The sequence below is a fragment of the Scyliorhinus torazame genome, chromosome 1, assembly GCF_047496885.1.
Source record: "Scyliorhinus torazame isolate Kashiwa2021f chromosome 1, sScyTor2.1, whole genome shotgun sequence".
NCBI lineage: Eukaryota > Metazoa > Chordata > Chondrichthyes > Carcharhiniformes > Scyliorhinidae > Scyliorhinus > Scyliorhinus torazame.
In genome coordinates this window covers 13,143,882-13,288,060 of record NC_092707.1, presented here as the reverse complement: position 1 = coordinate 13,288,060, position 144,179 = coordinate 13,143,882, and the positions used below count along the sequence as shown (strand labels likewise).

The 144,179-nt window shown below is 52.9% G+C and overlaps 1 protein-coding gene across 1 annotated transcript; it reads left to right on the top strand.

Annotated features, from left to right (window-relative positions):
* The first annotated feature begins 24,633 nt into the window (after nt 1-24,633).
* On the top strand, nt 24,634-137,139 carry LOC140429546 (uncharacterized). The gene is made up of 3 exons (XM_072516691.1): nt 24,634-24,690; nt 131,622-132,269; nt 137,128-137,139. Exons 1-3 carry the CDS (start codon nt 24,634-24,636, stop codon nt 137,137-137,139), a joined length of 717 nt encoding a protein of 238 aa, XP_072372792.1.
* The last annotated feature ends 7,040 nt before the right edge of the window (nt 137,140-144,179 follow it).

Below are 144,179 nucleotides of genomic sequence, written 5' to 3'. Positions count from 1 at the left end.
TACCCTTCAACTCTTCTACCAGCACTTCCCCCTCTTCTTTCAACTCCTGGTGTATTTCTGACACCTTGCCCTTCCCGACCCATACACCCGAGATCACCCTATCTTGAACTCCTTGTGCCGGGAGCAACGGGAATTCCCTCACCTGTCGCCTCACAAAAGCCCTCACCTGCATATATCTAATGGCATTTCCCGGGGGTAACTCGAACTTCTCCTCCAGTGCCCCTAGGCTCGCAAACGTCCCGTCGATGAACAGTTCCCCCATTCTTCCAATCCCCGCCCGATACCAGCTCTGGAACCCCCCGTCCATCTCCCCCGGGACAAACCGGTGGTTACCCCTGATCGGGGACCACACCGATGCTCCCATTGCACCCCGGTACCGTCTCCACTGGCCCCAGATCCTTAGCATTGCCGCCACCACCGGGCTAGTGGTATACTTTGTCGGCGAGAGCCATCTCCATCCTCTTCCATGCCGCCCCCTCTCCCTCCATAACCCACTTGCGGATCATCGCCACATTTGCTGCCCAGTAGTAGCTCCCCAGGTTTGGCAGCGCCAACCCTCCTCGGTCCCTACTGCGTTCCAGGAACCCTCGCCTTATTCTCGGGGTCTTATTCACCCACACAAACCCCATAATACTCCTGCCTACTCTCTTAAAAAAGGCCTTAGTGATCACGATGGGAAGGCACTGAAACACGAACAGAAACCTCGGAAGGACCACCATTTTGACCGACTGCACTCTACCCACCAGCGAGAGCGGTAACATGTCCCATCTTTTGAAATCCTCCTCCATTTGCTCCACTAACCTCGTCAGATTCAGTTTATGCAGGGTCCCCCAACTCCTGGCTATCTGGATCCCCAGATACCGAAAGCTCCCCTCCGCCCTCCTCAGCGGTAGGTCCCCTATCCCTCTTTCTTGGTCCCCCGCCTGTAATACAAAGAGCTCACTCTTCCCTACATTGAGCTTATAGACCGAAAACTCCCCAAACTCCCTTAGAGTCTGCATGACCTCCACCATCCCCTCCATTGGATCCGCCACGTACAGCAACAGGTCATCCGCATATAGCGACACCCAATGCTCTTCTCCCCCTCGGACCACCCCCCTCCATTTATTAGACTCCCTCAATGACATGGCCAATGGTTCGATCGCCAATGCGAACAACAGGGGGGACAGGGGGACCCCTGCCTCGTCCCTCGGTACAGTTGAAAGTACTCCGACCTCTGCCGGTTCGTCACTACACTCGCCATCGGGGCTCTGTAAAGGAGCTTAACCCAATTGATAAACCCTACCCCGAACCCAAACCTATGCAGCACCTCCCAGAGGTACTCCCACTCTACTCGGTCAAAGGCCTTCTCCGCGTCCATAGCTGCCACTATCTCCGCCTCTCCCTCCTCCGATGGCATCATTATCACATTTAAGAGCCGCCGCACATTGGTGTTTAGTTGCCTGCCCTTTACAAATCGCGTCTGGTCCTCATGGATTACCCCCGGGACACAGTCCTCAATCCTCGTGGCCAGCACTTTTGCCAGCAACTTTGCATCCACATTGAGGAGAGAGATCGGCCTGTACGATCCACATTGCAGTGGGTCCTTGTCCCGCTTTAGGACCAAAGAAATTGTCGCTTCCGACATTGTTGGGGGCAGGGTCCCCTCCTCTCTTGCCTCATTAAAGGTCTCTCACCTGAATCTCAAGGGTCCAGACTCACTCTGGGGCTTGACTGTGGCTCTCAGGACTGACATCCCAGTGCCTGAGGTAGTGCTGCGCTCTCCGATATACCGGGCACGACTTAACAGGGAAACAAAAGAGTCCCGTTTTGGGCACGTTTGGTGGGATGTCCCTCAACATCCCAACTTACCTGTTAGGGGACCCTCGAAGCCCCCCGTCACTCACCTCTTAAGGGCAGGGCACCCGTGGCCCAATCCCTGGCGTGGGCAACCTGGCACCTGGACACATTCGCGCAACCATCTGGGAACCCTGGCAGCACCCCTTGCCAGCTTGGCAAGTGCCAAGGTGCAAGGTTGGCAGTGTCAAGGTGCCCAGGTGACGGCAGGAGTGTCGGGATACCACCCTGCCCAGAGCCCGGCCACACGGAGGCTTCTAAGGGCCTGGGAAAGCCCCTCAGATGCTGTTATGCCTGGTCCATGTTTGTGCGGACCAGTACTAAATGGTGTTGTCTCCCAGGTGCGGGCATTTTTCCCGGGCCTCGGACGCATCGGGCCTAACTGCTCACTGAAGTATGTAAATCTGGGTCTCGCCCACTGAGGGCGAGGTCCAGATCGTGACATCTTGCAGGATCTCGTCAGATCTCACGCGGCGTTTCGGGTGTTACAAATCTCGTGAGATTTAACGGCTTCATCGCGGCACCGAGCCGGGTGCAACGAGGTGGTCCCATCGTGCCCACCGTCTTTAGGATGAGACATCAAACCGAGACTACGTCTGTCCTCTCGGGTGGATGTGAAAGATCCCATGGCATTATTTTGAAGAATATTCAACACAATATTGATTGAGGGATAAGGGCGGCACGGTGGCACAGTGGTTAGCACCGCTGCCTCACAGCTCCAGGGACCCGGGTTCAATTCCGGCCTCGGGTGACTGTCTTGTGCAGAGTCTGGACGTTCTCCCCGTGTGTGCGTGGGTTTCCTCCGGGTGCTCCGGTTTCCTCCCACAGTCCAACGATGCGCAGGCTAGGCAGATTGGCCGTGCTAAATTGCCCCTTAGATCCACAAGGTTAGGTTGGGTTACGGGGATAGGGTGAGGGCCTGACCCTCGGTGGGGGTCAGAGGCTCAGTGCAGACTCGATGGGCCGAATAGCCTCCTTCTTCACAGTAGGGATTCAATGACAAATGGATTGTCTGGCTATTATCGCAGTGCTGTTTGTGGGATCTTGCTGTGCGCGTATTGGCTGCTGCGTTTTCTTCATCACAACAGTGACGACACCTCAGAAAGTTCGTCATTGGCTATGAAGAGCCCTGGGACATTCAGCGGTCGTGTCATGTGTTCTATAAATGCAGGTCTTCCTTCATTTTCCAGTGACTTGGCATGCTCTGTAACATCTGTGGTTCTTACAATCTCAACCTTGGCCAGGCAGCAGCCCTGTACTTGCCCCTTCTGTCTCTAGTAATGAAAGAAAATCAGGCAGTGACCTTTTACTCTTCAGCCATTATTGATAACCAACCGAGACATACTGGGAACAGATCCAAGAATCAATTTAATGCTTCTCACAACCTTTTGAGGATCTGAGAAGCGGTAAGTGTTGCAGCCATGGAAAAGCAAATTAATTGATTTTGCTTTTAAACAGATAAAGACGTAATCCTTTCTTCCCAATTTCAAGAGTGAGATTCTAGATGAGGCTTGGCTGTACTGAAAGAGAACCTCTGATAATTATAATGAGATAATTCCATATAATTAATCATCCTTTAGAGTGACAATCACTTTGCAAAGCGGTTTTCTAATGTCGGCCTGGCACAAAATGGAGCAGGAATAAATCCTGATTACTAACTGTTAAATAGCGATTTTCTTCCTTCCTCCTCAGTAATGCAATCACTCCGAGCCTCCCGTCACATCTCAGTAAGTTGTATTATCAACAGGATCCCCCAGAAATATCGCCCACCGTTCCAGCAAGGCTTTTAGCCGTCCCAAGTGTGATGAACAGACTCAAAAACAGCTTCTTCCCCACTGTCACCAGACTCCTAAATGACCCTCTTATGGACTGACCTCATTAACACTACACCCTGTTTGCTTCATCCGATGCCAGTGCTTTTGTAGTTACATTGTGTACCTTGTGTTGCCCTATTATGTATTTTCTTTTCTTCCTTTTTCTTCCCATGTACTTAATGATCTGTTGAGCTGCTCGCAGAAAAATACTTTTCATTGTACCTCGGTACACGTGACAATAAACAAATCCAATCCAATCCAATCCTAATGGTTTTTTTGCATCAAAGCGCAATTAAATTGACTCAATCCCAGTGGAGGTGCAGAAAGGCTTGGCTTTGCTTCCCAATCGACATTGGCTCGTGTAGGTCGAATGGTCACGTGAGAACATGGGCGGCACCGGAGCACAGTGGTTAGCACTGCTGCCTCACAGCGCCAGCGGCCCTGGTTCGATTCCTAGCTCGGGTCACTGTCCGTGCAGAGTCTGCACGTTCTCCTATGTCTGCGTGGGTTTCACCCCCACAACCCAGGTTAGGCAGATTGGCCGTGCTAAATTGCCCTTAATTGGAAAAAAATAATAATTGGGTACACTAAATTTAAAAAAAAAGGATGGTGAGTGACTTGGAGACAACATGATCGATGTAGACAATTAAAATGCCATTGCCCACTCTGTCATGACCATTGTCAAATGTTTGTTCTTTTGATTGTTACAGGATACTGCGAGGCCTGGATAGAGTGGACGTGGAGAGGATGTTTCCACTTGTAGGAAAAACTAGAAGCAGAGGACACCATCTCAGACTAAAGGGACGATCCTTTAAAACAGAAATGAGGAGGAATTTCTTCAGCCAGAGGGTGGTGAATCTGTGGAACTCTTTGCCGCAGAAGGCTGTGGAGGCCAATTCACTGAGTGTCTTTAAGGCAGAGATAGATAGGTTCTTGATTAATAAAGGGATCAGGGGTTATGGGGAGAAGGCAGGAGAATGGGGATGAGAAAATATCAGCCATGATTGAATGGCGGAGCAGACTCGATGGGCTGAATGGCCTAATTCTGCTCCTATGTCTTATGGTCTAAGTGACTCAGAGTGCAAGATGACCTATGCAGAAAACATTATTGCACTTTCTGTGATGGCCATTTTGAAACGCTTTGCAATGTTCGTTCAGATATTTTCCGAATAAAGTATATTTTTGCAAAATTAAAAGAAAAGGGAGTTTGCAGGTGGTGGTGCTCCCATGGGTCTGACAGGACAGGAACTGCAGTGGTTCAAGAAGGCAGTTCAACACCACCTTCTCGAGGGCCATTCGGGATGGAGAATAAATGCTGGCCTTGACAGTGACACACATCCCAAGAATGAACATAAATATTAAACCAAAACTCTTTAAACCCTACCTGTTTGACCCACTATTTGTTCACCTGCCTTGAATATCTCCGAATGAAAACGTTGCTTCACAATGCTACCATGAAGCACATCAGAACAGTTAACTATGTTAAAGGCGCTATATAAATGTAAGTTGATGTTGTAAGTATCACAACAGCTGTTTCAAAAATGGAAAAGGTGTCTCACAAAATCGACAGATAAAAATGAATTGCTCCACTTGATGTTTTGTTGGGTTTGTGTGATCTCATTTTTCTGTGGTGTAAACCACAAACAGTTCGTGGCTATTGATTGAACCATGATTCACAGCGCTGTAACATTCTCGAATGCTTCGCTTAATTAATAAGCTTTTAGATTGGCGCACTTCCAGATTGATCACTGTGAGATCAAGCCACTTCCTAGCATTTCCAGTTTCTTCCTTGCCTGGATCACCATGAGGGAAACCAGGAGCAACGTCCGAAGATGGAGAGCGTGGGGGGCCCAGGTCGCGGAATGTTGTCGGCGTCCACGCCCCGTGGGGAAGACAAGATGGCGGTGCCTGAAGATCCTGCGGGGGACAAGATGGCGGCGCCCATGGGCCGCACGTTGCGGGGGCTGGACAAGATGGCGGCGCCCATGGGCCACACGTTGCGGGGGCTGGACAAGATGGAGGCGCCCATGGGCCGCACGTTGCGGGGGCTGGACAAGATGGAGGCGCCCATGGGCCGCACGTTGCGGGGGCTGGACAAGATGGCGGCGCCCATGGGCCACACGTTGCGGGGGCTGGACAAGATGGAGGCGCCCATGGGCCGCACGTTGCGGGGGCTGGACAAGATGGCGGCGCCCATGGGCCGCACGTTGCGGGGGCTGGACAAGATGGCGGCGCCCATGGGCCACACGTGGTCTACGGGGGGGGGAAGATGGCGGTGCCCACTGGCCGCTCGTGGCCCCGGGAGGTGAAGATGGCGGCCGCGCGTGGTCCGGGGAGGTGAAGATGGCGGCGCCCATTGTGTGTAGACTAGGGGGGCGGGGTCGATAGCGGCGACTGCGCGGGCCAGGCACACCGCAGCAAAGTGCTCCTTTTTGCCGCAAGCCTTGCAAAGGGCCGCGCGGGCCGGGCAGCGTTGGCGAGGGTGCTTCTGCTGACCGCAGAAGTAACATCGGGGACCCCCGACGTGCGCGGATTGGCGTGTGGCACAGGCGTATTGGCTGGGTAAGGCCCCCGCTGGGGTGGCCGTCTGTGGGGTCCACGAGGGATAGGAGGGGTGGGCCGAGCGGCCGGAAGGGTAGGCCTGAGCATTTGGGCAGCAAGGTAGCATTGTGGTTAGCACAATTGCTTCCCAGCTCCAGGGTCCCAGGTTCGATTCCCCGCTTGGGTCACTGTCTGTGCGGAGTCTGCCCGTTCTCCCCGTGTGTGCGTGGGTTTCCTCCGGGTGCTCCGGTTTCCTCCCACAGTCCAAAGATGTGCAGGTTCGGTGGATTGGCCATGCTAAATTGCCCTTAGTGTCCAAAATTGCCCTTATTGCTTGGTGGGGTTACTGGGTTATGGGGATAGGTTGGAGGTGTTGACCTTGGGTAGGGTGCTCTTTCCAAGAGCTGGTGCAGACTCGATGGGCCGAATGGCCTTCTTCTGCACTGTAAATTCTATGATAATTACGTGAGGCGACCATCATGGAGAGTGCGAGCTTCTTAGTCCCCGCTAGGTCAAGCGTGGCCCCTTCAGGCAGCCTTTGGCGAATGAGGTCCGACACAATCCCCGTTACAAAAGCATCGCGCATAAGAAGGTTAGAATGTTCGGTGGCTGTAGCGGCCTGACACTCACAGTGCCGGACAAGTGGGATTAGGGCCCGCCAGGAGTCTTCTATGGACTCACCAGGGAGTTGAGTGCGCGTGGCGAGTGCGTGCCTGGCGAAGAGCGTGTTCGTTTTCTGTGCGAAGTTTTCTTTGAGGAGCGTCATGGCGTCCGCGTAGTTCGGGGCGGCCTGGATCAGCGGAAACACGCTGGAGCTCAACATTGAGTACAGGATCTGTATCTTCTGAGCCTCCGTCAGAGGGGTGGTCGCTGAGTTGATATCGGCCTTGAAGCCGGCTGGCCAGTGAGTAAAGTCCTTTCTGGCGTCGCTTGATTGCGGATCCAGCTGCAGGCGATCTGGTTTGATTCGGAGGCCCATCTTCTAGAAAATCTTACTGCAATAAATTGATGCACGATCAATTGTACAAAGACTCAGGTTGGATACAACTGTGGCTTTATTGCAGTAAGATGTGTGGCCTCCCACAGCAGCTGGCGAAATGGCTGCTGAATAGAGGACATGCATATTTATACTCCTCCCACTGGGCGGAGCCAGCAGGCAGGGGCTACCGGCGAACCTGTAGTACAGGTCCTACCTTACATCCCCTAATACAGGTGTAAAGTGGTTTACCACAGGCCCATTGTATAAAAAACATTTACTCAGCGTAAACCAACTGTCGACAGGGTGACCTGCTGGACCAATGCTCGGGAAGGTAAAGCAGGGCCTGGTCAGGATCTTTACACCACATTGGAATCATGGCTCAAACCAGTGTTCATACGAAGAGCCTGAACCAACGTGAGGACACTTCATCCTCATACTGTTTGGGGTATTGGTGGTAAGAGGAGGAGGCATGCGCCATCAGATGGTGAGAGCACATTGGATCAGTTCTGTAGGATTAACCACAATGTATATTTTAGGGTTTGTCATAATTTATTCCTTTCCCCACCACAAAAAGTCCCAAACGATGGAAGGAGATATGAGGAAAGGCGACCAAAATGTTGGTCAAAGGGGTAGGTGTCAAGCAGCATCTCAAAGGAAGGGAGAACAGTTGTGGAAAGACAGAGGAGCTCAGGGAGAGGATTCCAGAGCTTAAGGTCCAGGCAGCTGAAGGTACAGCCCCCAGTGGTGGTGCGATTCAAATTGGGGGATGCTCAAGAGGTCGGAATTGGAAGAGAGCAGAGACCTCGGTGGGTTGTCGGGCTAGAGGAGGTTACAGGGGCCGGGAGGAGTGAGGCCAGGAAGTGATTTGAAAACAAAGGTGAGAATTTTACAAGCAAAGGTTTGCCAGATTGGAAGGCGGTGTAGGTTAGTGAGCACGGCGGGGCGACGACTGTTGAACGGGACTTGGTGATCGTTAGGACAGAGGGTTTTGTTTGAGGGGTTGTGCAAGGTGGTCCCGGCCAAGGTAATAACGGGGTAGAAATTGGGTCTGGCCTGCTTCAGGTACACAACCTATGGTTTGGACAAAACATACCCATCCATCCCAACTCCACCCCACCCAGCGAACTGGGGTCGCCCAAGGAACCGGCCTCTCAATTTAATAATTTAGTCTGAGCTGGCCTCGGAGGACAATGGGAGCAGGTGGGTGGGCAGGCGGTACAACCACAGGCCCTGTTGCTATATTTACTCGCTATAAATATGGCGGTCAATAAGGTTGACCTTTTATCTAGATAGTGATATGATTTGCTCTCAGAGTCGGCAGGTATCGAATGATACCACCACAAGGTTCAACCGGGTATTGATCAAAGAGCCAAACACCAGTTAGTTAGTTCAAGATCAAGGGTACTTTATTTACACACAATTATCATGCAACATAAACACTACTAGTTAAACTACACCTAACAACTATGACAACCTGCACTTAACTTCAGGCACCCGGCTTAGGTCAGAGGAACAGAGGCCGCTGTTTGAATCTGGATCTGCTGGGTCTGGAGAAGTAACTGCTGCCCAGCTGGGCTCATACATCTGGTAGCGGGCGTTGAACTTGAACTTGCTTCTGGTGGTGCTGCAGTTGGAGATGGACGTTGCCAGGTCCAATAGAGATCGAACGCATGGCAGTGCCTCTCTTTATCCTGGGGGGGTTTCGTGCTCTTTTGGGCGGTCCTTAGGTTTGGACCCAATTAATTGGGCAGTTCTCGATCACTGCCTTCGACCTGAGCCAATAAAGGGGCAGGTGCCTTGATAGCTGGGCGTGTCCTAAGCGGTCATTGACCCTGTTTTTGATGCTTCCTGGGTAAAGGGAGTGGCACCGAAATGTCTCGGATTGTATCGGTTAGCTGAGTATCAATCCTTTGTCTTACGGAGATGGGCCATTAAAATGCTAATCGGTTGGGGGTTTCGATGCTGTCTGGATTCTCTGCTCCCGAATATACATTCAGGCTCTGTGCCTGCCTGAAACTTACATTGGCCACATTTCCCTTTAGGCTTTGCGAACGTCCATGTTTCTTGTTGTAAGTGGCCATCCCAGATGGCTACAGTCCGTCCTCTTGATCCTAAACGCGAAGCGTGATGGATCACACTACTGAATCTTCTCCTGTTCTCTGGTGTGCCGGGTACCTGTAATCAAGGACAGGTTCTATACTACTCTGTCTATGGATTGGAACATTTACCCAAGTTTTAACACATATATATATATAAAAATCTAAGGCGGCACTATCACATTCAATCACACATTTCAACTTCTTTACACAAACAGGGGAACCTCTAACTGTCCTTACCTAAACTACACTTATGCTGCTTGCTAATAACCAAAGGAACTTATATTACAGAACAAAATAAACAATAGCAGCATCACATTTCTACTTAACACTTATGCCAATTTACAGAGAAAATAAAGTTATTAAAACCGCGGAATTTATTAGGGAGAAAAAGGGTTCAAAAAGAGTGTGGGGTATGTGGAAGTCCGAGAAAAAGGGCTCTGAGTGTGTATACTCGAGGGCGGGGGCTCTCCTTCGCCATTTCCGAAGTCTGAGTATCTGGACGACACTGCAAAGTATTGCTATAATCAATAGGGCTTCTACCGTGTACGAAAGGGAATACCACTTTATGATATTATCGCACCATGAAATGAAAAAATGAAAATCGCTTATTGTCACAAGTAGGCTTCAAATGAAGTTACTGTGAAAAGCCCCTAGTCGCCACATTCCAGCGCCTGTTCGGGGAGGCTGGCACGGGAATTGAACCGCGCTGCTGGCCTGCTTTGGTAGCCAGCGATTTAGCCCAGTGTGCTAAACCAGCCATGTCGGGGTATCAGTGGCTGTTTCTATGTGTGGTGTAGTGTCCGGGCTAGGGGTATCGTGTTGGGTGGTCATGTTTAGGGCCTATGTGGTGAGGGGTACAGGGGCTGATAACGCGTGCAACTGTAGTGATCCAACGACGATCATGATGCAGGTCATCAGGTCCATCTTCATTTTGTCTTGGTCTTCCTCTGTCTCCTGGTATATTCATGTATTCCTGGGGGTACAAGCATAATATCTGTTATTATCTTGTTTAATATCTCGTTTGTCTGTCTTTTTCTCCCTAACATCAATTTCCCATTTAGAATTGTCACCGTATGTGACTCCCTCATTTTTTTTTTTTAAACCAACCATTTGGGAGGCAAGACATCCGAAAAAGAAATTCTGTCACAGTGCGAGCACTCTCACAGCCTGTGTTCGATGCGCTGAGTGGGCGGACAATTTCTCCGTCCAGTTCAAATTTGTTTCAGCCAAGTGTTTTAACATGTAAGTAGCAGGTGGGGGTTAACAACCGAAGGGTTGCCGGAAAGCAAACATAAATTGTGGCAAAGTGCATTCTTTAAACCACACTTTAAAAAAACAGTAGAAGAGTTTTGAAAAGAACTTTCCGAATGTGGTGCGTATGAGCCGCGGCAGGGCGAGAATGGGTGGAATCCCTGGGTAGGGCGGTGATCAGTGCCGTTGCTCCACTACCCGAGCTTGGCTGACCAAATACATAGGGGGTCCTCAGGCAGGGCGGGGATCAGTGCTGTTACTCCACTGCCTGAATGACCTTACAAGAATGGTAAGAATTTGAATTTCCATGGACTTCTGACAAACTTGTCCCTTTAACTACCATGTGGTGTCAAAGGAGCAGCCATAACTGTATCAATAAATTTTGCATGAGATCGACACACAAAGTCGTACAAGAGAGAAACATTCAACAGTAAAAAACAAACTAAAGAAAGAAAGCGGGCAAGCTCCAAGAGGGAATAGGACACCGTAAATCTCAATCAGTTCCTTTCTCTCAACATCTGGACACCTCAGGGTTCCATTCCGAAAAGGGTCTCAAAGGGGTTAGCATGGTGGGAGTCAGACTCTGAGACATCACCAGTTGCATGCCCTTTATGAAGGGTGGTGCCCTGGCACTGCTGGTGCCAGCTGGGCACCCTGGCAGTGCCACCTGGGTGTCAGCCTGACACTGCCACTTTTTGTGCGCACGTGATTGGGCCGGGGGGGGGGGGCGGTGGTCAGGGACTCTCCCATAGTGCGTTCGGGGTAGGGGGAGGTCGGCGATGGCTTCGGGGGCTACACGGGGGAGTCCCAGTGATCGGAGCTCCCCAATGTTCAAAACAGGGCTATGTTGGGCCTTGGCTGCGCGTTCCCCATTGAAGCACCTTATATAATGCGAGTCGTGCTGAATGTCCACATGCTTCTCGGCTCCGTGAGTGCTGGGACTCTGTTCCCATTTGGCTGAATCGATCCCCGTGAATTAACAGCTGACCCACAGGTTCCACATCATGTTGCATTACATTCGTATAAAATAAAATGCAAATAGTAATTTGTTAAATTCTAATTGTTGTTTGAGGCAAGGGAGTTAGAGACAAGTTAAGTGGAAAACGTAATTAATAAGTAAAAAACCCCAACACAAAAAAAGAGAGTGACAGCAAAACCCCGAGAAAAATAATTTCCCAAAAGACTTGGTCGCAGGCCTGGATTTCGACAAAGTCGCTTTATGGTAAAGGCCCTTTATGCTGTTTCTCTCGGATTGGGGTGGATTCTTTGCCAACGTTACAGTGGAAAATCAGGAAGGCTGACCCCCCTCCCAGCCCGAGATATTTTAGTCCCACAGAGAGAAGAAGGTTAAGAGGTGACTTAATTGAGGCATACAGGATGATCAGAGGATTGGATAGGGTGGACAGTGAGAGCCTTCTTCCTCGGATGGTGATGTCTAGCACGAGGGGACATAGCTTTAAATTGAGGGGAGATAGATATAGGACAGATGTCAGAGGTAGGTTCTTTACTCAGAGAGTAGTAAGGGTGTGGAATGCCCTGCCTGCAACAGTAGTGGACTCGCCAACACTAAGGGTATTCAACTGGTCATTGGATAGACATATGGACGATAAGGGAATAGTGTAAATGGGCTTTAGAGTGGTTTCACAGGTCGGCGCAACATCGAGGGTCGAAGGGCCTGTACTGCGCTGTAATGTTCTATGTTCTATGTACAGCGTGAACGCCTTCTATTCGATTTCAAACAGGATTGTGCAGGGGGTGAACCTCGGATGGAGCAGAGATTTGTCAAAGGTTTCTTGACGTAATCGCTTAGTGACAAACGGGGATTTAATTCACAGACTCGGCAAGAAGAATAAAACAGGTGACAGTGAGCCAACTCCTCCTGCTCCTGCATCACTCCCAATTTTAAAAAAATATAAATTTAGAGTACCAAATTCATTTTTTCCAATTAAGGGGCAATTTAGCTTGGCCAATCCACCTACCCTGCACATCTTTGGGTTGTGGGGGCGAAACCCACGCAAACACGGGGAGAATGTGCAAACTCCACACGGACAGTGACCCAGAGCCGGGATCGAACCTGGGACCTCGGCGCCGTGAGGCAGCAGTGCTAACCCACTGCGCCACCGTGCCACCCTATAACTCCCAATTTTTGATTTGTTTTGATAAAGCCCAAGATTCTCAAGCCTCTGATACATCAGCACGTCATCAGAAATGAGTCCGCTTTAGGGTATTATAAAAATTGGGCTGCTTTTTAATGTTGATTTGAATCCAAAACTGAATTTTGAGAAGTGTATCGTATTTTGTGGTACTAAACGTTAAGAGTGGTTTCCCCCAACACTCAACCTCCTCTTACAACCTCACCCGAACCTCCCCCCCCCAACTCCCTCCTCAACCACCCACCACATAACCCATATCCATCACCAACCCACGTGCCGCACTCTCCTTCACCCTCACCGCAACCACCCCTCCAATTTCCCCCCCGCCCCGCCTCCAACCCTGCCAACCTCCCTACCTGTTGTGTTGTGCTTCTTGACGTAGCTTAAGCTGCTTCCTTGATGTCTCCTCTGACAAAGGAAGGTTCAGACTTGGAGATAGCTTTATCGCATTTATTAAACTGTTAACAATTCTCCTACTTGGGTTCGACTCTCCTGCTATCTAACTATAGTAACTCAATCTAACTAACCAGTCTGCTCTAATCCATGTGTTGGGTGTGATGCTTCCTGATCTGCCCCTGTCTCTCTGAGTGTCGCCTATGGAAAGAGAAAGAGCATGTGTGCCCTGTCCTTTTATATGGGTAGCCCCCTTGTGGTAGTTTCACCTCTGGGTGTGAATTTACTGCTCATTGGTCGTGTCCTATCTTACTGACCTGTTGGTTGAATGTCTGGGTGTCATGATGTCCCTGGTGCTCCCTCCAGTGTTTATTTAGTCCCAGTGTATCTACATTAACCCCTTGTGTATTTACAGTGCCCTCGTGCATCTACATTAACCCCTTGTGTATTTACAGTGATGCATATCACCACACTCCCCTCCTCCCACCCCTTCCAGCTCCCCTCTCCCCCATACAAACATCCTAACCAGGAGCAGGAGTAGGCCACTCGGCCCCTCGAGCCTGCTCCGCCATTCAATAGGATCGAGGCTCGTCTGACTGCAAATCCCAACCCCACATTCCTGCCGACCCCCCCCCCCCCCATTACCTTTCACCCCCGTGTTAATCAAGAATCGACCCAGCTCTGCTCTAAAAATATTCAGAGACTCTGCTACCACTGCCTTTTGAGGAAGTGAGATCCAGAGAATTACGGCCCTCGAGAGAAAGAATTTCTTTTAATCTCTGTCTTAAATGGACGACCCCGTTTTCTGCACTGATTCTCCGGCGGGATTCTCCGTCCTCGCTGCGGGGAATGAAGATTTGGCTGAGCGCCAAATCCCCTGTCCGCGCGTGCAGCGATAGCGAGGCGGACGCGCAGCGGAGAATCCCACCCCATGACGATGACCTAATTGAATGGTGGACCAGGCTCAATGGGTCGAATGGCCTCTTCCTTGCGCCTGTTTCTCATGTTTATTCGAACACAGGCTATTTTCCTGTTTTCCATTACGAGATAGTTCGCCTCTGTACATTGCTTCTCCCTCGCGCGCACCGTGACAATTTTACGATCTTTTAAAGTTTGCAGTGTGGATTTGTAATCATTCCTTAAGTACATTGGAAAAACATTATTGTAACTAGTAATTTATTTTAATAGTTCATTTATAATCCCCTATGAGCTACTGATGCTGTCTTTCACATCTGCTGCAGTACAGTTAACTCGAACGTTCAATGCTAGTGTGGGATGGCTGCCAAGGTGTGCTGGGAACAGCTTTGTGCGACGGATTTGATTAGTTCCAGCCCAGAATCTGAAGAATAAGTAACCGATTCCGTGAATTAGCCGGGACAAAGGGCTGGATAGCAGCAAGATCAGTAAGCAATGGATTTTGTTCTTGATCGACGATGAAGCGATTAGAATGGGAATGATCGCTGGTCCCAACACTGTGGAAGAGAGAGGATAGCTGTGTTTGTATCATGCTTCCCACCATCTCAGGGTGTCCCGACGTGCTTTACAGATATTGACGCACTTCTGAAGTGCGGTCGCTGCTGTTACAGGAAACACGTTGGGCAATCTGCACACAGCAAATTCCCTGGAACAGGAAGGTTATCACGGCCAGAGTCTGTTTGTAGTGATGCTGGGATAAATATTGGTGAGGAGGCAGGTAGGACTCCCCTGCCCCTCAGGCAGGACTCCCCTGCCCCTCAGGCAGTGCAGCACTCCCTCGGTGCCACACGGGGAGCATCAGCCTGGATTTTGGGCCTGAGACTCTGGAGTGGGCCTTGAACCCATGATTCTCTGATCCCAGGGGCAAGAGGGCCACCCAGTGATTCACGGCCAAAATGGAGGCTTTCTCCTCAATCGTCTCTGACACAAATATTTCCTTCTTCAAACAAACTTTTCAGGCCTTCGATTGGAATGTTTCCCCTTTGACTGAAAGGAGACGTTACCCCTCCTTCCCCTGAGTGTGACCACCAGGGGCAGAATTCCCGGCTCGCTGTGGGGGCAGGAACAGAGGTTGGCGGGTGAAGAATTGTGGGTCAGCAGTTAGTGTGCCACTTTGCTGGCACCATCAGGCACCTGATCCATTTCCCTGGATCAGAGTGGGAATGCCTCACTTCCTGCAAGCAACAGGTAACAGGTTAAAATAATTTAAATGTCAATTCAGGCACATGGGTCAGGTAACGACTGGAATTTTCCAGTCAGCTTCCTGGCTCTGTGTGGCGTTGAGAGACGAGTGAGGCACTGACCAGTGAGGCACTGACCAGTGAGACACTGACCAGTGAGACATTGCCAAGTGAGGCACTGCCCAGTGAGGCACTGCCCAGTGAGACACTGACCAGTGAGACACTGACCAGTGAGACATTGCCCAGTGAGGCACTGACCAGTGAGACACTGCCCAGTGAGGCACTGCCCAGTGAGGCACTGACCAGTGAGACACTGACCAGTGAGACATTGCCCAGTGAGGCACTGCCCAGTGAGACATTGCCCAGTGAGGCACTGACCAGTGAGACACTGCCCAGTGAGGCACCGACCTGTGAGACACTGACCAGTGAGGCACCGACCAGTGAGGCACTGACCAGTGAGACACTGACCAGTGAGGCACTGACCAGTGAGGTACTGACAAGTGAGGCACTGACCAGTGAGACACTGACCAGTGAGACACTGACCAGTGAGGCACTGACCAGTGAGGCACTGACCAGTGAGACACTGACCAGTGAGACACTGACCAGTGAGGCACTGACCAGTGAGGTACTGACAAGTGAGGCACTGACCAGTGAGACACTGACCAGTGAGGCACTGACCAGTGAGACACTGACCAGTGAGACACTGACCAGTAAGACACTGACCAGTGAGGCATTGACCAGTGAGACACTGACCAGTGAGGCATTGACCAGTGAGGTACTGACCAGTGAGGCACTGACCAGTGAGGCACTGACCAGTGAGACACTGACCAGTGAGGCACTGCCCAGTGAGACACTGACCAGTGAGGCACTGCCCAGTGAGGCACTGACCAGTGAGGCACTGACCAGTGAGGCACTGACCAGTGAGACACTGACCAGTGAGGCACTGCCCAGTGAGACACTGACCAGTGAGGCACTGCCCAGTGAGGCACTGACCTGTGAGACACTGACCAGTGAGGCACTGACCAGTGAGGTACTGACAAGTGAGGCACTGACCAGTGAGACACTGACCAGTGAGACACTGACCAGTGAGGCACTGACCAGTGAGGCACTGACCAGTGAGACACTGACCAGTGAGACACTGACCAGTGAGACACTGACCAGTGAGACACTGACCAGTGAGGCACTGACCAGTGAGGTACTGACAAGTGAGGCACTGACCAGTGAGACACTGACCAGTGAGGCACTGACCAGTGAGACACTGACCAGTGAGACACTGACCAGTAAGACACTGACCAGTGAGGCATTGACCAGTGAGACACTGACCAGTGAGGCATTGACCAGTGAGGTACTGACCAGTGAGGCACTGACCAGTGAGGCACTGACCAGTGAGACACTGACCAGTGAGGCACTGCCCAGTGAGACACTGACCAGTGAGGCACTGCCCAGTGAGGCACTGACCAGTGAGGCACTGACCAGTGAGGCACTGACCAGTGAGACACTGACCAGTGAGGCACTGCCCAGTGAGACACTGACCAGTGAGGCACTGCCCAGTGAGGCACTGACCAGTGAGGTACTGACCAGTGAGACACTGACCAGTGAGGCACTGACCCGTGAGACACTGACCAGTGAGGCACTGACCAGTGAGGCACCGACCAGTGAGACACTGACCAGTGAGATACTGACCAGTGAGGCACTGACCCGTGAGACACTGACCAGTGAGGCACTGACCAGTGAGACACTGACCAGTGAGACACTGACCAGTGAGATACTGACCAGTGAGGCACTGACCAGTGAGACACTGACCAGTGAGGCACTGACCCGTGAGACACTGACCAGTGAGGCACTGACCAGTGAGGCACCGACCAGTGAGGCACTGACCAGTGAGACACTGACCAGTGAGGCACTGACCAGTGAGGCACTGACCAGTGAGACACTGCCCAGTGAGGCACTGACCAGTGAGGTACTGACCAGTGAGGCACTGACCAGTGAGGCACTGACCACTGAGGTACTGACCAGTGAGGCACTGCCCAGTGAGGCACTGACCAGTGAGGCACTGACCAGTGAGGCACTGACCAGTGAGACACTGACCAGTGAGGTACTGACCAGTGAGGCACTGACCACTGAGGTACTGACCAGTGAGGCACTGCCCAGTGAGGCACTGACCAGTGAGGCACTGACCAGTGAGACACTGACCAGTGAGGTACTGACCAGTGAGGCACTGACCAGTGAGGCACTGACCAGTGAGGCACTGACCAGTAAGGCACTGACCAGTGAGATACTGACCAGTGAGGCACTGACCAGTGAGACACTGACCAGTGAGACACTGACCAGTGAGGCACTGACCAGTGAGGCACTGACCAGTGAGACACTGACCAGTGAGACACTGCCCAGTGAGGCACTGACCAGTGAGATACTGACCAGTGAGGCACTGACCAGTGAGACACTGACCAGTGAGACACTGACCAGTGAGGCACTGACCAGTGAGACACTGACCAGTAAGGCACTGACCAGTGAGGCACTGACCAGTGAGGCACTGATCAGTGAGACATTGCCCAGTGAGACACTGACCAGTGAGGCACTGACCAGTGAGATACTGACCAGTGAGACACTGACCAGTGAGGCACTGACCAGTGAGACATTGCCCAGTGAGACACTGACCAGTGAGACACTGACCAGTGAGACACTGACCAGTGAGGCACTGCCCAGTGAGGCACTGACCAGTGAAACACTGACCAGTGAGACATTGACCAGTGAGACACTGACCAGTGAGGTACTGACCAGTGAGACACTGACCAGTGAGACACTGACCAGTGAGACACTGACCAGTGAGACACTGACCAGTGAGGTACTGACCAGTGAGACACTGACCAGTGAGGTACTGACCAGTGAGACACTGACCAGTGAGGCACTGACCAGTGAGACACTGACCAGTGAGGTACTGACCAGTGAGACACTGACCAGTGAGGCACCGACCAGTGAGACACTGACCCGTGAGACACTGACCAGTGAGACACTGACCAGTGAGGTACTGACCAGTGAGGCACTGACCAGTGAGACACCGACCAGTGAGGTACTGACCAGTGAGACACTGACCAGTGAGGTACTGACCAGTGAGACACTGACCAGTGAGGTACTGACCAGTGAGGCACTGACCAGTGAGACACTGACCAGTGAGGTACTGACCAGTGAGACACTGACCAGTGAGGCACCGACCAGTGAGACACTGACCCGTGAGACACTGACCAGTGAGACACTGACCAGTGAGGTACTGACCAGTGAGGCACTGACCAGTGAGACACTGACCAGTGAGACACTGACCAGTGAGGTACTGACCAGTGAGACACTGACCAGTGAGACACTGACCAGTGAGGCACTGACCAGTGAGGCACCGACCAGTGAGGTACTGACCAGTGAGACACTGACCAGTGAGACACTGACCAGTGAGGTACTGACCAGTGAGGCACTGACCAGTGAGGTACTGACCAGTGAGACACTGACCAGTGAGGCACTGACCAGTGAGACACTGACCAGTGAGGCACTGACCAGTGAGGTACTGACCAGTGAGGCACTGACCAGTGAGGCACCGACCAGTGAGACACTGACCAGTGAGGCACCGACCAGTGAGACACTGACCAGTGAGACACTGACCAGTGAGGCACCGACCAGTGAGACATTGCCCAGTGAGGCACTGACTAGTGAGACATTGCCCAGTGAGACACTGACCAGTGAGGCACTGCCCAGTGAGACACTGACCAGTGAGGCACTGACCAGTGAGACATTGCCCAGTGAGACACTGACCAGTGAGGCACTGACCAGTGAGGCACTGACCAGTGAGACACTGACCAGTGAGACACTGACCAGTGAGATACTGACCAGTGAGGCACTGACCAGTGAGACACTGACCAGTGAGGTACTGACCAGTGAGACATTGCCCAGTGAGACACTGACCAGTGAGGCACTGACCAGTGAGACATTGCCCAGTGAGACACTGACCAGTGAGGCACTGACCAGTGAGATACTGACCAGTGAGGCACTGACCAGTGAGACACTGACCAGTGAGACATTGCCCAGTGAGACACTGACCAGTGAGGCACTGACCAGTGAGATACTGACCAGTGAGATACTGACCAGTGAGGCACTGACCAGTGAGACACTGACCAGTGAGATACTGACCAGTGAGGCACTGACCAGTGAGAAACTGACCAGTGAGGCACTGACCAGTGAGGCACTGACCAGTGAGACATTGCCCAGTGAGACACTGACCAGTGAGGCACTGACCAGTGAGACACTGACCAGTGAGGCACTGACCAGTGAGACACTGACCAGTGAGACATTGCCCAGTGAGACACTGACCAGTGAGGCACTGACCAGTGAGACACTGACCAGTGAGGCACTGACCAGTGAGACACTGACCAGTGAGACACTGACCAGTGAGGCACTGACCAGTGAGGTACTGACCAGTGAGGCACTGACCAGTGAGGCACTGACCAGTGAGACATTGCCCAGTGAGGCACTGACCAGTGAGGCACTGACCAGTGAGATACTGACCAGTGAGGCACTGACCAGTGAGACACTGACCAGTGAGGCACTGACCAGTGAGGCACTGACCAGTGAGACATTGCCCAGTGAGGCACTGACCAGTGAGGCACTGCCCAGTGAGACACTGACCAGTGAGGCACTGACCAGTGAGGCACCGACCAGTGAGGCACTGCCCAGTGAGGCACTGCCCAGTGAGACAGTGACCAGTGAGGCACTGACCAGTGAGACACTGACCAGTGAGACACTGACCAGTGAGACACTGACCAGTGAGACACTGACCAGTGAGGCACTGACCAGTGAGACACTGACCAGTGAGACATTGCCCAGTGAGACACTGACCAGTGAGACACTGACCAGTGAGGCACTGCCCAGTGAGGCACTGCCCAGTGAGACAGTGACCAGTGAGGCACTGCCCAGTGAGGCACTGACCAGTGAGACACTGACCAGTGAGACACTGACCAGTGAGGCACTGCCCAGTGAGGCACTGCCCAGTGAGACAGTGACCAGTGAGACACTGACCAGTGAGGCACTGACCAGTGAGACACTGACCAGTGAGACACTGACCAGTGAGACACTGACCAGTGAGGCACTGACCAGTGAGACACTGACCAGTGAGGCACTGACCAGTGAGGCACTGACCAGTGAGACATTGCCCAGTGAGACACTGACCAGTGAGGTACTGACCAGTGAGGCACTGACCAGTGAGGCACTGACCAGTGAGGTACTGACCAGTGAGGCACTGCCCAGTGAGGCACTGACCAGTGAGACACTGACCAGTGAGGCACTGCCCAGTGAGGCACTGACCAGTGAGACACTGACCAGTGAGACACTGACCAGTGAGACACTGACCAGCGAGGCACTGACCAGTGAGGCACTGACCAGTGAGGCACTGCCCAGTGAGGCACTGACCAGTGAGGCACTGCCCAGTGAGACACTGACCAGTGAGACACTGACCAGTGAGACACTGACCAGTGAGACACTGACCAGTGAGGCACCGACCAGTGAGGCACCGACCAGAGAGGCACTGCCCAGTGAGACACTGACCAGTGAGGCACTGACCAGAGAGCACTGCCCAGTGAGACACTGACCAGAGAGGCACTGCCCAGTGAGACACTGACCAGTGAGACACTGACCAGTGAGACACTGACCAGTGAGGCACTGCCCAGTGAGACACTGACCAGTGAGGCACCGACCAGAGAGGCACTGCCCAGTGAGACACTGACCAGTGAGACACTGACCAGTGAGGCACTGACCAGTGAGGCACTGCCCAGTGAGGCACTGACCAGTGAGGCACCGACCAGAGAGGCACTGCCCATTGAGACACTGACCAGAGAGGCACTGCCCAGTGAGACACTGACCAGTGAGACACTGACCAGTGAGACACTGACCAGTGAGACACTGACCAGTGAGGCACTGACCAGTGAGGCACCGACCAGAGAGGCACTGCCCAGTGAGACACTGACCAGAGAGGCACTGCCCAGTGAGACACTGACCAGTGAGACACTGACCAGTGAGACACTGACCAGTGAGGCACCGACCAGTGAGGCACTGCCCAGTGAGGCACTGCCCAGTGAGGCACTGACCAGTGCGGAACCCAGTCAGAATCTACGGGGCTGTGTATATATCATGTTGTAAATAAAACGTTTGTTTCTTTATTTGACTCTGTGTGATCTCCCCGAGTGCTTATTGAAACTAGAATCCCAAAACATCCACCTTTGCCGATATTGCCGATAATGGAGGTGAGAGGGAGGCAGGGAGGTTGAGGGAGGGAGTTCTGGAACTAACAGACTATTGATGAAGTACATTGTAATTTACAAACTCAAATTATTGGACTTGAAGTTACAGATTTATCCTTTGCGCAAGGTCTTTCTAAACCACTTCAAACACCATACACAAAGCAGCCAGTTGTAAATGATTTTTTTTTCATTCTAGTTACAAAGGTGCATCAAGAAACAATCTCCACCAATGTTGGGCAAATCACACAGTCACCGACCCAAGTCAGCTTTTCCCCCCGCAATGTCAGCCAAAAATGCATTACTTACTGCGGTTAATGTTTCCATATGTTTCAGGATGGATTCTGCCAAAGCAAATGGCCCCTTGTAAGAGGGGGAAAATCACTTTGCTTTTCTGCTAATTTCCTCCACTAACAACATGCCATCTGTTACACACTAACAATCAACAGTCCCTCTGGACCCTGAGGAATTAAATAAAGCAGATAATGGTTAAGGGTCTGGCAGAAGGAATACAATGTTGACAATTGTGAGGTTATCCATTTTGGTAGGAATAACAGCAAAAGGGATTATTATTTAAATGATAAAATATTAAAACATGCTGCTGTGCAGAGAGACCTGGGTGTGCTAGTGCATGAGTCACAAAAAGTTGGTTTACAGGTGCAGCAGGTGACTAAGAAGGCAAATGGAATTTTGTCCTTCATTGCTAGAGGGATGGAGTTTCAGACTAGGGAGGATATGCTGCAATTGTATAAGGTGTTAGTGAGGTCACACCTGGGGCGCGATTCTCCGCTCCCGCGCCGGTTGGGAGAATCGCCTGGGTCGCCAAATTTTCCCGCGACGCTGGTCCGACACCCTCCCGCGATTCTCCCAAGCGGCGAGAACGGCCCCGTCGAGTTCCGCGTGGCGCAGGCCGGAGAATCGCCCGAGATACCCAAAATGGCGACTCTCCGGCACCCCTGCTATTCTAAGGCCCGGATTGGCCGAGCGGCCAGCCCAAAACGACGGGTTCCCCCCGGCGCCATCTACACCTGGTCGCTGCCGGTGGGAACAGCGCGGGAACGCTGGCAGGGCGGCCTGTGGGGGGGGGGGAGGGGGGATCCTGCACCGGGGGGGCCTCAAATGGGGTCTGGCCCGCGATCGGTGCCCACCGATTGTCGGGCCGGTCTCTCTGAAGGAGGACCTCCTTTCTTCCGCAGCCCCGCAAGATCCGTCTGACATCTTGCGGGGCGGACTCGGAGAGGGCGGCAACCACGCATGCGCGGGTGACGCCATTTATGCGGCGCCGGCCGCGCATGTATGCGCCTGGCACGTGTAAATGACGCGGCGCCGCTCCTAGCCCATTATCGGGCCCTGAATTGGTCGGGATAGGGACCGTTTCGCGCCGTTGTGAACCTCGACGGCGTTCACGACGGCGCGAACACTCTGCCTCCATTTTGGAGAATCCCGCCCCTGTGGTATTGTGTTCAGTTTTGGTCTCCTTACCTGAGAAAAGGACGTACTGGCACTGGAGGGTGTGCAGAGGAGATTCACTAGGTTAATCCCAGAGCTGAAGGGGTTGGATTATGAGGAGAGGTTGAGTAGACTGGGACTGTACTCGGAATTTAGAAGGATGCGGGGGAATCTTATAGAAACACATAAAATTATGAAGGGAATAGATAGGATAGATGCGGGCAGGTTGTTGCCACTGGTGGGTGAAAGCAGAACTAGGGGGCATAGTCTCAAAATAAGGGGAAGTAGATTTAGGACTGAGTTTAGGAGGAACTTCTTCACCCAAAGGGTTGTGAATCTATGGAATTCCTTGCCCAGTGAAGCAGTAGAGGCTCCTTCATTAAATGTTTTTAAGATAAAGATAGATAGTTTTTTGAAGAATAAAGGGATTAAGGGTTATGGTGTTCGGGCCGGAAAGTGGAGCTGAGTCCACAAAAGATCAGCCATGATCTCATTGAATGGTGGAGCAGGCTCGAGGGGCCAGATGGCCTACTCCTGCTCCTAGTTCTTACGTATGTTAATGGTTTACATTAGCTCCCGAAACCATCCGGAAAACAAATTAAATTAGTGATGAGAGGTGCATTGAGTTTCTGCAAGTCTCAGTGATTCACGTCAATTGACAGGAGACTGGGGAACAGCGATAATGACAGAGGAGGGACAGTGAGGTGAATCGAAAGAGTTGGGAGCTGATTGGCTGAGAATCATTGCAAACCTCACAAGAGATGGAACAAAGATTTGTGAAAGCAGAGAGAATACAAAAGTCTCACCTTTTATCCAGCACTTCCCCCCCGCCTCTTCACAATCAATGACTTGTTTATTAACGTGTACGCACTGTTGTGACGGAGGAAATGGGGCAGCCAATCGCTGCACACCAAACTCTAATGTGATGGTGACCAGATGACATTTTTTTCCCCTGTAATGTTGATTGAGGGGAATCGAGTATAAAAACTGGCAAGTCATGCTCCAGTTGTATAGAGCCTTAGTAAGGCCGCACTTGGAATATTGCGCACAATTCTGGTCGCCAAACTACCAGATGGATGTGGAGGCTTTGGAGAGGGTGCAGAGGAGGTTTCCCAGGATGTTGCCTGGTCTGGAGGGTGTTTTAGCTATGCACAGAGGCTGAATAGACTCGGACTGTTTTCATTAGAACGACGGAGGTTGAGGGGCGGCCTGATAGAGGTCTACAAGATTATGAGCGGCATAGATAGAGTAGATGGGCAGGCACTCTTTCCCAGAGTGGTGGGGTCAGACGCCAGGGGGCATAGGTTTAAGGTCCGTGGGGCAAGGTTTAGAGGAGATGTGTGAAGCAGATTTTTTATGCAGAGTGGTGAGTGCCTGGAACGCGTTGCCAGGGGAGGCTGTGGAAGCAGAGACATTAACGGTGTTCAAAAGGCATCTTGACAAACACACGGATAGGATGGGTATGGAGGGATACGGCACAAGAAGGGTTTTGGCCAAGTGTGGTACCATGACCGGCACAGGCTTGGGCGACCGGAGGGCCTATTCCTGCGCTGTATTGTTTGTTCTTTGTTCTGATACACGGAGCAGGTTGCATCCCCACAGGGCCCCTCCTGACCTCAGGCCATACCAAGGTGCTTTACAGCCCAATGCGGAAGCCTTCGGTGGTGGCATCACACTGGAGGTGGCAAAAATGGCGGAGGAGGGTCCTTCCGATGTGGAGACTGGCGGGGTGGAAAGTGGGAGCAAAGTGAGTCCTATCATGTTCTACGAGGGAGTGGAAGGGGTGAGGGCGGAAACGCAGGAAAAGGGCCGGGCAGGGTTGAGGGCCCTGTCAACCACCCTTGGGGGATTCTCGGCTGAGGAAAGGCACTGTGGGATGCAAGCTGTTCCCTCGTATCAGCCGTGACCCAGTTGGTAGCACTCTTGTTTTTGAATCATAGCGTGCGATTCTCCCAAAGGGAATAACGTCCCCTCGCGAGCACGTTTAGCCTCGTGTTCCCAAAAACACATGGCTATTCAACACGACCCGCATTGCGATCAGGGAAGGCAAAGCCGGGGCCGCACATAGCCCCATTTCGCAATGGCGTCCCGATCTCAGAGGCCCCTGAAACGATCCCCTACCTCCCGCACTCCAACACCGGGCATCCCTAGCCCAAACGCTTGCACACAAAAAAAGCCAGCTTGGCGCTGTGGCAGGACCAACCTGGTCGTGGCACTGCCAGCTGGCATCCAGGTGGCAGTGCCAGGGTGCCCAGGTGGCACCAGCAGTACCAGGGCACCACCCTACCCAAAGGGCATGCAGCTGGGGGTCTCCGATCCCCTGGGAGACCTCCGAGAGTGTTGTTCCGTCTGGTCCCCATTTGAATGGCGCTCGTCCGAGATCTCTGAGGCAAAGGGGAGGTTGTGGAAACAGATAAATTAACAGCGTTCAAAAGGCATCTTGACAAACACATGGATAGGGTGGGTATAGAGGGATACGGCACAAGGAAGTGCCGAGGGTTTTGGCCAAGGTTGGTATCATGACCGGTACAAGCTTGGAGGGCCGAAGGGCCTGTTTCTGTGCTGTATTGTTCTTTGTTCTTGGCCTGCGGGAGATATATGCGGCGAGCTGCTTTTCTGGCGCATTGTGGCCGTTGGATCACACCCACAGGGTCCGGGTTCAGGTCACGCACCAAAATCAAAGTTACACTTCAGCGCAGAACTGAGGGCCTGCTGCACTGACAGAGGTGCCGTCTTTTGGATGAAACATTAAACCAAGACTCCTTCTCCCTGCTCAGATAGATGTAAAGATGTCATGGCGTTATTTTGAGGAAGAACCCGGCAGATATCCCCAGTGCCCTGGCCAATATTTATCCCTCAATCAACATTGCAGAAAAAGATAGAGTTGTGCTTTGTCAGACATGACTTGCACTGGCTGACACAGAAGGTTGTGGGTTTGGGTCCACTCCAGGGTCCTGAGCAGCAGATCCAGGCCAACGTTGCCCCTCAGATGAAATTTTAAACAGAGGCCGCTCGGATGGACGTAACAAATCACGATGACGGCTCGGAGAGTCTCCCTGGTGTCCTTGGCCAACATTCAACCCTCAATGAAGGTCACAATAAAACATTCTCCGGTTGTTAGCACATTGCCGGTCTCTGGAAGCTTGCTTTGTGTAAATTGAGTGCGACGCCGCCTACATTGCGAAAGTGACGAGACCCCGAAAGTATTTACTTGGCTGCGAAGTGCCGCAGTGATGTCCTGAGGTAGTGGAAGGCTGCTACACAAATGTCCAACCTCATGGATAACCGTTTGATGAATGTGACTGTGTGGGTATCTCTGTTGCGATATCTCTGGCTCCTGAACCTTATCCGGGCAACCATGTGTTTCTTGGTATGCGAGGCGAATGTTTCATTCATTGATTGCAGACAGAGGCCCGAGTGCTATTTCAGTCACCGTTTCATCAGTCAATAACAGGAAGTGAAACAGAGAAAACATTGTTTCACATCTGTGCGTCTGGATGCAGTCCCAGTATCACAGACAGGCAGCGAGGAACAGGAACTGGCCTGCCCGGGGCTATTGATGTAAGGCTTGTCACATCTCAGTACTTCAGCAATCGTTCCCTGTTCGACACCATTCCACAGATTTATATTTCAAAAACCTGGATGTTATGGGAATAGTTCTCCAACATCTTGTTTTGAGGAAGAATTGAGAAAGATGTGAAGGTTATTTGGATTGGAGGCTTGAGGGATACTGAAGGTTCTGCTTTCTAAATTGCTGAACTGGCAATTAATCAGTCCAAATTGGAATTTGGAAAGTGAGATTGTTGCATTTAACCAGTCTCAGGATGTCAAGGGAGGCACGGTAGCACAGTGGTTAGCACTGCTGTATCACAGCGCCAGGGGCCCGGGTTCGATTCCGGCCTCGGGTCACGGCCTGCGCGGGGTCTGCACATTCTCTCCGTGTCTGAGTGGGTTTAATCCGGGTGCCCCGGTTTCTCCCCGTGTCTGAGTGGGTTTAATCCGGCTGCCCCGGTTTCTCCCCGTGTCTGCGTGGGTTTAATCCGGGTGCCCCGGTTTCTCCCCGTGTCTGCGTGGGTTTAATCCGGCTGCCCCGGTTTCTCCCCGTGTCTGCGTGGGTTTAATCCGGGTGCCCCGGTTTCTCCCCGTGTCTGCGTGGGTTTAATCCGGGTGCTCCGGTTTCTTCCCGTGTGCGTGGGTTTAATCCGGGTGCCCCGGTTTCTCCCTGTGTCTGCGTGGGTTTAATCCGGGTGCCCCGGTTTCTCCCCGTGTCTGCGTGGGTTTAATCCGGGTGCCCCGGTTTCTCCCCGTGTCTGCGTGGGTTTCCTCCGGGTGCCCCGGTTTCTCCAACAGTCGAAGGACGTCCAGGTGAGGTGCGGTTGCAGGGTTGCAGGGAGAGGAAGTGGGCCTATGTAGAGTGCTTTTTCGGCGGGCCAGTGCAGAAATGATGGGCCGAATGGCCTCCTTCTGCACTGTAGGGCTCCTATGGGTTTCACAGTCAGCACTTCCTGAAAAATCGAACAAACCAACAGTGCTGGACAGTTAGAGGCCATTCCGTCCATCCACCCTGTTCTAAACAATTGCGATGCACCACATTTACTCTCCCCAATCTGTCTGACACCTGTGATTCCCGAGGAGTGGGGAAAATCAGATGGGAAAATACCATTGACTCAATTTGGAGGGAATATATCTGGGATATTCCTCCCTGACACCCTTAGGAGTTCAAAACCAATCCAGGACGATTCTAGCCCTGATACATCCTTGTAACATCTACCTTTTTGAAGGCGGTGATCTCTGTCCCAACAGAAACAGGTCCAGCTCTCGATTGAAGGAATTCAGCTAAATCTTTTAAAAATTAATTTACGGGATGTGGGTGTTGCTGGTTAGGCCCAGCATTTATTGCCCAGCCCTAACAGCCCTCGAGAAGGTGGTGGGTGAGCTGCCTTTGTGAACCGCTGCAGTCCCTGTGGTGTAGGTACACCCACAGTGCTGTTAGGGAGGGAGTCCCAGGATTTGGATCCAGCGACAGTGAAGGAACGGCGATATATTTCCAAGTCAGGGATGTGAGTAACTTGGAGGAGAACTTGAGATGGGGGTGTTCCAATGTGTCTGCTGCTCTTGTCCTTCTCGATGATGGTGGTCGTGGGTTTGGAAGGTGCTGTCTCAGGAGCCTTGGTGAGTTCCTGCAGTGCATCAGGTCGATGGTACACACGGCTGCCACTGAGGAGGAAGTGAATGTTTGTGGAAGGGGGGAGCAATCAAGCGGGGCTGCTTTGTCCTGGATGGTGTCGAGCTTCTTGAGTGTTGTTGGAGCTGCGCTCATCCAGGCAAGTGGAGAGTATTCCATCACACTCCTGACTTGTGCCTTGTAGATGGTGGACAGACTTTGGGGAGTCAGGGGCAATGAGGGATGGGTAATAAGCACAGTGGTTAGCACTGTTGCTTCAGAGCTTCAGGGTCCCAGGTTCGATTCCCGGCTTGGGACTCCTCCACCATCTGAAATGAAATGAAAATGAAAATGAAATGAAAATGAATGAAATGAAAATGGCTTATTGTCACAAGCGGGCTTCAAATGAAGTTACTGTGAAAAGCCCCTCGTCGCCACATTCCGGCGCCTGTTCGGGGAGGCTGGTACGGGAATCGAACCGTGCTGCTGGCCTGCCTTGGTCTGCTTTATAAGCCAGCGATTTATCCCTGTGCTAAACAGCCCCTGTGCCATCTGGCGCCGGCAACCATGGACTTCCACTGGGTCAGCCCACGAAGTGCGGCGGCGGTTTTGCCGGTGTGGCCTCCGCAGTGTGGCTGACCAGGAAATTCCCCCTGTCTTGCCGCCCGCTGCCAGGCGCATTGGAAGGGTTTACAGGCCGATGAACGACCTCATTGGCCACATTTCGATCACGCCTTCTGTGACCGTCAAGTCTTGAGGTGGGACTCGCACCCAGAACCTCTGGCCCACAGGGAGGGACACTAACTAACTGCGACCTTACACCCTCCCTGCACCTGGGAACTGCAATTCAATCAAGTGTTTAATTGGCGTGTCAAGTTGTTACAGGCTCAATAAAAGTACAAGTTATTTTTTTATTGTCTGGTCATTTATCTCGTTCTTGTTTGTTGGCGTTCGCTGGGGGAGAATTGGCTCCCACTTTTCCTGTGTTACACTTCAAATAGGAATGAATTTGCCTGGAATGTCTGGGTTTCCTTGCGGACACTCTGCCGTGTAAATGGAAGGTCCTTCATTCACTGCAGAAAATAGTCCGATCGTCATAGCAACACTCCCTCGTTATTGAATTAGCAAAGATCCACAAATATTTGAGCATGACCTCAAAGTGCTCGGAGATTGTGGGCAATTCCACCAAAGAGCCTTTCTTGGCAATTGTCCCGGTTACTCAGTGAGGCCTGGTTTTCAAATGTGTAACCACAGTGGCACCTGGAGGGCTTGGCGGGAACAGCAGCTCCTTCCGAATTAAACCGTCTCGACCTCGACGGCAGGCAAACTCCTTCAGCGGATTCCCAACCGGAATGGTGATTCGCACAAAGAGTGTTGGCAGGTCACCAACGTCCTGGACTTCGCACAGTCAGCGGGGAGAGGAGCAGACAGGCAAATCGGAACTGGCCCACGCTGCCGTGTTCAGGGAGGCGGCAATAAAAGTGTGTTCTCCCAATCTGAAGGCATTGTTAGATTGAGAGTCCGAGCTGTGCAGTGCAATTCTCCCACTCTGAACACACCTCCAACCCCCCCTTCCCCGCCCGCCCCCAAACCTCAGCCTGAAGCCAGCAGACAGCAGCAACGGCTGGAACCCAACTCACTGACCACCGTACTAGGTTTAAGGTGCGAGGGGCAAGGTTTAGAGGAGATGTACGAGGCAAGTTTTTTACGCAGAGGGTAGTGGGTGCCTGGAACTCGCTGCCGGAGGAGGTGGTGGAAGCAGGGACGATAGTGACATTTAAGGGGCATCTTGACAAATACACGAATAGGATGGGAATAGAGGGATGACCCAGGAAGTGTAGAAGATTTTAGTTTAGACGGGCAGCATGGTCGGCAGGCTTGGAGGGCCGAAGGGCCTGTTCCTGGGCTGTGCTTTTCTTTGTACTAACCACCAGACGTGGCCCAGCCGGTCACGCGTTCACCCCTGAGTCACAGTTCGCAGTCCGTATATTTGAGTGCGAAATTCCAGGCGGCCCCTGCTCTCAGCTGTGGTACTGACGGAGCGCTGCACTGTCAGAGGTGTCATGCCTCAGACCACCCTCTAAACCCAAACTCCGCCTGCCGTCTCAAGTGGATGTGCCTGCTCACCGTGGGCCCAATTTCCATTCCTCAGTGCGCCGCTAAAATCGCCGGTCTGACCATTGTTATCTCGCTGTTTGTGGGAACTTGCTGTGTACAACTTGGCTCTCGCCTTTCCTACATTGCAACAGTGATGAAAAGGACTCCCTCGACTCATTCGTTCATGAGATGTGGGTGTAGCAGGCTGTGCCAGCATTTATTGCCCATCCCCAATCAGGTGCGCAAGGTCGCAGGGGCCATTGAAAGAGGCACGGATCCCGGCTGAGCGTGGTGCCGCTGGACACAGACCATACTTGTCCCGGCAGCAGTCGGGAACTCAGCCCATTGGGCGCGGAGCATCGCAGGAGGGCTGGCTGTTGACACGCCTATGCCGTTGAAACGGCGCTCGGCACGCAACGCGATTGCGCCATTTCTGAGGGTAGGAGAATGGCTGACTGCCGTCAAACTGCCGCCGGCCCGACTTGGGCGTTGGAGTCGATTCTCCGCCCGATCGCCGATTACGATGTCGGCAACGGAGAGTCCCGCCCATGATCTTTCCCAATGACGGAGCAGACTCAAGCACCCAGTCCTAATTCTGATGTAACTCTGTGTTCAAGTGTTTGCAGTGGGATTTGAACTCATAATCTTCTTGAGTCACAGGCTACCCACTGAGCCACAGCTGGCACCTTGATCACAGTAAGAATGGCTGCATAAGACAGTCAGGGCGAATGTAGCTGCTTCTTTATTAGACTTTAAAATTAAGTCTGCAGAGAAATGGGCTGGGATTCTCCGCCCCGCTGCACCGAAACGGGCTTCTGCATTTTCCGGCGCCGTTTTTCGGGCGCCCGCGGGATTCCCGTCGCGCCGGTCGGGGGCCGTTGACAGTGGCTCCCCCGGCGATTCTCCGGGCCCCGATGGGCCGACGGGTTTGGCCCAGTCCCGCCGGCGTGGGTTACCCACCTCACACACGGCGGGACCTGGAAGGTAAGTGTGGGGGGGCCGTCTTGGAGGTGCGGGGCGGGGGGGTGGGAATCCTACCCTGGGGGGGGGGGTTCCCCCATGGTGGCCTGGCTCGCGATCGGGACCTACCGATCTGCGGGCGGGCTGGTTCCGTGGGGGCCTACTTTACTCCGCGCCGGGCCCCTGTAGGGCTCTGCCATATTGCCCGGCGGACGGCGCGGAGAAGGGAACCCCCCGCGCATGCGCGGAAATACGCCGGCCGTTCCGCACCGGCTGGAGCTGTGGTGACGACTCCGGCGGCAACCTAGACCCCTGCAAAGGTGAGAATTCCTCACTTTCCGGGGCCGTTGACGCCGGAGTCGTTGCCGCCGGTTTCCCCGCCAGCGTGGGGGTCATAGCCCCATTTTTAGAGAATCCCACCCGTGACATTGATCTGCCAGGTGTCTTTTATATGCAGACAATAATTTACCTTCTTTCGTGAACTTTATTTAGTCAGCTCAATTTACCAGTTCGTGTCCTCCAAAGGTGTCCTTAATCACATTCAACCACAATGTACACAAGCAAGGTTCCCTCCAGTTTATAGATTAAGCCTTCTCTGCAGAGAAGGCCTCAAACCAGCCTAAGTTCTATGTTCCACCTAAGCAAACATTGGTGTAAGATGCTGGTTTATGAGGTTTATGCTCTCGCACCTTGCATAGTATAAATATGTATCTTACAGCTATCAAGAAAGGAAGCTCACCAATTATCATCCTCAATGTTTGTGGTTTATTCTCAGCTTCTCATAGAATCACAGAATTTACAGTGCAGAAGGAGGCCATTCGGCCCATCGATCTGCAGCAGCCCTTGCAAAGAGCACCCTACCCAAGCCCACACCTCCACCCCATCCCATGGACACTAAAGGCAATTTAGCATGGCCAATCCACCTAACCTGCATATCTTTGGACTCCAGGTTAAAGTCCAACAGGTTTGTTTCGATGTCACTAGCTTTCGGAGCGCTGCTCCTTCCTCAGGTGAATGAAGAGGTCTGTTCCAGAGGTTTCTGGAACACACCTCTTCATTCACCTGAGGAAGGAGCTGTGCTCCGAAAGCTAGTGACATCGAAACAAACCTGTTGGACTTTAACCTGGTGTTGTAAGACTTCGTACTGTGCTCACCCCAGTCCAACGCCGGCATCTCCACATCTTTGGACTGTGGGAGGAAACCGCTGCACCCGGAGGAAACCCACGCAGACACGGGGAGAACGTGCAGACTCCGCACAGACAGTGACCCAAGCCAGAATCGGACCTGGGACCTTGGAGCTGTGAAGCAATTGTGCTAACCATTGTGCTATCGTGCTGCTCATGGAACAATAAAACATGAATGTGGCAGTCCTCGCAAAGGTGTGATGAATGTAGATATTGATATATATTATATTTTATATTCTGAACCCTGATTTAAAGTGCATGCAGGAAGTGTGTCCACCAAAGCTGTAATTAAAGCGTCGTAAAAGTTGAGGTAATCATTCATTCCAACCACTTACTTGGTTACAGATAAAGGGCTAATAAAATATTGCTCTGATCACTGGGTATTCTGTGGAGTGTAGATAATTTATGAGGGCGTGATGTTTAGTCCTAGCTAAGCACGTCTTCGAACTTAGTGGGATACAGATTATATAATTTATGGGAGGAGCCTGGGCTGTCTGTCGTTTCAACATCTTTTAAAGGATTTTAAGTTGAACAGCAATTTTGCCAAAGGGCTGTTAGGTTAAGTTCTGCCGTAGGATTTGAGTCTGACAAGACAGAAGTGTACTGGATCTGCCCTTAAAAGGCCTATCTCTCTAAAATTATCTCCACAGAAGACAGGTAAATCTGTTATGTTAGCTTTATTTACGAATGGCATTTTAACTGTTTTGGGTTGCTTAATTGGAGTTAGTGGCAGGTGTGGATAGTAAGTTTAAATATATCCTTGTGTTCAAGAGATGTTTAACTGATCATTGCAAAACTATTTCTTTGATGTTAATTTGGTTAATTCTGGGTTTAAATTAAAGTTTGTTTTAACAATAAAAGCTATCTATTGGTCAGAGCCATCGCTCCTGGGGCGAAGTACCCTTTACTCAGTTTTAAAAATTGAAAAATTGTTTGGGGTCTTGTCCAGTTTTCTAACAAAAGTTAGGGTCTGGTCCAGTATCCTACTAAAGTTAAAACTCCCAAATATTTCACTGGCAACTTCACTGGCTGGGGGGCAACTTCACTGGCTGGGGGGCAACTTCACTGGCTGGGGGGCAACATCACTGGCTGGGGGGGCAACTTCACTGCCTGGGGGGCAACTTCACTGGCTGGGGGGCAACTTCACTGGCTGGGGGGCATGTTCACTGGCTGGGGAAAGTACGAAGTCTTACAACACCAGGTTAAAGTCCAACAGGTTTGTTTGGAATCACTAGCTTTCGGAGCGCTGCTCCTTCATCGGGTGAGTGAAGAGGTGGGTTCCACAAACACAGCATGAATAGACAAAGTCAATGATGCAGGATGATACTTTGAATGTGAGTCTTTGCAGGTAATTAAGTCTTTACAGGTCCAGATGGAGCAATTGGAGAGAGGGATAATCACAGGTTAAAGAGGTGTGAATTGTCTCAAGCCAGGACAGTTGTTAGGATTTCGCAATCCCAAGCCAGATGTTGGGGGGTGAATGTAATGAGACAGTGTAGCCACCTGGAATGGCCACTTCCAGAATACAAGATGGACGCTCGCAAAGAATATAGGGAACTCTGGACAATGCTAGAAAACAAGCAGGCACAGAGCCTGAATGGATATTTGGGGAACAGCTCCCAGACAGAATTGAAACTATGGGTCGATTAGCATATTGATGGCCCATCTCCGGGAAACGAAGGAATGACACTCAGGTCACCGATACTATTGCAGACTTCCCGGCGCCAATTCCCCAACCGAAAAACACAAACAAAGCAAGGACAACGGCCACCTGAGACACGCCCAGCCATCAGGGCACCCACTCCTTTATTGGTCAAGATCGATATCAGTGATCGAGAAGCGGCCCAATTAATTGGGACCAAGTTTAAGGCCCGCCTAAAAGCGCGCGAAGCCCCTCCAAGTATAAGAAGGAACCCCCAGGAGAGATTCAGTCTCTGGGGGTTGGCTCTTGGACTTGGCTCTCACAGCGGAGAGACCCGTCCACCAGCATCACCAGAAGCAAGTAAGTTCAAGGTCGACGCTCGCTACCAGACGGACGACCTTCGCTGTTCTCCTGTGTATCTTCAAACCCAACAGCCTCAGATCCGAACAACGGCCATTGTTCCTCTGACTAAGAGGGCACCCGAAGTTAAGTATAGGCGTTAGCGTTAGAGCTAGTTTAGTTTGTAGTACTGTTGTGCATGAGTAGATCTTACTGTGTGTGTAAATAAATAGTATTGACTTTGAACTAACTAACTGGTGTACCGACTCTTTGATCAGTATTCGGGTTTGAAACTTGTGGCGGTATCGAGAGATACCTGGCGACTCTAAAGTAAACATAATTAGGATTAAGGAAGGCGACCATATTGACCACCATATTTATAACCAGAGAAACAGAGCAACAACATGAATCCCAGGTCCCGGTTGAGACCGCACTCATGTGTGCGGAACTTGGCTATAAGTTTCTGCTCGGCGATTCTGCGTTGTCGCGCGTCCTGAAGGCCGCCTTGGAGAACGCTTACCCGAAGATCAGAGGCTGAATGCCCTTGACTGCTGAAGTGTTCCCCGACTGGAAGGGAGCATTCCTGCCTGGCAATTGTCGCGCGATGTCCGTTCATTCGTTGTCGCAACGTCTGCATGGTCTCGCCTGTGTACCACGCTTCAGGACACCCGTTGTAAGAAGAGGCTGTGATTTGGAGCGAGCAAATGAAAGCCTCAGTTAAACACTCGGCAGAGAGCAGCTCCAACAGAGAGCACTTTACTACAGGAACACTGCGCGGACAGAGGTGCTTACTTTCAAATGAGGCATTAATCCAGAGGCCTTGTCTGCTCCCTCAGGTGGATATAAAGTTTCACAGGCTAATATTTGATGAAGAGCAGTGGAGCTCTCCCCAGCACCCTGACCAATATTCATCGCTCAACCAAGATCTTGGGCGAAAGTCTCCGGAAACGGCGCGATGTCCGCCGACTGGCGCCCAAAACGGCGCAAATCAGACGGGCATCGCGCTGCCCCAAAGGTGCGGAATGCTCCTTGTGAAGATGAAGTGTGAAGTTTCGGTTGGGGCGATGGATAGTTGCAAGGTAGCGAGGAAGGATCTAAAGAGAGAGCTAAGACGAGCAAGGAGGGGACATGAGAAGTATTTGGCAGGAAGGATCAAGGAAAACCCAAAAGCTTTCCAGGAAAAAGCGAATGACTAGGGAAAGAGTAGGACCAGTCAAGGACAGGGATGGGAAATTGTGTGTGGAGTCTGAAGAGATAGGCGAGATACTAAATGAATATTTTTCGTCAGTATTCACTCAGGAAAAAGATAATGTTGTGGAGGAGAATGCTGAGCCTCAGGCTAATAGAATAGATGGCATGGAGGTACGTAGGGAAGAGGTGTTGGCAATTCTGGACAGGCTGAAAATAGATAAGTCCCTGGGACCTGATGGGATTTATCCTAGGATTCTCTGGGAGGCCAGGGAAGAGATTGCTGGACCTTTGGCTTTGATTTTTATGTCATCATTGGCTACAGGAATAGTGCCAGAGGACTGGAGGACAGCAAATGTGGTCCCTTTGTTCAAAAAGGGGAGCAGAGACAACCCCGGCAACTATAGACCGGTGAGCCTCACGTCTGTAGTGGGTAAAGTCTTGGAGGGGATTATAAGAGACAAGATTTATAATCATCTAGATAGGAATAATATGATCAGGGATAGTCAGCATGGCTTTGTGAAGGGTTGGTCATGCCTCACAAACCTTATTGAGTTCTTTGAGAAGGTGACTGAACAGGTAGACGAGGGTAGAGCAGTTGATGTGGTGTATATGGATTTCAGCAAAGCGTTTGATAAGGTTCCCCACGGTAGGCTATTGCAAAAAATACGGAGGCTGGGGATTGAGGGTGATTTAGAGATGTGGATCAGAAATTGGCTGGCTGAAAGAAGACAGAGGGTGGTGGTTGATGGGAAATGTTCAGAATGGAGTACAGTCACAAGTGGAGTACCACAAGGATCTGTTCTGGGGCCGTTGCTGTTTGTCATTTTTATCAATGACCTAGAGGAAGGCGCAGAAGGGTGGGTGAGTAAATTTGCAGACGATACTAAAGTCGGTGGTGTTGTCGATAGTGTGGAAGGATGTAGCAGGTTACAGAGGGATATAGATAAGCTGCAGAGCTGGGCTGAGAGGTGGCAAATGGAGTTTAATGTAGAGTAGTGTGAGGTGATTCACTTTGGAAGGAATAACAGGAATGCGGAATATTTGGCTAATGGTAAAGTTCTTGAAAGTGTGGATGAGCAGAGGGATCTAGGTGTCCATGTACATAGATCCCTGAAAGTTGCCACCCAGGTTGATAGGGTTGTGAAGAAGGCCTATTGAGTGTTGGCCTTTATTGGTAGAGGGATTGAGTTCCGGAGTCGGGAGGTCATGTTGCAGCTGTACAGAACTCTGGTACGGCCGCATTTGGAGTATTGCGTACAGTTCTGGTCACCGCATTATAGGAAGGACGTGGAGGCTTTGGAGCGGGTGCAGAGGAGATTTACCAGGATGTTGCCTGGTATGGAGGGAAAATCTTATGAGGAAAGGCTGATGGACTTGAGGTTGTTTTCGTTGGAGAGAAGAAGGTTAAGAGGAGACTTAATAGAGGCATACAAAATGATCAGGGGGTTGGATAGGGTGGACAGTGAGAGCCTTCTCCCGCGGATGGATATGGCTGGCACGAGGGGTAATAGATATAGGACAGAGGTCAGAGGTAGGTTCTTTACGCAAAGAGTAGTGAGGCCGTGGAATGCCCTACCTGCTACAGTAGTGAACTCGCCAACATTGAGGGCATTTAAAAGTTTATTGGATAAACATATGGATGATAATGGCATAGTGTAGGTTAGATGGCTTTTGTTTCGGTGCAACATCGTGGACCGAAGGGCCTGTACTGCGCTGTATTGTTCTATGTTCTATGTTCTATGAGCCCCAACCTTAAGGGGCTAGGTCAGCGCAGGACGAATTTCCGCCCCGCCAGCTGGCGGAAAAGGCCTTTGGTGCCCCGCCAGCTGGCGCGGAAATGACATCTCCGGGCGGCGCATGCGCGGGAGCGTCAGCGGCCGCTGACGGCATTCCCGCACATGTGCATTGGAGGGAGCCTCTTCTGCCTCCGCCATGGTGGAGATTGTGGCGGAGGCGGAAGGGAAAGAGTGCCCCCACGGCACAGGTCCGCCCGTGGATCGGTGGGCCTCGATCGCGGGCCAGGCCACCGTCGGGGCACCCCCCGGGGCCAGATCGCCCCGCACCCCCCCCCCAGGACCCCGGAGCCCACCCGCACTGCCTTGTCCCGCCGGTAAGGTAGGTGGTTTAATTTACGCCGGCGGGACAGGCATTTTAGCGGCAGGACTTCGGCCCATCCGGGCCAGAGAATCGCGCGGGGGGGCCCGCCAACCGGCGCGGCGCGATTCCCGCCCCCGCCGAATCTCCGGCGGGATTCACGCCAGCCCCCAGCGATTCTCCGACCCGGCGGGGGGTCGGAGAATCTCGCCCCATATTAGTGTCACATCGCTGTTTGTTGGATCTTGCTGTGTGTAAAGTGGCAGATACGTTTCCTACGTTACCACAGTTACCACGCTATGATGATGGACTTCACCGGCTGTAAAGTGCTTTGGAATTGGGGTTATCAACCCTGCAGGGCTGGCCTGGAGTCTGCGAAGATCAATCTCCAGGACACTGCGGCGAGCGACCATGGAGAAACATCATCGGGACATTAACAAATATTGTTTAAAAAGAATGTCCTTGAACTCTTTACCAGATATAAAAAATATTGGAAATGGAGGGGGTGAGGGCAGCATGTGGTGCAGTGGTTAGCACTGGGACTGCGGCGCTGAGGACCCGGGATCGAATCCCGGCCCTGGGTCACTGTCCGTGTGGAGTTTGCACATTCTCCCCGTGTCGGCGAGGGGTTCACCCCCACAACCCAAAGGTGTGCAGGGTAGGTGGATTGGCCACGCTAAATTGCCCCTTAATTGGAAAAAAAAGTAATTGGGTACTCTAAATTTATATTAAAGAAGAAAATGGAGGGGGGAGAAGGGCGGTTTCCCTGACAGCCAACTTTCCAGTTGGTTTCGGAGGGCCAGGCGTCACGGGGTGCATGTGTTGGTCGATGAATGGCAGGACGTGGGGGGGTCGGTGAGGGGATGAAACCTCCACGATTACATTCAATCACACCTGACAACTCTATCTGGGAAACTCCGAGGATATGGCAAGGCCGCTGTACAAATGCCACTTCCTTTTTTTTTATCTCGCTTGGATTGTCTTGTGGAGAGAGGGGGAGGGCAAGTCAAAGGGCGAACCAGACCAGAGCCAGAAACAGGCTTCACCAGGAATGAAGTGCGACTCGCCAAAGTGCGACTTGCCAAAGTGCGACTCGCCAAAGTGCGACTTGCCAAAGTGCGACTTGCCAAAGTGCGACTCGCCAAAGTGTGGTACACATCAACAAACCAATCAAAATTCTGTCACCATTACCCGGTCACTATTACCCTGAGTTATTCACGAAGGCCCTGCCTTCTCAACCTTGTCCCTCGCCTGAGGTGTGGTGACCCCCAGGTTAAACCAACACCAGTCAGCTCTCCCCCCCCCCAAAGGGGAAAGCAGCCCATGGTCACCTGGGACTGTGGCGACTTTACCTTACCTGTGCTATTACCCTCTCACTATTACTCAGTCACTATTACCCAGTCATTATTACCCTCTTACTATTACTCAGTCAATATTACCCAGCCACTATTACCCAGTCACTATTACCCAGTCATTATTACCCAGCCACTATTACCCAGACACTATTACTCAGTCGCTATTACCAAGTTACTATTGTCATGATAATGTCACTTTAAGAAATGTTTGGCTGCTCATGTTACTGCAGTGATGTCAGAGTGTGGGTGGAGCTGAGCTCTGGTTCTGCTTTTTAGTTTCACTTTGAGAAAAGCTTGGGTGTGTCTGTGTTTTTTTGGTTTCGTGTATTCAGTGTGTTGGAGCTGAAGCCAGACAAATGAAATGAAAATGAAATGAAAATCGCTTATTGTCACAAGTAGGCATCAATGAAGTTACTGTGAAAAGCCCCTAGTCGCCACATTCCGGCACCTGTTCGGGGAGGCTGGTACGGGAATTGAACCGTGCTGCTGGCCTGCCTTGGTCTGCTTTAAAAATCAGCGATTTAGCCCAGTGTGCTAAACCAGCCCAAATTGTGGAAGTGTCAAATACCCCCTTCGTGCCACCCCCCCCCTCTTCATGGCCCCTCCTCAATTCCCCCCTTCCTGTCCCCGCCCCTTTCATGGCCCTGCCCTTTTCAGGTCCCACCCTTGGCCGTACCAACCTAGCACAGCTCCTGGCATCCTTGGCAAGGCCAACCACGTTGCCACTTTCCTGCTCTGCTTTTTAGTTTCCCTTTGAGAAAAGCTTGAGTGTGTGTGTCTGTGTTTTCTTTGGTTTCGTTTCAGTGTTGGAGCTGAAGCCAGACAAAACAGGTGTACTGCTGTTCTCTCTGCCATGAAAAGACTATCTCTTGATCATTTGTTGAATTCAGAATTATAAATGTTCTGAGTAGTGACTTTAAACTGATGTGCTTCTGTTAAAGGTTATGTTTTTTGTAAGTCTTCTGGATGTTAAAAGGACAGCCTAAGCATTACTTAGTGTTTTATTCTTTGGGGGTTGTATTTGAATTAATGGTTGCTAAGATGTTCACTGTATGTTTTAAAAAGGTTAACTTGAGTTCGTAGAATAAACATTGTTTTGCTTTTAAAAATAACTTTTCCATTTCTGCTGTACCACACCTGTAGAGTGGGCCATGTGCTCCCCATATCACAATCTATTAAAAGTTGATGGTCAGGTGAATTCCAAGATACACTTTGGGGGTTCTCTAAACCCTGGCCCATAACAATATTACCCTCTTGCTGTTACTCAGTCACTATTACCCAGTTACTATTACTCTAATTATTACTCAGTCACTATTACCCAGTTACTATTACTCTAATTATTACTCAGTCACGATTACCCAGCTACTATTACACTCTAATTATTACTCAGTCACTATTACCCAGTTACTATTACACTCTCATTATTACTCAATCACTATTACACAGCTGCTTTTATCTTGTCACTATTATCCCGTCACTCTTACTTGGTGACTATGACTGGATTGCTATTACCCTTTCACAATTACCCCGTTGCCATTACTCAGTGACTATTACTTGATCACTATTACCCCCGTCATTAACATTCTGGCCACTATTACCCTGGTCACCAGTGCCCTGGTCACCAGTACCCTGGTCATTACTACTTGATCACTATTACCCAGGCCACTATTACCCAGTCAATGTTACTGTACCATTGATGCTCAGACAGTATTTGTCCTGACTTTATAAATAATCTGTGTCAGTTCTGATGAATAAACATTCTGTCCCGACAGCCACATTTTATGAGGAATATCCCAAAGTTATGCCTCAACCTTAGCTTGAACTTACAACGACGTGTTTAATTATCTAATTTACATGAACAAGGTAAGAAATGAAATGCTTCAGTACATTGAGGTCAAGATTACTGCTCCATATGGGCCAATTTAACTGTTAATTAATCAGATTTTATCTGCTACTAATTTTTAGAAATGTGTCCTTGGTTGGGTGATTAACACCATTAATTTTCTGCTAAACCAAATCCTGTTTTATCAAAGTCTACGATATATCTTACCCCATTCAGTGTTGTCCTTTACACAGCACTTAAAGGATTCAATTTCCCATAAACATTCTGCTGAATTAAAGGCATTTCAGCAATAGCTTCTGCCTGTGGCCTGTGGGGCATCAATGTGCTTTATTGATGACCCAGAATAACTTATTCAGTGTTCACTGACCTACACTGGCTCTCAGTCTGGTAACACTCTGATTTTAAAATTCCCATCCTTGTTCTCAAATTCCTCTTGGCTTCATATCCCCTCTCCATCAGTGTAATCTCCTCCAGCCTCACAACCCTCCGAGATCTCTGTGCACCTCCAGATCTGGCCTCTTCCATATCACTAATTATAGTCACTCCATCATTGGAAGCCGTGCCATCAGCTGCCTGGGCTCCGAGTTCTGGAATCTCCTCCTCTCTCCCCTCCTTTGTGTTCCCTTTTTCTGCTAAAACAAGTTATCCAGCCTCCCATAGCCTTAGCTTCTTTTGGTTCTCCCAAGTATTCTTGTTTAGTTTCTTCTCCAATTCAAGGGCAGTACGGTAGCACAGTGGTTGGCACTGTGGCTTCACAGCGCCTGGGTCCCCAGGTTCGATTCCCTGCTGGGTCACTGTCCGTGCGGAGTCTGCGCGTTCTTCCCGTGTCTGCATGGGTTTCCTCCGGGTGCTCCGGTTTCCTCCCACAGTCCAAAGACGTGCAGGTGAGGTGGATTGGTCATGCTAAATTGCCCTTAGTGTCCAAAAAGGTTAGATGGGGTTATTGGCTTAGGGGGATAGGGTGGAAGTGAGGGCTTAACTGGGTTGGTGCAGACCTGATGGGCCGAATGGCCTCCTTCTGCTTTGTGTGTTCTATGCTCAAGACATCGTGGTTTTTCAGCCTCTATGTCAGCATTCGGTGGTACAGTGGTTAGCACTGCTGCCTCACAACGCCAGGGACCCAGGTGCAATTCCGGCCTCGGGTGACTGTCTGTGTGGAGTCTGTACTTTCTCCTACAGAAAGATGTAGAAATAAAACGGATGTATCAGAAAGCATATACGGAGGAGGAATTGAGTGTATACCAGAGTGTTATTTCCGTAAAAGTGATATCTTGATGAGAAAATGGAGACCTTTACATATGCAGGCGGATGAAAAATGGGCAGAAGTTCATCAAGTAGTATTGCTGGTATGTTATAGAAAGTAGGTGTTGCGTGTTGCACATGAGGGACCAGTGGGAGGTCATTTGGCAATAAGGAAAACTTAAGCTAAAATACAAAAACTTTTTTATTGGCCCGGACTACATAAAGGTATAGTTAAATTTTGTCAATCATGTCACGCATGTCGAGTGATAGGGAAACCTCAAGCAGTGATAAAACCAGCGCCCTTAATACCCATTCCAGCATTTGAGAAACCTTTTATAAGGGTCCTAATCGATTGTGTAGGACCGCTTCCTAAAACAAAAAGTGGGAATCAATATCTTTTGACGGTAATGGATGTGTCTATTAGGTTTCCAGAGGCCATTCCAGTACGTAATATTACAGCTAAAAGGATTGTGGAGGGGTTAGTTAAATTCTTTACTAGATATGGACTACCCACAGAAATACAATCGGATCAAGGATCAAATTTTACCTCAAGGTTATTCAAAGAAGTTATGGATAGCTTAGGAATAAAACAATTTAAATCAACTGCGTACCATCCAGAATCGCAGGGAGCATTAGAAAGGTGGCATCAAACATTAAAGACAATGTTGAGGGCGTATTGTCAAGATTATCCAGAGGATTGGGATAAAGGAATCCCATTCGTATTGTTTGCAATTAGGGATGCACCTAATGAGTCAACCAAATTCAGTCCTTTTGAACTAATTTTTGGTCATGAGGTAAGAGGACCACTTAAATTGATTAAGGAAAAATTGGTGAGTGAGAAATCGGAAATAACACTATTGGATTACGTGTCAAATTTAGGGAACGATTAAATAGAGCAGGTGAATTGGATAGACAACATTTAAAAGTTGCACAAAATGTGATGAAACGGGTAGCAGACAAGAAATCCAAAGTTCATAGTTTTGTCAGTGGAGATGGAGTTTTAGTATTGTTACCAGTGGTAGGTGAACCTTTAAAAGCTAGGTTTTGTGGACCTTATCAGATTGAAAGGAAATTAAGTGAGGGGAATTATGTGGTAAAACACCAGATATAAGGAAGACTAACCGAGTGTGTCATGTGAAGTTGCTTAAAAGGTACTTTGAAAGGGAAGGAGAGAAAAAGGTGGTTTTAATGATTCTAACTCAAAGTGACGAACCAAATCCAGATGACTGTGAATTTGACATACCTCAAATTAAATTGGAAAATGAGGATGTTCTTAAAAATTAGGATAAATTGTTGAGTTACCTTCCAGAGGAAAAACGGACTGACCTGAAACAGTTATTGTTATCACATGGGCAAGTTTGTAGAGATAAATTGTGAAGTACTAAAATGGCTATACATGATGTAGACGTGGGAAATGCAGTTCCTATCAAACAACATCCATACAGACTTAACCCTTTAAAATTGGCACAGGTTAACAAAGAGATTGAGAGTTTGCTTAAAAATGGCGTAATTGAAGTGGGTTGCAGCCAATGGAGCTCATCCATAGTGATGGTACCTAAACCAAACGGTACCCAACGGTTGTGTGTAGATTACAGAAAGGTTAATGCAGTTACAAGAACGGACTCTTATCCTATCCCATGTTTGGAGGATTGCATTGAGAAAGTGGGACAATCAGCTTTTATTTCCAAACTGGATTTACTAAAACGTTACTGGCAGGTACCTTTGTTCGAAAGGGCGAAGGAGATTTCAGCTTTTGTGACTCCAGATGGTATATACCAATTCAAAGTTATGCCATTTGGCATGAAAAATGCCCCAGCCACATTTCAACGGTTAACTAACAAAGTTGTTTCAGGATTACCCAATTGTGTGGTATATATCGACGATGTGGTAATTTTCAGCCAGACATGGAAAAAACATTTAAAACATCTGATGGCGGGGGCAGCACAGTGGCGCAGTGGGTTAGCGCTGCGGCCTCACCGCGCCGAGGTCCCAAGTTCGATCCCGGCTTTGGGTTACTGTCCGTGTGGAGTTTGCACATTCTCCCCGTGTTTTCGTGGGTTTCGCCCCACAACCCAAAAATGTGCAAGCTAGGTGGATTGACCATGCTAAATTGCCCCATAATTGGAAAAAATGAATTGGATACTCTAAATTTACATTAATAAAACAACATGTGATGGAGTTATTCGATTGAATTCAGGAGGCGGGTTTGGTGATAAATCTAGCCAAAAGTGAATTTGGAAAAGCCCAAGTCACTTTCCTGGGCCATACAATCGGACAGGGTCGAATGGTCCCACGGGATGTGAAAACAAAAGTTATTGGGGAGTTTCTGATACCCTCAAGACGAAGGGAAATAATGCGATTTCTTGGCATGAGTGGGTTTGATCGAACATGTGTGCAAACGTTTTGTAGCGTGATTGCTCCACTGATGGACTTGCTGAAGAAACGTTGAAAAGTTCAGTGGACAGCGGAGTTTCAACAGGCATTGATTGCCTGAAAGCTGTGATAACCAATGCTCCTGTGTTGGAGAATTACAAGGGACTCTGTGATCAGATTGAACTAAAGTATCTGACTCTAAAGAGACATGACGAGGCATAGAGAAATGGATGGATCGTGCAGAGACCTTCTTGTTTAAATCGAGAAGGATTCCAGTTGGAGGAAGAAGAAAAAAAAAGGACTATACTATTATACCTGTTTGCGTGTGTTGTTTTTTGAAATGAAAATGTATATTTACTGTGTGCATTTCTTAAAGGATAGTGAAAAGGTGAATAATGAAACCATCTTGAAGTTGATGGTTTTTTGTTTTTTTCTTGGGGGGAGAATGTCATGAGAATGTCACTTTAAAAAATGTTTGGCTGCTCATGTTACTGCAGTGATGTCAGAGTGTGGGTGGAGCTGAGCTCTGGCTCTGCTTTTTAGTTTCACTTTGATAAAAGCTTGGGTGTGTCTGTTTTTTTGGTTTCGTTTTTCAGTGTTGGAGCTGAAGCCAGACAAAGCAGGTGTACTGTTGTTCTCTCTGCCATGAAAAGACTATCTCTTGATCATTTGGTGAATTCAGAATTATAACTGTTTTCAGTAGTGAATTTAAACCTGATGTGCTTCTGTTAAAAGGTGTTTCTTTTGTCTTCTGGATGTTGTTTGGGAAGTTATTTAGGATTACTTAGTGTTGTATTCTTTGGGTTTTTAAAAAAAATAAATGGTTGCTAAGATGTTCACTGTATGTTTTAAAAAGGTTAACATGAGTTCATAGAATAAACATTGTTTTGCTTTAAAAAATACTTTTCCATTTCTGCTGTCCCACGCCTGTAGAGTGGGCCGTGTGCTCCCCATTCCACAATCGAGTAAAAGTTGTGGGTCAGGTGAACTCATGATACACTTTGGGGTTCTCTAAACCCTGGCACATAACACCCCCCCCCACCCCACCCCACCAGTGGAACTGTGACCGCTCTGTGCACCACCCCCCCCCTCCCCCCCCCCCCGCCCCCCCACCCCCCCCGGTTACTGCCAGATGGGATTTCAAACCGGGCCCGAAACTATGCCTCGGAGAGACTGATTCAGCAGTCAAACCAGATCCTGTTGCTTGATGAATAATGACACGCGAGGGATGAGAACACTCTTCGACATTCTTCAAAGTGTAACTACAAACCAGCTCCAGCTGTATGGAAAGGCGGCAGCATTTTTAACAAGTTCTTTTCAGTAAAGTTCCTTGTTGGAAATTTTTGCAAGGCAGTCTAGACAGACGGTTCGAAATGGACGTGGGCTCCAAAATGTTTTGGCAAAAATAGGCCGAGGGGTAGATGTCGGCCAAATATTTACTGTGATCACTTCAAGATGTGTCTTTGCTCACCCAGTCCTCACAGCCCGTTGACAGTCGGGGTTTAATCACCACATAAACTGACACATTATGCTTCACAGTCTTTCCCAAATTGTAAAATATTAAATATTCCTATAAAACGTCCCATTCAGTTTGCCATTTGGAATGTCTGCAATAAAACTCGGTTGGTGAGAGTCAGTCATTAAACCCAACGTACCAGGGTGGTAGACCTGGCTCTCATTCAGTACAGTCGCCCCGGGAACATAAGAAATAGGAGCAGAATTAGGCTGCTCAGCTCTTCAAACGTTTTCACCGTTCACAAGGCCATGCCCGATTTTCTATCATGGGAGGCACGGTAGCACAGTGGTTAGCACTACTGCCTCACAGCTCCAGGGACCCGGGTTCAATTCCCGCCTCGAGTGACTGCCTGTGCGGAGTCTGCACCTTCTCCCCGTGTCTGCGTGGGTTTCCTCCGGGTGCTCCGGTTTCCTCCCACAGTCCAAAGATGTGCGGGTTCGGTGGATTGGCCACGCTAAATTGCCCCTTAGTGTCCGAAAGGTTAGCTGGGGTTTCTGGGTTATGGGGATAGGGTGGGGGCATCAGCCTTGGTTGGGGTACTCTTTCAGAGGGTCGGTGCAGACTCGATGGGCTGAATGGCCTCCTTCTGCACTGTTGGGATTCTACTGTTGTCGTTCTATCTCAACTCCACCTTCCCGTGTTTACCGAGAGATCGTTTGAATCCACCTCCTTCTTAAATGTACTCAATGACGGAGCACCCATAATCCTCTGGTGTTGAGAATTCGCCAAAGATTCACGATCGTTTGAGGGAGGAAATTTCACCTCATCTCATGTTGTCAAAGCCTTACCCCTGTGACGGTGACCCTGTGTCCTCGATTCCCCTGCCGTTGGCAACAGGTTCTCAGCATCTACCCTGTCAAATCCCTGAGGAATTAGAGCCGGATTCTCAGTTTGCCGACCCCGAAATCACGAAACGCGATTGGTCGGAGAATAGGTTCCGAGGCGAAAATCACGGCGGCTGCCGATTTGACGCCAAATCGCGATTCTCCGTCATCTCGACAGTAGCGTCAATGCGTTCTGGAACGCACGTTGAGTAAACATTGTTTGCATATCATGAGCGGGCCCGACCCGGGATTCTCCGAGGCCTCTGTGATGCTCCGCACAGACAGTGATCCAGTGGGGAATCGAACCTGGGACCCTGGCACTGTGAAGCAGTGTGAGTTCCCAATGGCACGATTCACTTGTGGCTCTAAAACCCGCCCTGGTGGCTGCTGAGGGGGAGCGAGGGGGGGATGGAAAGTGTCCAACATCGGCAGAGTTTGCTGACAGTTGTACCGCTGGCCGGGGGGGGGGGGGGGGGGGGGGCTTCTGCCAGGGCCTGGGGGGAGTAGCGGGGGGGGTGGCCAGGAGGTGGGCTGTGGGGTTGGGGTGGACGGGCACGGAACACCATTGCCGCAGCTGGCAAGGCAGCCACGCAGCTGCGCACATCGTTAACAGCCCACTGTGAACTGGGGGCCACGGGTTGTATGGGTCCCCCCCCAGGCCACCCGCCCCCCCCGGGTGCCCTCTGGCACCAGCCGACCCATCAGCTGTACGGGCGCGCTCCAGCACAACCAGTGCCATCGTGTTGGCTGGCATGAGTGTGTGTGGGGAGTGTAATGTGTGTGTGCGGCTGGGATGAGTGTGTGTGGGGAGTGGAATGTGTGTGTGCAGCTGGGATGAGTGTGTGTGTGGGGAGAGTAATGTGTGTGTGCGGCTGGGATGAGTGTGTGTGGAAAGGCCTTTGGTGCCCCGCCAGCTGGCGCGAAACTGACATGCCGGGCGGCGCATGCGCGGGTGCGTCAGCGGCCGCTCACGGCATCCCCGCGCATGCGCAGTGGAGGGGCTCTCTTCCGCCTCCGCCATGGTGGAGACCGTGGCGAAGGTGGAAGGAAAAGAGTGCCCCCACGGCACAGGCCCGCCCGCGGATCGGTGGGCCCCGATCGCGGGCCAGGCCACCGTGGGGGCACCCCTGGGGGCCAGATCGCCCCGCGCCACCCCCCCCAGGACCCTGGAGCCCGCCTGCGCCACCTTGTCCCGCCGGTAAGAGAGGTGGTTTAATCGACGCCAGCGGGACAGGCATTCCAGCAGCGGGACTTCGGCCCATCCGGGCCGGAGAATCACCGGGGGGGTGGCCCGCCAACCGGCGCGGCCCGATTCCCGCCCCTGCCGAATATCCAGTGCCGGAGAATTCGGCAACCGGCGGGGGCGGGATTCATGCCAGCCCCCGGCGATTCTCCGACCCGGCGGGGGGTCGGAGAATCTCGCCCCAGATTAGGAAGTTAGAGGTCAGTAAAGAGGCAGCAACTCAAGCCAGTAAGGTACTAGATAATAAACTCAACGTGACTAAGGGGAAGAGTAGACAGGGAAGAGATGGTGAATGCAAAGGGACAGGTGGTCTGAGGTGCATTTGTTTTAATACGAGAAGTGTAGCAGGTAAGGCAGATGAATTTAAGGCTTGGATTAGTACCTGGGAATATGATGTTATTGGTATTACTGAGACTTGGTTGAGGGAAGGGCAAGATTGGCAACTAAATATCCCAGGGTATAGATGCTTCAGGAGGGAGAGAGAGGGAGGTAAAAGGGGTGGAGGAGTTGCATTACTGGTCAGAGATGATATCACAGCTGTGATTAAGGAGGGCACGATGGAGGATTTGAGCACTGAGGCAATATGGGTAGAGCTATGAAATAGGAAGGGTGCAGTAACATTGTTGGGACTTTACTACAGGCCTCCCAAAAGCGGGCGTGAAGTACAGGTACAAATATGTAGACAGATTATAGAAAAATGTCGGAGCAATAGGGTGGTCGTGATGGGAGATTTTAACTTCCCCAACATTGAATGGGACTCATGTAGTGTTGGAGGCGTAGATGGAGCAGAATTTGTAAGGAGCATCCTGGAGAGTTTTTTTAGAGCAGTATGTAAATAGTCCAACTCGGGAAGGGGCCATACTGGACCTTGGTTGTTGCAGAAGGTTAAAGCTCACGGGATCCAGGGTGAGGTTGCCAATTGGATTCAAAATTGGCTGGACGACAGAAGACAGAGGGTGGTTGTAGAGGGTTGTTTTTCAAACTGGAGGCCTGTGACCAGTGGTGTGCCTCAGGGATCGGTGCTGGGTCCACTGTATTATATTAATGATTTGGATGAGAATTTAGGAGGCATGGTTAGTAAGTTTGCAGATGACACCAAGATTGGTGGCACAGTGGATAGTGAAGAAGGTTATCTAGGATTGCAACGGGATCTTGATCAATTAGGCCAGTGGGCCGACGAATGGCAGATGGAGTTTAATTTAGATAAATGTGAGGTGATACATTTTGGCAGATCGAATCAGGCCAGGACCTACTCAGTTAATGGTATGGCGTTGGGGAGAGTTATAGAACAAAGAGATCTAGGAGTACAGGTTCATAGCTCCTTGAAGGTGGAGTCGCAGGTGGACAGGGCGGTGAAGAAGGCATTCGGCATGCTTGGTTTCATTGGTCAGAACATTGAATACAGGAGTTGGGACGTCTTGTTGAAGTTGTACAAGACATTGGTACGGCCACACTTGGAATACTGTGTGCAGTTCTGGTCACCCTATTATAGAAAGGATATTATTAAACTAGAAAGAGTGCAGAAAAGATTTACTAGGATGTTACCGGGACTTGATGGTTTGAGTTATAAGGAGAGGCTGGATAGACTGGGACTTTTTTCCCTGGAGCGTAGGAGGCTTCGGGGTGATCTTATGGATGTCTATAAAATAATGAGGGGCATAGATAAGGTAGATAGTCAACATCTTTTCCCAAAGGTAGGGGAGTCTAAAACGAGAGGGCATAGGTTTAAGGTGAGAGGGGAGAGATTCAGAAGGGCCCAGAGGGGCAATTTCTTCACTCAGAGGGTAGTGAGTGTCTGGAATGTGCTGCCAGAGGTAGTAGTAGAGGCGGGTACAATTGTGTCTTTTAAAAAGCATTTAGATAGTTACATGGGTAAGATGGGTATAGAGGGTTATGGGCCAAGTGCGGGCAACTGGGACTAGCTTAATGGTAAAAACTGGTTGGGCCGAAGGGCCTGTTTCCATGCTGTAAACTTCTATGATTCTATGATTCTATGGTGTTGGGGAATGATCCCGGCCAGGTGGTTGAAGTTTCAGTCGGTGATTACTTTGGGAATAGCGATCTCAATTCCGTAAGTTTTAGAATACTCATGGACAAAGACGAGAGTGGTCCTAAAGGAAGAGTGCTAAATTGGGGAAAGGCCAAGTATAACAAAATTCGGCAGGAGCTAGGGAATGTGGATTGGGAGCAGCTGTTTAAGGGTAAATCCACATTTGAAATGTGGGAGTCTTTTAAGGAAAGGTTGATTAGAGCGTAGGACAGACATGTCCCTGTGAAAATGTGGGATAGCAATGGCAAGATTAGGGAACCATGGATGACGGGTAGAATTGAGAGACTAGCTAAGATGAAAAGGGAAGCATACATAAGATCTAGGCGACTTAAAACTGATGAAGCTTTGGAGGAATATCGTGAAAGTAGGACAAATTTCAAACGCGCAATAAAGAGGGCTAAAAGGGGTCATGAAATATCTTTGGGAAACAGGGTTAAGGAAAATCCCAAAGCCTTTTATTCATATATAAGGAGCAAGAGGGTAACTAGAGAAAGGATTGGCCCACTCAAAGACAAAAGAGTGAATTTATGCGTGGAGTCAGAGGAAATGGGTGAGATTCTTAATGAGTACTTTGCATCGGTATTCACCAAGGAGACGGACATGACGGATGTTGAGGCTAGGGATGGATGTTTAAATACTCTAGGTCAAGTCGGCATAAGGAAGGGGGAAGTTTTGGGTATTCTAAAAGACATTAAGGTGGACAAGTCCCCAGGTCCGGATGGAATCTATCCCAGGTTACTGAGGGAAGTGAGGGACGAAATAGCTGGGGCCTTAACAGATATCTTTGCAGCATCCTCGATGGATAAAGAACTGACTGGGCAACAGGAGACAGAGAGTAGTGGTGGAAGGGAGTGTCTCAAAATGGAGAAAGGTGACTAGTGGTGTTCCACAGGGATCCGTGCTCGGACCACTGTTGTTTGTGATATGCATAAATGATCTGGACGAAGGTATAGGTGGTCTGATTAGCAAGTTTGCAGATGATACTAAGATTGGTGGAGTTGCAGATAGCGAGGGGGAGTGTCAGAGAATACAGCAAAATATAGATAGATTGGAGAGTTGGGCAGAGAAATGGCAGATGGAGATCAATCCAGGCAAATGCGAGGTGATGCATTTTGGAAGATCCAATTCAAGAGCGGACTATACGGTCAATGGAAAAGTTTGGGGAAAATTGATGTACAGAAAGATCTGGGAGTTCAGGTCCATTGTACCCTGAAGGTGGCAACGCAGGTCGATAGAGTGGTCAAGAAGGCATACAGCATGCTTACCTTCATCGGACGGGGTATTGAGTACAAGAGTCGGCAGGTCATGTTACAGTTGTATAGGACTTTGGTTAGGCCACATTTGGAATACTGCATGCAGTTCTGGTCGCCACATTACCAGAAGGATGTGGATGCTTTAGAGAGGGTGCAGAGGAGGTTCACCAGGATGTTGCCTGGTATGGAGGGTGTTAGCTATGAAGAAAGGTTGAGTAGATTAGGATTGTTTTCGATGGAAAGACGGGGGTTGAGGGGGGACCTGATTGAGGTCTACAAAATTATGAGAGGTATGGACAGGGTGGATAGCAACAAGCTTTTTCCAAGAGTGGGGGCGTCAATTACAAGGGGTCACGATTTCAAGGTGAGAGGGTGAAAGTTTAATTTTCATAGGATTTACAGTGCAGAAGGAGGCCATTCGGCCCATCGAGTCTGCACCAGCTCTTGGAAAGAGCACCCTACCCAAGGTCAACACTGCCACCCTATCCCCATAATCCAGTAACCCCACCCAACACTAAGGGCAATTTTGGACACTAAGGGCAATTTATCATGGCCAATCCACCTAAGCTGCACATCTTTGGACTGTGGGAGGAAACCGGAGCACCCGGAGGAAACCCACGCAGACATGGGGAGGATGTGCAGACTCCGCACAGACAGTGGCCCAAGCTGGAATCGAACCTGGGACCCTGGAGCTGTGAAGCAATTGTGCTATCCACAAGGCTACCGTGCTGCCCCAGGGGAGATGTGCGTGGAAGGTTTTTTACGCAGAAGGTGGTGGGTGCCTGGAATGCTTTGCCAGCGGAGGTGGTAGAGGCGGGCATGCCGGATTCTCCCCGCCACCGCGATTCTCCAGTTCTCTGGGCAGGGATCACTTGGTTGTGGTTTAGCGCAAGCAACTCCCAGCGTGACCCTGATGCGGTGACCTTCACGGTGAGCCAAGGGGATAAATATTTAAGATAGATGCCCCCCAATCCATCGGAGGGCCCCCTCCCCCACACCATGCAAATGCGGCCCAGCCCACAGCCCCCCCCCCCCCACCAGAGACCCCCACCACAGACCCCCAAAAGGGACCCTCCATAACAGGGGATCCCCCATCGGACCTCGGCAACTCCTGATAAAACTAACTCGTCATAACCCAGGGCCGTAGGAATTAAACAAGATAAGATCATTTTTTTGTTGCCAGGGGCACATTTTATTGACATTATGGGACAGAGTTTAGACAAAACCGGGAGCAATTCCCCTCTATTTGTTATGTGCTCCGAAAACCCTCCTCAAGAACGTAATTTCCGGAGATTATCTGCAGCGCTGAACAATAAATTGGGTCACGATATTTGGCCACTAGGGGGCACTTGGAACTACGATAATTGCATTTCTGCTGAGAAAATTATTTGGCAGAGAAACGCCGGCTTCAAATGGAAATTTTAAATTTCAGAGTGGAAAAAACAGTCCACTAAGCGCCACGAACAATCACTATTAATGAGTTGGAGATAACGCCCGTAGAAAAGGGATTGATGATTGTGTGGATGGTAAAGCAAAAAATTGGGAGACTTTAAAATTGGAATGTGAGCTTTGGGATAGAAAGCATAAACAACAAGGCGAAAATGAAAAATCTCCAACCAATAGGCAGGGACGGCTAGCCCATCAGATTAATTGAAAGGAGGATCCTCCCAGTTGCTCTGGCATGCCGATGTTTCCCTATTTCATAGAATTTCATAGAATTTACAGTGCAGAAGGAGGCCATTCGGCCCATCGAGTCTGCACCGGCTCTTGGAAAGAGCACCCTACCCAAGGTCAACACCTCCACCCTATCCCCATAACCTAGTAACTCCACCCAACACTAAGGGCAATTTTGGACACCAAGGGCAATTTATCATGGCCAATCCACCTAACCCGCACATCTTTGGACTATTCAGGTGATACGGAAGAGGAGGAGGATTTGACCCCTGGACCCCACCCTCATCCTGCACTCCCCGATCCTACAATTCCACCGTCCCAAGTCCAGACTCCCCCTTATGGTCCCATTGCCAATGAAACTCCTGCTAACGCATCCCCTGTAGCAACACGCACTCGGTCACATACGCAAGCCGTTATTATGGAACAACCCTTCACCTCTGTTAATCAGTCTCTTCTTGATTTATCGCTCCAACCTAAGGAGGAGGAAACTTTTCCGCCACCACCTCCCCCTGCAAATTATCCCATTAGGAGTGTTATTAACCCCCACGCTGGTGATAATGACGACCCATTCATTGAGGTGTGGCAGGCTTTTAAACCCCATGAGCTATGTTTGATCATGGCCCAATGTCCCTCCTGCAAAGAGGACCCAGAGGGGTTCACTGAGTTTTTGAGGAGAATTGCGACCATGTACGGTGCTACCGCACGTGATCAATATTCTCTGATTTATTCATCCCTTCCCCCAGAATTAGGGGAAAGATGGAAAAATGAATTAGGACTTCATGGGGACATGTGGACGGCCTTCAGCGCGCACACCAAACGGAGGACGATCAGCGTACTTTAATGTTCCCTGCACTAAAACGGGCTCTCCATAAACCCGTTGACATCGCCAAACTCTTTGAATGTACCCCCACTTCTAAGGAAGATGGTCCAGAATTTTTTGACCGCTTTTGTGGCGTGTACACTCTTTACTCCGGGGACATTGCTTTCAATGCAGGCACACAGTCTCCCCAATTTAATGCACTATTAATGCAGGTTTTACCTGTAGCATCCAGTATTAAAACTAATAACATGGACTGGTCTGACAATTCTCAACCTCAAATGAAACGTGCTGTGTCTTATTATTGGAGCAATGGCCGCCACCGTGAGACCTGTTACAAAGACACTTCGCCCAAAATTAAATCCAAATTAGTCCAACGTCCCTCTCAAAGAAGAGTTCCTAAAGGTCAGAACTCTCAGACAGATTCCCGTTACTATCGCCCAGATTGCACGGACCCTCCTGAATTTGGTTACCGCCCACAGGCCCCTTACCTCTTCACTCCACACATGGAGGATTTCGACAGCGCTCCTCCGCGTCGTCCTCCTGCCAAATATAATCTCACTTGCTTCAACTGTCAATGTACAGGCCACTACGCTAGGGATTGTCCAGCACCCCGACGACAAGGTAGATTTCAATCCCGTCGGCAGACACCCTTTACTACCTCTAACCCCTACTGACTAGCCAGATCGAACTTTCCGGTCCTCTCAACAGACCACTCTAACGAGCCCACAGCTACGATTTACATAGAGGGCGTGCCTATCCGCTTCCTGATTGACACCGGCCTGACTCATTCTACGCTAGACTGGACATTAATTCAGAAACATTGCTTTCCCCTTTCTGATAAGCATGTGGAACTTGCTGGCTTCATGGGGGAAGGTGCTGTTTATCTGTTTACGAAGCCGCTCTCTGTTCAATTTGAGGGCCGGGAATGTTGCATTCCCTTCTTTGGTGGTCCGTACGGGCTGATGATTTTCACTGGGCCGTTAGGTCCCCTGACGTTCCGGGTGACTATCCTGATGGGGGGTTTCTGTCCCCCACCCTCATGCTGGGTCAGCCATACTTACCATGTGGGTGCGCCCCTGCACTCCGGGGGGGGGGGTTCCCTTTGTTTGGGGGCCGTACAAGATGGCCATTTACGATGGCCTTGTTCCTTCTGTCACCACGTGCGACCTTCCATAACCAGCTTTCTGCCCTTCCCCGCCTTACGCCCTGCCAACCCCGATTCCCCCTCGTGCAGGTCTACCCCTATTGTCTCCTGCTCCCCGTGCCCCTGTGGGCCTTCCCTGCCTACCCTCTCACCCCCCTCCCCACCCACCGGCCTAGACTTTCACTGTCACCCCCACCTCCTGCCACGCACTCTCTCCCCCTCGGGAGAGGTGCCCCCCCCCCCTATTAGATCGATCTTTACTTCCTCCCGCTTGCCACCCCCTTCCTTTCCTCCCTCTCCTTTCTACCCTCTCCTCCTCCCTCCTGGGAATTACATTGGTTTGAGTGAAAGTTTATCCCGCGCAATTGTTTGTTAAAGTTCGTTCTCATTATTGTTGCTGCTGATTTCCCTGCCTATGCCGAACCCAACTGATTCAGCCGGTGCGGTAAAGTAATATTCTTTCCCCTGGAAGGCTACCCACAGCTTGGCCGAGTACAGCATCCCGATCCACACCTTGCTTCCGTACAAGGCTGCCTTGGCTGCATTCAATTGGGTCGGTGTTTGGCCATGTGTGCCCCCAATGTCCTGAGACACACTGATCGAGCACCCTTCCCAGTTACCGGACCGCGTGTGTCTTGCCCAGTTCAAGGGCCGCTCTCTATCTTGGAACCTGTGCAGCTTGGCAGTGAAGACCAATGGTTGCTCCCCTTCTCTTGGCCGTGGCCAGAGTGGCCTGTGGGCCCTGTCTATTCCTGGGGGCTTGGGCAAGTTCCCCCTCCTGTCCAGTTTGGCCAGCATCCGATCCATGTACGCCGTGGGGTTTCTGCGCTTGATGCCCCCCCCGGGAAGACCCACAATGCGGAGACTCCGGTGGTGTGATCGGTTTTCCTGGTTCTCTGCTTTTCCCTTGACCGTTCCCGTGGTCACCACCAACACTCGCTACCTCCGCTTCTCATGAGGTGATGCGGTCCCCTTGGTCGGTCGCCGGCTTCTCGAGTTCCCGCATCGTCACTTCCTGCACCTCCAACTGCCGCTCCATTTTCCCAGTGCCTCCCTGTAGGGGCCTGGGCATCTGCGACCCCCACTTCAGGGACTCCTGCGGCAGGAATTCCATCCACTGACTGACTGGCGGGTCGTCCGGAGTGAGTGTCAGTGGCCTGGCTCGGTCAGCTATGTCCAGCTCTACCTCGCTCGGTGTGTCCACCGCCCGGCTCACCTCTCCCGGCTCACCTCTCCCGGCTCACCTCTCCCGGCCCACCTCTCCCCGCTCCTGCTGGTTTTACCGTCTCACCGGCCTCTTGGATAGTTTGTGGGAATCTCTGTGCATCTCTGATGATCTTGGATGAGGGTGGGGGGAGGGGGAGGGGAGGAGTGGGGGGGGGGGGCAGAGAGGGGGGTGGGGTCGCTGGCTTAGTGGCTAACTTTCAGGCTAAATGTGCCAGATGCCAAATTTCCAGAGGGAGAGTCACCTTTCCAGCATTCCTAGCGGCGTTCCGACCAGCGTTCCAACCGGCGTTCCCATTGGCGTTCCCACTGACGTTCCTACCGGCGTTCCCACTGGCGTTCTTAGCGGCGTACCTACCGGCGTTTCCACTGGCGTTCCCACTGGCGTTCTTAGCGGCGTTCCTACCGGCGTTCCCACTGGCGTTCTTAGCGGCGTTCCTACCACCGTTCCCACTGGCGATCTTAGCGGCGTTCCTACCGCCGATCCACTCGCGTTCCTACCGGCGTTCCAACCGGCGTTCCCACTGGCGTTCCTACCAGCGTTCCCACTGGCGATCTTAGCGGCGTTCCTACCGCCGATCCACTGCCGTTCCTACCGGCGTTCCAACCGGCGTTTCCACTGGCGTTCCTACCGGCATTCCTACCGGCGTTGCCACTGGGGTTCCTACCGGCATTCCTACCGGCGTTTCCACTGGCGTTCCTACCGGCATTCCTACCGGCGTTGCCACTGGGGTTCCTACCGGCGTTCCAACCGGCGTTTCCACTGGCGTTCCTACCGGCGTTCCAACCGGCGTTCCCACTGGCGTTCCTACCGGCGATCCCACTGGTGATCTTAGCGGCGTTCCTACCGCCGATCCACTGGCGTTCCTACCGGCGTTCCAACCGGCGTTCCCACTGGCGTTCCTACCGGCGTTCCCACTGGCGATCTTAGCGGCGTTCCTACCGCCGATCCACTGGCGTTCCTACCGGCGTTCCAACCGGCGTTTCCACTGGCGTTCCTACCGGCATTCCTACCGGCGTTGCCACTGGGGTTCCTACCGGCATTCCTACCGGCGTTTCCACTTGCGTTCCTACCAGCGTTCCTACCGGCGTTCCCACTGGCGTTCCTACCAGCGTTCCTACCGGCGTTCCCACTGGCGTTCCTACCAGCGTTCCTACCGGCGTTCCCACTGGCGTTCCTACCAGCGTTCCTACCGGCGTTCCCACTGGCGTTCCTACCGGTGTTCCTACCGGTGTTTCCACTGGCGTTCTTAGCGGCGTTCCTACCGGCATTCCTACCGGCGTTCCAACCAGCGTTCCTCCTGCCGTTCCCACTGGCGTTCCTACCGGCATTCCCAGCTGCGTTCCTAGCGGCCTTCCTACCGGCGTTCCCACTGGTGTTCTTAGCGCCATTCCTACTGGCATTCCTACCAGTGTTCCCACTGGCATTCCTACCGGCATTCCTACCAGTGTTCCCACTGGCGTTCCTACCGGCGTTCCTACCGGCGTTCCCACTGGCATTCCTACCGGCGTTCCTACCGGCGTTCCCACTGGCATTCCTACCGGCGTTCCTACCGGCGTTCCCACTGGCATTCCTACCGGCGTTCCTACCGGTGTTTCCACTGACGTTCTTAGCGGCGTTCCTACCGGCGTTCCTACCGGTGTTTCCACTGGCGTTCCTACCGGCGTTCCCACTGGCGTTCCTACCGGCGTTCCTACCGGCGTTCCTACCGGTGTTTCCACTGGCGTTCCTACCGGCGTTCCTACCGGTGTTTCAACTGGCGTTCCTACCGGCATTCCTACCGGCGTTCCTACCGTCGTTCCCACTGGCGTTCCCACTGGCGTTCCCACTGGCATTCCTACCGGCGTTCCTACCGGTGTTTCCACTGGCGTTCTTAGCGGCGTTCCTACCGGCATTCCTACCGGTGTTTCAACTGGCGTTCCTACCGGCATTCCTACCGGCGTTCCTACCGGCGTTCCTACCGGTGTTTCCACTGGCGTTCCTACTGGCGTTCCCACTGGCGTTCCTACCGGCCTTCCTACCGGTGTTTCCACTGGCGTTCCTACTGGCGTTCCCACTGGCGTTCGGCACTGGGTCCTCCGCGATGCCCTTTCTCAGTTGTGGTGAGTGAGCCGAGTGTTCACTTCAAAGGTAAATAGCTTCCACTAGCTACTGGTGGTGGTGAGGGGTGGTGGCGATGGGGGTGGTGGTCTCACAGGGGGGGGGGGTCTCTGGTGGGGGGTCTCTTGTGGGGGGAGGGGCTCCGATGGGAGGTTCTGGTGGGGGGTCTGGAGGGAGGGTTTTTGGTGGGGGGTTCTCTGGTGGGGTGGGGTCTCTGGTGGGATGGTCTCTGTTGGGGGGTCTGGTGGGGTTTTTTTGGTGGGAGGGTCTCTGGTGGGGTGGGATCTGGTGGGGGGTCTCTTGTGGGGAGGGTCTCTGTTGGTGGTCTGGTGGGAGGGTCTGGTGGGGTCTGGTGGGGGGTCTGTTAATCTGTGGAATTCTTTACCGCAGTGAGCTGTAGAGGCTGGGTCGTTAAGTAGGTTCAAGGCCGAGAGAGACAGATTTTTAAAATATAAATTTAGAGTACCCAATTATTTTTATTCCAATTAAGGGGCAATTTAGCGTGGTCAATCCACCCACCCTGCACATCTTTGGGTTGTGGGGACGAAACCCACGCAGACACGGGGAGAAGGTGCAAACTCCACACGGACAGTGACCCAGAGCCGGGATTCGAACCCGGGTCCTCAGCGCCGTAGGCAGCAGTGCTAACCACTGAGTCGCGGTGGGGATTATCACATCAGATCTGCCATGATCTAATTGAATGGCGGAGCAGGCTCGATGGGCCGAATGGCCTACTTCTGCTCCTACATCTTATGGTCTTACAGGAAGAAGGGCAGAGTGGGAAGTCCAGTCTGCACGGGAGGAGCATGAGGGAGGCAGAGCTGCGGAGAAGGTGATGAAGGAATAGACAGGTTCAGCAGAGGCGGAGATGGTCTTGTGCAGTCTCGTGAGGATACAGGCGAGACTCGGCTAACTGCACATTTCAGAGACTCAATGCAAGAGAATGTTCAGGCAATCAGGAGCGTCAGTCAAAGGGGAGAACACTCCAATTGCATGGGGAGGCACCCGATTCCTGTAGCTCTGAAGATCACTGTTGCAGTCAACCTCCTCATAACAGCGTCCATTCAGGCAGCATGTAGAGACCACAATTACAGAACGCAACCTACTGAACATCGCTGCATCGTAACAAAGCCTGCTGCACATCACTGCATTGTAACACAGCTTGCTGCACATCACTGCATCGCAACGCAACCTACTGGACATCGCTGCATCGTGACAAATCCTGCTGCACATCACTGCAACATAACACAGCTTGCTGCACATCACTGCATCGTAACAAATCCTGCTGCACATCACTGCATCGGAACACAGCTGGCAGCACATCACTGCATCGCAACGCAACCTACTGGACATCGCTGCATCGTGATAAAGCCTGCTGCACATCACTGCAACATAACACAGCTTGCTGCACATCACTGCATCGCAACGCAACCTACTGGACATCGCTGCATCGTAACAAATCCTGCTGCACATCACTGCATCGCAACGCAACCTACTGGACATCGCTGCATCGTGACAAAGCCTGCTGCACATCACTGCATCGCAACACAACCTACTAGACATCGCCGCATCGTAACAAAGCCTGTTGGACATCATCACTGCATCGTAACACAGCTTGCTGCCCATCACTGCATCGTAACACAACCTGCTGCACTGATGCTCGATTAATGACTCCAGAAGCGAGATTGGATGACAATTGAAGGCTTTATTGGACTAGATGTTTCCCCCAGCAGCGCAGGTACAGAATGCAGCTGCTAGGGGGACACAGACTCTTATACTCCGCCTTACTGGGCGGAACCAGCAGGCAGGCTTCACCAATGATATTGCTGTCTCAGGTACCTCCCACACCAATGATCTTATAGCCTCAACCTAGGTACCGTAATACCCCTAATACCGACTATCACATTCACCCCCTGTTAAAAAAAGAGTCCGGCGGGGCTGGTGGTCTCGCGTCATACAGTGGTAGAGGTTGTGGTGGTACCCGTCCGTGTTTTGCCTTATTACATGTCACAACTATTTACAGTATTCATTTTATATGTACATATCAGAATGAAGCAATTAGTCGATCGGGGGCCCTGGTCGTCCTCTGTGATCGTCGCAGTTTCGGCGGTGATGCAGGCGCCGGCTCGGGCATCCGTGACTCTGGGAGTGTGACTTTGGATTCTTCGGTAGCTTCATCACCCCTGGGTGGGACCAGTGGAAGAACCGATCCACCTGGGAAGGGGTCAGCCGTGGGGTGTGCCAGTGGGAGGGAGTGTGGGGTTGGTGGGGGGGAATCTAGCGGGCGCCAGGTCCCATAGGAGACCGTATCCTGCCGGCCATCGGGGGACGCCACGTAGGCGTCCTGAGGGTTAGCGTGAAGGAGGTGGACTCTCTCTAACAATGGGTCCGACTTGTGCGTCCGCACGTGTTTGTAGAGCAGAATGGGTCCAGGAGCTGCCAGCCAGGTTGGGAGCAAGGTCCCGGAGGAGGACTTGCTAGGGAAGACAAGGAGACGTTCATGAGGTGTTTCGTTTGTCGTGGTACACAGCAGTGATGGAGTGGAGTGCATCGGGAAGGGCCTCCTGCCAGCGGGAGACTGGGAGATTCCTGGATCGCAGGGCCAGTAGGACGGTCTTCCAGACCGTTCCGTTCTCACTCTCTACCTGTCCGTTTCCCCGGGGGTTATAACTGGTTGTTCTGCTCGAGGCGGTGCCCTTGCTGAGCAGGAATTGACGCAATTCATCGCTCATGAAGGAGGACCCCCTATCGCTGTGTATGTAGGCGGGGAAACCGAACAGTGTAAAGATACTGTGTAGGGCTTTTATGATGGTGGCTGCGGTCATGTCGGGGCAGGGGATGGCGAATAGGAACCGGGAGTACTCGTCAATCACACTCAGGAAGTACAAGTTGTGGTCGGTGGAGTGGAGGGGCCCTTTGAAGGCCATACTGAGACTTTCAAAGGGACGGGTAGCCTTTATCAGGTGCGCTTTCTCTGGCCTATAGAAGTGCGGCTTTGGGAGTTCCTGGTGGCGGTCCTGAACTCCTCGAGGAAGTAGGGCAGGTTGCGGGTCTTGATAAAATGAAAGAATCGAGTGATCCCCGGGTGGCAGAGGTCCTCATGGAGGGCCTGGAGTCGGTCCACTTGTGCGTTGGCACATGTGCCGCGGGACAGGGCATCAGGAGGCTCGTTTAGCTTCCCGGGACGATACAAAATCTCATAGTTGGAGGTGGAGAGCTCGATCCTCCACCGTAAGATCTTATCGTTCTTTATCTTGCCCCGCTGTGCATTATCGAACATGAAAGTTACCGACTGTTGGTCTGTGAGGAGCGTGAATCTCCTGCTGGCCAGGTAATGCCTCCAGTGCCGCACAGCTTCTACTATGGCCTGGGCCTCCTTTTCAACGGAGGAATGACAGATTTCTGAAGCATGGAGGGTGCGTGAGAAGAAGGCCACGGGCCTGCCCACTTGGTTGAGGGTGGCCGCCAGAGCTACGCTCTCGACTTGGAAGGGAAGGGATTAATCGATTGAGTGCATCACGGCCTTTGCGATGTCTGCCTTTATGCGGCTGAAGGCCTGGCGGGTCGCTGCCGACAGGGGGAAAACCGAGGATTGGATTAGTGGGCGGGCCTTGTCCGCATAATTGGGGACCCACTGGGCGTAATATGAAAAAAATCCCAGGCAGCGTTTCAGGGCCTTGGAGCAGTGGGGGAGGGGAAGCTCCATGAGGGCACGCATGCGTTCGGGATCTGGGCCTTTGACTCCATCATGCACGATGTAGCCGAGGATGGCTAGATGGTCGTTGCTGAACACGCATTTGTCCTTGTTGTAGGTTAAGTTAAAGGTTTTTGCGGTATGGAGGAATTTGCAGAGGTTGGTGTCGTGGTCCTGCTGGTCGTGGCCGCAGATGGTGACATTGTCGAGGTACGGAAACGTGGCCCGCAAACCGTACCGATCAACCATTCGGTCCATCTCCCGTTGGAAGACCGAGACTCCATTTGTGACACCGAAGGGAACCCTTAGGAAGTGGTAGAGCCGCCCATCTGCTTCGAATACTTGTAGTCGCCCGGGCGGATGGGGAGCTGGTGGTAGGCGGATTTGAGGTCCACCGTGGAAAAGACCTTGTATTGTGAAATTTGATTTACCAAATCAGATATGCGGGGGAGAGAGTACGCGTCGAGTTGCGTGTACCTTTTGATGGCCTGCCTATAATCGATGACCATCCTGTGCTTCTCCTCTGTCTTTACAACCACTACTTGAGCTCTCCAGGGGCTGTTGCTAGCCTTGATAATACCTTCCTTCAGTAGCCGCTGGACTTCCGACCTAATGAAGGTCTGGTCCTGGGCACTGTACCGTCTGCTCCTGGTGGCGACGGGTTTGCAATCCGGGGTGAGGTTCGCAAAAAGGGAAGGCGGGTCGACCTTGAGGGTCGCGAGGCTGCAGACAGTGAGGGGGGTATAGGGCCGCCGAATTTAAAGGTTAAGCTCTGGAGGTTGCATTGGACGTCCAATCTCAGGAGCGTGGCAGCGCAGAGGTGAGGGAGGACGAAGAGTCGGAAATTTTAAAATTATCTTCCCTGGACCGTGAGGTTCGCTACGCAGAACCCCTTGATCTCTACAGAGTGAGACCCGGAGGCCAGGGAGGTTCTTTGGTTAACTGGGTGTATGGGAAGAGAACAGTGCCTTACCGTGTTGGGGTGTATGAAGCTCTCTGTGCTACCGGAGTCGATCAGGCAGGATGTTTTGCGCCCGTTGATGAGCATGGTCATCGTCGCGGTCGAGAGCGTACGGGACCGAGACTGGTCCAGGGTCACCGAGCGAGTCGTGGTAAAAGTTGAAGATTTTCCTCGGGCGGTGTGTGGTCATCCGAATCGGGGTCTTGAGACTTCAGCCAAGATGGCGGCGCCCACTGGTTGCACATGGCTGGGGGTGGGCAAGATGACGGCGCTCACGCATCGCACGTGGTCCCTGGACGGCGCTCACACATCGCACGTGGTCCCTGGACGGCGCTCACGCATCGCACGTGGTCCCTGGGGGGGAACAAGATGGCGGCGCCCGGGGCCTGCACATGGCTCGGGAAAATTAAGATGGTGGCGCCCGCGGCCCGCACGTGGCCCATGAAGAGAGTTGTGGTGGCGGTCCCGGTTCGCCCCCGGAGACAGCGGCGACCGCCCGGGCCTGGCATACCGCCACGAAATGGCCCTTTTTGCCGCAACCTTTGCAGGTGGAGGAGCGGGCCGGACAGCGCTGTCCGGGTGCTTGGCTTGCCCGCAAAAATAACAGAGGGGCCCCCCGGGGTTGCCTGGTAGCCACGCGGCACAAGCTTGTGGGGGGATGGGGGATGCATCGAGGTTGGCCGCGAGTGGGTTCCACGCTGCCCAAGGGGCTGCCGCGCGGTCGGGGACGTACGCGCGGGCGTTTTGAGAGGCCACATCCAGGGAGCTAGCAAGGGCCCGTGCCTCCTTGAGGCCTAGTGTCTCTTTCTCCAGCAGCCAGTGACAGATTTGGGAGGACAGCATACTTGCAACGAATGCGTCCCGGATTAAAAGTTCTGTGTGGTCGCTGGCTGAAACTTGCGGGCAGTCACAGTTCCTACCTAGTACCAGGAGTGCGCGGTAGAATTCATCCAGCGATTCCCCCAGGATTTGTCGCCTTGTCGCTAGCAGATGTTGGGCGTAAACCTGGTTTACTGGGCGAATGTACTGTCCTTTCAACAGGGCAATCGCGGCCTCGAAATCGTCTGCATCCTCGATGAGGGTGTAGATCTCTGGGCTCACCCTCGAGTGGAGAACTTGCAGTTTCTGGTCCTCCATGGGTGCAGTCGTGGCCGTCCTGAGGTACCCTTTGAAGCACGGCAGCCAGTGTTTGAAGGTTGCCGCTGAGTTTGACGCGTGGGAGCTGAGTTGCAGACACTCCGGCTTGATTCGGAGCTCCATTCTTTAAAATCTAGTCCAATAAATTGATGCTCGATCAATAACTCCAGAAGCGAGATTGGATGACAATTGAAGGCTTTATTGGACTAGATGTTTCCCCCGGCAGCGCAGGTACAGAATGCAGCTGCTAGGGAGACACAGACTATTATACTCCGCCTTACTGGGCGGAACCAGCAGGCAGGCTTCACCAATGATCTTCCTGTCTCAGGTACCTCCCACACCAATGGTCTTACAGCCTCAACCTAGGTACCGTGATACCCCTAATATCGACTACCACACACTGTTGCACTCAACCTCCTCATAACAGCTTCCATTCAGGCAGCATGTGGAGACCACAGTTACAGAACGCAACCTACTGGACATCGCTGCATCGTAACGCAGCCTGCTGCACATCACTGCATCGCAACGTAACCTACTGGACATCGCTGCATTGTAACACAGCTTGCTGCACATCACTGTATCGCAATGCAACCGACTAGAAATTGCTGCATCGTATCAAAGCTGCTGGGCATCACTGCATCGTAACACAGCTGGCTGCACATCACTGCATTGTTACACAGCCTGCTGCACATCACTGCATCGTAACACAATCTGCTGCACATCACTGCATCATGGTGCAGGAAGTCCATGTGTATGGGTGCATGTGGATGTCGCTGTTCGTTCTTGGGAACAATGCTCCTTGTTATGGATGATGCCCAATCAAAATGGTTAGAAGGACATTGTGTGTCCTCAACGACTTCTCCTGCAAATATATAAAAACGGCAGCAATGTTTCTGTAACCATGTCATAACAGCGGTCCTCGTATCTGATAATGACACAGCTGTTACCAGTGGAGAACTTCAGTCGTTCATGTCGAACGACATTCAGAACGGCATCGTTCCATCCATTGTCCAATGGTCTGGCCGAATGGGCAGTTCAAACTTTCAAAACCGGAATGAAGAACTGTTGGTTCCCTGGGTACAACGTTGGCCCAATTCCTCTTTGATCATTGAACCACGATGACGGGAGACCTGCTGCCGACTCCAAGCCTTGTGCCAAGCGACGAAAGAGATCTCAAAACCGTGGGAGTGAGGGGGGATGATTCAGACTTGAGGGGGTGAGGGATGTGATGACCCTTACGAGGGCCATGAGGGAAATCGCTGATTGATCTCGCAGAACACGATTCCCCGCGGTGAACGGGCTGAGGACCTCATTCTGGACCACGGCCAATGACCTTGGAGCACCCTGCCTTCCAGCACCGGTTGGCAGGGCGACGGCATCAAACATGCCCTCCCATTTCTACAGCCCCAATTAGCGGTTCGACGGGCGCACTTCAAAGGCGGGCCCGGCCTTCAGAAAGCTGTGCCCACCCCCCCCCCCAACTCCCACACAACCACCCCCTCCCCCACCCCACGCTGTATTATTCAGCCCTTACTCTTATTTCCTAATTCCTTTGTAACTAACGCAGAACATTATAGGGTTCAAATTGTAATCCAAGGGAGTCAAATGCAAAGTCACCGCCGATTTGCATTCCCAGTGTGAATGCCGCATGGTTTAGAGCAGCCATATTTCAAACGAGGCTTTGAAGCTGCCTGTCCTACGTTACACATAGCGACTATAAAACAGTTTGACACGTCTCGCACTCAGAGAGGTGCGGTTTGAGGACCAGCCACTTCTCGATGAGAAATTGATCATCGCTCCGTTGTGTTTAATGCTCTCTCCTGGGACAGGCCGGGAAAGAAGTGGCTTTGATAAGAAAAATAGCACCTTTCGCCATCTCAGGGTATCTCAAAGTGCTTTTTAAAAACTAGATTATTTTGTTTAAAATGTAGAGTACCCAATTCATTTTTTTTCCAATTAAGGGGCAATTTAGCGTGGCCAATCCACCTAGCTGGCACATCTTTGGGTTGTGGGGGCGAAACCCACGCAGACACGGGGAGAATGTGTGATGCGACCATCAATTCACACGAGACAGAGAGTTGAAGTGAACAGCGGCTTTAATCAACTAGAACAGTGCCTGCCTGCGACTGCTCTGCACTGAGAGCCGCCGACAGGGCAGCTGCTCTATATACCTCCCCTCAAGGGGGCGGAGCCCACAAGGCCATCAATATGATACAAGCGGTGTAATACAATACAATGGTCCATAGGTGGAGCCCACAAGGGCAACAACATAGTACAATGCAATACAGTGGTGAATGGTTGCCATAATACGTTCACCACAATGTGCAACTCCACACGCCAGTGACCCAGAGCCGGGATCGAGCTTGGGACCTCGACGCCGTGAGGTAGCAGGGCTAACACACTGCGCCACTGTGCTGCCCCAAAATAACAGATACTAATATTACACATCTTCGAATTCAACCTGGACACGATGCGATTGACCTAGACACGTGTGGTAAGCATCTTACCAGAGTGGTCAGTACTTACAGATTGTGACAGGTGCGGTGGACTTTTGGTTAAGAAAAAAAAACAACCCTTGACGTCACCTGAGGGGGAAGTGGGTCGGGGGGGGGAGGCAGGGGTGTAGTCCCAGCGAACAGCTCCTCAGGGTGAGGCTGACTGATGGTGGTGAGGCCTCATCTGGGGCCTTCGTCCTCCTTCTGGGGCGTGGTGCTGCAGGGCCGCTCGTGACTCCCGCGCCCCTGTTGTATTGTACACCAGTCGCTTACCCTGTGTTATGGGTGTGACCTCCTCCCCTCCCCCCCACCCCCCATCTCTCCCCTCTCGTTCTTCCTTTACCACCCCCACACCTCTCTGCTCCACCCCCCCCCCCCCCTCTCCCTCCCTCCCGCCATTGCTAGTCCTCGAAGATGTTGGTGAACTGTTTCCACATGTAGTGGAACACATCCTCTGACCGCCCGGATGGCAAATTTAATTTTTTTCCAGTTTCAGGAATTCCGCTAGGTCCGACAGCCAGTCTGCGGCTTTGGATGGTGCTGCCGACCTCCATCCGAGCTGGAGTCTCTACCAGGCAAACAGGGAGGTGAAGGCCAGGGCGTCGATTTCTCTCCCTTAAAGGATCTCTGGCTGCTTCGATGGCCCGATGACTGCCAGTAAAGGGCACGGCTCCACCCTCACCCCCACCACCTCGGACATGGCCTCAGAAAAGGTGGTCCGGAACCCGATCAGCTTGTGGAAGGATCAGAACAGGTGGGTGTGGTTGGCCGGACCCCCCTGACACCACTCATCCTTGTCCTCCACCTTCAGGAAGAACCCAGCCATGCCTGCCCTTGTCAGGTGCATCCTGTGCACCGCCTTTAGCTGCCTTCGGCTCAGCCCTATACATGAGGATGGGGCGGTTACCCTGTGCAGTGCTTCGTTCCAGAGCACCCCACCTATCTCTATGCCTAATTCTTCCTCCTATCTTTCCCTTGTCTCGTCCAGTGGGGCCTTTGCTTCTTGCAACAGTCGACCATAAAAGTCGGCACATTTACCATCCACCAATTCATACTGCACTAACAGTTGTCCAGCAAGGCGTGTCTTTGTACCCGGGGGAACGTCGAGGTCTCCTTGTGGAGGAAGTCTCGTAGCTGCACGTACCAAGCTGGGCCGAGAGGTGGCAAATGGAGTTTAATGTAGAGAAGTGTGAGGTGATTCACTTTGGAAGGAATAACAGGAATGCGGAATATTTGGCTAATGGTAAAGTTCTTGAAAGTGTGGATGAGCAGAGGGATCTAGGTGTCCATGTACATAGATCCCTGAAAGTTGCCACCCAGGTTGATAGGGTTGTGAAGAAGGCCTATGGAGTGTTGGCCTTTATTGGTAGAGGGATTGAGTTCCGGAGTCGGGAGGTCATGTTGCAGCTGTACAGAACTCTGGTACGGCCGCATTTGGAGTATTGCGTACAGTTCTGGTCACCGCATTATAGGAAGGACGTGGAGGCTTTGGAGCGGGTGCAGAGGAGATTTACCAGGATGTTGCCTGGTATGGAGGGAAAATCTTATGAGGAAAGGCTGATGGACTTGAGGTTGTTTTCGTTGGAGAGAAGAAGGTTAAGAGGAGACTTAATAGAGGCATACAAAATGATCAGGGGGTTGGATAGGGTGGACAGTGAGAGCCTTCTCCCGCGGATGGATATGGCTGGCACGAGGGGACATAACTTTAAACTGAGGGGTAATAGATATAGGACAGAGGTCAGAGGTAGGTTCTTTACGCAAAGAGTAGTGAGGCCGTGGAATGCCCTACCTGCTACAGTGGTGAACTCGCCAACATTGAGGGCATTTAAAAGTTTATTGGATAAACATATGGATGATAATGGCATAGTGTAGGTTGGATGGCTTTTGTTTCGGTGCAACATCGTGGGCCGAAGGGCCTGTACTGCGCTGTATTGTTCTATGTTCTATGTTCTATAAGCTCATTCCCTCTGGAGCTGGAGCTCCGTTAGTTCCCTCAGGGTCGCTCCTCTTCCTTCTTTGTCCAGGTTCCTTACTGTCAGCATCCCCTCATCCCTCCTCCACGTTTGGTAGGTGCCATCTATCTTCACCGGGATGAATCTATGGTTTCTGCAGATGGGGGCTGGAACAGACGTGTCACCAAGTTTGTAGTGGTGTCTGAGCTGGTTCCAGGTCCTCAGTGAGGCTTCTACCACCAGGCTCCTTGAGTATTTGGCTGGGGGGGAATGGGGGTGGGGAGGTGGCCAGTGCCCGCTGAGATGTTCCAATACAGGAGGTCTCCTCCTTCCGCACCCAGCTCTCCGCACACTCTCTGCGTTTTCTGCCCCTGTGGTCGAGTAGGAGGTTTGGTATCGCTAATCCCACCATGCGCCGCCCTCTTTGATGGACAGTTTTGCAGATCCTGGGGTAGTTTCCAGCCCCCATGAAAGCCATGATTAGCTTCTCCACCTTGGTGAAGAAGAATGTGCGGATGAAGATTGGGAGCGATCTGGATATGAAGAGGAACCTTGGCAGTGCGTTCATCTTTATTGTGTGCACTCTTCCCGCCAGAGAGTAGGAATGAGTCACCTCCGCCGGTCCCCCCACCTCCTCCAGCAGGCTGCTCAGGTTCCACATGTGGAGCCGTGTCCAGTCGTGGGCTATCTGCATCCCCAGGTATCTGAACTTGGTTTGGGCCAGTTTGGGCAGTATTCCCAGCTTAGCTTCTTCCTCGCCGGGAAGGTTTCACTCATGCTCAGGTTCAGCTTGTATCCTGAGAAGGTCCTGACCTCCCTCAGGAGTTCCATTACCTTACCCATGCCGCCTAGGGGATGTAGAGGAGCAGGTCATCTTCACAGAGAGAGACTCTGTGCTCCCTACCTCCCCTTGGAATGCCTCTCCACCCCTCCACTGATCTAAGAGCGAAGCCCCCTGACTCGATTGCCAGAGCGAACAGCAGCGGGGACAGTGGGATTCCTGTCTCGTGCCTCTGTGCAGCCAGAGATAACCAGAGCTGGTGGGGTTTGTCTATACGCTTGCCATGGGAGCACTGTACAATAGCATCACCCACGAGATGGGGGCTCGGAGGTGTACAATCCCCAGTAGAAAGTTGCGAAGGGTCTGTTGATCCTGTCTGGAACCGTATCGCTTCCATCCCTTCCCGGCGCTATCTTGTGGCAGCTTGTTTCCTCCGCTGGTGTGCCAGCCAGTGACTGGCCTTCTCGCCATGCTCATTAAAGGTCCCCTGTGCCTGGCATAGCTGGTTCACTGCCAGTGGAGAGTAGATCGAGTTCCAATGGATCAGCTCCTTGGTCGGGGCCGCGGAGTACTGTCCGCCCACTTCCAATATGCCGTCGATCAGCCGCTGCCTGGCCGCCCTTGCCCTCGTGTCTCTGAGCCCTATGCGCTATTATTTCTCCCCTGACCACTGCCTTCAGTGCCTCCCACACTGTGGCTGGAGAGTGGGTCAACCACCATGTTCATCGAAGGAAAGCCTGTCCTTTTGTCGAACAATATGGCCACTCACCTGGTCCTCATGTCGAAGCACGCCAGATATGTCTGTCCCACCCAGCTTTTCCTTTCCCTCAGTCAGTCCCTCTCTCTTGCGTGCGTCTCCTGTACAAAGACCACGTTGGCTCTCAGCTTGTTTGGATGGGTGAAGATTGTGAATCTTTTCACTGGTCTGATGAGTCTCCTAATGTTCTTGATGACCACCCTGATGTGGTTTTTCTATCCCCGCCCCCCGTCCCGTGGGGTCGGCCATGCTTACTTCGTGGACGGGCCCCTTCATGCCCAGGTTTCCCTTTGTTCTTGGGCCATCCAAGATGGCCACCGTATCCTTCCTCTATCCAACCAACTCCACATGCGACCCGTTGTGACCAGCATTCTACCCTTTCCCTCTCCCTTCCCCCCGAGCCCGCAAGCCAACCCCCTCTCCCCCCTGGTCACTCTGCCCCTGCAGGCCCCTTCTTTTTCCCCACTGCCAAATTGCCTCCCGCCTTGCCTGCCCCGTTCCCTTGAATCTTGCTTCCTGAAATGAAATGAAAATCGCTCATTGTCACGCGTAGGCTTCAAATGAAGTTACTGTGAAAAGCCCCTAGTCGCCACATTCCGGCGCCTGTTCGGGGAGGCTGTTACGGGAATCGAACCGTGCTGCTGGCCTGCCTTGGTCTGCTTTCAAAGCCAGCGATATAGCCCTGTGCTAAACAGCTCCTGCCTCCCCAGTTTGCTGCTCTCCCCCTCCCCCTCCTGCCAGACATCCCCTCCCTCTCGGGAGATATGCCTTGGCCCCTCCCCCTCCATCTTTTTACTCCCGTGCACCTGCTTGCTCACTAGTGTGGTGCCTCCCCCCTGGAAAATGGATCATTTTGTTTTTCTCCCCCCCCCTTTCCATATCACAAGTACAGTTACCCCACCCCCCTCCAGTTCGCGTCGGTCCATCGTGTTCTTTGCCCTCCTGCCCTATTTCTTCCCGAGTCTGTTCTTCTGAACGAACTCATTAGCTTCCAAATCGTGTCCTCTGACATTATGCGTGTCCCATAGTCTTGCCGGGTACAACGTGCCAAATCGTACCTTGTTTTGGCCCCGTTAAACTCGGCCCACCGTTAGACCAGGTCGGCTGCAATGTCCTGATAAATGCCGATTGCGTGTCCGTCCTATTTATACAACCGTGTTCTCTTCGCCCACATCGCAACATTTCCCTCGTCCTGGAATTTGTGAAGTTTCGCTATTATTGCCCCTGGTGGTTCCCCCGACTCTTTCTGCCTTTTCCAGGTCCTGTACCGCCACCTCGCGGACCTCCAGCCTCCGTTCCACTCTGTCCACCGCTCCCTTTATCGGGGCCCAGCCTGGCCTCTGGTGCCGACTTCATTACCGCCGTGAGGTCTGCTATTGCCGCCTCCCTGTGCTTTCAAGGCTCTGCGCCGATAAACTCCATCATCCTCTCGCATTGATGACTGGCTCGATGGACCCGCCATGTTCAGATCTGGTTTGGCGCGCGGGTCCCCCTAGTCTGGGGGTTTCCCCTCCTTGCTCTGGCTGACCTTGTGGCGTGGCTGCTGGTTTATCGGCACCTCAAACGGGTGGGTACTAAATGGGGGTTCGGTGGGGGGAACATTCTCGTGCTCTCGCTCCCGTTTGATGGGATAAAGTGGTCTAACGAGAGGAGGGAGCCAGCTTTCGTGCGTTCGCTCAGCTCAAGGCAGCCACGGGAAATCCCAAAGTGCTTCACACCAACAATGTCATTTTCGAGTGTCGACTCTGCAGGATACGCAGCAGCCAATTTGCTCACAGTAAACTCTCACCAGCCATTGGACAGACAATCAACAGGCGGGCGGCACGGTAGCACAGTGGTTAGCACTGTTGCTTCACAGTGCCAGGGTCCCGGGTCCGATTCCCAGCTTGGGTCACAGTCTGTGCGGAATCTGCATGTTCTCCCCGTGCCTGCGTGGGTTTTCTCCGGGCGCTCCGGTTTCCTCCCACAAGTCCCGAAAGACAAAGAGCAAAGAACAAAGAAATGTACAGCACAGGAACAGGCCCTTCGGCCCTCCAAGCCCGTGCCGACCATGCTGCCCGACTAAACTACAATCTTCTACACTTCCTGGGTCCGTATCCCTCTATTCCCATCCTACGTGCTTGTTAGGTGAACTGGACATTCTGAATTTTCCCTCCGTGTACCCGAACAGGCGTCGGATTGTGGCGACGAGGGGATTTTCACAGTAACTTCATTGCAGTGTTAATGTAAGCCTACTTGTGGCAATAAAGATTATTATAGTTACAATCTGCTTTTAGCGATATTGAATGAAGGATAAATACTGTTCCCAGGTCACCAGGGAGAACCCCTCTTGCTCCCCTTCAAGATCATGTGAGGGGATCTGGTAGATCCTGCCCCGAGAGAGCAGTGGGACCTTCGGTTTCACCGAGCAAAGGAGGAAAATAATAATAATAATAATCTTTATTAGTCTCACAAGTAGGCTTACATTAACGCTGCAATGAAGTTACTGTGAAAATCCCCTAGTCGCCACACTCCGGCGCCTGTTCAGGTACACTGAGGGAGAATTCAGAATGTCCAATTCACCTAACAACACGTCTTTTGGGACTTGTGGGAGGAAAACGGAGCACCCGGAGGAAACCCACGCAGACACGGGGAGAACGTGCAGACTCCGCACAGACAGTGACCCAAGCCGGGAATCGAACCTGGGACCCTGGCGCTGTGAAGCCACAGTGCTAACCACTGTGCTACTGTGCTGTCCACAGATAGTGCTTACAAGAAGGGGCAGCCTGTTTAATCATGCTTAGATTTAATAGAGTGCGATTTGGCTGCCCCCAGAGATTGAACTTCCAATGCTTGCAAATAATATGTCTCTCCTCTTACCGTCGTGCTTACATCAGCAGGACAACAGTACCCGGGACATGTTTGCTGATTGAATGCTGGCATGGGAGCAGAACTCAGCCCATGGTGGATCCTGAGCAGGAGTTGGAGACTGACTACATTTCATTAATGTCTTCAGATAAACACAGCAGTAATTTCCCCACTCCCCCATCCCAGGCTCGACATTTCCCTCGAGTTAAGTTGTGATGAAGTGGGCTGACAGAGGGCTGTGCAACTCGCTGTAAATCCCAACTTTCCCAGGGAAGTTTTGGGAAATCTACTCGATTTAACAGCCCGGGGCGAACTCTTCCCCTGACTGCTCCATTTGGTTAAACGTGCATGTGTCTCGCTCGATATTAATTTGCTCCCGGAGGGCGGGGAGGAGACTGCCTCGGTTGCATTTTTGTTTGATTTAATGTTACACTCTGGCCAATTATGTTTAAAAGCAAACAGCTGCCCGCACATCATGTCGAAACGAGTGAATCGAAAATTCCGACCTGGGAACTTGTGCACAAGCTGCCCGTGTTGTTTGCAGGTACCACCTTCAGAGTTTTGGTGCCTGGACATCTGCAAGTTTCCAACGGGAGCGGTTCCCTGAGGAAGTGATTAACGTCTCCATTCCCAAACCCTTGTTAACATGGGCGTTTTTAAACTCTTCAAGTGGGGTGCTGTCACTCTTTCTGCCTTTTCTTTTCTTTTATAGATTTAGAGTGCCCAATCATTTTTTCCAATTAAGGGACAATTTAGCGCGGCCAATCCACCTACCCTGCACATCTTTGGGTTGTGGGGGTGAGACCCACGCAGACACGGGGAGAATGTGCAAACTCCGCACATTGGATCTGCGACAGACCCACCCTCAGAGGCACAGAAGCTCCAGATCCTTTACACGCGTCTGAGCTCCGATATCTTTCTCCTCATCCGGGACGCGCGACCTACGCTGAGGCCATGGCGCTACTGAAGGAGAACTACACTCAGCAGACCAACAAAATCTACGGCAGGCACCCCCTGTCCACGCGGCATCTGTGGAAGATTTCTGGCATGCCCGGCACGTCCTGGTGAGAGACTGCGATTGCCAGGCCGTTTCGGCCGCTGAACATTCTAACCTGCTACATAGAGACGCGTTTGTGACGGGCATAGGGTCGGCCTACACCCGCCAGCGCCTCTTAGAAGGGGCTATCCTCGACCTTGCGGCGATCAAGAAACTAGCGTTCTCGCTCACAGTCGCCTCACGCAATATACAAGCGTATGCCCCGACCGTCCGGCCCACCCCTCCTGCGCATTGTGGGCCCCATCAGCGACCTCCCCCAGCCAACCCAAGGCCTGCGCCGTGCGGCAGCCAACCAACCCCGGGGGACCCAAGTGCTACTTCTGCGGACAGTCAAAACACCCCCGACAGCGCTGCCCGGCGCGGAGCACGCTCTGCAAGGCTTGCGTGAAGAAAGGGCATTTCGCGGCTGTGTGCCAGGCTCGCTCGATCGCTGCTATTGTCCCGGCACCCCCACGTGCGACCCGTGGGCGGCGCCATCTTCCTCGCCTCAGACCACGTGCGGCCCATGGGCACCGCCATCTTCCTCGCCTCAGACCACGTGCGGCCCGTGGGCACCGCCATCTTGCCTGCCTCAGGACACGTGCGGCCCGTGGGCGCCGCCACCTTGCCTGCCTCAGGACACGTGTGGCCCATGGGTGCCACCATCTTCCTCGCCTCAGGACCCCTGCTCGTCGGGCACCTCATCGAGCCGCTCATCGCCTGCAACCGCCGTCGACCAGCCACGTCTCGCCTCCATCACGATCGACCAGTCCCGACCGCACAACCTCGCAACCGCGTCGACGACAGTGAAGGTCGACGGGAACAAGAATATCCTGCCTTCTGGACTCTGGGAGCACGGAGAGCTTCATCCACCCCGATACGGTAAGGCGCTGCTCCCTCACGGTACATCCCATCAACCAGAGAATCTCCCTGGCCTCTGTTTCCACTTTGTGGCGATCCGGGGGTACTGCATCGCCACCCTCACCGTCCAGGGCGTAGAGTTCAGCGACTTCCTGCTCTACATCCTCCTCAACCTCTGCACTGCCTTGCTACTCAGCCTGGACTTCCACTGCAACCTCCAGAGCCTAACCCTGAAATTCGGCGGACCCCTACCACCCCTTACTATCTGCGGTCTCACGACCCTTAAGGTCGATCCGCCTTCCCTGTTTGCGAACTTCACCCCGGATTGCAAACCCGTCGCCACCAGGAGCAGACGGTACAGCGCCCAAGACTGGACCTTCATCTGGTCTGAGGTCCAGCGGCTGCTGCGGGAAGGTATTACCGGGGCCAGCAACAGCCCCTGGAGAGCCCAAGTGGTAGTTGTGAAAACTGGGGAGAAAAACAGGATGGCCGTTGACTACAGTCAGACCATCAATCGGTACACGCAGCTCGACGCGTACCCCCTCCCACGCATATCTGATATGGTCAATCAGATTGCACAGTACCGGGTCTTCTCGACAGTGGACCTGAAATCTGCCTACTGCCAGCTCCCCATTCGCAAGGCGGACCGCCAGTACACCGCGTTTGAAGCGGACAGCCGCCTTTACCACTTCCTTAGGGTTCCCTTCGGTGTCACTAACGGGGTCTCGGTCTTCCAATGGGAGATGGACCGAATGGTTGACCGGTACGGACTGTAGGCCACTTTCCCGTACCTGGATAACGTCACCATCTGCGGTCATGACCAGCAGGACCACGACGCTAACCTTTCCAAATTCCTCCACACCGCCAAACTCCTCAACCTAACCTACTACAAGATGAAGTGCGCGTTCAGCACAAACCGATTAGCCATCCTCGGCTATGTGGTTCAGAACGGAATTTTAGGGCCTGACCCCGATCGCATGCGCCCCCTCATGGAACTCCCCCTCCCCCACTGCCCCAAGGCCCTCATCCGATGCCTGGGGTTCTTCTCGTACTGCGCCCAGTGGGTCCCTAACTATGCGGACAAGGCCCGCCCACTCATCCACTCCACCGCTTTCCCACTGACGGCCGAGGCTCACCAGGCCTTCAACCGTATCAAGGCCGACATCGCCAAGGCCGCGATGCACGCGGTCAACGAGACGCTCCCCTTTCAGGTGGAGAGCGATGCATCAGACGTCGCTCTGGCCGTCACCCTCAACCAGGTAGGCAGGCCCATGGCATTCTTTTCCCGCACCCTCCATGCCTCCAAAATTCGGCACTCCTCTGTCAAAAAGGAGGCCCAAGCGATCGTTGAAGCTGTGCGGCATTAAAGGCATTCCCGGGCCGGCAGGAGATTCACTCTCCTCACTGACCAATGGTCGGTTGCCTTCATGTTTAACAACACACAGCGGGGTAAGATCAAAAATCATAAGATCTTGAGGTGGAGGATCGAGCTCTCCACTTACAATTACGAGATTTTGTATCGCCCCGGTAAGCTCAACGAGCCCCCCGATGCCCTATCCCGAGGTACATGTACCCGCGCACAAGTGGACCGACTCCGGACCCTGCACGATGATCTCTGTCACCCAGGGGTCACCCGCTTTTATCACTTCATAAAGGCCCGCAACTTGCCCTACTCCATTGCGGAGGTCAGGGCTGTCACCAGAGACTGCCAGGTCTGCGCGGAGTGCAAACCGCACTTCTACCGGCCAGACCGTGCGCACCTGGTGAAGGCCTCCGGCCCCTATGAACGCCTCAGCGTGGACTTCAAAGGGCCCCTCCCCTCCACCGACCGCAACACGTACTTTCTTAATGTGGTCGACGAATATTCCAGATTCCCCTTCGCCATGCCATGCCCAGATATGACGTCTGCCACCGTCATCAAAGCCCTCAACGCCATCTTCGCTCTGTTTGGTTTCCCCGCCTACGTCCACAGCGACCGGGGATCCTCATTTATGAGCGAGGAGCTGCGGCAGTACCTGCTCAACAGGGGCATTGCCTCGAGCAGGACGACCAGCTACAACCCCCGGGGAAACGGGCAGGTGGAGCGGGAGAATGGGACGGTCTGGAAGGCCGTCCAGCTGGCCCTACGATCCAGTAATCTCCCGGCCTCCCGCTGGCAGGAGGTCCTCCCCGATGCCCTCCACTCCATCCGATCGCTGCTCTGCACTGTGACTAACGAAACTCCCCATGAACGTCTCCTTGCCTTCCCCAGGAGGTCCACCTCCGGGGTTTCGCTCCCAACGTGGCTGGCAGCTCCAGGACCCGTCCTCCTCCGCAAACACGTGCGGCTCCACAAGTCGGACCCGTTGGTTGAGAGGGTACAGCTACTCCACGCAAACCCGCAGTACGCATTCGTAGCGTACCCCGACGGCCGCCATGACACAGTCTCCCTCAGGGACCTGGCACCAGCTTGGTCCCCACCCCCTGCTGCCCCGGCGCCACCCTCCTTCCCCCCGGCGCACCCCACCACAGCCCCCGCTCCAGGACGATCCGTCCTCCCCTTGGTCCCACCCAGGGATGAAGATGAGGTCGACACGCTCCCGGAGTCACCGACGACCGAACCGACGCCAAAATCGCCACCAGAACTGCGGCGTCGCAACGACGGAGCAAGGCGCCCGATCGTCTGAATTTGTCAACTCTTTCTAAAATTTTAAACAACCTGTATGTAAATAGTTTTCCACCCCCCAACGTTGGACTCTTTATTAACAGGGGGTGAATGTGGTAGTCACCACTGTCGTATTGTATATACTGCACATGAGGTTATTACGGTAAGGCCCCTGTACTACAGGTACGGGGGTAGATCCCTGCCTGCTGGCTCCGCCCAGGAGGTGGAGTATAAATGTGTGGGCTCTCCGAGCTGCAGCCATTTCGGCAGAAGCTGCGGGAGGCTACACATCTCTGCGTAATAAAGCCTCGATTACACTCTACTCTCGTCTCGTCGTAATTGATAGTGCATCACTATCAACTATGTAAAATGGTTGGACACATCTTTGAACAGAGTAAGTCCCTTATGAATCGAGAGCAAATAAATTCCTGATTGTCCATAAGTCTCATACTGGTTCTAACTGGTATCCATTTGCAGATTAATAATAATCTTTATTGTCACAAGTAGGCTTACATTAACACTGCAATGAAGTTACTGTGAAAAGCCCCTAGTCGCCACATTCCGCCGCCTGTTCGGGTACGCAGAGGGAGAATTCTGAATGTCCAATCCACGCAACCTGCACATCTTTGGACTGTGGGAGGAAACCGGAGCGCCCGGAGGAAACCCACGCACACACGGGGAGAACGTGCAGACTCCGCACAGACAGTGACCGAAGCCGGGAATCGAACCTGGGACCCTGGCGCTGTGAAGCAGCTGTGCTAACCACTGTGCATTTAACCACTGTACACTGTGATTTGAAAAGCAGGGTGCGGATTTTCAAACCGTGACATTACTGAAGCCAGTGAAGGCCGGCAGGCACGGGGCTAATGGGTGAAAGGGACTTGGTTGGAGTCAGGATAAGGGCAGCAGGGTTTTAGTTGAACTCAAATTGAGAGCGGGAGAGAAAGGGCAGTGGAGAATTTTCTGGGGTTCATAGGAAGGAGAGCAAGGGCAGCGAGGAGATGCGTTAGAATAGTTTAGCCTAGGGTTAACAAACGCATGGATCCTTACCTAATGATGCTCTTGGCCTAGTCAGGCTATTTTGAAAGCAAAATGCTGCCTTAACCCGTTTTCTTAACCTACAAAGCTGGTTTGTCATTGGCTGATGATGTAGTGGTCCAGGCTGGTAAATGGCCAACTAGAATACAAGACCAGGGATGTACTTCTGAAGGTGTATAAGGCTCTGGTCAGACCCCATTTGGAGTATTGTGAGCAGATTTGGGCCCCGTATCTAAGGAAGGATGTGTTGGCCTTGGAAAGAGTCCAGAGGAGGTTCACGGTTGAGGATTCTGAGTCTGTACTCGTTGGAGTTTAGAAGGATGTGGGAGGATCTTATTGAAACTTTTGGATACTACGAGGCCTGGATAGAGTGGACGTGGAGAGAATGTTTCCACTTGTAGGAAAAACTAGAACCAGAAGACACCATCTCAGACTAAAGGCCCGATCCTTTAAAACAGAGATGGGGAGGAATTTCTTCAGCCAGAGGGTGGTGAATCTGTGAAACTCTTTACCGCAGAAGGCTGTGGAGGCCAAATCACTGAGTGTCTTTAAGACAGAGATAGATAGGTTCTTGATTAATAAGGGGATCAGGGGTTATGGGGAGAAGGCAGGAGAATGGGGATGAGAAAATGTCAGCCATGATTGAATGGCGGAGCAGACTCGATGGGCCGAGTGGCGTAATTCTGCTCCTATGTCTTATGGTCTTGTGTAGAATCACAACCGTCTCTTGTCGGGGATCTGACCTCCAGAGAGATGACACTTCAGAGAGTATATTGGTTGGAGCTTGCGCGAGTACTTGAAGTTAAATCAAAAAGGAGGACAACAACCTCATAACCATACAAACCCCACAGGTTATTTAGCAAGTATATTTAATTAATAACCCATTCTCGGACTTCCGGGTGCGGCAATGACCAGCTGAGTCGCACGTGTTGGCATCTCCCGTTGGAATGGACTTTTGGGCTCTTTATAGGAGCCCCAACGGCAATTTAAACGGCCAAAAACACTGTGCGGTAAACCAGAAGGGAATCCCCCCCCCGGACACGCATGGATAAGGGAGAGGATAGCGGCCGGATTACGGAGGATCCTCTGGAGCAGCGGCAAGGAAGGGAAGCTCAAAGCAAGATGGCGTCGGAAGGTGGCCGTTTGTCATGGGGCCCGGAGCAACAAGAGTTCCTGCGGCGCTGTGTGGAAGAGCTGAAGAAGGAGCTGAAGAAGGAAGTGTTGGCCCCGATATTACAGGCGATTGAAGGGCTAAAGGAGGAGCAGAGGACCCAAGAGCTGGAGCTTCGGGTCGTGAAGGCAAAGACTGCTGAAAACGAGGATGAGAAATACAGGGCCTGGTGATGAAGGCAGAAACGCACGAGGCACAGCACAAAAGGTGTGTGGAGAGGTTGGAAGCACTGGAGAATAACTCGAGAAGGAAGAATTTAAGAATCCTGGGTCTTCCCGAAGGCGCAGAAGGGGCGGACGTCGGGACATATGTGAGCACGATGCTTCACTCGCTAATGGGATCGGAGGCCCCGACGGGCCCTTTGGAGGTGGAGGGAGCCTATCGAGTTCTGGCGCGAAGACAAAAGGCTGGAGAAATACCTCGAGCTATAGTGGTGAGGTTTCTCCGCTACAATGACAGAGAGACGGTCCTCAGATGGGCGAAGAAAACTCGGAGCTGTAGGTGGGAGAACGCGGTGATCCGCGTATACCAGGATTGGAGTGCGGAGGTGGCGAGAAGGAGGGCAAGTTTCAATCGGGCTAAGGCGGTGCTTCACAAAAAGAAGGTTCAATTTGGAATGTTGCAACCGGCGAGATTGTGGGTCACACACCAAGGGAAGCACCACTACTTTGAGACGGCAGAAGAGGCGTGGACATTCATTGTGGACGAGAAGCTGGAATAGTCTGGCGAGAGAAAGAGCTTCTGGGACAAAGTGGTGGGGTGATTATGTGGGGCGAGGAAGGGGAAGGGGGGGGGGATGATTTTTCAATTTGTTAATTCTGTGATCCTGTAACTTTTCTCTCTTCCCCATGTTGGGGGGGGGGGGGGGGGTAGTATACGGAACTGTGGGCGCCGGTGGGACGGAAAGGGGAAGGAGGAGAGAAATGCGCCATTAGGGGCGGGGCCGAGTGGGAAACGCGGGCTTTGTTCCCGCGCTATGGTAATTGTGGCGGGAACGGGGACGCAGGAAGGAGGGGGCCTCGCACAGTGGGGGCCGAGGACAAGGGGGAAGCCGAGGTCAGCCAGAGTTCGCTGACTTCTGGGAGCAACATGGGGGGTGCAATTACGCTAGAGGGGGATCTAGCGGAGGGGGGGGGGTTAACTGGGTTGCTGCTGCTAAGGAGAAGGGGGAGCTGTTATGGGATGGGGTGGTCGAGGCGGGAGGGCACCGTCGGGGGGATATACGGGTACGTGGAAACCGGGTGAGGAGCTGGGTTAAAAAAGGGGATGGCTAGTCGACAAGGGGGGGGGGTAAAGAGCCCCCCAACCCGGTTGATCACGTGGAACATGAGAGGGCTGAACGGGCCGATTAAAAGGGCACGGGTACTCGCACACCTAAAGAAATTAAAGGCAGATGTGGTTATGTTGCAGGAGATGCACCTGAAACTGATAGACCAGGTCAGACTACGTAAAGGATGGGTGGGGCAGGTGTTTCATTCGGGTTTAGATGCGAAGAATAGGGGGGTGGCTATCTTAGTGGGGAAACGGGTACTGTTTGAGGCAAAGACCATAGTGGCGGATAGTGGGGGTAGATATATGATGGTGAGTGGCAGATTGCAAGGGGAGGCGGTGGTTCTGGTGAACGTATACGCCCCGAACTGGGATGATGCAAATTTTATGAGGCGCATGTTGGGACGTATCCCGGACCTGGAGGCGGGAAAGTTGGTAATGGGGAGAGACTTCAATACGGTGCTTGATCCAGGGCTGGACCGGTCGAGGTCCAGGACCGGGAGGAGGCCGGCCAGGGTGCTCAAGGACTTCATGGAGCAGATGGGAGGAGTAGATCCCTGGAGATTTAGTAGGCCTAGGAGTAAGGAGTTCTCATTTTTCTCCCATGTTCACAAAGTATACTCACGGATAGACTTTTTTGTCTTGGGAAGGGCACTGATTCCGAAGGTGACAGGGACTGAGTATACGGCCATAGCCATTTCGGACCACGCTCCACATTGGGTAGACCTGGAGGTAGGAAAGGAAAAAGAACAGCACCCACTCTGGAGAATGGATATGGGCTTATTGGCGGATGAGGGGGTATGTCTAAGGGTGAGGGGGTGTATCGAAAGGTACTTGGAGCTTAATGACAACGGAGAGATTCAGGTGGGAGTGGTCTGGGAGGCGTTGAAGGTGGTGGTCAGAGGGGAACTGATATCCATAAGAGCACATAATGGGAAGCAAGAGGGTAAAGAAAGGGAGCGATTGTTGAAAGAACTTCTGAGGGTAGACAGGCAATATGCAGAGGCACCGGAGGAGGGACTATACAGGGAAAGACAAAGGTTACATGTGGAATTTGACCTGCTGACCACGGGTAAGGCAGAGGCACAGTGGAGGAGGGCACAGGGTCTACAGTATGAGTATGGAGAGAAGGCGAGTCGGCTACTGGCCCACCAATTGAGGAAGAGGGGAGCAGCGAGGGAGCTAGGTGGGGTGAGAGATGAGGAGGGAGAAATGGAACGGGGAGCGGAGAGAGTGACCGGGGTGTTCAAGGCATTCTGTGAGAGGTTATATAAGGCTCAGCCCTCGGAAGGGAAGGAGGGAATGATGTGTTTCCTGGATCAGCTGGAATTCCCGAAGGTGGAGGAGCAGGAGAGAGCGGGACTGGGAGCACAGATTGAGATGGAGGAGGTGGTAAAGGGGATTGGGAGCATGCAGGCGGGAAAGGCCCCGGGACCAGACGGATTCCCGGTGGAATTTTATAGGAAATATATGGACCTACTGGCCCCGCTTTTGACGAGAACCTTTAATGAGGCCAGGGAAAGGGGGAGGTTGCCCCTGACTATGTCGGAGGCGACGATATCGCTCCTTTTGAAGAAGGAAAAAGACCTGCTGCAGTGTGGGTCCTATAGGTCCATTTCCCTTTTAAACGTAGATGCTAAGCTCCTGGCCAAGGTGATGGCGACGAGGATAGAGGACTGTGTCCCGGGGATGGTCCACGAGGATCAAACTGGGTTCGTTAAGGGGAGACAGCTGAACACGAACATACGGAGGCTGCGAGGGGTGATGATGATGCCCCCACCAGAGGGGGAGGCGGAGATAGTGGTGGCGATGGACGCCGAGAAAGCATTCGACAGAGTGGAGTGGGACTACCTGTGGGAAGTGTTGAGGAGATTTGGTTTTGGAGAGGGGTTTATTGGATGGGTACAGCTGCTATATAGGGCCCCGGTGGCGAGTGCGGTCACGAACAGGCAGAGGTCTGACTACTTCCGTCTTTATAGAGGGACGAGGCAGGGGTGTCCCCTGTCTCCGTTACGGTTTGCATTGGCGATTGAGCCCCTGGCCATAGCACTGAGGGTCTCCAGGAAGTGGAGGGGAGTACTCAGGGGAGGAGAAGAACACCGGGTATCATTGTATGCAGATGATTTATTGCTGTATGTTGCGGACCCAGTGGAGGGGATGCCTGAGATAATGCAGACACTCAGGGAGTTTGGGGAATTTTCGGGGTACAAATTGAATATGGGGAAGAGTGAGTTGTTTGTGGTGCATACGGGGGAGCAGAGCAGGGGAATAGATGATTTACCGCTGAGGAAGGTAACAAGAGATTTCCGGTACGTGGGGATTCAGATAGCCAGGAGTTGAGGAACCTTACATAGGCTTAATTTAACACGATTGGTGGAACAGATGGAGGAGGATTTTAAGAGATGGGACATGGTTCCCCTGTCACTGGTGGGTAGGGTGCAGGCGGTCAAAATGGTAGTCCTCCCGAAGTTCCTTTTTGTGTTTCAGTGCCTCCCGGTGATGGTCACGAAGGCTTTTTTCAAGAAAATCGAGAAAAGTGTCATGAGTTTTGTGTGGGCTGGGAAGACCCCGAGAGTGAGGAGGGGGTTCTTGCAGCGTAGCAGGGACAGGGGGGGGACTGGCACTACCGAGCCTAAGTGAATACTACTGGGCCGCCAATATCTCAATGGTGTGTAAGTGGATGGGAGAAGGGGAGGGAGCGTCGTGGAAGAGATTGGAGGTGGCGTCCTGCAAAGGAACCAGCCTACAAGCACTGGCGACGGCGCCGTTGCCGTTCTCCCCGAAGAAATACACCACAAGTCCAGTGGTGGTGGCAACGCTGAAAATTTGGGGGCAGTGGAGACGGCATAGGGGAAGGACGGGAGCCTCGGTGCGGTCCCCGATAAGAAATAATCATAGGTTTGTCCCGGGGAGAATAGATGGGGGATTTGGAGCATGGCAGAGAGCTGGGATTGTGCAACTGAGAGATCTGTTCTTAGACGGGACGTTTGCGAGTCTGGGAGCGCTGACGGAAAAATATGGGTTGCCCCAAGGGAATGCATTTCGGTACATGCAACTGAGGGCTTTTGCGAGGCAGCAGGTGAGGGAATTCCCGCAGCTCCCGATGCAGGAGATTCAAGATAGAGTGATCTCAGGGACATGGGTGGGGGATGGTAGGGTGTCAGATATATACAAGGAAATGAGGGACGAGGGGGAGATCATGGTGGATGAGCTGAAGGGAAAATGGGAAGAAGAGCTGGGGGAAGAGATTGAGGAGGGGCTGTGGGCTGATGCCCTACGTAGGGTAAACCCGTCGTCCTCGTGCGCCAGGCTAAGCCTGATACAATTCAAGGTTTTGCACAGGGCGCATATGACCGGAGCAAGGCTTAGTAAATTTTTCGGGGTAGAGGATAGGTGTGGGAGATGTTCGAGAAGCCCAGCAAACCACACCCACATGTTTTGGTCATGCCCGGCACTGCAGGGATTCTGGGTGGAGGTGGCAAAGGTGCTTTCGAAGGTGGTGGGGGTCCGGGTCGAGCCAGGCTGGGGGTTGGCTATATTCGGGGTTGCAGAAGTGCCGGGAGTGCAGGAGGCGAGAGAGGCTGATGTTTTGGCCTTTGCGTCCCTAGTAGCCAGGCGAAGGATATTGCTTTTGTGGAAGGAAGCCAAACCCCCGGGCGTGGAGACCTGGATAAATGACATGGCAGGGTTTATAAAACTAGAACGGATAAAGTTCGCACTAAGGGGTTTGGCTCAAGGGTTCACCAGGCGGTGGCAACCGTTCATTGACTACCTCGCAGAACGATAAAGGAAATGGGAAGGTAACAGCAGCAACCCAGGGGGGAGGGGGGGGGGGGGGGGGGGGGGGGAGGGGGGGGGGGGGGGAGGGGGGGTCCTCAGGGGTGGTTTTTGTATAGATATTTGCACTTGGTTATGTATACTGGATTGTTTGATTTTACTATCTGGAGAGTTATTATTTTTGTTATGGCAGTTGCCATTTAGTTTATATATTATTTATTTACTTGTTAAAACGGCCACTGTTATTTATATTGTCTTATTGTTGGAGAAAGGGAAACCCTTTGTATTGTTTTGTTTGGCCGAAAAATTGAATAAAACATATTTTTTTAAAAGATAAATAAATAACCCGTTCTCATCCATTCAGCTGTTATGGGCTATCTTTTATGCTGTGTTCAAAAATATTGTCCCAGTCATTACAAAAATAAATCATGACCTGTGAACAAAATGGCAGTTTTGAAAGTTCCTTCTTTAAATGGACAATTTTATGGAATATGATTGTTTTCTGTTGGGTCAGAAAAAGTAACGGCGCACCAATCACGCCACAGCCTGAGTTCGAGGGCAGTAAATCTAAAATTAATCTGTGGGAACGATGTTATTTTGGATCTTTTTTAAAAATATAAATTTGGGCAGCACGGTAGCACAAGTGGTTAGCACTGTGGCTTGCCAGGGTCGCAGGTTCGATTCCCCGCTGGGTGACTGTGTGTGCGGAGTCTGCACGTTCTCCCCGTGTCTGCGTGGGTTTCCTCCGGGTGCTCCGGTTTCCTCCCACAGTCCAAAGACGTGCAGGTTAGGTGGATTGGCCACGATAAATTGCCCTTAGTGTCCAAAAAGGTTAGGAGGGGTTATTGGGTTATGGGGATAGGGTGGAAATGAGGGTTTAAGTGGGTCGGTGCAGACTCGATGGGCCGAATGGCCTCCTTCTGCACTGTATGTTCTATGTATCTATGTATCTAGAGTACCCAATTCATTTTTGCCAATTAAGGAGCAATTTAGCGTGGCCAATCCACCTCCCCTGCACATCTTTGGGTTGTGGGGGTGAAACCCACGCAGGCACGGTGAGAATGTGCAAACTCCACACGGGCAGTGACCCAGAGCCGGGATCGAAGCTGGGACCTCGGCGCCGTGAGGCAGCAGTGCTAACCACTGCGCCACCGTGCTGCCCGTTATTTTGGATCTTGACCCACCATTTTCCACTCAGTTAGATAATTTCACACCAGCGCACGTACCTCATCGGACAGGGACATCACTGCTCTGTAGATTACCCGCTCCTCGGCTGGGATGGGATAATGAGATTGTACCTTCCAAAAAGGAGACACAAACATTTTAAGGCACCACTCTCTGCAAGGTTTTAAAGGTCATAGCTAAATAACTGTTATCAATGGTCGGGGCTGTGTTGACAAGTGAAGTAGAATAACTCATTACGATGCGGTTGGTAATGAAAGTGAATTTATTTGCATATTTACATGTATTTACATATTTACATTTATTTGCATATTTACATATTTACAATTGCAGCATCTCACTCCCAGTGCAGACCTCACCAAGAGGATAGATCAGACTAGGCCCCGAATTGGGCCTGCTTTTTATCCCGTGCCTTAACGAGCCCCAGGGGGTTGGCATCTGCCCGCTACCGAGGGAGCTCGTATTCCATGAATCCCACAGGGAGAGAGTCGATGATTGCTTCCCCGTCATCCTCAAGGAGGTCACGGCATGAAGGAAAATGATGGATCTATGAAGTGGAAGCTGTGCATTTTTCCAGGAGCCAGGAGTGTGGGTCGCCCGGGAAGGGCCGGCGACATCTGCTGCTGGACCTGCGGGAGAATGGACTTGTGGCCAGTGGGAGGGATGGCTCAGTCAGTAAAGCAACAACAACTCGCGTTTGACAGGTTCTCCAGGTGGAGCCTGGTGGTCCCTCACCTCTGCGACGTCCGCCAGCCTCCGCGTTGGTGACCGCCCTGTCCTCGGCCACACGGGTCACCTCCAGGGCCCGCTCATCCATGGAGGGGAGGATTCTCAAGTGCGGCACCCCACCGCCAGTCTGGGCCCGCTCCCACCGATTCTGGGAGAGCTTTTCCTGAGGGGACACAGAGAGGGCATCGTTAGCCACACGCGTGGTTCACAGTGCTGGGATAGGGGGTGGGAAGGGGAAGGGGATGGAGGGAGGGTTGGGGATCACTTGGGAGGATGCTCCCTTGGGGGGTCTGGGGGCGGGATGTTAGTGTCTACTCACTCGTGCCACCCGGTGTAGGCCATTCATCGTCTCCCGACACTGGAGGCCCGTCCTCCTGGTCACACTGCCCGAGCTGACTGCTGCCACCTCACCCCAAGCAGCACTAGCTGCCCTGTGGCTGACCGTCTGCGACCCTCGGGGGAACAGGACATCCCTCCCGGCCTCCGCCGCATCCAGGGCTCTCCCCAGCTCAGCGTCCCTGAATCTTGGGGCCGGTCCTCTCGGCGGCATTGTTGCGAGATGGCTGGGGTTGGCTGAGCAAGTGCAGCTGAAGTGCTGCTCGACCTGGTTAGCATCTTTCTCGGTGTGGGGGGGGGGGGGGGGGGTGCGTCTTCTGGTCCCTCTGCTGTCAATGGGAGTTTCCATTGAACCCACCCGACGTCGTCGGAAACACCATGGGTGGGGGGTGGAGGGGGGGCTGCGAGGGGAGGGGGGCTGCGAGGGGAGGGGGGCTGCGAGGGGAGGGGGGCTGCGAGAGGAGGGGGGCTGCGAGGGGAGGGGGGGCTGAGAGGGGAGGGGGGCTGCGAGGGGAGGGGGGCTGCGAGAGGAGGGGGGCTGCGAGGGGAGGGGGGGCTGTGAGGGGAGGGGGGCTGTGAGGGGAGGGGGGCTGCGAGGGGAGGGGGCTTCGAGGGGCGGCTGCGAGGGGAGGGGGGTGCGAGGAGGGGGGTTGCGAGAGGAGGGGGTGCGAGGGGAGGGGGTTGCGAGGGGGTGCTGCGAGGGGAGGGGTCTGCGAGGGGGGAGGGGGTGTGTGAGGGGAGGGGGGGCTGCGAGGGGGGGAGGGGTTGTGTGAGGGGAGGGGGGGGCTGCGAGGGGGGAGGGTGTGTGTGAGGGGGGGCTGCAAGGGGAGGGGGGTGCGAGGAGGGGGGTTGCGAGAGGAGGGGGGTGCGAGGGGAGGGGGGTGCGAGGGGGGTGCTGCGAGGGGGGAGGGGGTGTGTGAGGGGAGGGGGGGCTGCGAGGGGGAGGGGGTGTGTGAGGGGAGGGGGGGCTGCGAGGGGGGAGGGTGTGTGTGAGGGGAGGGGGGGCTGCGAGGGGAGGGGGTGCGAGGAGGGGGGTTGCGAGAGGAGGGGGGTGCGAGGGGAGGGGGGTGCGAGGGGGTGCTGCGAGGGGGGGAGGGTGTGTGTGAGGGGAGGGGGGCTGCGAGGGGAGGGGGCTTCGAGGGGGGGCTGCGAGGCGAGGGGGGTGCGAGGAGGGGGGTTGCGAGAGGAGGGGTTGCGAGGGCAGGGGGGGTGTATGAGGGGAGGGGGGCTGCGAGGGGGGGAGGGGGTGTGTGAGGGGAGGGGGGCTGCGAGGGGGGGAGGGGGTGTGTGAGGGGAGGGGGGGCTGCGAGGGGAGGGGGGTGTGAGGGGAGGGGGGTACGAGGGGGGTGCTGCGAGGGGGAGGGGGGCTGCGAGGGGGGAGGGTGTGTGTGAGGGGAGGGAGGGCTGCGAGGGGGGAGGGGGTGTGTGAGGGGAGGGGGGGCTGCGAGGGGAGGGGGGTGCGAGGAGGGGGGTTGCGAGAGGAGGGGTTGCGAGGGGAAGGGGGGTGCGAGGGGGTGCTGCGAGGGGAGGGGTCTGCGAGGGGGGGAGGGGGTGTATGAGGGGAGGGGGGCTGCGAGGGGGGGAGGGGGTGTGTGAGGGGAGGGGGGCTGCGAGGGGAGGGGGGTGCGAGGGGAGGGGGGTGCGAGGGGGTGCTGCGAGGGGGGAGGGAGGGCTGCGAGGGGCGAGGGGGTGTGTGAGGGGAGGGGGGCTGCGAGGGGAGGGGGGGTGTGAGGGGAGGGGGGTACGAGGGGGGTGCTGCGAGGGGGGAGCGGGGGCTGCGAGGGGGGAGGGGGTGTATGAGGGGAGGGGGGCTGCGAGGGGGGGGACGGGGTGTGTGAGGGGAGGGGGGGCTGCGAGGGGAGGGGGTGCGAGGAGGGGGGTTGCGAGAGGAGGGGGGTGCGAGGGGAGGGGGGTGCGAGGGGGGTGCTGCGAGGGGCGAGGGGGTGTGTGAGGGGAGAGGGGGCTGCGAGGGGGGGGCTGCGAGGGGAGGGGGTGCACCAACGTCAGGAGGGTAGGTCCCGCCGGTGTGAATAGCCGGAAGATCTCGCTCTCTGATTCTAAAAGAGGCTCAGGAGGAGATTTTAAAAAGGACAATGGATTTTTTCTTTAATGTTTTCATGTCATATTGGAGATATTGGGCTTGAGTTTGGGCCCAGGATAGAGGCTAAAGATCTTGTGCCACCTTTTGAAGTGGCGTGTGGGAGGACTCCAGGTATCCTCGTGCAGTCCGATCTGTTTGTATAGATCCTTCACGCGGCAGTACGTAAGGGAAAGGGCAAATCAGATTGCCCTGACCTCGACTGATGTTCTACCACTATCTTCACAGTGTAGTAATATTAACCTTTAGCCTGGGCCTGTTAAGCAGTGTAAGTCAATTTAAACTAGCAGTGGGCTGTTGCATGAACACAGAGCTGGCAGCAATGGTCACCTTCTGTTTGAAGTAGCAAGAAATGTAATTAAAGACGTCCCTTTGGACACTGGCTAATAAGTTTCAGAGAATTCAATTATTTGATAACAGTTTCCTAAAGGAATGTATCAGCCAGTTCATCTTCCTGTTAATTGTCACTAATGATCCACATACAAAGATGGACATAATTAAATACATTCAGTACATGACCACGGGACAGTCAACGATATCAAAACCCCGGACCTCCCTGCCTTTCTCTATCACATCGTGATACTTTCCTTTGTCAGATTTCATGGGGCCCATGCCCGTGACTCCCACAGGGGAGGTGCTGGAACATTGCAGAGCCAATGAACACTCCCCCCACCCCCCCAACCTGTCCCTGGTGCATCCGCTGGGCAGCGGGTGGAACAGGGTGGCACCATGCCATCTGTGACACCCAGAATACTGCCGAAGCCACCCAGGCCTGGTCGCTCCAGAGGACGGCCTCCAAAGGGGATGTAGGTACCAGGGCGGGATACGCAGCAGGCCGCCTCCACATCTGATGTACTGCCTGGGGATCCACCTCGACAAACACGTGAGAGTAGAAAGGTAGATACCAGTTAAGTTGTCACGGGTAAAGCACACAGATTAGAGACAGGGGCTAGGGCACAATCTTGGATCTATCACAATAAACACTTATCATAATCTTTATTATTGTCCCAAGTAGGCTTACATTAACGCTGCAATTTGGTTACTGTGAAAAGTCCCTGGTCACCACACTCCGGCGCCTATTTGGATACACGGAGGGAGAATTCAGAATATCCAATTCACCTAACAGCACGTCTTTGGACTGTGGGAGGAAACCGGAATACCCGGAGGAAACCCACGAAGACACGGGAGAACGTGCAGACTCCGCACAGACAGTGACCCAAGCCGGGAATCGAACCTGGGACCTGGAGCTGTGAAGCAACAGTGCTAACCACTGTGCTACCGTGCTGCCCTCTGTTCACCGACGTTCCAAACTACCTCAGGCCTCTGTCTGAAGGGTGTGAGGGATGGGCTGGGCGGTGTGGGGGCTGGTGGTGTGGGGTGTGAGAGTTTGAACATAGAACACAGAACATACAGTGCAGAAGGAGGCCATTCGGCCCATTGAGTCTGCACCGACCCATTTAAGCCCTCTTCCATCGTATCCCCATAACCCAATAACCCCTCCTAACCTTTTTGGACACAAAGGGCAATTTAGCACGGCCAATCCACCTAACCTGCACGTCGTTGGACTGTGGGAGGAAGCCGGAGCACCCGGAGGAAACCCACGCACACACGGGGAGAACATGCAGACAGACAGTGACCCAGCGGGGAATCGAACCTGGGACCCTGGCGCTGTGAAGCCACAGTGCTACTGTGCTGCCCGATGAAGTTGGATGAAGGCACAGGGCAGGAGCCCCAGGACAGTCCAAAGTTACCCCGGAGTTGTCTTCGGAGGCGGCAGGGGTTCTGGGCCAGAGATATGGGGGCACCTTGTGTTAGGGCCTACCCAGTGGGCTCACCACCCCCATAACCACCAGCCTCCCTCTTTTCCCAACCCCATCCCCACACATGCCCTCACTGAAGGTCTGTGTGCCTTTGTGATGGAATGGCCAGTGTTACGACACTCTGGGCTAGTGAGCCGTCAATTCCAGCCCCACTGGCCCCGGAGTCCCAAGATAAGTGAATGAACCAATAATTGGTATGTGTTCCTGAGCTCTTTAACTCTCGACTGCTCCAATCACTTACAGGCACCAGATTTGTAAGTAAAACATTATAAAAGCTGTTATTTATAATAAGGGAAGAGATAAACATGTAATGATAATAAGAGAACAATGGTCGATTAATCTAACTATTCCCAAAACCCCCGTACCACCCTCCACCTGGACACACAAGATAAACGCACAGTGGGCGGGAACGAAAGGTTAAAATATAACAGGGATTAAAAGGGCTGAGATGAATCTTTGTTGCTGAGGTGGTAGTCTTTGTATTCGGCAATGTTGAAATCATCGGTTGGTCTGCCTCTTTTACAATCTGCTTTCAATTAGACCTTGCGGGCTGCAAGAATTCCTCCAGAGAGCCACACACTCTCAAGTGTTGTACACACCCCTGTCAGCATCAACGGGGCCAAGGTGGAGATGGTTAACAGCTTCAAATTCCTAGGTATGCACTTCACCAATAATCTGTCCTGGTCCACCCACGTCGACGCTACCACCAAGAAAGCACAACAGCGCCTATACTTCCTCAGGAAACTAAGGAAATTCGACATATCCACATTGACTCACCAACTTTTACAGATGCACCATAGAAAGCATCCTATCTGGCTGCATCACAGCCTGGTATGGCAACTGCTCGGCCCAGGACCGCAAGAAACTTCAGAGAGTCGTGAACACAGCCCAGTCCATCACACGAACCCGCCTCCCATCCACTGACTCCATCTACACCTCCCGCGGCCTGGGGAAAGCGGGCAGCAGATTATCAAAACCCTTCCCACCTGGTTTATTCTCTCTTTCAAGCTCTTCCCTCGGGCTGCAGATAAAGTAGTCTGAGAACACGCACCAACAGGTTCAAAAACAGCTTCTTCCCCGCTGTTACCAGACTCCTGAATGACCCTCTTATGGACTGACCTGATCTCTCCACACATCTTCTCTGCTGAGCAGTACTACACTCCGTGTGCTTCACCTGCTGCCTGTGTCTATGTATTTATGCAAATCCTATGTTTATCATGTACAGAGTGATCTGCCTGGATGGTACGCCAAACAATAGTCATAGAATTTACAGTGCAGAAAGAGGCCATTCAGCCCATTGAGTCTGAAGAGACTTGGAAAGAGCACCCTACCCAAGCCCACACCTCCACCCTATCCCCATAACCCAATGACCCCACCCAACACTAAGGGAAATTTTGGACACTAAGGGCAATTTATCATGGCCAATCCACCGAACCTGCACATCTTTGGACTGTGGGAGGAAACCGGAGCACCCGGAGAAAACCCACGCACACACGGGGAGGATGTGCAGAATCCGCACAGACAGTGATCCAATCCGGAATCGAACCTGGGACCCTGGAGCTGTGAAGCAATTGTGCTAACCACTAGGCTACCGTGCTGCCCATGCTGAGGTACTTCTCACGGTACCTCGGTACGCATGACAACAATTCTAAATCTAAAATTCTTCATTTGTACGTGCCTCCACCAGATTGACACAGGGGCTGGTTTAGCTCACTGGGCTAAATCGCTGGCTTTGAAAGCAGACCAAGGCAGACCAGCAGCACAGTTCGATTCCCGTACCAGCCTCCCTGAACAGGTGCCGGAATGTGGCGACTAGGGGCTTTTCACAGTAACTTCATTGAAGCCTACTCGTGACAATAAGCAATTTTCATTTTCATTCATTTCATTTCATTCAGATTGTACTAGAATTCACTATCTGAGCATTTACAGCACATTCGCCATCCACCCCGCCTTTCAGCTGCTCGTCTGGTCTTTCTGCAGGATTTCGGCCGTGATATATATATAGAGAGAAAAGGGCCTGGACTTCAGGACCTTTTTTAGATTCTCTGGGGAGAAATATCAGCCTGGGCTTTTCCCAGCCTTTCTCTCAGAGGTTTTAACACAGACCTGGCTGGAAAGAATGCTTGCGGCACTTAAATTGGGGGTTTACCTTTCACAGGACTGGATGGAGTGTCCAGACATCAGAGAGAGAGTGGATCCAGCTTTTCTGGGGGGGGAGGGGGAGATATTTTGCAGGTTCCTGCCCGCTTCCTTCTCAGAACGAAACTGAAAGCAAAATTGGAGCCTGCTTTCTGCTCCAGAATCCTCTGAAAGGCTCTGTCAATCCCAATCAAAAACAGAAAATGTCCCGGAATTGCAGAGGACAGGATTGGGTGCGAGCCAAGTCCATCAAAATGACACCACAAACTATGCCACAGAGAACACGGCGTCAAGGTGTGTGCCGGGGCCGGTCCAAGTAGCAGCTTGCAGCGGGAGGGGTTCAGTTCAAAACCAAAAGTCTGTAGTTTTCAAAACTGCCAGCGGGATCAGGAAACCGCTGAAATGAAACCAGGGTCAGTCAAGGATTTAAAAGAGGTTTTTCGGGCGGCACGGTGGTTAGGACTGCTGCCTCACGGTGCCGAGGACCCAGGGTCGATCCTGTGGAGTTTGGAGTTTGCACATTCCCCACGTGTCTGCGTGGGTCCCATCCCCACAACCCAAAGATGTGCAGGTTAGATGGATTGACTAAATTCCCCTTCATCGGAAAAAAAGAATTGGGTACTCTTAAATTTATTTGGAAATAAAATAAATAAAAGAGGTTGCTTAAACCAGCACGCGTGCAGGGAGCACCCGGGCGGACAGGGGAATGTGACACCGGGGCAGGAGACAGACTCTGTCACACAAAACAGAGCACCAGAGAGCATCACAAAGTGGGCCGTAATCATCCTCCGTCCCATCAACTAGACCCACTGATACTGCTGACCGAGGGCCAACACCCTGAGGCAAAGCTCGGAGGGGGGGGGGGGGGGGGGGGGGTGCAGATGCTGGGATGGGGGAGATGGAGTGCAGGAAAGGGGGACAGGGGAGGGGGTTGATGGCCATGGGGAGGGGGTATGTGGGGGTGGGACAGGACGGTTGAGCTGCCGCTAGCCGGGTCGCTTAGTCCACACCCTGAGCCCGCGCCCGGCCCTTCCTCGCCCTCCTCCTCATCGGAATAGGCCTGCTGTTCATTCTCCTCCTCCTCCTCCAGCGCGACGTTGTGCAGGACACAGCAGGCCAGCACAATGTGGGAGCCCCTCTTGGGCTATGTTGGAGATCCCTACCAGAGCGGTGCAGGCACCAGAACCACATCTAAGAGATGCCGATATACCGCTCAGGGACGCTCCTGGTTGCTGCATGGACATCATTGTAATGGCTCTCCGCTATGGCCTGGGGCCTCCTGACAGAGATCATTAGCCACGACCGTAACGGATAACCCCTGTTGCCCAAGAGTCAACCCCTCACCTGAAGGGGTGCCTCGGTGCTGTCAGACATGGATGTGTGTGCCAAGACGAATGTGCCGTGCAGGCTGCCGGGTAGGGGGTGCAGATGTGCGGCCGGGGGTCACATACCAATTGAATGGAGTGGAAGCCCATCCGGTTTATAAAGGGCACGCCCTCATGTGGCGGTGCTCGTGGGGACATGTGTCCCATCGATCACCCTCTGGGCCTGGGGCATCCGTGTAATGGCAGTGACTCCCGCAGCCCGGGCGACCTGGTGGGCTTGGTCCACATTGAAGTTTATATAGTGTGCCGCCCGGGCAAATAGAGCATCTGTGGCTGCGCGGACACACCTGTGAACAGCGGTCTGTGAGATCCCGGACAGCTCATCACTCAGTGTCTGGAAGGTCCCCATGGCATAGACGTTCAGGGCGACCGTCACCTTGATGGTCACCAGGAGTGGTGTCCTCCCCCATAGCCGCAGTCGTCGGCGACATGTTCAATCCGGCAGGGCCACGAATAACAGGCTCTGCTGAGATACACGAGGCCTGATGTGGCGCCCCCTATCCACCTCCTCCTTGGCCTGTTGGGCGGGCTCACCAGCTGGCCCCTGCTCCTCATGGTCAGGCTCCCATTCTGCATGGTCCTCCCTGAGCTGCTCCTGTTCGTGCAGCCTCAAGGCATCTGCCAGGGTCAACACGGTCAGGCAGATAGGGACGGCATGGAGCACAATGGTTAGCACTGCTGCTTCATAGCGGCAGGGTCCCGGGTTCGATCCCCGGCTTGGGTCACTGTCCGTGCGGAGTCTGCTCGTTCTCCCCGTGTCTGCGTGGGTTTCCTCCGGGCGCTCCGGTTTCCTCCCACAAGTCCCGAAAGACGTGCTTGTTGGGTGAATTGGACATTGTGAATTCTCCCTCTGTGTACCCGAACAGGTGCCGGAATGTGGCGACTAGGGGCTTTTCACAGTAACTTGATTGCAGTGATAGTGTAAGCCTACTTAGTAAAATATAATTTATTATTTATTATGATGTACAGAATCGTGGCCTTTGCCCAATTAGCCCTCAGGTATAGGGGGTTGTTGATTGCACCCACCATGTTACCAAAATGGCCCCAACTCAGCAGTGGGACATCTTTGTCCACGCACTCAATGTACAGGTGGCTTGTGACCGTCACAACGTCCTCCTTCACGTGTGTGCCAGGTTCCCCGGCATCTGCCATGGTTCCCTCATGACTGATTGTTATACACTAGATACATCAATTGTTTTCCTTTGGACCCACGGCGAAGAATCACTAAAACGATGACACGATGACATCAATAAGTTCCATCCCACCATCAGACTCACCATGGACTGCTCTCCAGAATTGGTTACATTCTTGGACATACTCATCTCCATCAAGGACGGTCACCTCAGCACTTCGCTTTACCGCAAGTCCACGGATAACCTCATGATGCTCCACTTCTCCAGCTTCCACCCTAAACACATTAAAGAAGCCATCCCCTATGGACAAGCTCTCCGTATACACAGGATCTGCCCAGACGAGGAGGAGCGTAACAGACACCTACAGGCGCTGAACGATGACCTCGTATGAACAGGATATGGCGCTCGACTCATCGATCGACAGTTCCAACGCGCCACAGCGAAAAAAACGACCTCCACAGAAGACAAACACGGGACACAACCGACAGAGCACCCTTCGTTGTCCAGTACTTCCCCGGAGCGGAGAAACTACGACATTTTTTTATCAGTCTTCAACACGTCATCGATGAAGACGAGCATTTTGCCAAGGTCATCCCCACACCCCCACTACTTGCCTTCAAAGAACCGCTCAACCTCAAACAAACCATTGTTTGCAGCAAACTACCCAGCCTTCAGAACAGCGACCACGACACCACACAACCCTGCCATGGCAATCTCTGCAAGACGTGCCAGATCATCGACATGGGTACCACCATTACACGCGAGAACACCACCCACCAGGTACGCGGTACATTCTCGTGCGACTCGGCCAACGTTGTTTACCTCATACGCTGCAGGAAAGGATGTCCCGAAGCGTGGTACATTGGCGAGACCATGCAGACGCGCGACAACGGATGAACGGACATCGCGTGACAATCGCCAGACAGGAATGTTCCCGTCCAGTCGGGGAACACTTCAGCAGTCAAGGGCATTAAGCCTCTGATCTTCGGGTAAGCGTTCTCCAAGGCGGCCTTCAGGACGCGCGACTACGCAGAATCGCAAAGCAGAAACTGAGAGCCAAGTTCCGCACACATGAGTGTGGCCTCAACCGGGACCTGGGATTCATGTCACATTACATTCATCCCCCACCATCTGGCCTGCGAAATCCTACCAACTGTCCTGGCTTGACACAATTCACACCTCTTTAACCTGGGGTTACCCCATCTCTGGATCTGCAAAGACTTAATTATCTGCAAATGGCCGCATTCAAAGTATTATCTTGCATCTTTGACTTTGTCTGTATAAATGTTTCTGGAACCTATCTCTTCATTCACCTGAGAAGTGCTCCGAAAGCTAGTGATTTGAAACAAACCTGTTGGACTTTAACCTGGTGTTGTAAGCCTTCGTACTGTGCCCACCCCAGTCCAACGCCGGCATCTCCACATCATGGTTCCCTCACACTAAGCTGTTCACAACTCCTGCACTATTAGCCCAGCTCCATGATTGGTTTCCAGGGGACATGAGCTACCCCTTAAGACCTGCATCAGTAGTTCCGGGACCGTCCACCCTGACTCCTGCTCTAGCGCTGGACCAAAAATCAAAAGTTGGGACAGACGCTTTGAAAGGTCGGGACCGTAGAGCCGGGAACTGCCACACATTTGTGCACCCCACCCGGGAGTGAAAATCCGAGCTTTAGCCTGAGTGTACAACCCGCTGCTTTGCGCACTAACTTGAGTTATCTGCCATTTGTCTTCAGGCCAGGGAAGAAGGGAGGTCGGTTGGATCCGGTGAAGGTGAGGGTGGAGGTCATGTTCTGTAATAATCCTGAACTTGCATCAGAAAGGAAGAATAATTCTCTGTCTCAAATCAGGCTGCCTTTGATCAACTGGCAGCACTCGTGTCTGAGCCAGAAGGTTGTGAGTTTGGGCCTGTAATCCAGAACCGTAGGCCCCATCATCCAGGTTAGAGACAACCGTCTTTCAGATTAAAGCGAGGCCCTGTCTGCCGTCTCAGTTGGAAGAAGAGCAGGAGAGGACGCCCTGGCGTCCTGGGCAACTTACCCCTCAAGAGAAATGGCTAAAAACAGATTATCTGTTCGTTATTTGATGGGAGCTCGCTGTGTGCAAATTGGCTGCTATATTATCCACATTACAGCTGTGGCCACAGTTCGATGGTTATGATGCACCTTGGGACATAATCAAATCACACTTTCATACAACAATCCCAGGTAGCTGATTAAAATTCTGCCTGGCTGCTTTTTAAAAATTGTTTTTATATATTCAACTGAGGAGCCGAGCAATGGAACATATCGACCGCCTGCAATTCGAGTCTATCATCTAATAACATTAAGGAACAAGGTGCCTGGTTTCTGTCAGCAACCAGCACACACACGGGTGATGCAGTCTAATTTGTAAATAAATTAAACCCAATCAGCCGAGACAGAACGGCTCCAATATTACTTTAATTAACAGCACAGTAAAAGCAAGTGTTGTTCAATCAAGGCTGTGACTATTGTTAATATACAGAAAGCGATCAGGATAATTAGATGCAGAATGTATGAACAAACGTCGCTGTTAAAGGTGATTTGGTTTTATGAGGCGGTCTCGTTGTCCTTGGGCCTAAATGAGTTAATTCTGCTGTTAGCCTCATGCTGTGATGTGCAGATACCGCTCTTCAATTAGCAGTGCATTATATTCGGGCCCTTAAACCAACGCGTTGTGAGTTTGAAGCTCAGTGCGAAGGTGATGTGTGATTTTATTCCTGATTAAACAGCGTCTCCATTTTAAAAGCCTCATCCTTGTTTTCATATCCATCCTGTAATTCCTTCCCAACACCACTCCCTCACTCTATCTCTCTGGCTGTCTCTCCCTTCTCCTGTAGACTTTCCTTCAAACCTGTCTCTTTGACCAAGCTTATGTCTGTCAGCCCCATGGAGCCTTATGAAGTGCCTGGGAGGATCCACTATATAAAGGTGATATATAAATGCAGCTTATTGTTTTGCCAGTGCACAGTGTACATAGCACATGGGCAGCACGGTAGCACAAGTGGATAGCACTGTGGCTTCACAGCACCAGGGTCCCAGGTTCGATTCCCCGCTGGGTCACTGTCTGTGTGGAGTCTGCTCGTTCTCCCCGTGTCTGCGTGGGTTTCCTCCGGGTGCTCCGGTTTCCTCCCACAGTCCAAAGACGTGCGGGTTAGGTGGATTGGCCGTGATAAATTGCCCTTAGTGTCCAAAAAGGTTAGGAGGGGTTATTGGGTTACGGGGATAGGGTGGAAGTAAGGGCTTAAGTGGGTTGGTGCAGACTCAATGGGCTGAATGGCCTCCTTCTGCACTGTATGTTCTATATTCAATGGACATGCAGTCAGGAGGTGGGGGTGCAGCCACCAGCTTTGAGCATACAGTCTGTCAATTTGCCTCAAGTTTTTATATGATTCAGTGAAATCACCTCATTCATTTAAACCCCAATGGACACAGGCCCAATTTCCCAATCTGTCCAATCTTTCCTCAGAAGATAACCGCACCCCCCCCCCACCCCCCCACCCCCCCCCCCCCCACACCCCCCTCATTCCCATGGATCAGTCGAGTGAACCTTCTCTGAACTGCCTCTAATGATATTATCCTTTCTCAAGCGTGGAGACCAATTCTACCCAGCTTCCTCCAGGCGGGGTCTCACCAATCCCGATACAACTGTAGCGAAACGTCCTTACCTTTTGATGTACCATCAACGACGACAGACGAGAGTCGGAAGAGTAAACTGTGGCTTTAATCAGCTAAGAGATACCTGCTGTCAGCCGGCCCAGAATGAGGGCAGGGCTGGAGGTTAGCCACCTTTATACTTGAGCCCGAGGGGAGGAGCCAGCAGGGACAAACCCGGACATGTAACAAACAGTAAGAACAGTAAGTACAATATAATACAGTGGTTTACCACACCTTTACATCCCATTCCCCTTACCCTCTCACCTCGGAACCAGCAGGTTGAGCGCTCAAATAGCAATCCAGATCCTCGGCACAATATCCCTGGCCAACACTTTGGTTCAGTATTGAGGGGAGTGCTGCCCTGTCGTAGAGCTGCTCCTGATGGATGAGACATTGAACTGAGGTGTCATCAGGTGAATGTGAAAAATCCCACAACACCAGACACTATTTTGAAGAAAAGGGGATCGTTTGCCCCCCTCCACCACCCCCCACCCCACCCCACCCCCCCCTCCCCACCCCCACCCAGCCCCCGCCCCACCAATGTACTGGCCAATAAGTATCCCTCAACCAATATCACCAAAACAGATTCTCTGGTCATTATCACATTGCTATTTCTGGGAGCTTTCTGTCTGCAACTTGGGTCTCTCAATGGCAACCGCGATGTCACCTTCAAAGGTATTTCATTGGCTGCAGAGAGGGTTGGGTCATCCTGAGGTTGTGAATGGTGCTACATAAATGCAATCTTGCCCAGTGGGCGCCATGGGAAATCAGGGGCTTTATCGAACCCTTTAGCCGCCTTTTGTTTTTTTAATGTTTCAAGTTTTAAGACTGAGTTTAGGAGGAACTTCTTCACCCAAAGGGTTGTGAATCTGTGGAATTCCTTGCCCAGTGAAGCAGTAGAGGCTCCTTCATTAAATGTTTTTAAGATAAAGATAGATAGTTTTTTGAAGAATAAAGGGATTAAGGGTTATGGTGTTCGGGCCGGAAAGTGGAGCTGAGTCCACAAAAGATCAGCCATGATCTCATTGAATGGCGGAGCAGGCTCGAGGGGCCAGATGGCCGACTCCTGCTCCTAGTTCTTATGTTCTTATGTAAGTTTTCATTGGAATTTGCCTATATTGAATGGCGTGTCCAGTTAAGGGGCTGTGTTTTTATTTTGCCCCTTAAATTGATAAATTCATTTAGGATAAATGCAATTTTTCTTTTTAGGTAAACAAGAGAGCTGCCCAACATTTTATGTTGTTGAAACCATTATACTACTCTTCATTTTCAATGCCTCTCCCAGCCCCAAATAAATTAAACATTTGTCAGGATCCCGGACCAACATTTGGATTTGGATTTTTGTTTTTGTTTCTTGTCACGTGTACCGAGGTACAGTGAAAAGTATTTTTCTGCGAGCAGCTCAACAGATCATTAAGTACATGAGAAGAAAAGGAATAAAAGAAAATACATAATAGGGCAACACAACATATACAATGTAACTACATAAGCACTGGCATCGGATGAAGCATACAGGGTGTAGTGTTAATGAGATCAGTCCATAAGAGGGTCATTTAGGAGTCTGGTAACAGCGGGGAGGAAGCTGTTTTTGAGTCTGTTCGTGCGTGTTCTCAGACTTCTGTATCTCCTGCCCGATGGAAGAAGTTGGAAGAGTGAGTAAGCCGGGTGGGAGGGGTCTTTGATTATGCTGCCCGCTTTCCCCAGGCAGCGGGAGGTGTAGATGGAGTCAATGGATGGGAGGCAGGCTCGTGTGATGGACTGGGCGGTGTTCACGACTCTCTGAACTTTCTTACGGTCCTGGGCCGAGCAGTTGCCATACCAGGCTGTGATGCAGCCTGATAGGATGCTTTCTATGGTGCATCTGTAAAAGTTGGTAAGAGTCAATATGGACATGCCAAATTTCCTTAGTTTCCTGAGGAAGTATAGGTGCTGTTGTGCTTTCTTGGTGGTAGCGTCGACGTGGGTGGACCAGGACAGATTTTTTCAGATACTGGACCAGACCCCAACATGTGTTAGGAAATCGGACCAGACCCCAATATTCTTTAGGATACCTGACGAGTACACAAAACAATTTTTAAAAATTTGTACAGCTGTGAGGAAAGAATACTTCACCCCAGGAGTGATGACTCTGACCAATCGGTATCTTTAATGTTCAAACAAACTTTTCATCTGGGCAGCACGGTAGCACAAGTGGATAGCACTGTGGCTTCACAGCGCCAGGGTCCCAAGTTCTCCCCTTGTCTGCGTGGGTTTCCTCCGGGAGCTCCGGTTTTCTCCCAGAGTCCAAAGACGTGCAGGTTAGGTGGATTGGCCATGATAAATTGCCCTTAGCGTCCAAAAAGTTGGGAGGGGTTATTGGGTTAAGGGTTAGGGTGGAAGTGAGGGCTTAATGTGGATCGGTGCAGACTCGATGGGCCGAATGGCCTCCTTCTGCACTGTATCTGTAAGGGGCTGGTTTAGCTCACTGGGCTAAATCGCTGGCTTTTAAAGCAGACCAAGGCAGGCCAGCAGCACGGATCAATTCCCATACCAGCCTCCCCGAACAGGCGCCGGAATGTGGTGACTAGGGGCTTTTCAAAGTAACTTCATTGAAGCCTACTTGTGACAATAAGCGATTTTCATTTCATTTTCATGTTCTATGTTAATTTAAGGCAAAAGTAACCACATTTACTTCAAATTACGTACAATTATCAGTTAAAATTCTTAAATAAAAGGGAACATTTAAATTTACTCTCCATACCTTGCTACTAACTCCAATTTAGCAACCCAATACAGTTCAAATAGAACATAGAGCATAGAACAGTACAGCACAGAACAGGCCCTTCGGCCCTCGATGTTGTGCTGAGCATTGTCTGAAACCAAGATCTTTTTTTTTTGTATAAGAAAAGATTATTTCAATGTATAACCCCATTTGGATTGACAGAGAAACCAAGATCAAGCTATCCCACTCCCTGTCATTCTGTTGTGCTCCATGGGCCTATCCAGTAACCACTTGAAAGTTCCTAATGTGTCCGACTCCACTATCACAGCAGGCAGTCCATTCCACACCCTAACCACTCTCTGAGTAAAGAACCTACCTCGGACATCCCTCCTATATCTCCCACCCTGAACCTGATAGTTATGCCCCTTTGTAACAGCTACAGGAAATAGTCTCTGAACGTCCACTCTATCTATCCCCCTCATCATCTTATAAACCTCTATTAAGTCGCCTCTCATCCTCCTCCGCTCCAATGAGAAAAGCCCTACCTCCCTCAACCTTTCCTCATAAGACCTACCCTCCAATCAGGCAGCATCCTGGTAAATCTCCGTTGCACCCTTTCCAATGCTTCCACATCCTTCCTATAATGAGGTTACCAGAACTGCACACAATACTCCAAATGTGGTCTCACCAGGGTCATGTACATTTGCAGCATAACCCCACGGCTCTTAAACTCAAGCCCCCTGTTAATAAACGCTAACACACTATTAGCCTTCTTCACGGCTCTACCCACTTGAGTGGCAACCTTCAGAGATCTGTGGACATGAACCCCAAGATCTCTCTGTTCCTCCACATTCCTCAGAACCCTGCCGTTGACCCTGTAATCCGCATTCAAATTCTTTCTACCAAAATGAATCACCTCGCACTTATCAGGGTTAAACTCCATCTGCCATTTTCCTGCCCAGCTCTGCATCCTATCAATGTCTCTTTGCAGTCTACAACAGCCCTCCACCTCATCCACTACTCCACCAATCTTGGTGTCATCAGCAAATTTACTGACCCACCCTTCAGCCCCCTCCTCCAAGTCATTGATAAAAATCACAAATAGCAGAGGACCCAGCACTGATCCCTGTGGTACACCGCTGGTAACTGGTCTCCAGTCTGAAAATTTTCCATCCACCACCACCCTCTGTTTTCTATGTGATAGCCAGTCACTTATCCAATTGGCCAAATTTCCCTCTATCCCACACCTCCTTACTTTCTTCATGAGCTGACCATGGGGAACCTTATCAAATGCCTTACTGAAATCAATGTATACAACATCAACTACTCTACCTTCATCTACACACTTAGTTACTGCCTCAAAGAATTCAATCAAATTTGTGAGGCAAGACTTACCCTTCACGAATCCGTGTTGACTATCCCGGATTAAGCTGCATCTTTCCAAATGGTCATAAATCCTATCCTTCAGGGCCTTTTCCATTAACCTACCGACCAGCAAAGTAAGACTAACCGGCCTATAATTACTAGGGTCATTCCTACTCCCTTTCTTGAACAGAGGAACAGTATTTGCCACTCTCCAATCCTCTGGCACTATCCCCATGGACAGTGAGGACCCAAAGATCAAAGCCAAAGGCTCTGCAATCTCATCCCTTGCCTCCCAAAGAATCCTAGGATGTATCCCATCTGGCCCAGGGGACTTGTCGACCCTAGGGTTTTTAAAAATTGCTAATACATCCTTCCTCAGAACATCTACCTCCTCCAGCCTACCCACTTGTATCACACTCTCGTCCTCAAAAACGTGGCCCCTCTCCTTGGTGAACACTGAAGAAAAGTATTCATTCCACGCCTCTCCTATCTCTTCTGACTCCATGCACAAGTTCCCACTAATGTCCTTGACCGGCCCTAACCTCACCCTGGTCATTCTTTTATTTCTCACATAAGAGTAAAAAGCCTTGGAGTTTTCCTTGATCCGACCCGCCAAGGACTTACTCATGCCCCCTCCTAGCTCTCCTAAGCCCTTTTTTAGCTCATTCCTTGCTACCTTGTAACCCTCAAGCGACCCAACTGAACCTGGTTTTCTCATCCTTACATACGCTTCCTTTTTCCTCTTGACAAGACATTCAACCTCTTTTGTGAACCATGGTTCCCTCACATGGCCATTTCCTCCCTGTCTGACAGGGACATACCTATCAAGGACACGCAGTATTTGTTCCTTGAACAAGCTCCACTTTTCATTTGTGCCTTTCCCTGACAGTTTCTGTTCCCATCTTATGCTCCCTAATTCTTGCCTAATCGCATCATAATTACCCCTCCCCCGATTATAAACCTTGCCCTGCCGTATGGCCCTATCCCCCTCCATTGCACTAGTGAAAGACAGCGAATTGTGGTCACTATCTCCAAAGTGCTCTCCCACCAACAAATCTAACACTTGGCCCGGTTCATTACCCAGTACCAAACCCAATGTGGCCCCCCCTCTTGTCGGCCTATCCACATATTGTGTCAGGAAACCCTCCTGCACACACTGTACAAAACTGCTCCATCCGAACTGTTCGACCTATAGAGGTTCCAATCAATATTTGGAAAGTTAAAGTCACCCATGACAACTACCCTGAGACCTCCACACCTATCCATAATCTGTTTAGCAATTTCTTCCTCCACATCTCTATTACTATTTGGGGGCCTATAGAAAACTCCTAACAATGTGACCGCTCCTTTCCTATTTCTAACTTCAGCCTATATTACCTCAGTAGGCAGATCCCTCTCCAACTGCCTTTCTGCCGCCGTTAAACTATCCTTGATTAACAATGCTACTCCTCCACCTCTTTTACCACCTTCCCTACTCTTACTGAAACATCTATACCCCGGAACGTCCAACAACCATTCCTGTCCCTGTTCTAACCATGTCTCCGTAATGGCCACAACATCGTAGTCCCAAGTACCAATCCACGCTCCAAATTCACCTACCTTATTCCGGATGCTCCTTGCATTGAAGTAGACACACATCAACCCACCTTCCTGCCTGCCGGTACACTCCTGCGGCCTTGATACCCTCCTCAGTACCTCACTACTCTCAACACTGGCTTCTGGACTACAGCTCGTTTTCCCAGCCCCCTGACAAATTAGTTTAAACCCCCCCCCGAAGAGCTGGAGCACATTTCCCTCCCAGGATATTTGTGCCCCTCTAGTTCAGGTGCAAACTGTCCTGTCTGTACATGTCCCACCTTCCCCAGAATGTGCTCCAATTATCCACATAACTGAAACGGAAAATGCCACTTATAAATAAGGTTAACAAACAGACTACTTTTTTATTTGTGTAGAGACCTTTAGAGAGGCCCACCCTTTCCTGTGCAAAACGAATACTCTTCTGCTCAACCGAGCAGCATTTGGCAAAACTGTCTTGTCAGGCTCAAATCCTATGGCAAACTGCAAAACTGCAGAGAGACCCAACCCCTCCCATTAATTACATCATGCGTCACATGTCCTGCTTCGTTAGGACTAAATACAACTCCCCGAAAAGTTATCTACTCTCCAGGGAATCTCCGGCAATCATAACAATGTTCCATTGGCTCGCTATATGGTTAGAATTTTTTATAGGCCTCCTAATAGTTCTAGGGATGGAGAGGAAAGGATGGCGAAGATGATTCTGGATAAGAGCGAAAGTAACAGGGTAGTTATTATGGGAGACTTTAACTTTCCAAATATTGACTGGAAAAGATATAGTTCGAGTACAATAGATGGGTCGTTTTTTGTACAGTGTGTGCAGGAGGGTTTTCTGTAACAATATGTTGACAGGCCAACAAGAGGCGAGGCCATGTTGGATTTGGTTTTGGGTAATGAACCAGGCCAGGTGTTGGATTTGGAGGTAGGAGAGCACTTTGGGGACAGTGACCACAATTCGGTGACGTTTACGTTAATGATGGAAAGGGATAAGTACACACCGCAGGGCAAGAGTTATAGCTGGGGGAAGGGCAATTATGATGCCATTAGACGTGACTTGGGGGGGGATAAGGTGGAGAAGTAGGCTGCAAGTGTTGGGCACACTGGATAAGTGGGGCTTGTTCAAGGATCAGCTACTGCGTGTTCTTGATAAGTATGTACCGGTCAGGCAGGGAGGAAGGCGTCGAGCGAGGGAACCGTGGTTTACCAAGGAAGTGGAATCTCTTGTTAAGAGGAAGAAGGAGGCCTATGTGAAGATGAGGTGTGAAGTTTCAGTTGGGGCGATGGATAGTTACAAGGTAGCGAGGAAGGATCTAAAGAGAGAGTAAGACGAGCAAGGAGGGGACATGAGAAGTATTTGGCAGGAAGGATCAAGGAAAACCCAAAAGCTTTCTATAGGTATGTCAGGAATAAGCGAATGACTAGGGAAAGAGTAGGACCCGTCAAGGACAGGGATGGGAAATTGTGTGTGGAGTCTGAAGAGATAGGCGAGATACTAAATGAATATTTTTCGTCAGTATTCACTCAGGAAAAAGATAATGTTGTGGAGGAGAATGCTGAGCCCCAGGCTAATAGAATAGATGGCATTGAGGTACGTAGGGAAGAGGTGTTGGCAATTCTGGACAGGCTGAAAATAGATAAGTCCCCGGGACCTGATGGGATTTATCCTAGGATTCTCTGGGAGGCCAGGGAAGAGATTGCTGGACCTTTGGCTTTGATTTTTATGTCATCATTGGCTACAGGAATAGTGCCAGAGGACTGGAGGACAGCAAATGTGGTCCCTTTGTTCAAAAAGGGGAGCAGAGACAACCCCGGCAACTATAGACCGGTGAGCCTCACGTCTGTAGTGGGTAAAGTCTTGGAGGGGATTATAAGAGACAAGATTTATAATCATCTAGATAGGAATAATATGATCAGGGATAGTCAGCATGGCTTTGTGAAGGGTAGGTCATGCCTCACAAACCTTATTGAGTTCTTTGAGAAGGTGACTGAACAGGTAGACGAGGGTAGAGCAGTTGATGTGGTGTATATGGATTTCAGCAAAGCGTTTGATAAGGTTCCCCACGGTAGGCTATTGCAGAAAATACGGAGGCTGGGGATTGAGGGTGATTTAGAGATGTGGATCAGAAATTGGCTAGCTGAAAGAAGACAGAGGGTGGTGGTTGATGGGAAATGTTCAGAATGGAGTACAGTCACAAGTGGAGTACCACAAGGATCTGTTCTGGGGCCGTTGCTGTTTGTCATTTTTATCAATGACCTGGAGGAAGGCGCAGAAGGGTGGGTGAGTAAATTTGCAGACGATACTAAAGTCGGTGGTGTTGTCGATAGTGTGGAAGGATGTAGCAGGTTACAGAGGGATATAGATAAGCTGCAGAGCTGGGCTGAGAGCTGGCAAATGGAGTTTAATGTAGAGAAGTGTGAGGTGATTCACTTTGGAAGGAATAACAGGAATGCGGAATATTTGGCTAATGGTAAAGTTCTTGAAAGTGTGGATGAGCAGAGGGATCTAGGTGTCCATGTACATAGATCCCTGAAAGTTGCCACCCAGGTTGATAGGGTTGTGAAGAAGGCCCATGGAGTGTTGGCCTTTATTGGTAGAGGGATTGAGTTCCGGAGTCGGGAGGTCATGTTGCAGCTGTACAGAACTCTGGTACGGCCGCATTTGGAGTATTGTGTACAGTTCTGGTCACCGCATTATAGGAAGGACGTGGAGGCTTTGGAGCGGGTGCAGAGGAGATTTACCAGGATGTTGCCTGGTATGGAGGGAAAATCTTATGAGGAAAGGCTGATGGACTTGAGGTTGTTTTCGTTGGAGAGAAGAAGGTTAAGAGGAGACTTAATAGAGGCATACAAAATGATCAGGGGGTTGGATAGGGTGGACAGTGAGAGCCTTCTCCCGCGGATGGAAATGGCTGGCACGAGGGGACATAACTTTAAACTGAGGGGTAATAGATATAGGACAGAGGTCAGAGGTAGGTTCTTTACGCAAAGAGTAGTGAGGCCGTGGAATGCCCTACCTGCTACAGTAGTGAACCCGCCAACATTGAGGGCATTTAAAAGTTTACTGGATAAACATATGGATGATAATGGCATAGTGTAGGTTAGATGGCTTTTGTTTCGGTGCAACATCGTGGGCCGAAGGGCCTGTACTGCGCTGTATTGTTCTATGTTCTATGTTCTAATTAATCATGACCTCACCTTTTATGACTTCTCGTGCCAGCCATTTCCATCCGCATTTCGGTAACAGTGACCACAATTCAGTAAGTTTTAAAGTACTGGTGGACAAGGATAAGAGTGGTCCGAGGATGAATGTGCTAAATTGGGGGAAGGCTAATTATAACAATATTAGGCGGGAACTGAAGAACATAGATTGGGGGCGGATGTTTGAGGGCAAATCAACATCTGACATGTGGGAGGCTTTCAAGTGGCAGTTGAAAGGAATACAGGACCGGCATGTTCCTGTGAGGAAGAAAGGTAAATACGGCAATTTTCGGGAACCTTGGATGACGAGTGATATTGTAGGCCTCGTCAAAAAGAAAAAGGAGGCATTTGTCAGGGCTAAAAGGCTGGGAACAGACAAAGCCTGTGTGGAATATAAGGAAAGTAGGAAGGAACTTAAGCAAGGAGTCAGGAGGGCTAGAAGGGGTCATGAAAAGTCATTGGCAAATAGGGTTAAGGAAAATCCCAAGGCTTTTTACACGTACATAAAAAGCAAGAGGGTAGCCAGGGAAAGGGTAGGCCCACTGAAGGATAGGCAAGGGAATCTATGTGTGGAGCCAGAGGAAATGGGCGAGGTACTAAATGAATACTTGGCATCAGTATTCACCAAAGAGAAGGAATTGGTAGATGTTGAGTCTGGAGAAGGGGGTGTAGATAGCCTGGGTCACATTGTGATCCAAAAAGACGAGGTGTTGGGTGTCTTAAAAAATATTAAGGTAGATAAGTCCCCAGGGCCTGATGGGATCTACCCCAGAATACTGAAGGAGGCTGGAGAGGAAATTGCTGAGGCCTTGACAGAAATCTTTGGATCCTCGCTGTCTTCAGGGGATGTCCCGGAGGACTGGAGAATAGCCAATGTTGTTCCTCTGTTTAAGAAGGGTAGCAAGGATAATCCCGGGAACTACAGGCCGGTGAGCCTTACTTCAGTGGTAGGGAAATTACTGGAGAGAATTCTTCGAGACAGGATCTACTCCCATTTGGAAGCAAATGGACGTATTAGTGAGAGGCAGCACGGTTTTGTGAAGGGGTGGTCGTGTCTCACTAACTTGATAGAGTTTTTCGAGGAGGTCACTAAGATGATTGATGCAGGTAGGGCAGTAGATGTTGTCTATATGGACTTCAGTAAGGCCTTTGACAAGGTCCCTCATGGTAGACTAGTACAAAAGGTGAAGTCACACGGGATCAGGGGTGAACTGGCAAGGTGGATACAGAACTGGCTAGGCCATAGAAGGCAGAGAGTAGCAATGGAGGGATGCTTTTCTAATTGGAGGGCTGTGACCAGTGGTGTTCCACAGGGATCAGTGCTGGGACCTTTGCTCTTTGTAGTATATATAAATGATTTGGAGGAAAATGTAACTGGTCTGATTAGTAAGTTTGCAGACGACACAAAGGTTGGTGGAATTGCGGATAGCGATGAGGACTGTCGGAGGATACAGCAGGATTTAGATTGTCTGGAGACTTGGGCGGAGAGATGGCAGATGGAGTTTAATCCGGACAAATGTGAGGTAATGCATTTTGGAAGGTCTAATGCAGGTAGGGAATATACAGTGAATGGTAGAACCCTCAAGAGTATTGAAAGTCAAAGAGATCTAGGAGTACAGGTCCACAGGTCATTGAAAGGGGCAACACAGGTGGAGAAGGTAGTCAAGAAGGCATACGGCATGCTTGCCTTCATTGGCCGGGGCATTGAGTATAAGAATTGGGAAGTCATGTTGCAGCTGTATAGAACCTTAGTTAGGCCACACTTGGAGTATAGTGTTCAATTCTGGTCGCCACACTACCAGAAGGATGTGGAGGCTTTAGAGAGGGTGCAGAAGAGATTTACCAGAATGTTGCCTGGTATGGAGGGCATTAGCTATGAGGAGCGATTGAATAAACTCGGTTTGTTCTCACTGGAACCAAGGAGGTTGAGGGGAGACCTGATAGAGGTCTACAAAATTATGAGGGGCATAGACAGAGTGGATAGTCAGAGGCTTTTCCCCAGGGTAGAGGGGTCAATTACTAGGGGGCATAGGTTTGAGGTGAGAGGGGCAAGGTTTAGAGTAGATGTACGAGGCAAGTTTTTTACGCAGAGGGTAGTGGGTGCCTGGAACTCGCTACCGGAGGAGGTAGTGGAAGCAGGGACGATAGGGACATTTAAGGGGCATCTTGACAAATATATGAATAGGATGGGAATAGAAGGATACGGACCCAGGAAGTGTAGAAGATTGTAGTTTAGTCGGGCAGCATGGTCGGCACGGGCTTGAAGGGCCGAAGGGCCTGTTCCTGTGCTGTACATTTCTTTGTTCTTTGTTCTTTGTTCTTAATTACAGTGTTAGCAGACACACAATCTGGATACCCTATCCTAGATTCTTTAGTAATATTTCTGCAACAAATATATACCTTAACCCAGGCTTTTAATAACATTCTTTCCACAAATATAAAATATAATGTATAACAATTTCTCCATTGACCACACAGTCGAGACTGAACTGTAATTGTGGAATGAATCTGAACTCTTGGAGAAAAGATCAATTTGTAGGAAAACCATGTCACCTTCAGCTGCAGCAAAATACAAGTTGCCCAAGCTCCAGGGCGGGTTAAGGTGCAATAGTACATTACTTGTTTGTCACTTCTCTTCACATCACTGCCTGCGTCTCTCAGGCCAGGTTTGTCATCAACCTGGGCAGCATAATCTGATTGTGCGACATGTTTACAGCAAGGACACCCACACGCCACTCTTTATCGAAGGAAGAGGGCATTCCAACCAGAGAAACATTTTGAGACTTTGTTAAAGAGATGGCAGGAGGTTTAGTGGGGGTCTGGGGAAAACCGTTCCCACCCACGGGGTTCCAGGTGGGAATCTGCCTGAAAGGGTGGCAGAGGCTGGAACCCTCACAACATTTAAGAAGCCCTTCGATGAGCATTTGAAACACCATTGCTTACAAGACTATGGATCGGCTGCGGCTTAGGGGCGGCACAGTAGCACAGTGGTTAGCACCGTTGTTTCACAGCGGCAGGGTCCCAGGTTCGATTCCCGGCTTGGGTCACTGTCTGTGCGGAGTCTGCACGTTCTCCCCGTGTCTGTGTGGGTTTCCTCCGGGTGCTCCGGTTTCCGCCCACAAGTCCCAAAAGACGTGCTGTGAGGTGAATTGGACATTCTGAATTCTCCTCTGTGTGCCCGAACAGGCGCCAGAATGTGGCGACTAGGGGATTTTCACAGTAACATCATTGCAGTGTTAATGTAAGTCTACTTGTGACAATACTTTCACAATCTCAGCGTGCCCAAAATGGCTCCTTGGCCAGTGAAGCATTGTCAATATTGCACAGGAAGATCCAACAAGCAGCACTGGGATAATGACCAGACAACCTGTGTTTGTAGCCATGTTGATTCGAGAGATTAAATGCTGGCCGCAGGCAGCAGGGCAAATTCCGCTGCACTTGTTTGAAATAGTGGCCGTGCAATCTTTAACCTCTACTCGAGAGGGCAGATAATACTTTCTGTTGAGCATTGTGTCCAAAGGACATTATTTCTGACTGCGTCGTCCTTCTCACCCAGGGAGCCTACATGTTGGGACTGGTTTAGCACAGTGGGCTAAACAGCGGGCTTGTAATGCAGAACAAGGCCAGCAGCGCGGGTTCAATTCCCGTACCGGCCTCCCCGAACAGGCGCGGGAATGTGGCGACTAGGGGCTTTTCACAGTAACTTCATTGAAACCGACTTGTGACAATAAGTGATTATTATTATTATTGTGCTCACGTTTCCGAAGTCGGATTCGAACCCACCATCTTCCGGCTCCGACGCGGGAAGCCTCCCACCTCGAGGCCCGGCCGACAATGCGTGAGCCTCGTACTGCAATTGATTGGTCTGGCCTGGCCTTCATTCAAAAGCTGCCTGCTTTGCACAGAAATAAGTAAAATAAGATTCTGGAACCTTTCCAGTGTACACAAATTGAAAAATGATTTTGAATGAGATAGAAACACAATTTGTGTGGAGTGAACTATAATTATCATTGCCATGTGTGAAACAATGCTTCATTTCCTTTCTGTTAAAAGACCGCCATCAAAAATCCCACTGCTGAAACAGCAGAACTCAAACTGGTCACAACCTCCAGAGAAAATATACAATTTGCAATATTTCTTCCATACAGCAATGAACCTTGGAACAGAAATGTTGAATGTCATTCCAGTGTTCAGATTTACTGCATACCACGCACTGCAGCAACTGTACTACAGGACTAATAATCCAGGGACCAGGGATTTTCACTCCAGTGAACGTGAGTTTGATCCTCCCCAGGGCAGGTTTGAGGATTTTAAATATTTTTTAAAAACCCACGAATGTAAAGCTGGATCGGTAGAAGTGACCATGGAGGTGTTGGACTGTTGTTAAAACACAAATGGTTTACTAATGTCCTCAAGGGAAGAATGTCATTACCCAGTCTGGACCAGTGTGTGACTCCAGTCCCACACCAAATCTCAGCTGCCCTCTAAAATAGCCCAGCGGGTCATCCCGGTGCAGTCGACTGCTACAACAATCCAAGAATGCAGCCATGGAGGAAGCAACAGCAATGTAGTAAAGGGGGACCTGTGGATGTGGTGTGGTTAGGTTTCCAGAAGGAATTTGTGATCAAATGATCTTACTGCTGAAAGATTACATTTTGCTGATGGTGTTGCAGTCATCAGGAAAATCGCATACCAATGTAAAGGGAAACGATAACTTCCATGAGAATGCACCAGTTCATCGTGACTGACAGTTAACTGCCAGGCATTGTTTGATAATCTAAACCAGGCAGCATGGCTCTGATTGGTCAAGGCATTATCCTGAGGAATGGACCAACGAATGGGCAATTGCTTATTTTGTTTAGCTGAAACAGGCACAATGTGTGTACATGCTCTTTCTGTCTTTAAAGAACTCTGTGTATTAACTCCCTCCCTGTGTATTAACATATGTATCCGCCAGCACAAACACATGCGCTGCCACACTGCGAGCCCGTACAACAAACTTAAATTTGCTGGCAGCGTACTTTTCAACACAATGAAGATTATTTAGCAAATGTTGTCCAATTGTGGAATCACATTGAATGTTGGACACTGGCCTGGATTCTGCACCGCCTATCGCTGGTGGTGAGGTCCACGAAGTGGCAGACGATCAAAAAATTTGGATTGGTGAACACTGGTCCGACCGCCAGCCCCCCCCCCCCACCTCCCTGTTGGCGACGGGATTGGGGTTCGCACCTGCACACCAATGGGAGGCTGGAAATTAATGCATTTGCAACCATTTAGCGAGCCGAGCACCTTATTCTCTAGCCCTCCATAATTCTCCAGGCCCCTGGAGATTACTACAAATCTCACGAAACATGAACATGATGTGGTGGACCTTGCGGTGGGCCAACAGGTAGCTCCTTATGGGAATTGCCCCCAATGTCCATCAAAGGGCCAACCTCCCCCCCCGCCCACAATCCATGACCTGCCCACCCCTCCTCTAGCAAACCACCCCTCCTCCCACTGACCCCCCAAACACCCACAAAACGGGAGAACCACCAAGAAACCTCGTGAATAGGGAGACACCCAGGGACCCCATCATTAGGGAGACTCCATCAGGCACCCTTTAATAGAGAGACCCCTCCCAGGGACCTCTTAAGTGAAGGAACCCCCCACAGACACCCCCTAACTAAAGGAATCTTCCACCGACACCTCTAACGAGAGGAACTCCCAACACGGACCCCCTAACTAGAGGGATCCCCTACAGGGAACTCCAAAATAGGGGGACCCCCCCCACTGACCCCCCCCCCCCCCCAGAAAGAAGACCCGTGTCTGGAAGCTGGTGAGGGTCCAGACAGGGGCAGTGAAACAAATTACAGCTGTAACACTCGCCTGGAAGCTCCATGTGCCCATTCCTGGACAGCGAAGAGGTGTGATCTGTGTTTAAACCCCACAGATTATTCTCCCTTCATGGGTGAGTGACTCTAAGTGGTGAAACCCCCACATTTACAAGCATCAAGCTTGCGTGATTGGAATGCACTTAGCGCACTTACCTCTCTTTGAAATGGCTGATGTTTGTAAACATTTGGGTTTAAGCACTGAGAATCACTCACCTATGAAGGTAGATGAATTAATCAAGGCTGCAGCTGTTTTATGGACGCTGTCAATCACAGCCCACTATTAGAAATTAATGAATGGCTTCCAGCTACAGAATCTGAGGGGTTTAAACTCAGGCCACAGAGTGATTGATTGGTTGATTGTTTGATTGATATTTATTGTCACATGTACCGAAGTACAGTGAAAAGTATTTTTCTGTGGCCAAGGGAACGTACACAGTACGTACATCGTAGACAAAAGAATAATCAACGGAGAACATTGACAAATGGAACATCAACAAACAGTGATTGGTTACAGTGCAGAACCAGGGGCCAAACAAAGCAAAATACATGAGCAAGAGCAGCATAGGGCATCGTGAATAGTGTTCTTACAGGGAACAGATCAGTCTGAGGGGGAACCGTTGAGGAGTCTTGTAGCTGTGGGGAAGAAGCTGTTCCTGTGTCTGGATGTGCGGGTCTTCAGACTTCTGTACCTTCTGCCTGATGGAAGGGTCTGGAAGAGGGCAATGCCTGGGTGGGAGGGGTCTCTGACAATGCTGTCTGCCTTCCTGAGGCAGCGGGAGGTGTAGACAGAATCAATGTGGGGGCGGCAAGCTTGTGTGATGCGTTGGGCTGAGTTCACCACACTCTGCAGTTTCTTGCGACCTTGGACCGAGCTGGATAGGATGCTCTCTATCGCACATCTGTAGACGTTTGTGAGAGTCGATGCAGACATGCCAAATTTCTTTAGCTTCCGTAGGAAGTAGCGACGTTGCTGTGCTTTCTAGACAGCTGTTCCCTTTCCAGGAGCCTCCAGGTGAGTGTTCCAGCTGTAATTGTTTTCACTGCCCCGTCTGGACTGCTGTTTAACTTCCATACAGGGAACATTTTTTGCGGGGGGGGGGGGGCGCATCTGTGGGGGTGTCCCTCCATTTAGGGGGTCTATGTGGGCTGGTCCAATATTTAGGGGCGTCTTTGTGGGGTGCTTTTATTTATTTTAAAACTTTAAAAAATTTGTTCATGGGCCGTGGGTGTCGCAGGCTGCACCAACATTTATTGCCCATCCCTAATTGCCCTTGAGGAGCAGTTAAGAGTCAACCGCATTGCTGTGGGTCTGGAGTCATCATCCTGGAACTCCCTCCCTAACAGCACAGTGGCTGTACCTACACTTCAAGGACTGCAATGGTTCAAGAAGGCAACACACCACCACCTTCTGAAAGGCAACTAGGGAGGGGCAATAAATGCTGGCCTGACCAGCGACTCCCATATCACATAAATGAATTTTTTAAAAACATGCAGGCCAGACCGGGTAAAGACGGCAGATTTCCTTCCCTAAAGGACATGGGTTTTCACGACAATCGACAATGGTTTCATGGTCATCTGCAGTGGCGGGATTCGAACCTCGGTCCCCAAAGCATTACCCTCGGTCTCTGATTTACTAGCCCAGTGACAACACCGCGAAGCCACCATCTCGCCTTTCATCAGGGGGGTCTCTGTGCGAGCTTCCTTTAGTTGGTGGGGGGTCTCTGAAAGGGGTTCCTTTAGTTAGAGGAGAGCTGCACTGTCAGAGGGTCAGTACTGAGGGAGTGCCGCAAAGTCAGAGGGTCAGTACTGAGGGAGTGCTGCAAAGTCAGAGGGTCAGTACTGAGGGAGCGCTGCACTGTTAGGGGTCAGTACTGAGGGAGTGCTGCACTGTCAGAGGGTCAGTACTGAGCGAGTGCTGCACTGTCAGAGGGTCAGTACTGAGGGAGTGCCGCACTGTTAGGGGTCAGTACTGAGGGAGTGCTGCACTGTTAGGGGTCAGTACTGAGGGAGTGCTGCACTGTCAGAGGGTCAGCACTGAGGGAGTGCTGCACTGTTAGGGGTCAGTACTGAGGGAGTGCTGCACTGTTAGGGGTCAGTACTGAGGGAGTGCCGCAAAGTCAGAGGGTCAGTACTGAGGGTGTGCCACACTGTCAGAGGGTCAGTACTGAGGGAGTGCCGCAAAGTCAGAGGGTCAGTACTGAGGGAGTGCCGCAAAGTCAGAGGGTCAGTACTGAGGAAGCGCCGCACTGTCAGAGGGTCAGTACTGAGGGAGTGCCGCAAAGTCAGAGGGTCAGTACTGAGGGAGTGCCGCAAAGTCAGAGGGTCAGTACTGAGGGAGTGCTGCACTGTCAGAGGGTCAGTACTGAGGGAGTGCTGCACTGTCAGAGGATCAGTACTGATGGAGTGCTGCACTGTCAGAGGGTCAGTACTGAGGGAGTGCTGCACTTTCAGAAGGTCAGTACTGAGGGAGTGCTGCACTGTCAGAGGGTCAGTACTGAGGGAGTGCTGCACTGTCAGAAGGTCAGTACTGAGGGAGTGCTGCACTGTTAGGGGTCAGTACTGAGGGAGTGCTGCACTGTCAGAGGGTCAGTACTGTGACAGTGCCGTACTGTCAGAGGGTCAGTACTGAGGGAGTGCCGCACTGTCAGAGGGTCAGTACTGTGACAGTGCCGTACTGTCAGAGGGTCAGTACTGAGGGAGTGCCGCACTGTCAGAGGGTCAGTACTGAGGGAGTGCCGCACTGTCAGAGGGTCAGTACGGAGAGAGTGCTGCACTGTCAGAGGGTCAGTACTGAGGGAGTGCTGTACTGTCAGAGGGTCAGCACTGAGGGAGTGCCGCACTGTCAGAGGGTCAGTACTGAGGGAGTGCGGCACTGTTAGGGGTCAGTACTGAGGGAGTGCCGCAAAGTCAGAGGGTCAGTACTGAGGGTGTGCCGCACTGTCAGAGGGTCAGTACTGAGGGAGTGCCGCAAAGTCAGAGGGTCAGTACTGAGGGAGTGCCGCAAAGTCAGAGGGTCAGTACTGAGGGAGTGCCGCAAAATCAGAGGGTCAGTACTGAGGGAATGCTGCAAAGTCAGAGGGTCAGTACTGAGGGAGCGCTGCACTGTTAGGGGTCAGTACTGAGGGAGTGCTGCACTGTCAGAGGGTCAGTACTGAGCGAGTGCTGCACTGTCAGAGGGTCAGCACTGAGGGAGTGCTGCACTGTTAGGGGTCAGTACTGAGGGAGTGCTGCACTGTTAGGGGTCAGTACTGAGGGAGTGCCGCAAAGTCAGAGGGTCAGTACTGAGGGTGTGCCACACTGTCAGAGGGTCAGTACTGAGGGAGTGCCGCAAAGTCAGAGGGTCAGTACTGAGGGAGTGCCGCAAAGTCAGAGGGTCAGTACTGAGGAAGCGCCGCACTGTCAGAGGGTCAGTACTGAGGGAGCGCCGCACTCTCAGAGGGTCAGTACTGAGGGAGTGCTGCACTGTTAGGGGTCAGTACTGAGGGAGTGCTGCACTGACAGAGGGTCAGTACTCAGGGAGTGCTGCACTGTCAGAGGATCAGTACTGATGGAGTGCTGCACTGTCAGAGGGTCAGTACTGAGGGAGTGCTGCACTTTCAGAAGGTCAGTACTGAGGGAGTGCTGCACTGTCAGAGGGTCAGTACTGAGGGAGTGCTGCACTGTCAGAAGGTCAGTACTGAGGGAGTGCTGCACTGTTAGGGGTCAGTACTGAGGGAGTGCTGCACTGTCAGAGGGTCAGTACTGTGACAGTGCCGTACTGTCAGAGGGTCAGTACTGAGGGAGTGCCGCACTGTCAGAGGGTCAGTACGGAGAGAGTGCTGCACTGTCAGAGGGTCAGTACTGAGGGAGTGCTGTACTGTCAGAGGGTCAGCACTGAGGGAGTGCCGCACTGTCAGAGGGTCAGTACTGAGGGAGTGCGGCACTGTTAGGGGTCAGTACTGAGGGAGTGCCGCAAAGTCAGAGGGTCAGTACTGAGGGTGTGCCGCACTGTCAGAGGGTCAGTACTGAGGGAGTGCCGCAAAGTCAGAGGGTCAGTACTGAGGGAGTGCCGCAAAGTCAGAGGGTCAGTACTGAGGAAGCGCCGCACTGTCAGAGGGTCAGTACTGAGGGAGCGCCGCACTCTCAGAGGGTCAGTACTGAGGGAGTGCTGCACTGTTAGGGGTCAGTACTGAGGGAGTGCTGCACTGACAGAGGGTCAGTACTCAGGGAGTGCTGCACTGTCAGAGGATCAGTACTGATGGAGTGCTGCACTGTCAGAGGGTCAGGACTGAGGGACTGCTGCACTGTCAGAAGGTCAGTACTGAGAGAGTGCTGCACTGTCAGAGGGTCAGTACTGAGGGAGTGCTGCACTGTCAGAAGGTCAGTACTGAGGGAGTGCAGCACTGTTAGGGGTCAGTACTGAGGGAGTGCTGCACTGTCAGAAGGTCAGTACTGAGGGAGAGCCGCACTGTCAGAGGGTCAGTACTGAGGGAGAGCCGTACTGTCAGAGGGTCAGTACTGAGGGAGTGCTGCACTGTCAGAGGGTCAGTACTGAGGGAGTGCTGCACTGTCAGAGGGTCAGTACTGAGGGAGTGCCGCACTGTCAGAGAGAGGGTCAGTACTGAGGGAGTGCCGCACTGTCAGAGGGTCAGTACTGAGGGAGAGCCGTACTGTCAGAGGGTCAGTATTGAGGGAGTGCCGCACTGTCAGAGGGTCAGTACTGAGGGAGAGCCGTACTGTCAGAAGGTCAGTATTGAGGGAGTGCCGTACTGTCAGAGGGTCAGTGCTGAGGGGGTGCCGCACTGTCAGAGGGTCAGTACTGAGGGAGAGCCGCACTGTCAGAGGGTCAGTACTGAGAGAGTGCCGTACTGTCAGAGGGTCAGTACTGAGAGAGTGCTGCACTGTCAGAGGGTCAGTACTGAGGGAGAGCCGCACTGTCAGAGGGTCAGTACTGAGAGAGTGCCGTACTGTCAGAGGGTCAGTACTGAGAGAGTGCTGCACTGTCAGAGGGTCAGTACTGAGGGAGAGCCGCACTGTCAGAGGTGCCATATTTGAAATGAGATGATCAGTTGGCGCCTCATCTGCCCAAGTGGTTCCTGCTTCCACTGTTAAGAAGCAGAGCAGGGGAGGTATCTTGAATGTCCTGTCATTCAATTCCTCAGCCAGCATCACTGAAGATAAATTATCGGGCAACAGGGGTCATTGTAGTTCCTGCAATGTCCAATGGTTCCCCCGTGTAGGTGGCCAACCTGGCCTGTGAGTCGGTTAATGTAAGGGTCTGTATACCCTGCTTGATGCGGTCAAATGTCCTCTGGGCGATCACGGAGACCGCTGCGCCAGTGTCCAACTCCATCTCAAGCGGGTGACCATTGACCCGTACTGTCACCTTAATGGGGGCCACACGGGGAGCTGCCACACAATGCATCTGCAGGCAGTCGTCCTCCGTCTCCACGTCCTCAGGAGTAGTCGCCGCAGGTTCATCCACATGGAAAGTACGGTCCTTGGGCTGGTCCCAGTTTCGGTCGGAACGACGGCGCCGCTGGCTCCGCCAGGACCGGCGTCCGTGGCGGGGTCGGCTCCTACAAGTCTGACACGGATATGGCTCCTCAGCCATTGGTTCTGGAGAAGGCTCCCTTCGGGGAGAAATGTCCGACGGCCACTGGCGTCGATCCGGACGTCGTCTCGCGCAAGGTACTGCAGGAGTGCGGGGGGACGTTTTCGGACGGAAGGGGTTGCGCCCCAAGGCATGCACTTCCATTCCCTGTAGCTCCTGCACTCCTCGTTCTGCGCTCTCTCGGGACAATACAATTTGAATGGCCTGTTGAAAAGTCCATGTTGGCTGAGCTAACAACTTTTTCTGGGTGGCAGCATTGTTAATACCGCAAACCAAACGGTCGCGTAACATTTCTGACAAGGTCTCACCATAGTCACAGTACTCCGCAATCCTGCGTAGCCTGGATAGAATGTCGGCAAGGGGTTCTCCAGGGGTCCTCTCAGCGGTATTAAACCGGTAACGCTGGACTATCGTGGACGGGGTTGGGTTAAAATGCTGCCCCACTAAATTCACAAGTTCATTAAACGTTTTGGTGTCCGGCGCAGCTGGGTACGTAAGGCTCCTAATCACCCCAAACGTATGCGGGCCGCAGGCGGTGAGCAATATGACCACCTGGCGCTCGTTTTTGGTGATATTGTTTGCCCGGAAATAGTAACGCATCCGTTGTGTGTACTGGTTCCAGCTTTCCAGCACAGCATCAAAAACATCCAAACTTCCGTATAGAGGCATGGTGTAATAGAAAACAACTTCCAACCTGTATCCAACAAAAATCCAGGGAGGTGGCTTCAGCAGTGTAGACAGCTATTCACGTTAACCCTCGTCGCCAGTTTTGTGAGAGCCACGAAGAATCCAGCACGAGTTTCAAGGATACAAAGAAATAACATTTATTTACAAGAACATATATATACACAACAGCAGCAACCTCGCTTGATGCTTACTCCTTCCTGCTGGTTCCAAACTGGCCAGCTTTATTTATACAGGGAGTCTGCTAATGATTTCTCCGAGCCCCCCTCATTGGGGAAGCTCATACTCCCACAGGATTGTGGGCTTGTCATTAGTCCCCAGCCAATGGTAAGCAGGCAGGTTATAACACTGGATAAATACATCGGGGCAGAACAAAATGGAAGGATTAGTTGACGGAGCGAGATTTAAAGGGTTGGGAGGAGTGTCATGTGGAGCATAAACAGCGTCATGGGACTCGAAACGTTCGCTCCCTTCTCTTTCCATCGATACTGTCAGACCTGCTGAGAATGTCCAGTATTTTCGTTTTTTTGTTTCAGATTCCAGCATCCGCAGTAATTTCCTTTCACCAGCATGAACCAATTGGACCCTGCTCCTGTAAGATTAGCCCAGTGACTGTGTATTCTAGTCTCACCAGTTTTCAGCTGTCAATGCAGCCTTACATCTTTTAATAACCTGTTAAATTGCTGGGAAATGATGTCCAAACAGTGAAATACTATCACTGTTAACAGGCTTAGATCCAGACACATGCTCACCCAATCAAAACCAGATTTACATTCGATCTGCCCTGCTTGGACACGCTCTATAAATAAACCTCCTAAACCCATGACCTCTGCACCTGGAAGGGCAGTGGCAGCAGACACATGGGAACACCACCACCTGCAGGTTCCTCTCCGACTAACTGTGTTGGGAAGGGAGTGCCAGGATGCTGCCCCAGCGACAGTGAAGGAACGGCGATTTATTTCAACGTCAGGTTGGTGAGTGACTTGGAGGGGAACCTCCAGATGGTGGGGTTCCCAGGTATCTGCTGCTCTTGTCCTTCTAGATGGTAGTGGTCGTAGTGCTATCTAAGGAACTTAGGTGAGTTACTGCAGTGCATCTTGTACTTGCTACACTGTTCATCGGTGGTGGAGGGTTTGAATGTTTGTGGAAGGAGGAGCAATCAAGCGGGGCTGCTTTGTTCTGGATGGTGTTGAGCTTCTTGTGTGTTGTTGGAGCTGCGCTCATCCAGGCAAGTGGAGAGTATTCCATCACACTCCTGACTCGTGGCTCGTAGATAGCGGACAGGCTTTGAAAATGTTGCTACGAGGTATTGGGTGCCTGTATCACAAGCTGTGCCAAGATTGGGCATGGATTTCAAGACCAGTGTAGACGGGTGAAACACGAGAGGGGAGGGGAAAATGGAGACATGACTCATTGGACCAGACCTGGAATACTGTGAACAGCGCTGGCCCCCTCATTGAAGGAAATATATCCTGGCATTGGAGACAGTCCAGAGGAGGTTCACGAGGTTGATCCAGGGTATGCAGGGATTTCCTTCTGAGGAGAGGTTGAGTAGGTTGGGCCTGTACTCAATGGAGTTTTAGGAGGATGAGAGGCAACCTTATTGAGACATATCGGATTCTCAGGGGGTTTGACAGGATAGATGCTGAGAGGATGTTTCCTCTTGTGGGAGAGTCTAGGATCAGAGGGCATGATATCAGATTTAAGACAGAGAGGAGGAGGAATTTCTTCTCACAGACGGGAGTGAATCTGTGGAATTCTTTACCGCAGAGAGCTGTAGAGGCTGGGTCGCTAAGTGTGTTCAATGCTGAGAGAGACAGATTCCTAACCATAGAATTTACAGTGCAAAAGGAGGCCATTCCACCCATCGAGTCTGCACCAGCTCTTGGAAAGAGCACCCTACTTAAACCCACGCCTCCACCCTATCCCCGTAGCCCAGTAACCCTACCTCACCTTTGTGGACACTAAGGGTGATTTATCATGGCCAATCCACCTAACCTGCACATCTTTGGACTGTGGGAGGAAACCGGAGCACCCGGAGGAAACCCACGCACACACGGGGAGGACGTGCAGACTCCGCACAGACAGTGACCCAAGCCGGAATTGAACCTGGGACCCTGGAGCTGTGAAGCAGCTGTGCTAACCACTGTGCTACCGTGCTGCCCAGTGACGGAATCAAAGGTTATGAGGAAAAGGCAGAAAAATGGAGTTGAGGATTATCACATCAGATCGGTCATGTTCTCACTGAATGGCGGAGCAGACTCGATGGGCTGAATGGCCCACTTCTGTTCCTCAGTCTCGTCTTCTGGTCTGATGACTCGGGGGTGGCCAAGGAACAGAGTAGAGTTGTGAAACTGTCCAAGGATGTGTCGACGACCGCCCTGGGCCTGAGGCCATGCTGTTGGGAACATATTGAAGAGACTGACTGCAATGATGTGTATAATCTAAGGCGAGTAAAGGGTTAACAAGATGATGTTCATGTATCTCAACACTAGATGGCATCACTGAGTAGTCTTATAAAAGGCTGCATCGCTAAGCATTCTGGGAGAAGCTTATGGAGAAGGATAGTGCGAGGTTGAGTTAGAGTGTTGGTTGTATTAGAGAGACATAATAGATTACTGTAACATAGATTCAATACTGTTATTTTGTTAGCTATTACTCAGTAGATTATGCGAACCATTTAAAGTAGTGTAAAATAAGCTAGCTTTGTTTAAAATATATAGCTTGATGTTCTTTGTAAACACTATGACTTTTAGATATCTTGGAGAACTATACAAGGAACATAACACTGACCTCAGGCAGTACGGGCTGGCTCTGCATGGCATGCATATCTTGGTCCCCATCGTGGGTAGGGGAGGGCCTCTCTTGGCAATGACGGCTGTGCAAAGAATGATATGTCATGTGTGGTCAATCATATGAGGCATTTAATCCTGGGGGTTTGAGTCATGGTGTTGTGTGACAGTGGGTACAGCAACGTTTAGGGAAGGGATCTGAGGGCAAACAAAACAAGGGAATGCTCAATAAACGGGCCGATATTGAGTGGGGTTGAGGAAGTGAGCGATCTTGGAGTGCCTGTCCACAGGTCCTTAAAGGTGGCACAACAGGTGGTCAAGAAAGCCAATGATATGCATTCCTTTATTGGGCAAGGTATTGAATATGAAAGCAGGGATGTGATGATCATAGAATCATAGAATTTATGGCAGAAGGAGGCCACTTGGGCCATCGAACTTGCACCGGCCCCTGTAAAGAGCACCCGACTTAAGCCCACACCACCACCCCATCCCCGTAACCCCACCTCAATTTTTTTTTTGGACACGAAGGGCAATTGATCATGGCCCATCCACCTAACCTGCATATCGTTGGACTGTGGGAGGAAACCGGAGCACCCGGAGGAAACCCACGCAGACACGGGGAGAACGTGCAAACTCCACACAGACAGTTTTTCCCAGGTCGGAATTGAACCCGGGTCCCTGGTGCTGTGAGGCAGCAGTGCTAGCCACTGTGCTACCATGCCGCAGGTGGAACTGAATAAAACGCTGGTTAGGCCACAGCTGGAGCTTCGTGTACATTTCTGGTCACCACATTGTCGTGTTGGGTGCTCTGTTACACAGACAAACCAACACGGTTGCGGATGGTACAACTCAGTTTTATTACTAACAAAAACAACATCTGCAAACTTGTTGCCGTGGTTCGTTTATTACCCTTTAACCTGTGGACCTATCCCTAACACTATCTTGGAGTGGCGCTCAGCACATGGTGAATGTCTGAGTGGCTTGCTGTGAGCTCTGTGCCCTGAGCTGTCTCCTGCTGGAATGAGCGGGAACTGTGGTGTTCCCCGTTTTATAGTGTGTATGCTCTTGCCTGTGATTGGCTGTGATGGTGCGTGTGTGTTGATTGGTCCGTTGATCTGTCCATCAGTGTGTATGTGTGTTTGCACCATGATGTTTATCTGAATATCATGACACACATTACAGGAAGAACATCATTGCTCTGGAGAGAGAGCAGAGCAGGTTTACAAGAATTTTGCCAGGGCTTGAATATTGCAGGTATGAGGAGAGATTGGATAGACTGCGGCTGTTTTCCTTAAAACGGAGCAGGCTGAGGGTGTGATCTAATTGAGGTGAACCAGATTATGTGGGGCCTTGATAGAGTAGACAAGATCGATTTTGTGGGTGGCATGGCGCCATAGGGGTTAGCACAGTTGCTTCACCGCTCCAAGGCCCCAGGTTCGATTCCCGGCTTGGGCCACTGTGTGGAGTCTGCACGTTCTCCCCGTGTGTGCGTGGGTTTCCTCCGGGTGCTCCGGTTTCCTCCCACAGTCCAAAGATGTGCAGGTTAGGTGGATTGGCCGTGATAAATTGCCCCTTAGTGTCCAAAAAAAGGTTCGGAGGGGTTACCGGGTTAGGGGGGCAGGTTGGAGGCGTGGGCTTAAGTGGGGTGCTCTTTCCAAGGGCCGGTGCAGACTCGATGGGCCGAATGGCCTCCTTCTGCACTGTAAATTCCACTCTATGAGATCTGTTTCCCTTAGGGGAGAGATCAATTATCAGGGGACTCAGTGGCTGGTCGATGGATTAGAGGGAAAATGAGGAAAAGTGTTTTTGGGTGTCTGGAATTCTCGGCCTCAGTTGGTGGGTGAGGCTGAAACGCTCAACCCATTCAGAAGGTACCTGGATCTGCACCTGAGGGGCTGGAACCTGCAAAGCTCCGGACTGGATGTTGGGCCGAATGGCCTCTTTCGGTGCTGTGCCTTTTCTGTGGTTCTGTGACCGGTGCTGTCGGCACACAAGAAATGGGGTTGCTGCACCTCTGCCAGTCCTGCCTCAGGCCTGGGAAAGTGCGGTCACCCGCTGAGGAAACGACCAGCACATTTCGGGAGCTGAAAATATTTCCCCTGCTCTCCACCAGCTTGGCTGCGCGACAGTCGGGCAGGCAGCCAAATGGTTCTGGGGCTTTCAATTCGGCGGAGGCCCTGACAGTCTCCCGAGCTCTTGAGCCCATTAAGTGTGAGTGGCAGTAATGTAGCAAGTAAGCAGAGGGTCTGTGCATAATGCTGTTGCCATTACAGCGGAAGATTGACAAATAGTCCCATTGGCACAGAGCCCAATGTGATGGGAGATGGGTTCCTCGCAGCCTGTCAGGCCCATCACTTAGTCTGCACAGTCAACAGCCGCACAGTAATCCAATTAGCAAATAAATGGTAGTTTCCACTCAGCCCTTGAGAAGGAAACCCATTAAAATGAGAATCATTCACCGAGTGCTTTGAGACTAATGCCCAATCTGCCCAGAAACCATCTCCCGAGAGGCCAGTCACCACCGCGGCACACACTCATTTCTCTGAAAACCGCTTTCACATAATTACTCATCGAACTGGCATGTTGGGGTCGGTTTAAACTTTTTGGGATTTCATATTGACGTATTTTATGCTAAATTTGTTACGTGGTCCGAGAAAATGTTGACTGCTCACCACGGGCCATTCGACCCACTCCGCCACCCGGATCCACTCGCTCAATTCCGCTTCCCTGCGCTTCCCCATATCCCTTAATTACTGTGGAACCCAAACATCTACCCTGGACACTGGCCCCCGCGCAGACACTGGCTCACAGGCAGGCACTGGCACCTGGGCAGACACTGGCTCGCGGGCAGGCACTGGCTCCTGGGCAGACACTGGCACCTGGGCAGACACTGGCTCCTCAGCAGACACTGGCACCTGGGCAGACTTCGGCTCCAGGGCAGGCACTGGCACCTGGGAAGACACTGGCTCCTCAGCAGACACTGGCAACTGTGCCGACACTGGCACCTGGGCAGACACTGGCACCTGGGCAGACATTGACACCTGGGCAGACTCTGGCTCCTGGGCAGACACTGGCTCCTGGGCAGACTTCGGCTCCAGGGCAGGCACTGGCACCTGGGAAGACACTGGCTCCTCAGCAGACACTGGCAACTGTGCCGACACTGGCACCTGGGCAGACACTGGCACCTGGGCAGACACTGGCACCTGGGCAGACTCTGGCTCCAGGGCAGACTCTGGCTCCTGGGCAGACATTGACACCTGGGCAGACTCTGGCTCCTGGGCAGACACTGGCTCCAGAGCAGACTCTGGCTCCTGGGCAGATTCTGGCTCCTGGGCAGACTCCGGCTCCTGGGCAGACTCTGGCTCCAGGGCAGACACTGGCTCCAGGGCAGACACTGGCTCCAGGGCAGACTCTGGCTCCTGGGCAGACTCTGGCTCCAGGGCAGACACTGGCTCCAGGGCAGACACTGGCTCCAGGGCAGACACTGGCTCCTGGGCAGACTCTGGCTCCAGGGCAGGCACTGGCTCCAGGGCAGACTCTGCTCCAGGGCAGGCACTGGCCCCAGGGCAGACTCTGGCTCCAGGGCAGGCACTGGCTCCAGGGCAGACTGCCTCCTGGGCAGACACTGGCTCCTGGTCAGACTCTGACTCCTGGGCAGTCACTGGCTCCTGGGCAGACTCTGGCTACTGGGCAGACACTGGCTCCTGGGCAGACTCTGGCTACTGGGCAGTCACTGGCTCCTGGGCAGATTCTGGCTCCAGGGCAGACACTGGCTCCTGGGCAGACTCTGGCTCAAGGGCAGACACTGGCTCCAGGGCAGACACTGGCTCCTGGGCAGACTCCGGCTCCTGGGCAGACACTGGCTCCTGGGCAGACAGTGGCTCCTGGGCAGACTCCGGCTCCTGGGCAGACTCTGGCTCCTGGGCATACTCTGGCTCCTGGGCAGACTCTGGCTCCTGGGCAGACTCTGGCTCCAGGGCAGACTCCGGCTCCAAGGCAGGCACTGGCTCCAGGGCAGACTCTGGCTCCAGGGCAGACTCTGGCTCCAGGGCAGGCACTGGCTCCAGGGCAGACTCTGGCTCCAGGGCAGACTCTGGCTCCTGGGCAGACTCTGGCTCCTGGGAAGTCACTGGCTCCTGGGCAGACTCTGGCTCCTGGGCAGACTCCGGCTCCTGGGCAGACTCCGGCTCCTGGGCAGACACTGATTCCTGGGCAGACACTGGCTCCAGGGCAGACTCTGGCTCCAGGGCAGACTCTGGCTCCAGGGCAGGCACTGGCTCCAGGGCAGACTCTGGCTCCAAGGCAGACTCTGGCTCCTGGGCAGACTCTGGCTCCTGGGCAGACTCTGGCTCCAGGGCAGACTCTGGCTCCAGGGCAGACTCTGGCTCCAGGGCAGGCACTGGCTCCAGGTCAGACTCTGGCTCCTGGGCAGACTCTGGCTCCTGGGCAGTCACTGGCTCCAGGGCAGACTCTGGCTCCTGGGCAGACTCTGGCTCCTGGGCAGACTCCGGCTCCTGGGCAGACTCTGGCTCCTGGGCAGACTCTGGCTCCTGGGCAGACTCTGGCTCCAGTGCAAACTCTGGCTCCAGGGCAGACTCTGGCTCCAGGGCAGGCACTGCCTCCAGGGCAGACTCTGGCTCCTGGGCAGACTCTGGCTCCTGGGCAGACTCTGGCTCCAGGGCAGACACTGGCTCCAGGGCAGACTCTGGCTCCTGGGAAGACTCTGGCTCCAGGGCAGGTACTGGCTCCTGGGCAGACTCTGACTCCTGGACAGGCACTGGCACCTGGGCAGATTCCGGCTCCTGGGTGGACACTGGCTCCTGGGCAGACTCTGGCTCCAGGGCAGACACTGGCTCCAGGGCAGACACTGGCTCCAGGGCAGACTCTGGCTCCAGGGCAGACTCTGGCTCCAGGGCAGACTCTGGCTCCAGGGCAGGCACTGGCTCCAGGGCAGACTCTGGCTCCAGGGCAGACTCTGGCTCCAGGGCAGGCACTGGCTCCAGGGCAGACTCTGGCTCCTGGGCAGACTCTGGGTCCTGAGCAGGCACTGGCTCCAGGGCAGACTCTGGCTCCTGGGCAGACTCTGGCTCCTGGGCAGACTCTGGCTCCTGGGCAGACTCTGGCTCCAGGGCAGGCACTGGTTCCAGGGCAGACTCTGGCTCCAGGGCAGACTCTGGCTCCTGGGCAGACTCTGGCTCCTGGGAAGTCACTGGCTCCTGGGCAGACTCTGGCTCCTGGGCAGACTCCGGCTCCTGGGCAGACTCTGGCTCCTGGGCAGACTCTGGCTCCAGGGCAGACTCTGGCTCCAGGGCAGACTCTGGCTCCTGGGCAGACTCTGGCTCCAGTGCAGACTCTGGCTCCTGGGCAGACTCCGGCTCCTGGGCAGACTCTGGCTCCTGGGCAGACTCTGGGTCCTGGGCAGACTCTGGCTCCAGTGCAGACTCTGGCTCCAGGGCAGACTCTGGCTCCAGGGCAGGCACTGCCTCCAGGGCAGACTCTGGCTCCTGGGCAGACTCTGGCTCCTGGGCAGACTCTGACTCCTGGGCAGTCACTGGCTCCTGGGCAGACTCTGGCTACTGGGCAGACACTGGCTCCTGGGCAGACTCTGGCTACTGGGCAGTCACTGGCTCCTGGGCAGATTCTGGCTCCAGGGCAGACACTGGCTCCTGGGCAGACTCTGGCTCAAGGGCAGACACTGGCTCCAGGGCAGACACTGGCTCCTGGGCAGACTCCGGCTCCTGGGCAGACACTGGCTCCTGGGCAGACAGTGGCTCCTGGGCAGACTCCGGCTCCTGGGCAGACTCTGGCTCCTGGGCATACTCTGGCTCCTGGGCAGACTCTGGCTCCTGGGCAGACTCTGGCTCCAGGGCAGACTCCGGCTCCAAGGCAGGCACTGGCTCCAGGGCAGACTCTGGCTCCAGGGCAGACTCTGGCTCCAGGGCAGGCACTGGCTCCAGGGCAGACTCTGGCTCCAGGGCAGACTCTGGCTCCTGGGCAGACTCTGGCTCCTGGGAAGTCACTGGCTCCTGGGCAGACTCTGGCTCCTGGGCAGACTCCGGCTCCTGGGCAGACTCCGGCTCCTGGGCAGACACTGATTCCTGGGCAGACACTGGCTCCAGGGCAGACTCTGGCTCCAGGGCAGACTCTGGCTCCAGGGCAGGCACTGGCTCCAGGGCAGACTCTGGCTCCAAGGCAGACTCTGGCTCCTGGGCAGACTCTGGCTCCTGGGCAGACTCTGGCTCCAGGGCAGACTCTGGCTCCAGGGCAGACTCTGGCTCCAGGGCAGGCACTGGCTCCAGGTCAGACTCTGGCTCCTGGGCAGACTCTGGCTCCTGGGCAGTCACTGGCTCCAGGGCAGACTCTGGCTCCTGGGCAGACTCTGGCTCCTGGGCAGACTCCGGCTCCTGGGCAGACTCTGGCTCCTGGGCAGACTCTGGCTCCTGGGCAGACTCTGGCTCCAGTGCAAACTCTGGCTCCAGGGCAGACTCTGGCTCCAGGGCAGGCACTGCCTCCAGGGCAGACTCTGGCTCCTGGGCAGACTCTGGCTCCTGGGCAGACTCTGGCTCCAGGGCAGACACTGGCTCCAGGGCAGACTCTGGCTCCTGGGAAGACTCTGGCTCCAGGGCAGGTACTGGCTCCTGGGCAGACTCTGACTCCTGGACAGGCACTGGCACCTGGGCAGATTCCGGCTCCTGGGTGGACACTGGCTCCTGGGCAGACTCTGGCTCCAGGGCAGACACTGGCTCCAGGGCAGACACTGGCTCCAGGGCAGACTCTGGCTCCAGGGCAGACTCTGGCTCCAGGGCAGACTCTGGCTCCAGGGCAGGCACTGGCTCCAGGGCAGACTCTGGCTCCAGGGCAGACTCTGGCTCCAGGGCAGGCACTGGCTCCAGGGCAGACTCTGGCTCCTGGGCAGACTCTGGGTCCTGAGCAGGCACTGGCTCCAGGGCAGACTCTGGCTCCTGGGCAGACTCTGGCTCCTGGGCAGACTCTGGCTCCTGGGCAGACTCTGGCTCCAGGGCAGGCACTGGTTCCAGGGCAGACTCTGGCTCCAGGGCAGACTCTGGCTCCTGGGCAGACTCTGGCTCCTGGGAAGTCACTGGCTCCTGGGCAGACTCTGGCTCCTGGGCAGACTCCGGCTCCTGGGCAGACTCTGGCTCCTGGGCAGACTCTGGCTCCAGGGCAGACTCTGGCTCCAGGGCAGACTCTGGCTCCTGGGCAGACTCTGGCTCCAGTGCAGACTCTGGCTCCTGGGCAGACTCCGGCTCCTGGGCAGACTCTGGCTCCTGGGCAGACTCTGGGTCCTGGGCAGACTCTGGCTCCAGTGCAGACTCTGGCTCCAGGGCAGACTCTGGCTCCAGGGCAGGCACTGCCTCCAGGGCAGACTCTGGCTCCTGGGCAGACTCTGGCTCCTGGGCAGACTCTGGCTCCTGGGCAGTCTCTGGCTCCAGGGCAGACACTGGCTCCAGGGCAGACTCTGGCTCCTGGGAAGACTCTGGCTCCAGGGCAGGCACTGGCTCCTGGGCAGACTCTGACTCCTGGACAGGCACTGGCACCTGGGCAGATTCCGGCTCCTGGGTGGACACTGGCTCCTGGGCAGACTCTGGCTCCAGGGCAGACACTGGCTCCAGGGCAGACACTGGCTCCAGGGCAGACTCTGGCTCCAGGGCAGACTCTGGCTCCAGGGCAGACTCTGGCTCCAGGGCAGGCACTGGCTCCAGGGCAGACTCTGGCTCCAGGGCAGGCACTGGCTCCAGGGCAGACTCTGGCTCCTGGGCAGACTCTGGGTCCTGAGCAGGCACTGGCTCCAGGGCAGACTCTGGCTCCAGGGCAGACACTGACTCCTGGGCAGACTCTGGCTCCAGGGCTGACTCTGGCTCCTGGGCAGACACTGGCTCCAGGGCAGACACTGACTCCTGGGCAGACACTGGCTCCAGGGCAGACTCTGGCTCCAGGGCAGACTCTGGCTCCAGGGCAGACTCTGGCTCCTGGGCAGACACTGATTCCTGGGCAGACACTGACTCCTGGGCAGACTCTGGCTCCTGGGCAGACTCTGGCTCCAGGCAGGCACAGGCTCATCTGCAGACTCTGGCTCCAGGGCAGACTCTGGCTCCTGGGCAGACTCTGGCTCCAGGGCAGACACTGGCTCCAGGGCAGACACTGGCTCCAGGACAGACACTGGCTCCTGGGCAGACTCTGGCTCCAGGGCAGGCACTGGCTCCAGGGCAGACTCTGCTCCAGGGCAGGCACTGGCCCCAGGGCAGACTCTGGCTCCAGGGCAGGCACTGGCTCCAGGGCAGACTGCCTCCTGGTCAGACTCTGACTCCTGGGCAGTCACTGGCTCCTGGGCAGACTCTGGCTACTGGGCAGACACTGGCTCCTGGGCAGACTCTGGCTACTGGGCAGTCACTGGCTCCTGGGCAGATTCTGGCTCCAGGGCAGACACTGGCTCCTGGGCAGACTCTGGCTAAAGGGCAGACACTGGCTCCAGGGCAGACACTGGCTCCTGGGCAGACTCCGGCTCCTGGGCAGACACTGGCTCCTGGGCAGACAGTGGCTCCTGGGCAGACTCCGGCTCCTGGGCAGACTCTGGCTCCTGGGCATACTCTGGCTCCTGGGCAGACTCTGGCTCCTGGGCAGACTCTGGCTCCAGGGCAGACTCTGGCTCCAAGGCAGGCACTGGCTCCAGGGCAGACTCTGGCTCCAGGGCAGACTCTGGCTCCAGGGCAGGCACTGGCTCCAGGGCAGACTCTGGCTCCAGGGCAGACTCTGGCTCCTGGGCAGACTCTGGCTCCTGGGAAGTCACTGGCTCCTGGGCAGACTCTGGCTCCTGGGCAGACTCCGGCTCCTGGGCAGACTCCGGCTCCTGGGCAGACACTGATTCCTGGGCAGACACTGGCTCCAGGGCAGACTCTGGCTCCAGGGCAGACTCTGGCTCCAGGGCAGGCACTGGCTCCAGGGCAGACTCTGGCTCCAGGGCAGACTCTGGCTCCTGGGCAGACTCTGGCTCCTGGGCAGACTCTGGCTCCAGGGCAGACTCTGGCTCCAGGGCAGACTCTGGCTCCAGGGCAGGCACTGGCTCCAGGTCAGACTCTGGCTCCTGGGCAGACTCTGGCTCCTGGGCAGTCACTGGCTCCAGGGCAGACTCTGGCTCCTGGGCAGACTCTGGCTCCTGGGCAGACTCCGGCTCCTGGGCAGACTCTGGCTCCTGGGCAGACTCTGGCTCCTGGGCAGACTCTGGCTCCAGTGCAGACTCTGGCTCCAGGGCAGACTCTGGCTCCAGGGCAGGCACTGCCTCCAGGGCAGACTCTGGCTCCTGGGCAGACTCTGGCTCCTGGGCAGACTCTGGCTCCAGGGCAGACACTGGCTCCAGGGCAGACTCTGGCTCCTGGGAAGACTCTGGCTCCAGGGCAGGCACTGGCTCCTGGGCAGACTCTGACTCCTGGACAGGCACTGGCACCTGGGCAGATTCCGGCTCCTGGGTGGACACTGGCTCCTGGGCAGACTCTGGCTCCAGGGCAGACACTGGCTCCAGGGCAGACACTGGCTCCAGGGCAGACTCTGGCTCCAGGGCAGACTCTGGCTCCAGGGCAGACTCTGGCTCCAGGGCAGGCACTGGCTCCAGGGCAGACTCTGGCTCCAGGGCAGACTCTGGCTCCAGGGCAGGCACTGGCTCCAGGGCAGACTCTGGCTCCTGGGCAGACTCTGGGTCCTGAGCAGGCACTGGCTCCAGGGCAGACTCTGGCTCCTGGGCAGACTCTGGCTCCTGGGCAGACTCTGGCTCCTGGGCAGACTCTGGCTCCAGGGCAGGCACTGGCTCCAGGGCAGACTCTGGCTCCAGGGCAGACTCTGGCTCCTGGGCAGACTCTGGCTCCTGGGAAGTCACTGGCTCCTGGGCAGACTCTGGCTCCTGGGCAGACTCCGGCTCCTGGGCAGACTCTGGCTCCTGGGCAGACTCTGGCTCCAGGGCAGACTCTGGCTCCAGGGCAGACTCTGGCTCCTGGGCAGACTCTGGCTCCAGTGCAGACTCTGGCTCCTGGGCAGACTCCGGCTCCTGGGCAGACTCTGGCTCCTGGGCAGACTCTGGCTCCTGGGCAGACTCTGGCTCCAGTGCAGACTCTGGCTCCAGGGCAGACTCTGGCTCCAGGGCAGGCACTGCCTCCAGGGCAGACTCTGGCTCCTGGGCAGACTCTGGCTCCTGGGCAGACTCTGGCTCCAGGGCAGACACTGGCTCCAGGGCAGACTCTGGCTCCTGGGAAGACTCTGGCTCCAGGGCAGGCACTGGCTCCTGGGCAGACTCTGACTCCTGGACAGGCACTGGCACCTGGGCAGATTCCGGCTCCTGGGTGGACACTGGCTCCTGGGCAGACTCTGGCTCCAGGGCAGACACTGGCTCCAGGGCAGACACTGGCTCCAGGGCAGACTCTGGCTCCAGGGCAGACTCTGGCTCCAGGGCAGACTCTGGCTCCAGGGCAGGCACTGGCTCCAGGGCAGACTCTGGCTCCAGGGCAGACTCTGGCTCCAGGGCAGGCACTGGCTCCAGGGCAGACTCTGGCTCCTGGGCAGACTCTGGGTCCTGAGCAGGCACTGGCTCCAGGGCAGACTCTGGCTCCAGGGCAGACACTGACTCCTGGGCAGACTCTGGCTCCAGGGCTGACTCTGGCTCCTGGGCAGACACTGGTTCCAGGGCAGACACTGACTCCTGGGCAGACACTGGCTCCAGGGCAGACTCTGGCTCCAGGGCAGACTCTGGCTCCAGGGCAGACTCTGGCTCCTGGGCAGACACTGATTCCTGGGCAGACACTGACTCCTGGGCAGACTCTGGCTCCTGGGCAGACTCTGGCTCCAGGGCAGGCACAGGCTCATCTGCAGACTCTGGCTCCAGGGCAGACTCTGGCTCCTGGGCAGACTCTGGCTCCAGGGCAGACACTGGCTCCAGGGCAGACACTGGCTCCAGGGCAGACACTGGCTCCTGGGCAGACTCTGGCTCCAGGGCAGGCACTGGCTCCAGGGCAGACTCTGCTCCAGGGCAGGCACTGGCCCCAGGGCAGACTCTGGCTCCAGGGCAGGCACTGGCTCCAGGGCAGACTGCCTCCTGGGCAGACACTGGCTCCTGGTCAGACTCTGACTCCTGGGCAGTCACTGGCTCCTGGGCAGACTCTGGCTACTGGGCAGACACTGGCTCCTGGGCAGACTCTGGCTACTGGGCAGTCACTGGCTCCTGGGCAGATTCTGGCTCCAGGGCAGACACTGGCTCCTGGGCAGACTCTGGCTAAAGGGCAGACACTGGCTCCAGGGCAGACACTGGCTCCTGGGCAGACTCCGGCTCCTGGGCAGACACTGGCTCCTGGGCAGACAGTGGCTCCTGGGCAGACTCCGGCTCCTGGGCAGACTCTGGCTCCTGGGCATACTCTGGCTCCTGGGCAGACTCTGGCTCCTGGGCAGACTCTGGCTCCAGGGCAGACTCTGGCTCCAAGGCAGGCACTGGCTCCAGGGCAGACTCTGGCTCCAGGGCAGACTCTGGCTCCAGGGCAGGCACTGGCTCCAGGGCAGATTCTGGCTCCAGGGCAGACTCTGGCTCCTGGGCAGACTCTGGCTACTGGGAAGTCACTGGCTCCTGGGCAGACTCTGGCTCCTGGGCAGACTCCGGCTCCTGGGCAGACTCCGGCTCCTGGGCAGACACTGATTCCTGGGCAGACACTGGCTCCAGGGCAGACTCTGGCTCCAGGGCAGACTCTGGCTCCAGGGCAGGCACTGGCTCCAGGGCAGACTCTGGCTCCAGGGCAGACTCTGGCTCCTGGGCAGACTCTGGCTCCTGGGCAGACTCTGGCTCCAGGGCAGACTCTGGCTCCAGGGCAGACTCTGGCTCCAGGGCAGGCACTGGCTCCAGGTCAGACTCTGGCTCCTGGGCAGACTCTGGCTCCTGGGCAGTCACTGGCTCCAGGGCAGACTCTGGCTCCTGGGCAGACTCTGGCTCCTGGGCAGACTCCGGCTCCTGGGCAGACTCTGGCTCCTGGGCAGACTCTGGCTCCTGGGCAGACTCTGGCTCCAGTGCAGACTCTGGCTCCAGGGCAGACTCTGGCTCCAGGGCAGGCACTGCCTCCAGGGCAGACTCTGGCTCCTGGGCAGACTCTGGCTCCTGGGCAGACTCTGGCTCCAGGGCAGACACTGGCTCCAGGGCAGACTCTGGCTCCTGGGAAGACTCTGGCTCCAGGGCAGGCACTGGCTCCTGGGCAGACTCTGACTCCTGGACAGGCACTGGCACCTGGGCAGATTCCGGCTCCTGGGTGGACACTGGCTCCTGGGCAGACTCTGGCTCCAGGGCAGACACTGGCTCCAGGGCAGACACTGGCTCCAGGGCAGACTCTGGCTCCAGGGCAGACTCTGGCTCCAGGGCAGACTCTGGCTCCAGGGCAGGCACTGGCTCCAGGGCAGACTCTGGCTCCAGGGCAGACTCTGGCTCCAGGGCAGGCACTGGCTCCAGGGCAGACTCTGGCTCCTGGGCAGACTCTGGGTCCTGAGCAGGCACTGGCTCCAGGGCAGACTCTGGCTCCTGGGCAGACTCTGGCTCCTGGGCAGACTCTGGCTCCTGGGCAGACTCTGGCTCCAGGGCAGGCACTGGCTCCAGGGCAGACTCTGGCTCCAGGGCAGACTCTGGCTCCAGGGCAGACTCTGGCTCCTGGGAAGTCACTGGCTCCTGGGCAGACTCTGGCTCCTGGGCAGACTCCGGCTCCTGGGCAGACTCTGGCTCCTGGGCAGACTCTGGCTCCAGGGCAGACTCTGGCTCCAGGGCAGACTCTGGCTCCTGGGCAGACTCTGGCTCCAGTGCAGACTCTGGCTCCTGGGCAGACTCCGGCTCCTGGGCAGACTCTGGCTCCTGGGCAGACTCTGGCTCCAGGGCAGACACTGGCTCCAGGGCAGACTCTGGCTCCTGGGAAGACTCTGGCTCCAGGGCAGGCACTGGCTCCTGGGCAGACTCTGACTCCTGGACAGGCACTGGCACCTGGGCAGATTCCGGCTCCTGGGTGGACACTGGCTCCTGGGCAGACTCTGGCTCCAGGGCAGACACTGGCTCCAGGGCAGACACTGGCTCCAGGGCAGACTCTGGCTCCAGGGCAGACTCTGGCTCCAGGGCAGACTCTGGCTCCAGGGCAGGCACTGGCTCCAGGGCAGACTCTGGCTCCAGGGCAGACTCTGGCTCCAGGGCAGGCACTGGCTCCAGGGCAGACTCTGGCTCCTGGGCAGACTCTGGGTCCTGAGCAGGCACTGGCTCCAGGGCAGACTCTGGCTCCAGGGCAGACACTGACTCCTGGGCAGACTCTGGCTCCAGGGCTGACTCTGGCTCCTGGGCAGACACTGGCTCCAGGGCAGACACTGACTCCTGGGCAGACACTGGCTCCAGGGCAGACTCTGGCTCCAGGGCAGACTCTGGCTCCAGGGCAGACTCTGGCTCCTGGGCAGACACTGATTCCTGGGCAGACACTGACTCCTGGGCAGACTCTGGCTCCTGGGCAGACTCTGGCTCCAGGGCAGGCACAGGCTCATCTGCAGACTCTGGCTCCAGGGCAGACTCTGGCTCCTGAGCAGACTCTGGCTCCTGGGCAGACTCTGGCTCCAGGGCAGACTCTGGCTCCTGAGCAGACTCTGGCTCCTGGGCAGACTCTGGCTCCTGGGCAGACTCTGGCTCCTGGGCAGACTCTGGCTCCAGGGCAGACTCTGGCTCCAGGGCAGACTCTGGCTCCAGGGTAGACTCTGGCTCCTGGGCAGACTCTGGCTCCCAGGACATCAGCTGAGCCAGAACGATGCTGCACTGATGCTGTTTCCACCTTTACTTTTGAATCTTGAATATACTGGATTCCTGACTATCTGCAGCCCTCCAGGGTGAAGAATTCCAAAGCTTCATAACCCTCCTGAATGAGATGAGATGTTAACCAGGACCTCAGCTGCCTGTTTGGGTGGATGCAGCAGCGCAGGCCGGCATGAACAATAACACAAAATCAGGGGTAGAAATATCATCAAGGTGCCTGATGGGATACTAGAGTTTGCCAATCCGCCGACCTTACGAGGGTTCTGCAGACCGAGTGGTCACGTGATGACATGAAGATGCTGTTGTGGTCCTTGATTTTGTCTTGCAATAATTCTACAGAACTGCTGGTGACCTTTTCAGAACGATGATTTATTAATGTCCACATGGTTAGGTAACGATCAGATACAGACCAATTTATCATGAAGTTACATTTGACTCTCCTGGAACTCTCCTTATCTGCAGCTGGCCTCATGTACAACTTACAACCTTCTGCTGGTAGCCAGATGTCACCTGACTGATGTCTGCTGCCACCTGCTGGTGGGAGGTCACACAGCTGAGTACATGGCCACCTGGTGGTGGGAGGTCACGCTGCTGAGTACATGGCCACCTGGTGGTGGGAGGTCACGCGGCTGAGTACATGGCCACCTGGTGGTGGGAGGTCACACTGCTGAGTCATGGCCACCTGGTGGTGGGAGGTCACACTGCTGAGTACATTGCCACCTGGTGGTGGGAGGTCACGCTGCTGAGTACATGGCCACCTGGTGGTGGGAGGTCACGCTGCTGAGTACATGGCCACCTGCTGGTGGGAGGTCACGCTGCTGAGTACATGGCCACCTGGTGGTGGGAGGTCACACTGCTGAGTACATGGCCACCTGCTGGTGGGAGGTCACGCTGCTGAGTACATGGCCACCTGGTGGTGGGAGGTCACGCTGCTGAGTACATGGCCACCTGGTGATGGGAGGTCACACTGCTGAGTACATGGCCACCTGCTGGTGGGAGGTCACGCTGCTGAGTACATGGCCACCTGGTGATGGGAGGTCACGCTGCTGAGTACATGGCCACCTGGTGATGGGAGGTCACGCTGCTGAGTACATGGCCACCTGCTGGTGGGAGGTCTCACTGCTGAGTACATGGCCACCTGCTGGTGGGAGGTCTCACTGCTGAGTACATGGCCACCTGCTGGTGGGAGGTCTCACTGCTGAGTACATGGCCACCTGCTGGTGGGAGGTCTCACTGCTGAGTACATGGCCACCTGCTGGTGGGAGGTCTCACTGCTGAGTACATGTATACGCTGAATACGCTGGCAGAGCACAGGCAATGGGGTAGCTGCTCGGCTCGTAAATAAATTATTGTTTGTCCTGGGTCGCCTGTCTTTGGGAACACAGCACTTCTACACGTACTGTTGCCCCAGGGATGGTACATTCCACGTTCGACATGTGCAGGTTAATTGGTCACAGAGGTAGGTTTTAAGGAGCATCTTAAAGGAGGAGAGAGGTTTCGGGAGGGAATTCCAGAGCCCAGGCAGCTGAAAGCAGGACCGCCAACGGTGAAAAGAATTAAAAATAGGGATGCGCAAGAGAGCAGAATTGGAGCCGTGCAGTTATCTCACAGGGCTGTGGGGGTCTGTTGGAGCTGACGGAGATCGGGAGGGACTTGAAACAAAGGGTGAACTTTTTAAAATTGAGGCAATGGTCAAGCAGGAGCGGCTGTAGGCCATCGAGCACGGAGTGATTTGGCCTGGGTTAGGCCACGGGCAGCAGAGATTAGGACGAGTGTCGACCAACAATTGGGCCAATTGACTCACTTGAGCTCATCTTTCCCACATTACGCTCCTCGTTTATGGGTAAATAACTTAGATGGCATAACCAATAAATTGAGATGAAAACCATGGTCTTCAAAATAAAAATAAATTAGAAATAAGAGCGATTGAACACCTTTGTAATAAGGCAGGAAATAACTTCAGCCTTTGATCTATAGGAGAGCAATAGTTGATCAGCGTTGCGTTTTCAGATGCCTTTGAACACAGCACTGAGATTGTTGAATTTAATCGTCTGCTCACAGCGTCACATACACCCTTCAGGGTGCTAAGGAGACAAATGATCATTACAGGTCTGAAGTCCAATTATAGATCCAATTTATATGATTTAAAGACTGCTGTTTGTTTTTTAATAAATAAAGCATTGCTCTTAAAACTTAATTAAACACAGCCCGTCATCCTCAACGATGATCTAGCTATTTGGGTTTCCCGTGTGTGGGGGAAAGGCTATTATGCATAGACCGCCACATTGATTACCACCTCATGTGTGTCAGCCAAGGCTTAGGACTCCTGTCTCTGCTGTCTGAAGGTGTGGGGCTTGAACCACATTGCAGTAGGGCTACGGGGAGAGAACAGGGAGTGGGACCAATTGGATAGCCCCTTCAAAGAGCCAGCACAGGCACTGTGGGCTGAGTGGCCTCCTCCTGTATCATGCGGTGAGGAGCTCCCAAGACACTTTCCTGAACATTCTTGATGCCATTTCGACAGGAATCCTTGAGGAATGCTGGGGAAGTATTGTGGGATGGGAGGTAGTGTGGGGTCTGGACACACCCAATCCCAAAACATGGCTTGCATATTCCATGGGGGGGGGGGGGGGGGGAGGTGTACGGAAGAGACAGGGGTAAGGGGGTCACATGATTGAGGAGAAACCTTCATCTGCCCCAGTCCTGGCCCCCTAAGCAATGGCTCAGTGACAGGATCTCCTGCGTGCAGGGGAAGTGGTATTGTTATATCAAAAGCTTCAATGTGATACAAAGGAATTGCATTTCTATAACGCCTTTTACAACCTCCATATGTCACACCGGTTTTACAGTCAGTGAAATACTTTTCTGAGGTGCAGTCACTGTTGTAATGGAGGGTCTGTGGCAGCCAATTTTGACACAGCAAGTTCCCACAGACAGCGATATGGTGGTGAGCAGATTATCTGTTTTGTGGTGTGATTGAAAGTTTTCAAAAGTTACCCCATAGACTGCATTAACTGATCAACTTCCCAAGCCTTCTTTACCATAAATGTCTTACATCTTTCTACCATAACCTTCCTCAACCTCTTTTTCTCATGAATCTCCTCCAGCCCTGCAAGCCTCTCCACCTCAGTAATTTCCTCCAAACTCTCTGAGACCTCTGTGTTCCTCCGATTCGAGCTCTTGACCATCTCTTAAAGGGGAGGCGGTGGCGTACTGGTACTGTCACTGGCCGAGAAAAGCAGAGATCCTGAGCGATGCTCTGGGGACACAAATCCCGGCACTGCAGATGGTGAAATCTGAATTAAAAAAGTCTGCTGATGACCATGAAACCATTGTCGATTGTTGTGAAAGTCCATCTGGTTCACGAATGTCCTTGAGGGGAGGAAGTCTGCCATCCTCACCTGGTCTGGCCTACATGTGACTCCAGACCCACAGCAATGTGGTTGACTGTTAACTGCCCCCTCAAGGGCAATCAGGGATGGGCAATAAATGCTGACGCAGCCTGCGACGCCCACACCTCATGAATGAATTTTTAAAAAACAATTTCACTCCATCATTGATGGCCATCTCTTCAACTTCCTCGACTCTGAGGGCAGAATTTATTCGGCAGCAAGTGGGATCTTGCCCACTGGCTGAAGCGCTGCAGGGAGATCCACGTTGCTTCTTTTTAGGATTGGCGCACCATATGAGTGGCGATCTGGTACTTAACAGGGCAGCACCAGACCTCTGGGATCAAAGACCTGGGGGGAGGGGCATGTGGGGGGCGCGCGGAAGTGACCTGAGCCACCAGCTGCCATTGGCAACCCTTCGTTGCTCAGCAGTGCCACCAGGGAGTTGGTGGTTGCTGCCAGTACTCCACCCACCCCAGGGCCGAGGATCACCATGGACCCAGGCCAGGGGTGCGCGATGGTGAGAGGGAGAATGCGGGGTGGGTGCCACGGGAGAGAAGGGTGGGGAGATGGCTTCAGCAAGGGCCAGCCCTTCAAAAGCCTTCCCTCTTCCCGATATCATGTCCCTCAATCAAGCACTAAGTGGCTGACAACGAGAGGACCCCCATTAGCACCACATTGCCCCGTAAATATACAGGTATTGGTGATGCGACGGTGCGATAATACTAATATTTCATTTTCCAAATTCTCTCTCGTGTTGGTCTAGTGCCCTTTAAATGTACCTATTCACAATTCAATCTCAATCTCTCCCTGTGGTAGCGAGGTCCACTCTAGTTTGCTCGAGTGTAAGAAATGGATAATGGACTCCTCCGAACTGTTATTTCACTAATTGTCCCCTTCCTTTCATTGGCACTCTCATCCCCTTTCAGAAAAACCTGGGAGAATTTGTTTCATTCTCGTTTCCCTGACACATTTCCGTTCTGATTTCCATTCCTTTGCTGAATTCACTCAGTTCAGTCTGTCCCCAGCTGGAACCGACACGAACACTCGGAATTTATTTACCTAGTTAGCCGAGATTGACAGCTAACCCCTCCAGAAGGTGATTTAAGCCTCACTGTGCACGCTACCCAGTGAATAACTGGAGAATAAAATATCAATGTGTCTCTGGAAATTCACTTGTTTTCTTATGACAGCTTTGGAAGGTGTACTGTCATTATTGTAAGAGAAGGGCGGCTAATTCTATCACTGAACTGTCAGAATTAATAACGTCAGTTTTTGTTTCAGTAAAGCCAATCTCTTGATCTGATGTCTTTGTTTGAATTATCAGTTAATGCTCTGATAAATTGTCTCTGAAAAATTGGCCAGCTGAGTAGTTACAAGATAGATCTTTCTCTCTCTCTCTCTCCCCAGCATACATCACCTGGTTATTGTAATCTCTCTCTCTCTCTCTGTCTCTCTTTCTCAGCCTTCATCCGTCCTTATCTGTCCCTCTCTCTCCTTGTCTCTATTTCTCTGACTCTGTCTACAGGATATAGCATCTTACATCGCCTTATTGTGTCTCTCTCCAGAACACATCACATAGTTTATTGCACTCGCTCTCTCTCCATCTCACTGTTCTGCCCACGGTACAGCACCTAATTGAATTAATTCTCCCTGTCTCTCTATCTCATACTCTCGCTGTCTCTCTCTCTCTCTCTCTGTCTGTTCGCCACTCTCTCCCCGGGCAGGATTCTCTGATCCTGAGGCTAAGTGTTGACACCATCCGAAATAGTGTCGCGTTTCTCGACGGCGTCCACACGGCCTCAGGATCGGCAATTCTGGCCCCGACAGGGGGCCAGCACGGCACTGGAGCGACCCATGCTCCAGCTGCCGATCCCGGCGTCAACTGGGTGCCGCGGGATCTGCGCGTATGTGCAGTGGCACCAGCGCCAACGTGCGCATGCGCAGTGGCTCCCTTCTCCGCGTCGGCCCCGACGCAACATGGCGCAGGGCTACAGGGGCCGGCGCGGAAGAAAGGAGGCCCCCAGCCCAAGAGGCCGGCCCGCCGATCGGTAGGCCCCGATCGCGGGCCAGGCCACAACGGAGGACCCCCCCCCTCGCCACCCCCACAGGCCGCCCCCGGACCCTTCCACACCAAGGTTCTGCCGGCTGAGAGCAGATTAGAACGGCGCCAGCGGGACTCGGGCTTTCTGCCAAGGCCGCTCGGCCCATCCCGGGCCAAGAATCGGCAGGGGAGTGGGGGGGGGTGCACGTAGAGCGGCCCCCGACCGGCGCCGCGCCAACCACGCCAGCGCCAATGGCGCCGTTTCGCCAGCCTTAATAATAATCTAATAATAATCTTTATTAGTGTCACAAGTAGGCTTACATTAACACTGCAATGAAGCTACTGTGAAAATCCCCTCGTCGCCACACTCCGGCGCCTGTTCGGGTACACAGAGGGAGAATTCAGAATGTCCAATTCACCTAACATGCACGTCTTTGGACTGTGGGAGGAAACCGGAGCGCCCGGAGGAAACCCACGCAGACCCGGGGAGAACGTGCAGACTCCGCACAGTGACCCAAGCCGGGAATCGAACCTGGGGCCCTGGTGCTGTGAAGTAACCGTGCTAACCACTGTGCTACCGTGCTGCCCTGATGCCTTGGCCGCATCACCAAGACATTTCTTCCACTTCCTATCTCTCTCTCTCTCTTGCAGTGCTGATAATTGACAATAGCTGTTCTGTCACAGAGTGGGTCATTTGATGCAACGTGACATTTCAATAACACATCTTGCAAAGTCTCAGGCTTCCTGCTCAGAGTGGCATTTGCTGCCCACGAGCAGAGGAAATGTGGCTTCTCAACAAGCTGAGGCACTGGAAGTAATGCCGTTCCCGACAGCTTTGGGCACCGCATTTTAGGAAGGATAAATTAACCTTGGAGGGAGTTTACTACAGTGATTCTAGGACTTTGACCAGGAAAGATTAGACAAACTGGGTTGTGGCCTGGATTTTGGGAAGTGATTGAATTGAAGTTTTAAATTTTGTAAGGGGAATAGATGAGTAGTTAGAGGTAAACAGTTTCAGCTGGTTGGGGAGTCAAGGATGCGATCTAGCGGCCGGAATCGGGACAGGGATGCGGCCAATAGAATCCCGACGATCCTTATGCCTCGCGACATCTAACCAGATCTCACGTGACATCACGATCTGGATGCCACCCTCAATGGGCTGGACGCAGACTCCCAGTTAAAAGAACTTTCAACACCGCTCTCGCCGGATGGAATAGCCAGCCGGCGTCGATCGGCCTCGCTGCGGACAAACGGGAACAAGGTGGAACGGCACTTGGGGTGGGTAGGTCTGCCAGGCAATCAGAGGTCCCGGAGTGTCTGACCTCTGGGCAGGATGGTACCCTGTCACTGCTGATGCCACCCAGGCACCTTGGCCCTGCCAACCTGGCACACCCACCAGCTCCAGGTATCCTCTGGGCACACTACCACGTCAAGGTGGTGATCTCTGGAGCAATATCAGACTATAGGGTGAATGCAGCCAGGTCCCACACTTGTCCTACGTTCATACGAACCGAGAGAGGCCATTCGGTCCCTTTGAGCCTGTTCCACCCTGCTATTCAGTGAGATGACAACTGTCCTTCAACACCTTTTACCTGCCGTTGTTCTGTAACAATGTCCTTACCAACAGAATACCTGTGGGAAGCAGTATATGGAATATTAAATAATGCAACACTTTGAAACTGATAATGCAATGGTGGCTGATCCACACCAACCTCTGGTGAAATCTGCTGTCTGCCGCACTGTGCTCAGCCAGTGTGAAGATTCCTTGCAGCCTGTGTGGAAACTGTTTTCCCGGCTCAGAAAGACTCCAAGTTATATTTAAACTCAGGATTCCAGGATGGCAGCACGGTGGCACAGCGGTTAGCACTGTCGCTTCACAGCTCCAGGGTCCCAGGTTCGATTCCCGGCTTGGGTCACTGTCTGTGCGGAGTCTGCACGTTCTCCCCGTGTGTGCGTGG

Excerpts from the sequence above, each read along its gene's own strand:
- LOC140429546 (XM_072516691.1), top strand. The coding sequence starts at position 24,634 with ATGGCGGAGGAGGGTCCTTCCGATGTGGAGACTGGCGGGGTGGAAAGT. Across the intron at positions 24,691-131,621 it reads GGGTGGAAAGTGGGAGCAAA|ACTCTGGCTCCAGGGCAGAC; the intron begins GTGAGTCCTATC and ends GCTCCTGGGCAG.